Below are 144,179 nucleotides of genomic sequence, written 5' to 3'. Positions count from 1 at the left end.
ATGGATAAACAATCTGCAGACTACCAAAACCTTTTGATTGAAGAGAATCAGAAGTGTAAGAAGCTATTGATTATATGATGATTATTGTTTTATATCTCTTTCTTCCAGTGTTGAATATAATGTATGGTATCAACATCCTTGACTTACTTGGTGTTGTTTCTGCTTCATCTTTGTTGAATATCAGAATATAGGAACTCAGTCATGCTATTGCCAGAAAACTGGCATTAATTGATGCTGAGGATATTAAGTCTTCTGGGCAAGAACTAGAAAAAAAAAATTTCTTATCACTTTAAATGACTACAGGAAATAAAACTATAGTTTTGGTTGGATATGGTTTTCTATGCACTGTTTTTACCTGAGTAGAAAATGAATTGAGGTGGTTAAGTCTATGTATATAACACTGGTCTTTTGGATCACATCCTGCTAATAAAGGCATCTTAATAATTTACATAATGCTTGTAAAATAATCAGAATATGGTAATTATCAGCTGAAAAGTTGCAAAATTTTGATTTAACTGGATTTGTATGAATTTGATTGAAACTGTACCTTTTGGGTAAAAAAAAGGTCTTAATTTGAAGCTTCTCCGGTTGAGGTTCATATGTCCTTTAGGGTCAGTAATCCATCTTATAGCCGCCTCTAGTGTATGGCAAGATTTAAGTGATTTGTGCACCAGACTACTAATGTGTTGCCTTTATTAAACCTTTTAACTTTCTTGTGCTTCCTATCAAGCATTTGTTTAGGTCTTTCTTACTGAAGTCTAAAATTTATGGCAGATAAAGCACTTTCTCTAGAAGTTAGCAGGCTGCAAAATCTGCACCATGAGGGACAAAATAAAGATGGCAAACTTGATATTGTACCAACAGTTTCTCCTAGAATTGCACAAGTTTCATCTGAAAAGGTTTCTGGAAGGTCCATTGGAATGATGACGAGAAAGTGTAGCAGGGAATCTGCTGCTGAGACAAATGACAATACTATTACTTCTGTTTCAACTAACTGCAATGTTGCCATGACTAATGCATTGGCGGAGGACTTGTCTGAGAAAGCTTTGTCTCGTGCGGATCTTACACATTTTCAGCTGGTATCATCTCAATCTATTATCTTTTTTCTCAAAAGCTGTTAGCTTCTACATGTGTGTTCTGTACTGATTGTTTTGGATGGCTATGCCAGCTAGAATGCTGTAAAGGCAGTCCAGATGCAAGTGCCACAGCCACTGCTAGAGCTACTTGTCTTTTTCAAGCTCTTACTGAGTGCTTACTGGACATGAAAATATCCACTAATAATCAACCTGGCGGACTATGCATTTCAGCTCTGCATCAATCAAGTGGTAATTCTTTACTTAAGCATCATACTGAATCCATAAAATTTCGAGTATCAGATTTGTGATAGCTATTCAAGAATCATTTCAAAACTAATTGGTTATTATTTATATTGTGGATAAATAAAACAGGTTACTCATTCAGTCTAACATGGATAAACAAAGCTGGCGGAGAAGAAGCAGAGTTGGTGTACCGGGTATCGTCATTAGGGACATTTGAGAGAGTGGCGCCGGAGTGGATGAGGGATGTGATTAAGTTCAGCACCGGCATGTGCCCTCTTTTCTTCCAGAGGGTAGCTCATGTAATCAAGTTGCACTGCTAAGCGTTTGTCTTTTCACGTTTGTTGCCTTTGTAAATTGAAACTGTTAATGGATGGAGGGTTGGTTGGTAGGTAGATAAACTAACTAAACTGCCTTCTCTCTGTTTCGTTGTGAGCGCAGATATGAAATAGAGTTTGTATAAACAGTGGTGATAACATGTGGGTTATCAAATCATTACTGACTAATTATTTGCTGAGTAAACAGACAGTAACTTTTTGTATGTTATGCTTGTTTGTCTTGTCAATAGTAAATGACGTTTTGTATTTTATGTTTACTAGTTTGATTTTAATGAATTAGATCACCTAACCTTGCGAGAAATATAATGGCCAATAATGAGACCCTACACTATGGCCCTGCAACTAACCGATAAGTGCTGAAAGTTTTATTCGATAAGTGACTAATAAGTTTTGTCGATGGACTCCATTTCTAAGTAGACGTTCACCTTTTTTTTACTTGTATGTTGAGTTATTGGTTCTAATTTGTCTTCACCTTTATACTTTTAGTCCAAATACAAATTCGTTAATCATTCATTTAGCTTGTATCTTATAGGCCAAGTTGAAATTTAAATATATTAGTTTAATAATTCCTTAAAAGCAGTTTCAATTTCTTTGGCAATAATTCATCCAATCACTTTCTTCAATTGAATGTCTTGTGACAAAATTAATATATATATATATTCTTTTGAACCATTCTACAAGAATTGGACATTCAATTAATATGTAGATGAATTTCAAAAGCTCTTTCTCTTTTCATGTTTCTTTTTTATCAATTGTTTTTTATTTTCTTTATTTCTTTGGTTTTCAAGGTTGGGGAGGAATAAAACTCAGTAGAGATGCAGGGAATGCTTTTTTCTTATTATGTTCTTAGTTCCTTGTTCTCTAAGGAATGCATCTACATATACAATGTAATCCTCGTTCATGCTGAATTTTCTTAATATTTTTCCTTTCATTTATTGGTTTAATTTATAATTTTTTATTTCATTTTTGTTCATCAAAGAAGTATTGGCTTAATGGTAAAGAGAAAACCCTAGAAACTTCAAGATTCTAGAGTCTAGAAATTAATTTATTCGGAATTCATGACTAATTGACTATTCTTTCCAACAAGTATTAAGTGTAATATATCTCGGATTTATATATATATTAATCATGTAAATATGGATTATTGAATATATTGAAATCTGAAATCTGAAAATATATTTAAACAGGCCATACTAATGGTGTTCAAAGTGTTTAAACAATTTCTTTACATCATGTTGAAAATTTTCAATTCCATAAATGATGCAATATACTAAAAAATAATTTAGCCTTCCACCAAGGTGAAACTGAAAGCTAGTCCCCCCCCCCCAAAACCTTATTGAAGCATCAAAATCAGCAAAAAGGAAAAGAAAGAAAAGAAAAGCATAGTAATAGAAGGTCAAATGTCTAGGCATTTAAGCTGCTCTTCAAATATCTGTACAATCAAACATCTTTGATCGTGTTACAGAAACATTTCAAAGCACAAGAAATCAAAACTGGAAAGGAGGGGAAAGGGTAGCAAAAAAATTATAAGAATTTTCAGAGTCTTCAACAAATTAAAGAGCAAACTGTTCTTAGCCGAATGTCAGCCGGAGAAGTAGAAAACTGCAAAAATGTTCTTTGTAATGTCTGTACATTTACTCGACTTTCTTTATTAACAATTGATTTCCTCGAACCCAAAGGCCTTACAGGCTTAAAACATGGACTTCATTATTTCAAGTTTATATAGACCATTCACAAACAGCTAGAGAAACTCAGGAGAAAAGAAAAAGATCATTAGGTACTGGCATGACCCAGAACTTGCACAGATGCTTTCAACCATCTGGTATTACCTCCTAGAAGTTCAAATCTTGTTCTAGGAGTGGTTGGACTAAATTCCCTTCTGGAGAGTCCCTACACAAATCTGAATCTGCTAAACCTCATCATATAACCAGATCAGATATCTCGAGATTAACAAACACGAGGCTCACAATAGTCAATAGAATCTATTTGATCTAGTGGCTTTTGAACCTTTGAAGCTTGACGGGCCAAATGCTCTTCTAGCCTCTCTCCATGACCGCATACCACTGCTTTTATCAAATGAATAACTTTGAGCATCTGCTGTTGCAACTCTGGATGTACGTCCAGTATGTTTCTTTTGCACATTCCTTGTCTCTTCTTCAGAATCATACCTCGAGCGCTGCACAAATACATTGTTGCAAGATAAAACACCATATTTTCCCAGAACCCAAAAGAAAAAAGTTAAAAAAATAAAGGGATTATAATGCTCATATACCTTAGTAGGGTCTGAAAGTACTGCATATGCCTCTCCAATTATCTTAAATAGTTTGTCAGCATCCTTGTAGGCTTCTTCTCTTATCTCCTTCCAAAGCTTGTCATCTCCATTTTCGGTTCTTACGAGGAATTGAACAGCCTACATAAGTAGAATACAAGTCAGATCACCACGAAATTTCTAAAACCAAAAGTAATATATAATAGCAGCAGATGTAAGAAACCTTGTCAGGATGATGTCTAAGAGCAGCTTTCCGATAAGCCTTCTTGATTTCTGCTGTTGAAACAGATGGTTCAACACCCCTGCCGTTACAATACACAAAAAATATGGTTAATCTATATATGGTTCCAGAATCCATAGACAGGGCACTGAGAAAGACAAATATATAGTCAACGAAATATCAGAAAACTTCCTATTTGAAAGTTATTATCCTCTTATATTTCCAACCAAGATGAATGGTAACTTTTAAGCCCCTTTCATGAAATCTAAAATTTACCACACACACAATAATATTAGGCTTAAGATAAAAGCTAACAAATTATTTAATATTAAGCCAAAGAAGAAAGTAGCATCAAGATCCAAGTTCATAAGAACCTAATAAATGCCAGACGCCACCTATAATCACAAATGAATAAGAAACTTACAAAATCAGATAGAAATCCAAAGGCACTTCCTTTTTGCCTTCTTCCTCAACTTCAGAAAGCCATGATTGAGCTTGTCTCAAGTCGTTTGCCAAGTTCATAGATCTTTCAGAAATTCCAGTTTGATTGGTCTTTACCTCCTTTTGCTTCAAGAGAAGAGAAAGAAGTCTTTCAAGGTCACTAGCTGCTTTCCCATAGTTTCTAATCTTCTCATATAATGTAGCACGTCTAGAAATTGCCTGCAAAAGGGTGCATAAACAAGTAAGTTACCAAGAAAGTTATTTTTATATTAAAGAACAAAATTTCCCAAAGTGAGTACATTTTTTCCCAAAGACAATGGACTAATTCAATCTCTCTGCTCAAATTATTCCCACCACTTCTTCCTCTAGCAAATCATATGCACAAGAAAGAGAACCCAAGATAACATCAGTTTGCAAAAAAACCTTCAAATAATTGCCATCAAGTGCTATGGCAAGGCTGCAATCAGCAATAGCATCAGTGATTTGGCCCAGTGCTTTGTTTGCAGCAGCACGATTGCAAAAACAAATAGCTGCAAAAGGCCGTGACTCCACACTGAAAGATAAAGCCGCTGTATAATGTTCAACAGCTTCCAAGTGTCTTCCTGATTGAAATGCTTCATTCCCTGCAGCCTGTAGAAGAAAGAAATAATTGCATTGATAACTGTGTTTTTATCTATGCCCCACCAAAGCATATCAGACTTCTGACAGAAAGAAGTTTATAGTTCTAAGGTAATAGATGACACATTGATACTAGTTTCTACACATCACTTAGATGTTATTGTTACAACTTCTCAGTGCCTAGACCAACTTTTTAATTTAAAACCTGATTCAGTCCTTTGATAAAAAAATTGATTCAACCCAGCCTACTCCATTATTACCGGACAAAAAGGAAACCCACCCACAATGAGTCAGATCTGGTCAGAACCTGTCAGATTTAGGTTTATTTTGGCCATCTCTACTTCTTCCTCAAAAGTTGCTAAATGGCACAAAGATTTTACCCAAAGGGGAAAAAATGGCTTAAAGTAGAATCATAATTGATTAAAAAAGCAATTTCCCGAAGACATCTTACTCAATGCAAATCCCACCAATTCAGGTAGCAAAATATTTTTGAAATCTCCTATAAGCATGCAAAGGAATCATGTTTCTTTACATGTACCTAAGAGGTGCAGCACTAAAAAGTTGATCCCATTTCTATAAAGGGAAAAAAATGCATACCAATAAAAGCACAATCTTGTGCATAAATCCACATAAACACGAAACTGTTTCTTAAAGTCAAAAGCATATCAAGTAAATACCTTATGACTTAAGAGCTCACGCACAGTAGCAGCCAACGGAATTGATGATTCCAAACTGTCACTTTCATCCCTGGACAGACTCAAAATGTGCAATCATCATTGTACTTCATTGCATAAATTAGAATATTCTGAATGACAATGGCGTGAATTTTACCTATTTCCAGTGGAATGCAATTCCTCGTGCTTCTCCAGAAAAGCAATAGCCTCTTCAAGCTTTCCTAGATGAAAGTAAGATTTGAAGATCAGGTGACACCGCCAAATTCTAAAGGTAGAGTCCTTTGAGATGCCAGGACTATCCAGATTAGCCAGCTGCCCATTGATATCCAATGAAGGAGAATTCTTTTCAGCAGAATCAAATGTCAGCTCACACAGCTGAATTGCATCTTCATATTTTCCCATCTGCAAGATTGAAAAAAAATTATTACAACTCCAACGATCTTCCTATGATTAAGATATGCTTAAATAACAGTAAACCATCTACTTTCAGAACTTCCCCATTTAGACAAGTATATATCAACAAAATTACACTTACAATTAGAAGAGCCTCTGCTTTCATTTCAAGTAATTCTTCTGAGTATGAGCTCATTTGCAAGGCCTCAGCAATTACTTCCAAAGCAGTCTCTGCATCGTCAGATGTTTTGCTTTGCAATAGTACAGCAGACTGATGTATGCATTCAGACAATTTCTGCCAGATAAGAAACCACTAATCAGCCAAATTACCATCACGCAAATAAACCAGCATACTAAAGCTGAAAAATGAATAAATTCAGAAATGCTATGAACATGTTATCTAGGATAGGAATCAAATTAAAGAAAGGAGGATGAACACATAAAAGAAAAACAAAAAACAAAAAACATTAAATATCAATGCTAAAATTCAATATGCGATGCAGGCAATAGTGGCTATCAATTGATCTTAATGGAGCTATATTACAAATAATAAATATTAACTAACGATACAATTAACACAAACTGGTATCATTATCAAATGAACTTGAATAAAAGAAGACCAATAATATACTATCTCCTTGCTGATAATAACAAGCACCTGTGCCTTTTGTAGGCCATCAGAGGCTTCTACTGCAACTTTTCGGTCCACACAAACATCAGTTCCAGATTGTAAGCACTTCCTGAAATATCGCATTGCATCCTCAACTTCCCCAAGGGCAAGGTGGCAACTGAAATAAAGCAGCAGCAAGTTAGGAGAGCCAAGAGAAAGCCAATAACAAAAGAGAATGAAACTAATACCAAAGCACTGACGTGAAAATTGATACCAAAACCAATAGCCTAACAACTGGGTAAGAATGAAAAGCAATATTAACTCCAAAAGAGAACAGATACATGAAAAGTGGAAAACATGGTTGGCAATTTAACCGATAGAAATAACATCTATTAATCACTTCAAAAGGCCATCAAATGGAAGTGTGTTAAGATTCAAAATTGGCATCACAGCAGCAACTGCGAACAATTTGAAACAGATAATTATAAATCCTCATGTATGATGCAACAAATCTTCAAAAAGAAAAAATCTCAATCTTCAATAAATTTGGTATATAAACGAATTTATACAGTTCTAGCATAAACACATACAACTTTGGAATCAAGGTGGCTCAAACAAGTTAAATGAAACAAATATAGAGCCTTACTTCGCTGCTCGAAGTTGAACTCTCAAAAAGTGAGGATCTATTGAGATGGACATCATACAATCTCCTAGTGCATCTCTCATTCTTCCAAGAGACATACGAGTAGCTGCAAGGTTGCTATAACACAGCATCAATGCCCGAAGACAGCCTCTAGATTTCTCACCTGCGGGAATACAACTTATCCCTTGCATATAATATTCCTCGGCTTTGGATGGATCTCCATTGGCATAGGCTTGGTTTCCCCTGATATATATCAGTGAAACAAAATGTATTCATAGTTGAAGAGAAGTCAAGCACAAATATAGGTCACATCATCTAATTACAAGATGACAAAATAAGAGCTATAAGAAAAAAGAAAAATTAATCTACTTAGAAAGTATATGTTTTAAAAGAATGAAGTTCAATTATCAAACACTTATAATAACCTTAACCGCCACTTTTCGCATGATTCCTGAGCTAAAGTGCTTGAACTGGTCGGATTAGGCTTGCCCTTGACATCAGGTCCTTTCTCCACCACAAAATTCTCTCCAACCTTGCTTTGCTTAGTAGATACATCTGTTTTCAGGTCATGCCTAGGGGATGAATGCAATGAAGAAGTTTTAGATGAATTCTTCTTTTTGTGGTGGCGACTTGGTGATGATTGGTGACTTTGAGCAGACGAAGATGCAGCAAAGGTAAAGCCAAACCCACTTGAATGTTCTGATTTAGAAGGGGAAGAAAAAAACATCAGGCCATCACTATCTTGTCTCTCAATGCTTGTTCTTGATCTGGTTTCATTTTCAGCTGAACTAAGACCAATATCGTTGTTATGATCAATATTCTCGGCTGCAATTGAAGAGTTTTCAGTTTCCGACCCATACACAGAATCTTCTTGAGGAGCATCAGAAGCAACACCTGTGTCGAAAACATTTCCAGAACCCTCCTCATTTAGTTCATCATCTTTCACCTTACCTTCTTTTATATTCATATACTGTGTTGCAGCAACCAAATCCCCATCTATTGCATTACGTGAAACTGCTAGTTGTGAATCACTGGATTGATCTTTGTAATCAAGGTTGAAAGACTCTTCAGAAGTTGCAGAAGGTTCTCTTGAATATTGAAAACCAGTTTTACTTGAAACCAAATCCGGTCCATACCACAGCTGGACAGGTTTAGGCTGCTTCAACTTTCCCTTCCTTTTCTTTACTTTTGTGCTTGTACCAGCTTCTCTTTTTGCACCGAATTCCAATTTTTTATTTAAGCCAACGAATATATTTTTCTGTGAATTTGGAGTTCTAAATTCTACAAAGGTTGTTTCTATAGCATCTTGTTTAGCTGTAAAACAAAACTCATCCTTCTTTCCTGGTTTATCAGAAATCTTACCAAAGGTATTTTTACCAGACTGGAAAGGCAAGGCGCTAGATGAAGATGAAAACAAAGTTGTTGAAGCAGCAGCTCCACCAGGCCTAATATCAGTTTTTGGTTGATCCGTATGAACTTTAGTTGTAGCCGCCTGGAAAGTAAAATCGTGGTGAATGGATTTACCAAACTCATGGAGCTTATCACCCATCTTTGCGGTTTGGCCATCCTTCCCAAATGAAAATCCCCTGCCTGTTTGAGCAGTAGAATCTCCCATTACACTCCCTAGATTCAGCTTCCCCTCCATTTCAGCTGACAATGCCTTTTCTGTTTTCCCACCAAGATGACCAGAGATTTCACAACTCTGGGATATAAAACCGTCTCTCTGCTTGGTGTTACTACCACCAAACCCTTTTATGTTCAAATTCTTAATCCCATCATGAAGAGCATCTGAGGAGCTTCGAGCCAAAGAATCGCTACCTTTTCCTGCCTTAAATACAAAATCCTTCTTAGCTCCATCATCAACATCCTCACTGCCTTTTATATTCGATTTGCTCCACAAATCATTGTGAAGCTTTTCGGTTTCCAGACCTCTTCCAACACAGCTACCTACATTGTCATCATTCCTATTGCTCCGATCACCCTTTGAGCCATTCTCAATGCTCAACTTTCTTGTATCATTTGAGGGCATGGAAAATAAACTATGATCGATTAAACCACAAGTCTTCCCATTTCTCAAATTCCTAGTGTCCTCAACAACTCCTCCTTCCAAATTCCCACCCAAGTCACTCATATCAGAAGGGCTAGGCTGTCGAAACCGACGAAAACCGCGGCCTGCCCGGTTTTCTAAATTGCTTGAAGATTTCGAATTATGGGAATTCAATTGCTTTTTATTTTTGACAAGCCTTGGCTTAGGAAGGCCCCATGATGGTCGTTGTAAAGAAGGCGCATTGAAACTAAAATCGGCATTATTAAGGGTAGAGTTGGAAAATCCAGAACTAAAATCACCTCCAAAACCAAAACTAGATGATCGGTTCATTTTCTCTTGTAAAAAATTATATTGAAAAAACAGAGAAAAATCCAAATGTATTCACTGTAAATGGACCAAACGAAGCTTGACCAATCGGAGTTGAGGAAGAAGAAGAGGAAAAGAAGCTCCTCTTGGCTCTAGTAATGCCGGCTACATGTCAACGCTGGAGTCATCAAATACAACCGGACGTTATTGGATTGAAATCCGATACCTTGATTGATCAAAAGGTGGCAGATGGTGCGGCTCTTCTTTCTTCTTTTTCCCCCCTTTTAATTACTGAATGAACAAAATGAAATGCCAATTAATAATTTGGTTTTAAGGATGATGATGATGATGAAGATGGTGATAATAAAACAGAGATTAATAATGCAATTTCAAGAGAAAAAGAAGCTTTTTTCACAGTTTTTGAAGGTGGTTTCGTTTCTATTTTTTTTTATCCTCTAATGTTGCTTTTAAAAAAAGCTTCCTTTTTTCTGTTTATTTTTTAATTTTTAATTTTTATTATTGAGCTTTCATCGTCTTAAAATAGACAATTTAGAACTGCCATTATTTAAAATAAATTTACAAACACTTGACATTTCTCTATCTTATATTTTTATTTTGCATAAAATTTATGTTGTTTAAATTTAGTCAGATCTAATCATTTGACACACAGTTATGGGAATATTCTGTTATAATCTTTTGCTTTTTTGAAAATGAATATTTTTATAAAAGTTGTTTTTTTTTTAAACTTTTTACTGCTTTCATCTTTTCCTTTTATTAAAATTTAAAATATGAATAATTTTGTATTTTTATTTATACACTATACACTATATATTATTTTTATATGATTTAAATTACATAATTACCCTTCCTGTAAAAAATAATAATTACTTTTAGAATTTAATGGAAGTTCAGTGGGCTTTTATTAAAAAATTAATATATAAAAATTTAAAACATAATTATCTCTTATGTATTCTTCATTTTAGGGAAGTTTTTTAGAGATCTGAAAGTTTTTGGTAAAATTAAATGATTTAGTTTATATCACTGATGACATTAAACTTATATATATGACTAAAAATAATTATTTATTTCAAAATTATTTTTCTTTTAAAATATAATTACTTTTAGTATATAATATTGATTAAAATTTTATTTTCATTTTGATAAGGAAGATTTTATTAAACACTCATTTGATATGGGTTCAAATCGTGTGACTCCATCTCCTACTTCAAATATTATATAAAAAATATTATTTTAACAGAATTGATATCACTCATCAATCAAGTCTCAATTTAATTAATAAATTTCCACATTATTGAGTGCATCTTTATCATTTTATATTTTATGTAAAATCTAAAAAATGAATATAATGAGATTTGAACCAAAAACATTATAATCTTTAATATTTTAATTTTGCATTCTCAATGGAAACTTTATTTATTTGTTATATTATTTATTTTATAAACATATTTATTATACTAATTTTTTCAGTCATTTCTTAAACGTGTCATAATCTACTTAATATTTAAATAATTTTGGTTATTTTAATAATTTTTATTATATTCACTTTCTTGTGAATTTTTTATTTTTCACCAAAGCGAATGTGTCATTTTATAGTATTTCAAATTCTCCTTCTAAAAATATTTAAATTTAAAAATAACGTAATATATATGTGATAATCTTTTAATTCATTGTCTAAGACCAACTATTGTAATCCATGAAGATATTGGTTGAAGATTTAAAAAGAAGTGGGTAATATGTTGTTGAAAAATCACACCTACTTCTTTTCATATTTTGTATAAAGTCAGAGAAAAAAAAATTTTCTTCTAACTTGCTTACCATCTATACGAGAATTGAATAATTGATTACATCGATCAATTTTCTATTAAATCGTTCAAAATCAACTTATTTTCTATGTTGAGACTCGAGAGGGAAGAAGGAACCAAAAGACTATCACTTGAGAGAGATGATATAGGCAAGGAGAAAGAAAATCCTTAAATGCTTTACACTTTTTTTTTATTAAAAGTGATAAAGAGAAAGAAAAAAGAAAATGTTTAAGGGTAAAATAAAATAAAAATCATTTAAGCTCTTAAAAAATGGATTTTATTGATCTCTTAATATAAAAAAAAATCTAATTAATTACACCATTTCCTCAATGAAAATTATATAATGCCCTAAAATTATTATATTGTAATTTGTACCATATCAAGAATTTAAATTAATTAAAATTTCAGAGTTTTATTTATTAATTAAATATGAAATAGGAAAAATCTTCAGAAAATGAAACCGCGGTACAAATTATTGAAATGATTTATGGACTAATGTGTAAATAGTACAAGATAGTAAGTTCAATTTGGAAGAAATGATTAATTGAGATTTAAATGAGGGATGATTAGATTACGTTAGTGGCGAGAATTATTAATTCCCATGGATTTCCACTCAAAAATCATCAAAATTATGCCAACCTTAGGATGCTCCAATTTTTACTAAAATGATTTGATTAAAATAAATAATTATAAGAGAGAGAGTGGAGGAAGATCTAATCCTTTTTCTTCTTCATTGGCTATAGGCAAGGAAAGAAAGAAAAAGAAAATTCCCCATGGCTTCTTCCCATAGCCAAAATTGAAAGAAATACAAGTAGTTTTAATGAAGTTTTAAGTCTAGAATTAAGAGTGAGAACCCATCCCATGGAAAGTAAAGAGGCTCAAGGGAAAGTTAGAGAAGAGTAAGATATGGATGTCTAAATTAAATAATTAGAAGTGAAGTGTTAATTATGATTTGTGCTTTTGAAGTATATAAATTCTTGAACTGAAACTAGGTAAAGTGGTAAAACATCAAAGCAGTTGAGAAAGTGTAGTTTGGATAGCTATATAAAGGTGTTTAATTCTTTGGATTTCCACATTATTGTCTTAATTAAGATGAAAACGAGTTATATAATTTTAATTGATGACTTGAGAAAGAAAAATTAAAATAAATTGACATTAAGATCAAATTAGTGGTAACTTATGAGATAGACTAATAAAAGATAGTCTAAGCTATTGAGATGGGCTACTTGCTAAATTATCTCTGGTACATAATGCATGGAAATGGTTACTGTAATACCCCTACCCGTATTCATTGCGGGAATAGGGTACGAGGCATTACCGGAGTTTACGAATTAATATTTTTTTTATATTCAATATAGCCCTTTTATAAATATCTAACCTTCCCTGTAATATTAAATCGAGACCAATCCACATCAACCAAATCAATTCAACATATTTTCATGATAGATTCATGCATTTATATAAGATAACGTCATCACATATCTATAACCAGGTTTGTTAACCATACTAATGGCTAACTTTACATTCATTTCACGTTAACATTTACTTTGTTAGCTTATACATGCCATTGATTTCCAAAATAAAGTTTCTTTATATACCGAAATCCTGAGGTTGACATTGTGATGTGTCTCCGACCAAATCCGACCTCCGAGCTCTTAACACTACAAAACAGGGAAAAAGGAAACGAGGTAAGCACTTTGTGCTTAGTAAGCTCATGTAACAAGAATTATACTTGCCTAATATTTTCAATACAATATAATAAACATTCATATATCCATTCAATGCATTATTACCCTAACATGCACAAACTCAACATTCAAGTTAGTACAATAATTTCCATGTATCAATAATATATATACCATGATTGATGTACTCATCAATACCATGATTTTCATTCCCTTATTATTTTTCATATTTATCCCGTTGAATTTATTGGAATTTCGATGGATTTTCAGAGGTACACTTTTAGTGTATAATTCCGGGTCCGTCAATTCATATTCATGTGCGCACATTTTCATTTCAGAGAGCACACTCCCGCGAACCTCAACCTTGCAGCGGGATTACCAGTCCAGGCTAAATCCCCTGCAATATAAACTCATAGAGTATTGTCGAGATTACCAGTCCAGGCTAAATCCCCTGCAACGACAATTACTCTAATGAGCTTGGATCTGAATTACCAGTCCAGGCTAAATTCAGACCCTAATTCGGATTACCCATCCGGGCTAAATCCATTTTACACATATTCTTCGAGAGGACTATATCAGGATAGGATCACCCGTCCGGGCTAGATCCTTTTTACCGTCAATTCCTTTTCAGAGATTCATCGAATTTTCCTTTCATTCAAACGGGATTTCTTCCCATTTTATCAAATATATCAATGTTTCATTAATTTTCATACAATGAACACTCAAATCATATTCACATCAATAACATACAATCTCAAGCATTTAAGAATATAATTCAAGTTACACGAACTTACCTTGATACTTGTTTGTAAACAATAAAAATCTATTAATCCCGAACTTTTTCCTTTCCTCGATCTAGCTTCGTATTTGAATCTTCTGGATCTAAATAAATAAATTTAATTATCAATTTAATACATTTCATGTTCATATGCAACATTCTCTATAATTCAACTATTATTTATAGTTCATTCAAAGCTGTCTACTTGAGTCATAGTCACTAAATTATTTATAACTTGAGCTACGGAACTCAAAATTAAGATCCGTTAATTTTCCCTGAAACTAGACTCATATATATTTTTACCATAAAATTTTCAGAATTTTTGGTTTAGCCAATCAGTACAGTTTATCCTTCAAAGTCACCCATGTTCTGTTGTCTAACAGTTCTGACCCTTCTTCACTAAAAATAAATTATCTCTTTATACAGAATTCAAATGATGTTCTTGTTTGTTTCTATTAAAAATATACTCATTCAAAATTCTAGACATATAAATTTAAGTCCCTAATTATTTTTATTCAATTTTTTATAATTTTTCAAAGTCAGAACAGGGGAACCCGAATTCATTCTGACCTTGTCTCACAAAATTCATTATATCTCAAAATTTACAAATCCATTGCTTACAATATTTCTTCTATGAGAAACTAGACTCAATAAGCTTTAATTCCATATTTTTTTCATCTTCTAATTCGATTCCTACAATCTTTGGTGATTTTTCAAAGTTAGTCTACTGCTGCTGTCCAAACTGTTTTAGTGCAAGCTGTTTATTACCATTTTTCCCCTAAGCTTTTAATAAATGATAATTTCGTCCCTACTCAATTAGCCTCTCAATTGAGCTGATTTTTCTCAATTAATATTTTATTCTATCACCTTAAACTAGTTTACAACCTTTAGGAATCATAATTTCAGCAATAGACTTTAATTCCAAACATTTTCACAATTAGGTCCCAAAAATCAATTTCCATTGAAATTGCCTAATAAAATCATCTCATAAACAAATTAAAGCTTTAATTTCATTCTATTTCATCATAAACTTACAGCACTCAACCATGGTGACTTTAAATTTCATCCATGAAATCAAAAACTAATGAATTTAATAGTAGGATCTAGTTGTAAAAGTCTTAGAAACACAAAAATTACAAGAAAAAGGCAAGGATTAACTCACTTGGTGCAAAAATTATGAAATACCAGCTTAGAGAACCCTCCTATGGCGTTTTTAGCTGCTGGAATTGAAGAGAAATGAAGAGAAATCTAGATATTTCCTATTTAGTCCTAGTTTTATTTAGTTAATTTTGCAATATTCCAATTTTACCCTTAATTTATCAATTTTTCTGCTGATTTCATACCCTTGCGGTCCAGCCCAAATAACTTTTGGGTCTAATTGCCTTTTATATCCTTTCTCATTAGACTAATAAGTTATTTAATCACTCTAGCAACTTTTACACCTATTACAATTCAGTCCTTTTCATTTAATTAACTACCCAAACATTAAAATTTCCTAACGAAATTTTAATACCACATTAATAACATTTCATAAATATTTATAAAATTATTTTTGACTCAGTTTTACGAGATAGAGGTCCCGATACCTTATTTTACCCAATTTCTTCAATAATTTCTTTTTCTAACTAATCACTAAATTGATAAAATTTTCCTATTAATATTTTCATACGATTTTCCTATCATATAAATTTTCAAGCAAAAATATTGAAATAAATTTCTCTTTAAATCGGATTTGTGGTTACAAAACCACTGTTCCGATAACATTGAATTTACGCCATTACAGTTACCATTTATAATATAAATATATTAAGTTATGTGTGATTTGCTTGTGAAGAATGATACTCGTAGATATTCAATTTTGGTTACTAACAATTAATCTCTTTTTTGAAATATTGAGATAAAAAATATTATGTTTCAAGAATTTGTGCTCCCAAACATATCTTTTTTAGAGTAACAACTCTTATTTAAAATAATTATTGTTCAAAACAATTGTTGTTTGAGAATAGCTATGCTCAGAATAAGGTTTTAGTTAGAACAATTGTCATTCAATGTAATTGTTATTTTAGAACAATTGAAGTTCGGGATAACTCTTGTTTAAAATAATGACATTTCAGGAATAGCTATATTTAAAACAATCATGGTTTGCAACAACTTATATTTAGAACAATTATGTTTTTCCAGAAAAATCATTATTCAAAACAAGTTTTACCATGAAAATTTTAACTTCAAAACAACTTTTTTTTTTTGGAATAACTTCTACAGTGAGAACAACTCATATTTAAAACAAGTCAAAATAACTATTATTCAAGAACAACTCTTGTTCAAGAAAAACCGTCATCTTGTGTTTCAATAGATCTTCTGTGAAAGATGTTTCACATTGTACCGTTTCACCAAAGTAGAAGAAGTGGAAGTAACCTTGGAATATGACAGGGTTCTTGGGTTATCTTCACTTTAGGAAAGAGAGCTTGGCTTGATGGATAAGATATGGAGCTAATTAAGAGGTTTCCTCTTAATATTTTAAGGTAATGTTGAGTGATTTTCCTTCTTTTAAAAAATATAGTAAATTCTTTTTCACTATTCACCGTTACCGTCACCAACAAAAACTTTTCATCATCCCATCATAAGCATTAATGTTATTGCAATTGAAATTTATTCCATTATTCCTATTAATTGTCGACTTTGTAACTTTCATAGGAGTCCTTCACAACTGATGAAAGGACTTTTGGCACTTTGACATTTTAACTCTCAAAATTTTCTCTAAAATTCTCTTTAACTTGTTTTCTTTGTTAAGACTTATCATCATTTGCATTTTCCTTTCTTCACCTTACCAACTACCACTTGCCGCTATGCTTAGTTTTACCGGATCTGCTCTAGTTTTCCTCCCTACCTTCCTTCAATATATTTCATTCACTTGTTTGCAACATTACCTTTCTCCATCAAAGAACCCCTTACAATAATAAATGTTTGGAAATGTTTATTGTTAAGTAGAGTATTTAACAAATTTCAATAGAAACTTGAGATAAGTCCAAGGTAAGCCTTTGTTATCCATATTGATGGTTAATTGTTTGATTGAGAATTGAGGTGCGGGAATTTCATGCAACAGCCTAATTTTCAGTGGTGTCGGAACAGTGATTCGAGATCACTAAATCCGATAAATGAGTAGAAAATATTATTAATTTAGTGAGTATAAGTTAAATGTGAAGTTAGGAAAAATTTTGAAATAGTGACTAGTGTACTAAAAATATATATTAAAATAATTAGAATCGAAAACGAGGTATCGAGACCTCGAGAATTTTAAATCGAGCCATAAATATTTTTATAAATATTTATGGAGTGTTAATAAGTTAGTATTAAAGTTTTGTCAAGAAATTTTAAAGTACTGATAGCTAATTGAACAAAAAGGACTAAATTGTATCAAATGCAAAATTGTAGGAAATGATTAAATAGCTTAAATGATAAAACAAAGAGGGTTTAAAAGGGAAATAGACCCAAGGTATATTTTGGCTGGACAGCAAGAGCATGAAATCAGCAAGAAAATAAGGAGAATTAAGGGCAAAATTAGAAAATTGCAAAAATTACTTAATAAAGCTAGGACTAAAGTGGAATTATCTCTTTATTTTTCTGCATTCTCATCAGCAAAAACAGCATGGAAGAGTTCCCTTAAGCTGGTTTTTTATATTTTTACTGCAATTAAGTTCAATTCTTGATTATTTCTTGAAATTTTTGTATTTTTGTGACTTTTACAACTAGGTCCACTTGTTGAATTCATTAGTTCTTGATTCTATGAAAGAAATTGAAAGTTTCTATGAATATGTGCTGGAAGTATATGATGATTTGACATGTAACTAGAGCTTTAAATTGTTTATATGCTGATTTTATTGAAAGAATTGAATAGAAAGTGAATGTTTGGGACCTAAATTGTAAAAGAGTTTGAAGTTAGAGTTTTATGTGGAAATTCTGAATTTTAATAGTTATGAAATAACTTATAATGTCTGGGAAAATTATTAATTGATAAAATTAGTTTAATTGAGGGGTTAATTAAGTAAGGACTAAATTGTATGAATTGTGAAATTTGGGGCAAAATGAAAATTAACATTTTGCACTAAAACAGTTTTGGACAGAAGCAATAGTCTAACTTTTAAAAATCACCAAAAATTGTATAAATATAATTAGAGGATGAATAAAATATGAAATTAAAACTTATTCAGTCTAGTTTCTTATAGAAGAAACGGTGTAAGCAATGGAATTGTAAATCATGAGATATAATAAGTTTTGTGAGACAATGTCAGAATGATTTCGTGTTCCCCTGTTCTGACTTTGAAAAATCATAAAAAATTGGATAAAAATAATTAAGGGATTAAATTTATATGTTTAAAATTATTAAAGAGTCTATTTTCAATAGAAATAAGCGGGAACATCATCTGAATCTCATACGATGAGATAATTAATTCTTAGTGAAGAAGGGTCGGAACTGTCAGACAGCAGAAGAGGGGTAAATTTAAAGAATAACCTGTACTTATTGGATAAGCCAAAAATTCTGAAAATTTTATGGTAATAAGATAAGTAAGTCTAGTTTCAGAGAAAATTATCTGATCTTAATTTAGAGTTCTGTAGCTTAAGATATAAATAATTTAGTGACTATGACGCAAATGGACAGTTTTGAATATACATAAGTAAATAGTGAAATTATTGAAAATGTTAATTGTTGCATGTTATATAAATTAAGGATGTGGAATGGAGAGGAGGAGGAGGAAAATATGTATGAATATTCAGCTAGCATGGCTAATTTGCATGTTTTAGGCTCATGGACTAAATTGAATAAAAGTAAAATTTTAAGGGCAATTTTGTAAAAAAAATGTTAGAAATGACCAATTTGCATGAAATGGATTATTTTATTATTTAAAATTACAAAATTGAATGAAATTATTAATTTAGCTCGAGATCAGGGAAAAATATGTTTTAAGGATTAAATAGAAAAGTGTTAAAATTATGGAAAATTCTGATATTTTATAGACTTCATAGGTTGTTATCAATTTGTATGAGAATAACGGCTGGAAATAAGGATTAAATTGCAAGAATTTTATTTTATTTTAACCTAAGGATGAAATCGTCATTAATTAAAAGTTTAGGGGTAAAATGGTAATTTTGTTTAGAGCATGAGTTGAATGTATTATAACATGAAATAAGTGAAAACGGCGATCAAATTTCTTTATAAATATTCGGATGAATTGAATACGAGACTTGAACATGGAAAAGAAAAATGAAATATCTGATAAATGAATCGGTAACTCCGTAATGCTCCGTAACTCTATTCCGGTGACGGATTCGGGTCAGGGGCGTTACATTTCATGTTTCTATTCATTAATATCCTTATAGAACATTGAATAATGAGAAATAAATAAAATTAAATTTACTACTTGTAAATCATAATATGAATTTTGTCAGATATAATTAGCATGCAATAAAGTAATAGTATTGTATCTTTATTGGTTGTGTTTTTAGACTACTTTATGCACTTGGGAGTTACTATTAGCGCTTTACGTTCAAGAGTGTGGTTGATTATCATTCATTTTGCACTTTCCGCACTCCAAAATTATTGTTTTTGTTATCACTCACGCTTTATATATATTGATGTGTTGGTTGAATTCGTGTATCCGACTTTAATTGTAACGGCCCAAATTTCAATGACATCGGAATAGTGATTTGAGACCACTAAATCTGACACGTGAGTTTAGATATTAGTAAGTAAAAGTTAAATGTGGTTTTAGAAATATTTTTGAATTAGTGAAATTATGATTTAAAGGAAATTTATAGATTAAATGAGATAAAAACAATGTATCGAGACCTCAAATTTATAAACCTATCCATAAATATTTCTAAAAATATTTATGGAGTGTTAATAAGTTACTATTAAAATTTCGTTAAGAAATTTTACCATTTTGATAGTTAATTGAAGAAAAAAGACTAAATTGAATAAAGTACAAAATTATAAAATATGATTAAATAGCTTAAGAGATTATCAAAGAAGGAGTTAAAAGGTAAATAGACCCAAATTAGATGGGTTGACAGCATGAGCTTTCAGGAAAAATAAAAATCAAGTGTGAACAAGGGGCAAATTGGAAATAGGGTAAAAATTTAATTGTAAAATATGATATATTAGGTAAATCTAGAGTTTTCTTCGTTTTTCTTCATCCTCTCCAAAAAAAACACCATTGAAGGGTTCTTTTAAGCTGGTCTCTCATATTTTTACAACATGTAAGCTCAATTCTTGATTATTTCTTGTAATTTTTGTTTTTTTGAGACTTTTACAACTAGGTCCACTTGTTTAATTCATTAGTTTTTTATTTCATGGATAATTTTAAAAGTTTCCATGAATAAGTGATGAAATTTTATGATGATTTATCATGGAATTGAGGTTTTAATTTTATTATATGATGGTTTTATGAAGAGATTTTTATAGAAATTAATTTTTGGGATTTAATTGTGAAAGTTGTTGGAATTAGGGTTTTGTGATGAAATTTTGAGTGTTAAGGCTTTGAAGTAGTTTATAATGTCTCGATAAAATGTTATTTGAGAGGAATTAGCTCAATCGATGAATAAATTGATTAGGGACTAAATTGTAAAAACTAAAAAGTTTGGGGTAATAGTGTAATTTTGAAAATTAAAGGGCATAAATTGTGAAGTAGAATAGAATTGAAATAGATGCTAATGAAGGAATGATTTTATAATTATAGATCAAGAAAACAAAGTGAATCGTGGAAATGAGAAATTACAAGAATAGTCCCTGAATTTCTACGACTTTTGCAAACTAGCCCAGGTAAGTTCACATGGCAAAGTTTATTATGAAAATTTTATGATTGCTAAGGTATCTTATTGTAGATGAATACTATCAAATTGTATTAATTATTAAATAATGTTTAACTAAAAGTGCAAATTAGTTGGAACAATGGTTTTGAGTGCTTTCATTTTATGACCATGATGAATTGACGTAAAAGATGTGATATGTGCTCCCGTATAAGACCATAGCTGGGCTATGGCATCGGTGCAACGTGATACGTGTTCTTGTATAAGACCATAGCTGGGCTATGGTTTCGGTGTGATGTGATAATGTGATTCCGTATAGGACCATATCTGGGATATGGCTCGGTATGATATGTGATCCGTGTAAGACCATGGCGGGGCTATGGCTTCGGTGTGTGATATGTGACTATGTGCAAGTCCATGGTTTACCATGGCAATGTGATAATGAAGCACTCAATTCCATTATTGTTCCCTAATTTAACTATAGAAGTAAATGAGAAATGGGCCAAAAGGAGTTAAATTCGTGAATAGCAACATGGAAATTATTCAAATGAGCTTATTAATGATTTTGTGATTTACAGGAAGAATTAGTTAAATTAAAAGATATATGATTGTGTACAATGTTCAGTAAGTTTATGTTTTTATGCCTATGAGCTTACTAAGCTTCTATAAGCTTACTTGTATATGTTATTTGTTTATATACATACGGAGGATCGGATCTACATCAAAGATCACATTATCCAGATTTATTCCGGTAGATTTTGTTAGATAACTTTTTGATTTATATGGCATGTATAGGGGTTGATTTGATAAAATGATTGTAGGAACGATTAAGTATGCAAAGTAAGTTAAATGTGATGTTTTGTGTTTGAGAATGAAATACACATGTTTTGGCTTGAAATAATTGATTGGTTGGATTTTATTAGTGTATAATTGTGTTTAAGTGCAGGAAATGGATGAAAGGGTGAGAAAAGTGGCCTAAAACGGCTATTTTCGTCCACACGGGTAAACGCACGGGCGTGTGTCTAGGCCGTGTGTGACCATTGGTAAGCCCACGGGCGTGTGATATGACCGTGTGTCCCCTGCATCCTTAAATATGAAGTCAGGATAGTACACGGGCAAAAGACACGGCCGTGTGTCTTGGTCGTGTGAAGGACACGGGTTTTAAGCATGGGCGTGTGTCAAATTTGTGTGAAAATAGCTTAAAATGGTGAAAAATCAGTTTACCACACGGCCTAGCCACATGGGCGTGTGCCCAGGCCGTGTGCCCCTCTGATACTTAAGAAATTGTAAGTCAGAATTCCACACGGGCTGGCCACACGGCCATGTCCCAGGTCACACAGGCGTGTGCCCCTATCTTCAAGGAAAAATTTCCAAAGTTGCCAGTTTAGTTTCGAACCACTTCTAAAATATGTATTGGGCCTCGTAGGCCCATATTAGGAACTTTATGGTGAAATTTTAAAAGAATTGACTTTGGAATGAATTTTTTATGACTCGATTTTGTATAAATGATAGTGTATAAGTCCAGTAATGCCTCGTAACCCTATTTCAGTGACGGATACGAGTTAGGGGCGTTACATTAATTTCTACTAATGTTTACATTTTGAGCAAGACTAGATTAAAATTTATTAAATAATTATTGTTATTGAATCAAATTATTGGTAAAGATTATTGAACTGAATCATGAATTATGCTTGTCACTTCATGTGATTATTGTTTGTGTACCGAATTATTAAATGTATTATGGACCATATTTATTTAACTGAATATTGTTTACGAATCATGAAACGTTTCTTGCATTGTAAAACGTGCAAGTGCACCTGTTCTTACTTAATTAACAGTTAAATTTTAGTAATGAAAATAATCCTAATGTGCTCAATAGAATAATTGAGAATTATTGTCGAATAAGAGTTTAAAGTTTAAGAAGTCCGACAATACAAGGACTAAAGAGTTTAATAAGATTTGTAAGTGGATAGAGGGTGTCGAATAATGCACGTCCACACCCACATGGGCGCTCCAACTACTGGGACAAGGTCTCCCATTTTCCCAATTAATTAACCAGCAACTTCTACTATAATTTATGCTTGACTTTCTACCATATATATTGGCAAGTTCTTAGAACATATAAATTTATTTATTAGTTTGGCTGGTCCCTGCACAAGTTGATACACATCCGTGACATGTATAAATACCTTAACTTTGCACAACTCCTTCAACGGATGTCTGCCCTTGCAACAAGGGAAACTACATCAGCATTATTCAAAACCCAATCTTTTGCAACAATGACAGCCTTCATTACTACAGTTAATCAGTCCTCATAGCTCTTATTTTCCTCCGACATAAGAAATTAATTTTTATTTTTTAAAAAATTATTACATTTAATGCATGTTCAGACATAGATAAAGATATGATTATATAAAAAAAATTACAGAAAAAGATTAAATATATTCATATCAGAATCATGGTAACATAAATGTCCCTTTTGACAGCCTCCAAGCCCTTTTTATGCTTCTAACTTCAGCTACAACAGTGACCTAATTAAATATCAAGCCTTCACTTTGCCTTTTCCAGTGCCCCTGGAGTTGCTGGATGGTTGAATAGAGCTACCATAAATGCTTTTATGTATATTACTATCGGAACCTGATAATCATGTGAAAGAAGAGAGAAGGAAACATATCTGTCTATCTGTCATCTTTGATGAAAATCGGCTAACCCTAATCCAATTATTTCATATGCATTTATTTAAAAGATAGTATTAATAGTTGCAATCTTTTTTATCCGTGCATTAAAAGAATGCAAATCTGCCTACAAAAACTTGTATGTCCATATCAAATTATAATTCACATGAGTATACATAAATGGATGGGTTGAAATAGAAATTGTGATAGCATGATTGAAGATTTGATTACCTTGGGTTTTATCTTTATCAGTTCTTATTGCCTTGAAGTCCTTTATTAACTCCCTTTATTGCTGGAACTGAATTTATTACCTACATTCAATTTTCATAGTAGACGTGACATAGCAAATCTGTTGAGTAATTCAATTTCCATCACACTCACAATCTTATCATAGATAATCTTCATATTAATTACTCCATTCGTAATTACCAGAAATATCAGTAACTCTCTCCCTTTATTTCTGTGTATATATATATGTGTGTGTGAGTGCATATAGAGAGAGAAATGATCATATTGTTAGAGTGATTCCGTAAGAAAGTACTTGACCCGGCCCATGGATTTCCTAAGTGTTAACAGAACTTTGATGATTGCAACATATTTATTCCTGGCATTTTTTATAGCCAACCATACGATAACAGGTTCGATTCCTCTCCTTTCTCATCATCTACTTCCTTGCTGCTTCTACATCTGTGTTATGCAATAAAAGTTTTGAGAAAACTTTCCTTTGTGTTCGCTCGTTCTCAGCATGACAGAAGCGACTAAAATTCATCAACTATATATGCACCGTTATATTGTCTTCTAGTTGCAAAAATTTATATATAAACGAATTAAGTTCACATTGTTTGAATCTTGATTTTTCTCCGTTAATTAATACATAACATCCGTAAACTAATTATAATATCATAAGTGAACGAAGTTGAAGTAATAAAATGATAGCTGGAAAAAGGAAATTGTTGCAGAGAACATATAACAAGTAAATCGTTTATATTTGAATGTGGTTTAGGGGCTACAAAACCAATTGGTGTATGTAATGGAAGAATTGCCGATAATTTGCCCTCCGAGCAAGACGTTGTCAGTTTCTATACAATGAACGGCATTGGAAAAATGAGAATCTACGATCCAAACCAAGCAACTCTCCAGGCTCTCAGAGGAACAAACATAGAACTAATCCTTGGTGTTCCCAACGGAGACCTTCAATCCCTTACCACTCCCTCAACTGCAAACAATTGGGTCCAAAACAACATAGTAGCCTTCTCACCAGCAGTCAATTTCCGATACATTGCAGTTGGGAACGAAGTAGAACCAAGCGATCCAGCAAGTCAATATGTTCTCCCTGCGATGCAAAACATTTACAATGCTTTGGTATCTACAAATTTAGGTGGTGAAATCAAGGTTTCCACATCAGTGTCGGCAAGTTTGTTGGCCCAATCATACCCTCCCTCAGCAGGTTCATTTGGTGCAACATCATCTACTTACATGACACCAATTGTCTCATTCTTAGCAACCACAGGAGCACCTCTTCTCGTCAACGTGTACCCTTACTTTGCCTACATTGGTGATCCCCAAAACATACGTCTCGACTTTGCCTTGTTTACAGCTCAGGGAACTGTATTTCAAGATGGCGCACTGGCTTACCAAAACCTGTTCGATGCAATAGTGGATGCCTTTTATTCAGCGTTGGAAGCTGCTGGGGGTGCCAATGTGGAGATTGTCGTATCGGAGACTGGTTGGCCATCTACCGGAGAAGCAGCGGCAACTGTTGATAATGCAAGCACTTACTACAAGAATTTGATCAATCATGTCAACGATGGAACTCCCAAGAAGCCTGGAAAAGCTATGGAAACCTATCTTTTCTCAATTTTTGACGAAGACCAGAAGGGTCCAGCTGAAACTGAGCGCCATTTCGGCCTCTTCTCCCCTGATAAGCAGCCCAAGTATAATAATATTAGTTTCAGTTGATTAGATAAGGAAAGGGATACCGGGATAGTGACCACGAGCGGGTTTTTGGGTTTAGTGCGAAATTTGTTGCTACCCAATTTCTCATCATAGTGACTAAAACTAGTTTTACTCATCAGTACATGTACGGTTTGATTCTTTATATTAAATAAAATAAATTAGTTTTTTTTAACCAGGTTGTTTATATTAAATAAAATATATTGTTTTAATTCTTTTTATAATTTTATGAATAATATTAAGAAATTTTTTTAAAATATTCATTTTCCTTATATTGCTATGACTATTTAATGATAATATAGGGATTTTAAAAAAAATGTAAAATAATAATCACACAAATTAAAAATGGTGTACAGGTATAAAAAATAAAAAGATAATTAAATATTAGTAATATTATGAAAATCATAGTTTTGGAATGTTAAATTAATTGAAATTTTCATAGTAATGGCTGAAATATAAAAAAATAAAAATTCCTTTAGGATCTAAAAAACAGAATAGTTTGAAATAATTTTTAAAAACAATATATTTAAAATGAAATTAATCCATATTTTATTTAAATATTACATTTTAAAACCCTTAATAAAAAATTTAGGGTTTCTAAAACATGCCATAGAATCTACTACAATAAAGTTATATGGTTAATTGTATTTGAATTTGCACTTGACAACCTAATTTTCAAATATGTTTGATTAAAACTTAATTAAAAGGTGTTTTCATGAGAAAAAATTTGTTAATATACAAAATTTACAAAATTCTTATTCTAAATATTTGTACTTCGTGTTGTTTTAGTTTAAATTAAAAATTTGTAGACGAATAATTAAATGCCATGGATTATTTATTTTAAAAACTTTCATACTACTAACACACTATATAAATTTAAATATATATTAATTAAATGTCATGGATTATTTGAATATTATAAGAAGATAAGTATGATTGTTTAAATATTAAAATTTTTGATAGAAACGAAATAATAATATTATTTAAAAAGATAAAAAGGCCAAGTACACCAGACAAGAAATATAGCAAAAGCCAGGCCTAGGCACCTCCTACAAAGACAATAAATGCCGTGGAACTTCCTCCATCCAAACTCGCTCAGATGCCTCAACTCTTCCCATTTGAGCCAATTCATGGGCTCTTACCTGTCTTCCCAACATGAGTGAAAATTTGCTAAGCAGTCTTTCGCATCCGCGATGACAGGGGAGATTGCAGATCGGTCAGACAACGTACTCCAAACCTTCTTCAAGACGGTAAGAAAATCACCTTCGAGAATAATATGTTGCAAACCCACATAGTGCTCGCAGGCTTGCCGAAGCTTCCACAACAAAAAGGGATGCTGCATGCAAAACCGGGCTGGCCGCCAATACAAGAACCTCGTCAAACTCAATGCGCGCAACAACACCCAACCCATACCATCAACATTTAATCTAACGATCCCAGAAGGTGGTGGATACCATTAGCAGATAGAATGGGACCGTCAAGTGTGACGTGGCAGAGTAATCCAACAGGTAAGTATCAATAAAACGTGTTTGAAAATCCACACCGAGTTTAAGACCCTCATGTTTTCCCTTCTTGCGCGTGCCCCAAATATACCAGATAGTTACAAAAAGTCCCTGCAATAACTGGGAATTCAATTGAAATATGCAGTGAAGGAACCACCCCTGGATAGAGAGTAGAAGGTGAAAACATTAGTGAACTAAGGGATTATTACAAGGAAAGGAACTGCAAAATGCAAATATAATCTAATCTAATTTTACCTCTGGTATTTGCTTTTATTAAAATTTAAAAATATAAAATTCTGTATGACACACACGATGTAATGAAATCAAATGGGTAGTGAACTACAAGAAAGAATAGATGATGAAAACATTAGTGAATTAAGGGATTATTACAAGGAAAGGGACTGCTAAAAATCCCATCTAATTTTACCTCTGCTATTTCCGTTTATTGAAATTCGTGATTCCAAACTTGATTTGAACTCCATTGAATTTTATTATCAATTTTTTTTATCCAAGTTAGAAGGAAGCTTTATTCAAAATTAAAACTTAATTCGAGATGAAGTTAAAACTATTTGAGTTACGTAATTAAATTTGTTTACCTAGCTAATAAAAAAAAAGTCAAGATTTCATAATCAAATTCGATCATTTATATTCAATTTTAAATTAAATAGTTATTAGTAAAACATATATTAAAAATGAAAAAGAAATGAACCCAAAGTCCCTGCAAATCCAACTCGAATAATTTGCTAACACCTCATTTCAATTCTGAAGTTATATACAAACAACAAGACCAAGGCGGGGAGGGGAGGGGGGAGAAAAGAAAAAGAGAAGTTGAATAACTGGTATGTATCGTCAGAAATCAGCATTAAGAAGCAACCACCTCAGGTTTGCTCTTATTTCCAAATATCATTTTCTGGAAATTGTTGGTTGGTTCCACAAATGTCATGCATGCTTGAATAATTTCATGCTAAGCCAATGGAAATATACAGCAATCACAAGTATGGGAAGCGTTAAGGGCACCAAATAGCAGTAATACCTGTTAAAATAAAATCAACATTGGACCTCATTAATCACTGAAAAAAGTGGCGAAAGAAAAAATTTTCTAGTCTTAGAAAGAAAAGGCAATCATTCAAAGGCTAATGGTTTGGCGTTGGTAATGGTAGGCAAGTGATGAAATTTCAGCGCTCTCTGCATCTGCAACACTATATATTACTAGGAAACCCTAACATTGAAAAAAAGAAAAAGGAGAAAGAAAATGACCTGTCGTTTCGAATGGCTGCAATCAGAGGGTAATTGGAGGGCGGAAGAAGCTTCGACATAAACGCGGTGAAGAGAAATCCAGGCAAGATAAGGGTTCCAATTCCGACCAACAACAACCCCCAAAACGTCGACGTTCTTGACCTACAATCCCCGTAAACCACCATTGTTTCCATTATCACCCAAGAAACGATCAGATCAGATATTGAAACGGTCTGTCATTTTTCAATAAAAATTTAGGTAAAAATAATATTGCTCGGTAAAAGAAACCGGGTCGCTACCCGAATTGGTCGAAAAGGCCGAAACCCAACTTTTATCTATGAAAAATATATTATTTCTGCTAAAAATGTTCAAATAGTTAAAAAAATCAATCAAGTTAGGAAATCTATCCAAATTTCAAATTTAGGTAAATTTATTCTTATTTTTAAATTAAACGATAATTTGATCTATATTTTTTTGTAAAAAGAAATTATTGTTTAATGTACACGAGAACCTAAAGTTAATCATAATCTGATAGAAGTTGAAAAACTGATACAAATTTAATTGATATGGCGCTGAAAAACTTCTTCACTGTATGGAGCTTGTGAAACTGTTTATACGTTGAAATCTTTGTCTTTTGGAACCAAAAAAGGAAAAATATATATATATTTTCTCTCTTAGTTTTTACTGATATACAATACGTGTAAATTTCTGTAGTTTGCTTAATCTATATTAAGTTTATATTTAAATTCTAATGTTGCTGCGGTATAACTATAATAATTGTAAGAATAATACAGAAGAAATGGGAAAAAGCCTTCATTTTATGGGAGTTCTGATTAATTATTTTTTTATGACGCCAAAGCTGTCAAATAACTTCCCTTGCATGAGCTTGTTGGAGTGCCAATTATCCGCTGCCAAACCCATTTCGAGTCCTGAACTTTCTGAATTTCTGCCAACTGCACACCAATTAATAACTTTCATTAGATTCTTATTCATTTCTCGATCCTAACAAAATCTTTAGTAAGGTTGTTTATATGTTTTTCTTCGATTCGCCAATGAAAATAACGTGTACATATTTAAAGTTTTTCATTTGTCTTGGATCCCAGAAAATTTTTGCGGGGAAACTTGAGGAAAACGATGTCATGTTTGCGGGGAGATTTATAATTTGTTATGAGATTTATGTTTGAATTTGTTTCTGTGCATGTCATGTTTATGAAGTTTATTATATACTTTGTATGGTTATGTTTTGGTTATTTTAAATAATTAAAAAGATGTTAGAAATTAGACACATGGATGAATTATTGTTTTGATTGCTTACTCTGCCATCTCTTAGCTCGAATATTACTGAATCTTCAGAAAATGGAATTGGTCTTGTAGGAGCAACCTGTATGTATTCGTAGAGATTTTAAAAGTCAGATTGATATCACTCTGTCCAGTAAGCTTTGTGGAAGAAGCGTATGCATGTGGATAGCTAGATACAAACCTTTGGGTCACATTTTCTGTTCTGATCATTTGGGTTCTTCAAATTGATATCTAAATTAGCTGTGGGATCGTTATCCATGCAAACTTCTTGCATTCTATCATTTGCTCCCATTTCTGTTTGATCTCTTGTATCTCCGTCTCCATTCTGTGGGAAACCACAGTTTTTCCATCTCCAGATCAATTGGTCCATGTACCTTAGGTATATGTTTCCATCTGAACCTATTAAAAACAATTGATTGCCCTTGATACATGGGCTAGGGGGAGCAACCAAGGTGACATCTTTGCTGGGAGTTCCGTGTTCCACCCAGTTCCAACCATTCCATGCATTCCAGTGATATTCAACTAGTCCACCATCTTCTGAAAGCATGAAAAGTGAACCTGTTAGTGAAAAGAATGAAGGCCTCATAGCAGTTCCTGGCAGCCTGGATAGAACCAAATGTTGAGATTGGTGATGCTCATGCCACAGCTCAGTCACTTTGTTATACTGGTAGAGGCGGCCATTTCTTCCAACAACAAACACTATATTTTCCCTAAAAACTTCTTGGTCTATTATGCATGCAAGTTTTGTTTCTGGAGGGCTGCGACAATCTTTCCATTTGAACTTCCTTAGGGCAACCTACATGACATTTAAGAATGTTGGTCAGTGCAATACCTTGAGAACATTTAAAAGAATCTGAATCACTAGTTTTAGTAGTCTAGATACTGGAAATGTTAAAGTTTACATTTTCTACTTTTAAATTTAAGTTTTTTATTTCTTTAGGAAGAACAGAATGAAAAGTGAAAACTAAACAAAACATTATGTGCTGAACCTGTTTGGTTTTCTCATTTTATTTGATTTCTGCAACTTACACTGAACTGCAGTAGTCGCCCACTTTTGCTGACAAAGAAGAGTGCATCTTCTGCTGTGACTTTCAGTTTACCTGACATACCATCCCAAGGAGGACCTCCAATAACTTGCCTTCCTTTTCTCATTGCTGTGCAATTAATCCATGCTAGCTCATTGTTGCTCCTTTCTCTGATAAGCAAGGTTCCATACACGTCAACAAAAAATACACTTCCATTGTAGTTTCCTAGGGCACCTCTCATAGGTGTTGAATGATCATGTCTTAACCACAGCCATACACTTTCTGTGTAAAGGTATTCAAAGATCAAACCAGCTTCTGTTATAATAAAAAATGATACGCCTGCTTGCACCAGTCTCAGTCGGAAGCTAGTGTTGATCCAGTTATCTGGGAACCTATACTCTTCTGATGCTTTCACTAATCTACTCCTGGATGTACCTAGAGATAAATAATCCTGTTGTGCTTTAGTACCCTTTCTCCTTCTTGTCAGCGATCTTATGTTTCCTGAATCATTTGGTTCATCTTTTATACCTGCTATGCAGTTCATTGGTCCACGTTCTTCTGTACAATACTCTCCATTCCATCCTTCTGATTCAGGGGCATCTAAAATTGACCAGATGTACTTTGATGATAATTTTTTTCGGTTAAATTGATTTGTTGGCCCTGAATTTTGACCACCTAGGCCAGGTAGATGTAACTCTGCAAGTCTCCCATCATCCAATGCAAACAGTATCCTGCCAAGTTGAAACTTTAGTCCTGGAATACCTCTTGCAGCTTTTGCGTTCGGTGGATGCATATGATTCTGCCATGCTTCTGAAATTTGGTCCTCTTGAGCTGTGCCTGTCTTCACATGCAAAGGCTACATCAAGCATGTAAAATGGTTGCTAAATTATCTAGAAGTGAGTATGCAAATGCATCATCATTTTAAGACTAATAATTTCATGCATTTATACTTTATTGCTTGGATGTCTCGTATAACAAAAGCCTTGAATTCCCATAATTACAGGTAAGAAAAGCACAAGCTCATTTGTCTTCCTTGATTGATTTTAGGATTTGACTTCAATAACTATGTCTGTTAGATATATGTTAGACACATGTACTTCAAGGAAATTGGAGAGATCAGCACAGTGAGAAAAGAATAGCATGAATATCTGCAAACCGTACAGTTTATCTTCATAAAAAACTAACATGTCTTTAAGATATCATTTTAAGAAGAATTCCTCTCAAACTATTCAACTTTTTTTTCTTCTTTAAAAGTAAAATGGAATAAGAGAAAGAGTTTGTTGCTTTACAACACTACTTGACTTACCCAAATGTTTTGGTATTTGATACTCAAAAACTGATCCAGTGGATGTTGTGAGAAACAATGAGAAGAACCTTTCTTTCAGCTCATCTTCCAGGAAGGGAGTAATAGATGTCAGGTGATGATCTTCTGGACTTCCATGGGTTATCCATTTCCATTTCCTTTGATGTAGCCGTCTCTCTACCAGTTTACCTCCCTGTATATTAAGGTAGTTTGTCAGAAATCACATTAAATTAAGTATAATAGGATACACTTTTTGTGGTACTCTAAAGGTGTAATTAGTTTGTAAGTATTAGTGATATGTGAGTGTATGAATTGTTTATTAAGAGTACCTTGCTTAGGAGAAACAAGGATACAGAGTGGTCTCCACTCAAGCCATATATCATGCACCCCTGTAATGGTACTAGAGAACCATCCTTATCTGTTTCTTCACTCTGTAGATGCTTCTTCCATGATGGCCTTGAGCTCTTATCATATTCATAGAGATCACCTGTAGGACTATTGCATCATTTCATGTTTAGCTCACTTTTGTACTCTTGAAATGGGAAATAAACAACAGATAGTAAATTTATACTCTGGTAACAACATACACATAAATTCATGACATTTGCTCACAACTCTTTCCTTCAGATCTTAGGGCTTGTTTTAGAACCATTTTTTTATTGTGCAGTGATTTCTCCATTTGACAATACTTCTCATCTAGCAAACTTTTTTGATTGTGTATTTGTTAATAAAGAATGGGATAGGGTCTAAATTTACTACTATATTTAAGGTGATGGATCATATTTTCCTCTCATCTTTGAACATATGCAATTTTACCCTCGTACATCTTAATTTGGTTAAAAATAAAACCAATGGTTATTTATATACTTTGAGCAATAAAGGAATCTTTGAAAATATATTAAAATTTTGACCTTCTTTGAATATCAATATAAAGTATAATGCTAAAACTACTTATCTTTTAAGATGAGTGGTAAATTTGACCCATCATCCTAATTAGAGTGGTATATTTGAATCTTATGTAGACCGAGGATGTCAATTCCTCTTTACTGAAGGGCAGGGGAGGGAAAAAAAACATAACAGAAGACCTGAAAGGATTTTGGATGTGTCTGTACTCATGGAGAGAAGGAGAGATCACCTTATTGTATATACTACATCTGTTCTAATTCTAGCCATATCAGCTATTGCTGCAACATCTGCTCCTGGTGGTCGGCCATGATTCTCCCACCTGTTCTATGTTTACAGCTCATAAGCTCAGCTGGATATTAGACTCTCCTACTGTAATCTAAATCTCAATTGTGGAGATTGCATGAGACTTGAGGAATCAATGTAGCAATGAATGAAGGTCTCTGTTTGCATTAAGAAATTGACAGTAAAAAGGTGCTACCTTGGAGGCTCAACCTCACTAAGCTCTAACAACAAGCCAGTCTTTGTACAGAAATAAACTCTCCTGCGTCAAGGTCAGAAAAATAAACTATAAGTAGAGAAACATTGTGTTTATATTGAAGTGAAATTTGACCATGCCCTTGAATTATGTATTATTCTCGGAAGCAAAATTCTTAATGGTCAATAAACGTACTTACAGTCCATCATATGAAACAGTGCCGGACTTCATCTGAATCACTGAACTCTGTTCTGCTTCTTTGTTTATACTTTGATTGAATGCAGGTTTCAACTCCACCCAATCACTGAGTTTCATCTGAAAGGGAAAAAAAGATTATATATCAGACGATCATAGCAGCAAGGAACCCTTGTGATCACAATCTAAGTAAGTTTCTTGTGCAAGATGTTATATGTTATATAATTGTGGCCATGAATTCAAAAAGTTGAGAATGGGGTTATGAAAAACTTGCTGCAATTTTGCCTTATTTGGAGAGGAGAGAAGAGTATAGTTTAACTAGCAAGTTAGTGCTCAATTACAACTATAACTTGAATTAAAATAATCACTGAATTGATTTCATTTTGTAGGCTAAGAAGGAGATCACAAGTAGAAATAATCAAAGTGGAATCTTCACCTCCAAACAGGTTAGAGCAAACCTTTCGCTTCTTTCTGCTTTACACTCTCCTAACACTTCTCCATCCAAACTTGCTGTAAACAAAAGTGCTTTTCACCGATATTGATCTCATTTTCTTTAACCTGTGATTGGAGTTTATTATGATAGTGATGCAGTGGTGCCTGAGATACTGCAATAATGGTGTATGTATTTGGAAAACACCATTAGATTCTTTCCCTACCAGCATGCAGTTTAGGATAATTGGTATTTGACTTCATAGTGCGCTATACATGCATGATGCTGTAAGTTATTTTATGTGCCTGCAGTTTACCTGCTCTATAATGTTACTCATATTAACATGACTTGTGACTCTAATCTAGTGCCTGTTAAATTAGGCCCTCAAAGTACTTGCAGAAAATTGTGGAAACCTTTTAATATCAGACAGACACAAACTTTGTTTACTTACCACAAGAAGAAATTCACCGCATCCAATTTGCAATCGTTACCCCACCCAACTTGTAAAACAAAATTAAATGGAGCAACCAAACATTGAGTAGGGTATTTGATTCTACTGTGTTTCTTTAGTTATATAACAATACTTGATTGTTCTGAATTTATAAGTAATCAAATGTTGGACTGTAGAATCTTATATAGTTCATCATCTTTCATCTAATGTAGATTTGAAAGCTATGGTGCTTAGTGGTTACCTGATAAAGATTTCCTTCCTCAGAAATAGTAAAAATTGTCTGGTTGACTATCAAAACAGAAACCGCACGACCTGCTGATATCTGCAAGTCATGTGATGCTGTAAGGTCCGGTGACGGACCGGTGCCCCCTCCCCCTACCGGAAATCGCTCAGCCCTCTCCCCTCTCTCCTTTTTTCCTTTCCCAGCTCCCAAATGATTTTTTTTCTGATTTTTAGGCTATTTATAGCCTTTAAAAACGGCACCATTTTGGCCTTAAAACTCAGGGAATAAAACGACGTCGTTTTGCCCTGGGTCCGGTCGACACGACCCGCTCCGACTAGGATCCGCGTGTTTTTTTAAGGAAGGGGCTATTTGCGCAATCGGCCCTTCCTACTTTTCAGGCATTTACAATTAAGTTTTTATATTCTAATTTGGCCCCAGAATTATTCATGGTTTTCAATTTCGTCCCTCCGTGCTACGCTGCATTTTGGACAATAGGGAATATTGCGTTTTTGGTCCCCACTGTTTTCTCGCGTGTTCAAATAGGCCCTTTCTCTTTATTTTCTTTTTAAATCGGCCCCACAACTTTGTTTTTAGTTTAATTTTAATCCTTTCTTCGTTTATTTTCATTTCTTTATTAAATATTCTTGTTATTTTTACATTGTTATTATTATATATACATGTTTTAGTATATATGTATATGTATATATTTTTACGGATCGGCTTATTTTTATTATTTTATTTCAATATCTTTATTATATTTGTTTTTGGTATTTTAATAATATTATTATATTTATTATTATAATAGTATATTTTTTTATGTACATAGATTTATATGTATAGTATTTTTATTATGTTATATTGTTTTTTTTTTGTATTTTAATACCATCACTATTATCATTGCTAATATAGTATATGTTTTGTTATATACGTATATATTATGTGCATTTTATATATATTATGTATATTATTATTTTTATTATGCATATTACGTATATATTAAATATCGTATTATTCATGTATTTTATTATATATGTATATATCTTTAATATATATTTATATAAGTATATCTTCATGTAATATTAGTACTATTATTAATGTTAATACACCTTTAACATCGTAATTATGTGTGTACATATTATGTAAATGTTTGAATATTATATTATATGTATGTTTTATATATTATGAACATGTATTTTCAATATTATTAGTTATATTTTTGTATATATTACTCTATGTACATATTTCCATATTACCCCATGTATATATATATTTTAAATTCTATTATATGTATATGTTTATTTTTTATCATATTGTATATATACTATTATTGCATTTGTTTTATTCCTACTACATTTATCATTAATATTTGCACATATATTTTATTCTTGTATACACATTTTACAAATAGTATTATTTTCGTATATCATTATATTTATTACTATACCTTTGATTTTCACTATTATCACTTATTTTAATATTATTATGTTTATATTTCTCACGTATGCCACGTATATACATTTTTCAATGTCCATTTTATTCATGTATATATTATGTATATATTTTAACATTGCAAGTTATATTTTTATTATAGTATATACTTCTAACACTATTTTATTCGTGTATATATATATTATTTTACGTACGAGTTCTTAATACTATTATTATGAATATACATTCATAGTTTTTATTTCGTGTTTGATACTATTATTATATTTAATATATCGCATGTATTGTTATTATTCTTAATTGTCGTGTTATTTATATACCTTGATGTATTTCTAACCTTTATTTTTCTGTTGCTCGCCCATTTCGTATCATGTCGCTATTCACTATTTTAAAAATATTTTATTCACGTTTTTTATTTTATTTATTCTAATAAACAAGGTAACATACCGATTTAACATTAAACCGCCGATTTCATCGCTATGTTGGGTGAATATCAGTCGACTCGTGTTAAAACGGTATGTCCTTCTCGAAAATCAAAAATTAAAAGTTCTCGTCTTTTCAATCGGATCACGATCAAATCTTATATTGAACTCGTATTTTTGAAAATCAAGACAACACATGTTTATAAGATACCAATTTTGGGCGTCGCGAGGGTGCTAATACCTTCCTCGCGCGTAACCGACTCCCGAACCCTAATTATTATTTGACTTTTAACGTAGACCTAAACTCGGCCTTCTTTTTGGTTTAAAAAGGAATCTAATAGGTGTCCGATCACACCTAGGAAAAAGGATCGGTGGCGACTCCTTGTTTATTTTAAAATCAAATTTCAGTTTTCAAGTTTTCAATAGATCGCCACAATTAGCGACCGAAAGCTAAATTTTTTACGTCGCTACAGAGTCCATTAAAGGTCCTTGGTTACTTGGTTCTAAGCTGAGGTATGAGGTTACTAATGCATACATACATACATGATGAGTCTGAGAGTTGTCATCATCTATGCATGATCCACATATGATGGGCATGGCACATACCATTGAATGAATTCTAAATAGCCAGATCATCAACTGGATTCCATTAGAGGAATCCAAATGCATTTATTCATTTGTCCAAGGACTTGATTGGATGGGGCGTCAAAAAGTGGGGTCTCCAGGAGTTATTGTGCCCTTGAATTTGCTGCTGAACTTGTGCCATCTTGGAATCTTGGGTCGGCCACTTAAAAGAAGCTATGAAGAATCTAATCTCTTTATTAATAAATGGTTGTTTTCTAAGTGTAACAAGCAACTTGGATTATAACGTTGCATTTGCCAAATTACATTACAAAGTCCGACTGAAATTTAATTAAAATTCTTGTTTTTGGATGATGATGATGCTAGAGTGGTTAGTCTACTCAAAAGTTGGTTATTAGAACTTTAGAAATTAAAAGTTACATGATTGTAATGGTTACTATAGGGAAGTCCTAATCATTAATTAATTTTAGTGGTTTTTCTTTTACATCAGTTTAGTTTTTAGTGGTGGGCAACTTATATTTAAAATTTTTATAATAACTATGGGAATCAAATAATTTCAGCACTTAGAATAAAGTGAGATATATCGTTAAATAACAAGAGTTAATTCTTTTTGTATTTTATTGTAAAAAATAAATAACGAGAGTCGACTTTCCCTTCTTTCTTTTTTTTTCGTTTTACTTTGAAACAAACAATAAAATGTAATATGTTTTTAATATATAAATAGTAAAACATGTTGTTGGGCCAAATCAAAATAACCCATCTCTTTTTGGGTTCTCTTCTTGCCTAGAGTGGTGGGCTTACGTTTCGGGTATATTCAGCCGTGAGAGATAGAACCTGGATTTGGGCTCAAGCTAGGAAAACTAGGATGCAACTGTTTTTGAAGGCATCAATATGAGCCCAGGTTAGATTGGGAGCTATGATTTTGAATTCATCCATCCCTGAGCTGAGAGATAATAGACCAAGCAATTGCATGGCATGGAGTGCCCCTCCCACTAACCTCATCAAAATCAACACTGATGCACCCATTGCTTGAGAGTCGTTTGAATTTTGGCCAATTACCAACGCAGCCAATCCACTAGAGTCCTGCTTTACGGTGGTTGAAGCCTATGCTTTAAGGCTCCGTTAAGAGCTAATAATTAATCGAGAGTCAAAAATGGCAAAGTATGTAGTTAGTGAATCTGAAAACTAAGAGCAATGTTTGCCCAGCAATTTGGATTGTATCAACCCTGATGAACTTAAAGCTTTGCTCTAATCTCTTTCATTAATAAAATGATTTTTGACCCAGAAAAAACAAATGTCACAGGCAATAAAACCAAAAGAAAGAAGTCATAGGTTGCCGAGTCATGAGCAACAACCGTCAAAATGTGTAAATGAGTCAGAAAGTCGTAAAGCTCTATTAGATCACCTATATAAGACGATTCCTTGTTCAGAAATATACGGCCCGTCATGGAAATTTTTTTCCCCCACTTGTTTCATTTTCAAAGCCGTGTACATGTAACGGCCTCGCCTGTGGCCCCGATCATGTGATTTATGAAGGGCTCGTGTTTCCACGGATCTCCATGTTAGCTTTTTTTCCTTATCCCACAGGTAAAACTAAAACCTTCCATTTTGGGCTCTCTGTTAAAAAATAAATTAATTAATTTTTATATATTTTGAATCGTGATTGTTAAAATTTTCTATTAAATAATGTTATGAAATGTTAAATTAGTGCTGAAAATTATTTTTTTTATAGTTTAATTGTGCCTTTCATTCTATTTTGATCGCCTAATTATTATTTTTTCCATTTAATCACTAAAATTTTTTAAATTAAATATTTTAATCACTCTGGAGTAATGTGGGCTTTTTTATTGGTTTTGTATTAAAATTAGCTCTCTAATGTTTACACATTCTATTAATTTGATCCTAAATATTAAAAAAATAACAAAATTGACGCTCAATGTTTACAAAATTTGTCATTTTAGTTCTAATTCTAAAAAGTTAAATAATTTAGCCATCAACATTTACAAAATCTATCAATTTAGTACTAAATCTAAAAATTAAAAATATATATTTATCCCTTTGTAACCCATGGACTAACCCATGTGAGTTTTAAAATAAGAAAAATAATTCCCTCTTTCAAGTCACTTGTAACAATTTCTTTTCCTATAATTTAGGCTTCACATTAGACCAAACCAATTAATTTAAAACTTATATGAAATAATTAGATGCATTACTACCTGAACAAATAATGTTTTTAATTCCTTTATTTTCTTTTGGACCTTAATATTTTTTTATGTTTTATCCCAACTTTTTAAAGTTCTTTTGCAGTGACTTGAAAAATAATACTCTTTTTTTTCTTATTTTAATATCTCACATGGGTTAGTTGAGGGGTAGCAAAGGGCTAATAATATTTTTTTTAAAATATATTTTTTATTTTTTAGAGTTAGGACTAAATTGGTAGATTTTAGAAATGATGAGGACCAAGTTTATTGATTTTTTTAGAATTAAAACTAAAACGACAAATGGTAAACACTAAGGACTAAATTTTTTGATTTTGTTATATTTAGGATCAATTTGATAGAATACATAAATATTAAAGGGCTAATTATTTTTTGACTAGACCAATAAAAAAGCCCATGTAAGCTTAGAGTGACTAAAATATTTTCAAAAAATTTAGTGACTAAATCGAAAAAATTAATAGTTGAGACATAGTTGATTGACCATTTTTATAGTTTATCTATGAAATCATATTTTTTAAAATGGATCTAACCTTTCACATCATCAAGAATTTTAAACATTTCAAAATATATAAGAATTAATCTATTTATTTTTTGAATAGAAAATGAGAAATGTAATCTACCCGAAACATAGGAGATTACTTGATACTTTGACTCTGCAAACTCTAAATATAGAATGTACATGAAAGATAAAAAAGGAAAAATTATAATTTCAGTTTCTTTTTAAATAATAGGACTGCCGCAACTAAGGTGTAAATAGCAAATGTAATACAAAGCATGTTATTTGACATTTATTTTAAAATTTAATAAATAAAACGATGAAACAAATTATAGAAGTATAAGAAGTAAGAATTTTATTTTATTTTTTTAAAAAAATAAAACATTTGTTCTTAAAATTTTTACTTGTGAAAATAAAAACGCAGTTGTTAATGTTTTAGTTTAGAATATTATTGTGAGAGGCGGTGTTTTTGAATGTTGTAAAATCAAATTTAGTTTTCTAATACCAAATATCATCAACAGTGTTGAACATGCGGCCGGAGATTAAAGTAATCAATTTTATGAAGATTAAAGCTTTAAGTTGGCGTGAATATGATCAGTCAATTTTTATGTATTTTTCATTATTTTATTTTATTTTGTTAAAGTCAACATAGGAAAAGTTTGAATTTAGATACGTGTTCCTTAATTTACGTCTTTTATTTTATTTTATTATAATTACCTTAAATTTAATATGTCCTAACCTTGGCATGAGTTGTCTATAAGTTAGGATATTTGCTTATTTCAATATGATTAAATTCCAAAAAAATGAATAATATATTTTTATTTAATGGAGAAAAACACTATTTCTAATTTAACTTAAGTATTAGCTACTTCAGCAAGAGAATTATAAAATATATATACTGTCAGAAACATTATTGTAATCCCCGTACAGAAAATCAAGTTTCTTCCTTTACAATCTGTTATTCGTTATTCTCTATAATAATAATATTCTCGTCCCTCTTCTCAAAAAAATAGTAATATTCTTGTCCCTATGACGTTTTCTTCTGTATTTCTCTCTGTTGCATTAGATATATAGTAAGGCATCGGTCTTCGGTTTTATTATATCGAATTCTTTGCTTTCTGATGGAGTTTTCAGCGGAAAACCACAATAAGGATCGGGAGCATGATGAAGAGAGCTTCTCATATGCGGCCCAGATCGTGAACTCTTATGTGTTGCCCATGTCTATGAATGCAGCAATTCAGCTTGATGTGTTCGAGATTATGGCCAAAGCTGGTCCAGATGCCAAGCTCTCCCCCAACGAGATAGTAGCCCAGTTACCAACCAAGAATCCAGAGGCCCCCTCCATGCTAGACCGCTTACTTAGAGTTATAGTGTAACACCTCCTAACCCCAAACCGTTACCGGAACGAGGTTATGAGGCATTACCGGACATATCAGACAACTTACTAATAATTTACAATTAATATAACTTTTATGGTATAATATAATAATTGAGTCCCTATCTTGAACTCTCAAAGTTCAAGCACGTGTTAAAAGTAGAACGGAACTTGTTCGAATATTCTAAATTTTTTTTATAAAAATTTCGGTCTGCTTATTTTTACCTAAAACCTTCTGCAAATTCAAACTAAAACAACCAACACCAATTTTTCACATTCATATAACTAATATTTATATCATTAACATAATTTCAACTTAATAACTATCATAGCATCACTCAAAATTGATTAAAAACTTCATTCATTTAACAACTTAATGTTCATGTATCAAAATATCATATACTTTTCTTACCATTTCATTTAACCATCTAAATCTTATAATTCAACCTTCACTACCCAAAGTAATATGCATATTCAAGTGACTATATAACACCTATGTACATGCCATCTTTACCCAAAAGAAAAATATACATCACCAAATTTGTGTTGGAGTCGGGAATGTTCTGGATGCTGAACCGGGACACTTGACTTCTACTAACCTGCGCACGGAAACAACCGTACGCTGAGTATGGATAAACTCAGTGATATTACCATAATTCAAATTATATCAACAATAGTAAAAACATAAATATTAAAATACCTAACAATTAATGTCATATGTACTAATTCATAAATCAATGTATTTTCTCAAACTTAAATTTATATCACTTATGAATATACATTTCATACTTTTCTCTTTCTATCACAATTCCAATTTCAATTCGTAATTCAATTTATTTTTCTCGTTTCAATGCCTCAAATTCACATTTCAATTTTTCACCCTATTAACGTAACTCGGACTTTGGCGGATACACGGATCCAACCAAACACACCAATATGACACCCAGTGCCTCATCGTATAGTTCGAAGTAATAGTTGACACCCAGTGTCTCATCGGCCTAGCCGAAGTAAAGTTGGTACCCAGTACCTCATCGAATCTATCCGAAGAAATATAGTGACACCCAGTGTCTCATCGACTCGAGGTCGAAGTATCCCTGAACACTTCCAATCCTATGGCATGCCAACTATATCCGACTCAGCCCGACTAGTTAATAGGGTATTCAATTCACTTTCTCAATCCTATATCACTTTCAATTCACAATTCAAATCACCAATCATTTTTCAATCAATACGCTTTTCAAATAATTACATCTTCCATAATTCACTTATTCAATTCAATTTGATTCAATTTGCATCACTTTCATTTTCACTCAATATTCATATCAATTTCACATACTTACCTCAAGTCTTACTTACCATACATAACAATAAAAAAAATTCAGCAATCAATAATAATTAAAATTCGAATTATAGTAATACACACCGTAATTCTCCCGTTTTAGTACTCGATGACTTTCTCCTTTCCTTTCGATGCTGATGCTTCAGGTTCTTTGTTGGCTATGAAAATAATAATTTATAATCATCAATACAACATGATTCAATTTAATTCATGAGCCTAAACATGCAAATTTAACCATTTTTAATGTATATATATAATTTCACCATTAAGCTGTCTACTTGAGTCATTGTTACTAAATTATTTATATCTTGAGCTAAGAAACTCCAAATTAATATCCGTAAATTTTTATTAAAACTAGACTCATATATCTTCTAATCATAAAATTTCCAGAATTTTTGGTCTAGCCATTTAATACAGTTTATTCGTTAAATACTCCCCTGTTATTTCATTTGACAGTTCTGACCTCTCTCTACTAAAACTAAATTATCTCATTGTACAGAACTCGAATAAGGTTCTTGTTTATTTATTTTGAAACTAGATTCATTAAGGAGTTCACATATATAAATTACACTCCATAATAATTTTTGTACAATTTTTAATGATTTTCCAAAGTTAAAACAGGGCATCTCAAAATCACCCCGAACCAGTATTACAAAATTTCAAATATCTCTTGATTCATCAATTAATTGCTTACACTGTTTCTACTATAAGAAACTAGACTCAATAAGCTTTAATTCCATATTTTTTTCATCCTCTAGTTCAATTTATAAAATTTTTAGTGAATTTTCAAAATCAGACCATTGCTACTTCCCAAAACTGTTTTGATGAAAAATGTTAATAACCAAATTTATAACACCAATTCACACCTTATTCCTATTCAAATTTCATTTAAACTCAAATTTAACTATTAAATTTTCAACATATTTTCTTAATTCCGAATTTTCCTCAATCTAGTCCCTAAAACACAAAACTTATAGCTTACTTTGCAATTCAATCCTTATATCTATTCTAACTTGAATTTCATTCAATTAAACCCCTATTTCATCATTTTATTCAACATGAACTTTGTTTAAAAACCTAAGAACTTCCAAACTAACAACTTAATTTCATCAAAAACTTGTTTTAAGACTTCTAAAATATCAAAATTATGAGAAAAGGACTTGATTGGGCTTACCAATTAACTCCAAGCTTCATAAACCTTATTTCCCCTTTTCTTTCTTCTTTCCTTTCTTTCTCCCCTGTTCTTCTCTGTTTCGTTTGGTTTCATTCTGTTTCTTTTAACTTATTTGTTTCTTTTATATATAATAATAATATAATATAATATAATTAATATACTTAATTATTAAATAAATATATTTTTTTAATCAATAAAATCTTTGATATTTTCCACGTTAAACCGCCTCAGCTATAGGAAATGGTTTAATTTCCTCTTAAGTCCTTCTAATTTTTCTTTAATCTATAATTAAACTTTTACTCTTATTCAATTTAATCCTTTTTACTAATTACTCTAAATTAAGCTAAATTTACTTAATTAAAACCTAATTAAACACACTACTAGACTCATAAATATTTTTAATAATTATTTTCGAACTTATTTCACTAAGACGGAGGCCCGATAACACACTTTTCTGGTGCCCACGGATTTTGGGTTGTTACATATAGCCTACCATATTATCATTGTTGCAGGCCCATTTGCCCGGGCCCAAGAAAGAAATAAAAGGCCCAGCACCCTGGCCCAACAGCCAAGCCCACATCAGACTAGGGTTTCAGAAACTGAAACCCTAGTATCCCACTTGCCGCTGCTCTCTGTCAGCCGCACGTCCCATCGCCATCTACCGCCACCAACTCCACCATCAGCCCCTGCAACAAAGAAGCAAACACGCAAGCAGCAATAACAGAGAAAAGTAGAAGCAAAATCGGTTATAAAGGGGCCGAATATCATCTTTATAAGCTCGGATTTTTGTAAAAAGAAACACTTATTGGCAGAAAGAAATGAAATAAAAAAAAGGTTGATTACAGTGCATCTCTTCCTTATTTTTGTTTACGTTCCTTTTTTATTTTATTTTATTTTGTTTCTTTTTCTACAAAGATTTCAAAAGCAAAACAAAACGAAGGGAAGGGAGTTTTACCTGATTTTGGCGGAGGTGAGAAGGAAGAACCGAAAGGTCTCTTCCGATTTCGGCCCTTTTCGCCAGGATTTCGGCTTTTCTAACTCCGGATATGAACCCAACTCGAAAAGAGGGGTAAAATAGGCCTTTTTGGACTTTTCCGGCCACCGCAGACGGTGGCACCATCGCCGGCGGCCGGTTACTGGCGCGGTGGCCGACGGTCGGACCTTAGGCATGAGGCCGGACTGCCCAAAAGGGCTTGAGAGAGTTTTTGAGTTTCTTTTTTAAGAAAAGTGAAGAAAATGAGAAATCTGAAAAAAAATTTGATTTTTATAGCGCCTGGAAACGACGCCGTTTTGGCCAGCTTCATCTGGCCCCAAAACGACGTCGCTTTACTCCCTAGCCCGTGCGTCGACCCGACCCAACTCAGGGGATCCGCGTGTTTTCTATCAAGGGGTTATTTGTGATTTAGGCCCTTCCGCATTTTCGATTTGATTCAATTTAGTCCTTTTACGACTTTTCTTCATTTTTTAATTTGGATCGAAGATTTTTCCCGTTTTTTAATTTGGTCCTCAATTTGTTGGACCCCTGGGGAGGGGACGCTTGGCCTGAAATTGGGTTTATTTCCCATTAGGTCCTTCGCCCTTTCGCGCCTTTCCATTTTGGTCCTTATTTGCGCATTTATTTACTGTACAAATGCCCTTAAATTTTTTTTATCCCAATTGGGTCCATTTCGTTATTATTATTATTATTTGTACTTATATATTTTTTATATATTACTATTATTATACCATTAGTTTAATATTATTGTTGTATTTTATTTTATATTCGCTTATTTAAATTTTGAATATATTTGTCCTATTGTTATTAATATTATATTTAGTTATATATCTATATATCTTATTATATATATCCATATATCTTAATATATATATGTGCATATATGTACATTTCTCTTTATAAACATTTTTTAGCTTATATATATACATATACGTGCACACATTCTTATAACTTTATCTATATATATATATATATGCATTTATACATACTTATATTTTATATTTATAATTTATCTATACATCTATATATATACCTATATACATATTTTTCTTTTTCTCACGAATATACATATATACATACTTAAATTTTTTATAACTTCTATATACATATACATGTAGATATTTATATTTTTATATCTCCTAATACATATATATCTTTCATATTTTCGTAATTCTATGTATATACATACATATGCATATTTCCCTTAAATATACATGTACATATACATGTTCATATTTTATAATTTTCATCTATTTTCCTTTATTGTTTTGTATGATCATTTACTATGTATTTATATGTCTATTTTTTATGCTTCAGTTTATTTATTTATTTATTTATTTGCTATGGAATGTATGATTTATTTATTATTCGTTTTGTTCATTTTTTTATTTACATAATCATGTTTATTATTCCGCCATGCACATGAATATCATATTTTAAAAAAGGGAAATATTTCCAAATAAGGCAATATTTTGCGTTTGGAAATTCGAGGAACGTGCCCTAAGGTACTGGGTTTCGATTTCTCGTTCGACCAAATAGCTAAATATCCTTTTAAAAACTTTTCAAAAATAAGGCAATGTATTGCGTTTGGAAATTCGAGGAACGTGCCCTAATGTACTGGGTTTCGATTTCTCGTTTAACCAAATTGTCAAATATCCTATTGAATTTAAACTCATGCCATTCGATTTTTTTTTAAAAAAAGGATCGTATTTTAAATTTCTTTAAAGTTTTCAATCTTCGACATTAAGACATTAACTAATCAACTAGGTACCAATTCTGGGCGTTACGAGGGTGCTAATCCTTCCTCGTACGTAACCGACTCCCGAACCCGTTTTCTAAATTTCGTAGACCAAACTTCTTGTTTTAATAAAATTAAATTGTTTATTAAAAACAACCGCTTTTAAAGGTGACCCGATCACACCTTATCAAAAAAGATTGGTGGCGACTCCCATTTCCCGTTTCATTTTTCAAAACCCAAGTCAACCCCGTTTCAAACAAAAATGGTGTCAACAGCTTGGCGACTCCGCTGGGGAACAAACACGAGAGTCAAGCCATGAGTTGATTACTTTTTGTCTTTTTGTCAAAAATCAAAAACCTAGTTTAAATATACGATCCTTTCATTGTATTTTTATTTATCTTTATTATGATCTTCGTCATTGTGATTCATAATTGCTGTGTTTAAGTTCAGATTTATTTTTGCACATTGCATTGCATGACCGTTGGTCATACCCTTTTAAGTGGGAGTGAGAAGCTACGCCTTCGTGAGGTTTTCACCTCCGCCTGGGATAGTGAATCGCTTTCGGGATACATCCGTACCTATGTCTTCGTGAGATTTTCATCTCCGCATGGCCATAGGGAAATGTATTCCCCTGAACTGAACTCAGTCCGTATGAGCCTATAATGGGTGAGGATCGAGGAATCTGCTGGTTCGGGTACCCTTACTTTAGAACCAACCCTCATATAGTAGACTTAGGAACTTAACCTAGGTAGAGCCACTCCAAACCCCTAGTATCTACCCGATTAGGTACTTTTTGTTTTCTGTGCTTGCTTATGTTTTGTACTAACCCTTCTTGTTGTGTTTTGATTATGATTGCATTACATTGCATTTGCATCTTAGGAAAGAGATATGGATTCAAATCCAATTACTAAATTAGAAAGCTTGTCATGGAATACGAATTCCTTGATAAAGTGGAAAACAATACGACTTCCCAAACATATTCTGAGAAACACAAGAATGGCGATGAAAGAGTTCGTGACCTTGCTTGGTGGCCTGGGGATTCGAGACGATTGTCCAAAAGCCTTCAACAAGCTGACGAGCCTTATGAAGATGGGCAGATGATGGATCGCGACCAAGATCAAGAAAATGAGCTAGCAATGGCATCTATTGGTGAGATTACCTCAAACATGCGGATGAAGAAAAAAATCGATGTTGTTTCTTGGAATATGAGGGTAAGGTCGTACATGTATCCGTTTTATGTAAGGGAATTTGCTTTCTAGAAAAGTTTCCTAAATGTAATTGAATCAGAATCAACGTCTCTTTAGGCATTCATTTCATGCATCTGCATTACATTGCATCATATGCATTAGATTTTCACGAAGTGACCCTAATTATGTAAAATTATTTCAGCTAATCTGGAAAACTAATCAACCAAACATCCTTACGGTACTCGTCGCAAAGCCAAAGAAATGGATCAAAGATTAGAGAAACTGGAGCAAACGCAAAAAGAGATGCAAGACCAGTTACAGGTGCAAATGAAAGAACATATGGAAAAGATCCAGAAAGACATGGCACAAAAGATGAAGGAGTCTCAGGATGAACTAATGACTAAATTGACGCAATTAATAACCAAGGGAGTGGATAAAGGGAAAAATCTTGTGGTTTGCGATGAAGAAGGAAACAATGATGAGCCACTTTTTTCTCCAGGATACACGCCTCCGCAAGCGCAAATTCAGATTGAACCACATCTACAAAGATCTTCTGTTTCGATTAGGCCTCAGCACTTTCAAGGTGACGCTTCAATACCGAAGAACCTTCAGGGTAGATCTGGTTCTAGTCCTGACGATAATCTGGTTGTCCCGGACTTCGATGAAGTAGCGGAGAAAGACAAGATGAAGGAGGAGTTACCAAAGCAGTTTGAGGAGAAATGGAAATGGATTGAAGAGAAGTTTAGGGCGATAGAAAGTATCGACGGCTATCGGGGAATAGATGCGAAAGATCTGAGTTTAGTTCCGGATTTGGTGCTTCATTACAAATTTAAGATGCCGGAATTCGAGAAATATAATGGGACCAGCTGCCCAGAAGCTCATATTACTATGTTCTGTAGGCGTATGGCCGGATACGTCAACAACGACCAACTGCTCATACACTGCTTTCAAGATAGCCTCACAGGGGCAGCGTCTAAGTGGTACAATCAATTGACGCGTATCCAGATTAGCTCTTGGAGGGATTTAGCACAAGCCTTTATGAAACAATATAGTCATGTAGCTGATATGGTCCTTGACAGAATTACCCTTCAAAATATGGAGAAAAAGCCTAATGAAAGTTTTAGGCAATACGCACAAAGGTGGAGGGAGGTCGCTATCCAAGTTCAGTCGCCACTCCTAGAGAAAGAAATGACGATGCTCTTCATCAACACATTGAAGGCCCCGTTCATCACCTACATGTTAGGAAGTGCTTCGAAGAGTTTTTCAGACATAGTCATGAGCGGTGAAATGATTGAAAGTGCCGTGAGAAGTGGAAAGATTGATGCTGGAGAAAATAATAGGAGGTCAGACTTAAAGAATAAGGAAAATGAGGTAAGCAATGTGAACACCTACAACAAATCGATTGCACAGCCAAGAAAGGTGATTACTAGTCAGCAAGGTTCATCTAGACAAGAATCGTATGTGAAGCAAGGCACTGAGAACCTTCAATTCACGCCAATTCTGATGTCATATAAGGAGTTGTATCAAAGCTTATTCAACGCACGTATTGTCGCCCCTCTCTACACGAAACCTCCACAGCCTCCGTACCCCAAATGGCACGATGCGAATGCACAATGCGAGTATCATGCGAGAAATACGGGGCATTCCATAGAAAACTGCATTGCCTTTAAGAAACTGGTTGAAAGGCTTATCAGTATGGGCATCGTTAAATTTGATGATTCCTCCACTGCGGAAAATCCATTACCCAATCATAATTGACGAGTGGGGTGAATGCAATGCACAAGCAACTGAAGAAGGGACCTTATTAGATGTTCGCCCTTATAAACCTGGGAGTGTTCTAAAGAAACCTTTGTAGTATTTAGAGCTTACTCAGAGTAATATTCAAAACACACTTGTTGCTTTCAGCCTAGAGCAACAAGAAGTCTTTCGTGAAAAAGGCTTATGTCTGAACGTCATTATTTTAATGGAATGCATCTTTGCGATCTTTTGAACTAATATTTTTTCATTGATTATTCTTTTATTCTTCCATCCAAATCATTCTTTCATTCATTCATAATCATACTGTGCAGATAATTATTCTTAAATTCATACATTCTTTATATATTATTTTGTACCTACAATAGGTCCCTGGATATCAACGACATGAATGACACTGCTACAGACTTAGAATCTCCTTTTGAGCGAGACATGTGTTTAGAGGGATCTCACGACTTTGAAGTTGACACAGAGCGTAGCTTATCTCCAAACTTGTTGAGGATGGTAGAACAAAAGGATAAACAGATCCTACCTCTCAGTGAATCATTAGAAATTGTGAGCTTGATAATAAAACCTGCACAACAGCACGATGTCAGAAATTTACAGTGCGAACGATGCAATTCTTTGCCGGGGCAATGCCTCTCTCGTTGAGTCAGCATAGCTTTACCCATTTGAAGTTGAGTTTCCATCTCTTCAAGATGTTGTTGGATTTTATCCTGATTAAAGATAGAGATCCAAATTTTTCTGTCGTAGTTGCGTCCCAAAAGGGCTCTATGAAAGAAATCTGGTACTAAAGAAGGTTTCTCACATATAAGATGAAAGTGGAAGATCTTATGTGGAAGACTTTAGAATAACATTGATTCTGGTCGAAAAGCATGACCAGAACTTGCCTAATCTCATGAATTCAAAAAATCAAAAAATCAAAAAAATCAAAGTCAAAATAGGAAAAAAGAAAAAAGGAGAGGCCAAGGTGAAAACCCGCAAAGGGCGCTTTGACCAAAGGTGGATCTGAGTTGAAAACCCGAAAAAGGACGACTCAAATTTTGAGCACAATGGGGCATGGACGTCACCATTATCGAGGACTTCTAATGGGCATTGTTTCATTTTGAGAGGCTACTTCATGAGCTAAAGTCATCGTATACCGATACAGAATTTTAGAGAAGAGAGTATTGGAGAATGCATTGAGGTTAAACAATAGCACGATAGCTGAAGTCTCAAATTAGCTCAGAAGTGGACACCACGATTCGTCACTGAAGTTCCTAGAGTTGAACATCAAAAATTGAAGGAAAATGACTGAGACTTACGAAGATTGACGTGAGAAATTACCATTTACCCTCATTGTTTGTCGAACATCGGTACTGGGGCAACACTTCTCTTTTTGGTTTACAGGATTGAGGTAGTTCTACCTATTAGAATCCCCTCATTGCTTGTTAAAGGGATCCAATCGCAATGTGATCAGTTGGCCCTAGGAAAAGGGTTAAAAGCTATTCATCAGGGTCAGATGTACCATAAATAAATAATATGAGCCCATAATAAACATGCTCGTCTCAGAGAATTCCACAAGAGGGCTGGATGTTGAAAAAGATTCTTCCTTAACAAAAGGATTCTAAAGGGAAATGAATGCCAAACTAGGAAAGTCCCTATGTTGTAAAGAAGACCATTTTTAGAAGAGCACTGATCCTGAGTGAGATTGCTAATCCTATAAACTCGGATCCAGTCTAGAAACACTTCGTTTAAAGAAGAAGGAAAGACCAAAGAAAACCTGCAAAAGGGCACTTCGCAAAAAAAAAAAAAAGAAGAAGAAGAAGAAGAAGATGAAGATGAAAAAAATGAAAAATGAAAAAGTAAAAATGGAGAGGCTAAGGGGAAAACCCGCAAAGGGCACCTTAGGCCAAAGGGGATTTGAGTTGAAAACCCGAAAGAGGCGGCTCAAATACTGATCAAAATGGGGCATGAGGTGATATAAGCTGCTCAAGTTTTGTTCATATTGAGGCATGTGTTGATCTTGCCATGCCTGAATCAACAGGAAAGGATAGGCGACATCTTGGGGGCATCGACAGAGCATTGTAGATCTCCTAAACACATGTCCAACTCAAAAGGGTCTTCAGAAAGTTTGTATAGAGAAGTCCAAGCTGTGATATCTGGGGCACCCAATTCTCATGTTATTTGTTGTTCTTGGAATACTTTTCTTTCTTTCCAAGATATACATTCCCAATTAATTCTTTTGTTGTCCTTCTTCACTATTTTCGATAATTTGTTCTTTCGAGCTATGCTCAGAACCAACTTTATTCTTATCCATTGTTATGACCTTTTTTGCAAGCATTGGAATAATGATTAATGGACTAATAAAACTTTCACAAAGGAAGTTTTGCATATTACTTTGAAAAGTTTCTAAATAATACAGGAACCTGAAACAGGACTATTGTTTAGAACATGCCAAATTTGAAGGTTGGAAATTTGAGAAGGAAGAGTTTAAGTTTGGACTTTCTCTTTGGATTTTGTTGACAAATGCATTGATTGAACAAAATGACAAGATGTCGTGTCAATGAAAAAGCTTAAATAAACAAGCAAGCAATGATCACTAGGCAATAGGAAGAGGTTACCTCGGAGGAGAGAGCCTTCATTTGTGCATGAGTCTTTGAAACGACACCCTGGAAATGGTGTAAGGGGGACCAGAAAGATTAAGATCCTATATCCTTGAATTGTGATAAAAGAGGATTGAGGAAAAACCATATTTCTACCCTTGGATTGTAGTGGGAGAATGATGGTACAAATTTTTGTGCCCTAATAGATTAAACTTTAAGGTTTACAGTGGGGGGCAACCAGATTAAGTGTTTCTTTGGATATACCAGACGAGCAAAAAGGCGTTGTAGTACGTCAGTGATAAAACTTTAATAAGTTTTTACGTGATGTTAACCTAAGCATTAAGGAATCATCTTCATGACATTTTGCATTCATTCAAATGTCATTCATACATATCTAGTTAGGAGCATTTGATTCATTCTGATTATGTCATCCTAATCACTAGGCACAATTAGGTTCATAAAATAGAACATACAGGTCATGTTCCCCAAGGGACAGATCAATGAAGTTACAGATCTTGCCTTCCTACATTGACAGCGAAGCAGATCGAAGACACAAACCTTGCCTCTTTCGGTTGTGATAGAGCTGGTTGAAGACAAAAGATCTTGCCTTTCTGCATTGACAGCGAAGCAGATCGAAGACACAAACCTTGCCTCTTTCGGTTGTGATGGAGCTGGTTGAAGACAAAAGATCTTGCCTTTCTGCATTGACAGTGAAGCAGATCGAAGACACAAACCTTGCCTCTTTCGGTTGTGATAGAGCTGGTTGAAGACAAAAGATCTTGCCTTTCTGCATTGACAGCGAAGCAGATCGAAGACACAAACCTTGCCTCTTTCGGTTGTGATAGAGCTGGTTGAAGACAAAAGATCTTACCTTTCTGCATTGACAGTGAAGCAGGTCGAAGATACAAACTTTGCCTCTCTCGGTTGTAGTGGAGCTGGTTAAAGAAGCAGATCTTGCCTTCCTACATTAACAGCGAAGCAGATCGAAAACAAAGCCTTGCATCCATCGATTGCAGTGGAGCTAGTTAAAGAAGCAGATCTTGCCTTCCTACATTAACAGCAAAGCAGATCAAAAACAAAGCCTTGCCTCCATCGGTTGCATTGGAGCTGGTTAAAGGTTACAGATTTTGTCTCCCTAAGCCCTTGCATCCATCGATTGCAGTGGAGCTAGTTAAAGAAGCAGATCTTGCCTTCCTACATTAACAGCAAAGCAGATCAAAAACAAAGCCTTGCCTCCATCGGTTGCATTGGAGCTGGTTAAAGGTTACAGATTTTGTCTCCCTAAGCCGTAGCGGAGCAGATCAAAGACCGCAAATCTTATCTTCAAGTGTAAGGAAGCGGATTCAAACCACAAGTCCTATATCCCTGACCTGTAGTGGAATAGGTTGGAAATTACAGATCTTGTCCCCCTAAAGTCACAGTGGGGCAAACTAAAGCCAGAAATCTTATCTCATTGAGATTACAGCGGAGTAGATTGAAGCCAGTAATTCTATCTCCCTGGTTGGCAGTGGAATAGATTGAAGATTGCAAATGCTGTCCTCTTAAGCAGTAGTGGAGCAGATCAATAATAATGAACCAAACCACGAATCTTGTCCCCCTGAAATTCTTGCGAAGAAAGATTGAAGCTACAAGTCAGATCTCCCTGAACTGCAGTGGAGAGGATTGAAGCGACAAGACACAGTGGATTGGAATAAAGCTACTTGAAGGGAAGCGCCAGAAGAAGTCAAGATATGGTGAGATCGGGCAAAATGGGCCTTTCTTAGTCTTTGCTCTATTATCGTTACACGACAACGAGCAAAGAGGGCAGCTGTTGCAGGCCCATTTGCCCGGGCCCAAGAAAGAAATAAAAGGCCCAGCACCCTGGCCCAACAGCCAAGCCCACATCAGACTAGGGTTTCAGAAATTGAAACCCTAGTATCCCACTTGCCGCTGCTCTCTGTCAGCCGCACGTCCCATCGCCATCTACCACCACCAACTCCACCATCAGCCCCTGCAACAAAGAAGCAAACACGCAAGCAGCAATAACAGAGAAAAGTAGAAGCAAAATCGGTTATAAAGGGGCCGAATATCATCTTTATAAGCTCGGATTTTTGTAAAAAGAAACACTTATTGGCAGAAAGAAATGAAATAAAAAAAGGTTGATTACAGTGCATCTCTTCCTTATTTTTTGTTTACGTTCCTTTTTTATTTTATTTTATTTTGTTTCTTTTTCTACAAAGATTTCAAAAGCAAAACAAAACGAAGGGAAGGGAGTTTTACCTGATTTCGGCGGAGGTGAGAAGAAAGAACCGAAAGGTCTCTTCCGATTTCGGCCCTTTTCGCCAGGATTTCGGCTTTTTTAACTCCGGATATGAACCCAACTCGAAAAGAGGGGTAAAATAGGCCTTTTTGGACTTTTCCGGCCACCGCAGACGGTGGCACCATCGCCGGCGGCCGGTTACTGGCGCGGTGGCCGACGGTCGGACCTTAGGCATGAGGCCGGACTGCCCAAAAGGGCTTGAGAGAGTTTTTGAGTTTCTTTTTTAAGAAAAGTGAAGAAAATGAGAAATCTGAAAAAAAATTTGATTTTTATAGCGCCTGGAAACGACGCCGTTTTGGCCAGCTTCATCTGGCCCCAAAACGACGTCGCTTTACTCCCTAGCCCGCGCGTCGACCCGACCCAACTCAGGGGATCCGCGTGTTTTCTATCAAGGGGTTATTTGTGATTTAGGCCCTTCCGCATTTTCGATTTGATTCAATTTAGTCCTTTTACGACTTTTCTTCATTTTTTAATTTGGATCGAAGATTTTTCCCGTTTTTTAATTTGGTCCTCAATTTGTTGGACCCCTGGGGAGGGGACGCTTGGCCTGAAATTGGGTTTATTTCCATTAGGTCCTTCGCCCTTTCGCGCCTTTCCATTTTGGTCCTTATTTGCGCATTTATTTACTGTACAAATGCCCTTAAATTTTTTTTATCCCAATTGGGTCCATTTCGTTATTATTATTATTATTTGTACTTATATATTTTTTTATATATTACTATTATTATACCATTAGTTTAATATTATTGTTGTATTTTATTTTATATTCGCTTATTTAAATTTTGAATATATTTGTCCTATTGTTATTAATATTATATTTAGTTATATATCTATATATCTTATTATATATATCCACATATCTTAATATATATATGTGCATATATGTACATTTCTCTTTATAAACATTTTTTAGCTTATATATATACATATACGTGCACACATTCTTATAACTTTATCTATATATATATATATATGCATTTATACATACTTATATTTTATATTTATAATTTATCTATACATCTATATATATACCTATATACATATTTTTCTTTTTCTCACGAATATACATATATACATACTTAAATTTTTTATAACTTCTATATACATATACATGTAGATATTTATATTTTTATATCTCCTAATACATATATATCTTTCATATTTTCGTAATTCTATGTATATACATACATATGCATATTTCCCTTAAATATACATGTACATATACATGTTCATATTTTATAATTTTCATCTATTTTCCTTTATTGTTTTGTATGATCATTTACTATGTATTTATATGTCTATTTTTTATGCTTCAGTTTATTTATTTATTTATTTATTTGCTATGGAATGTATGATTTATTTATTATTCGTTTTGTTCATTTTTTTATTTACATAATCATGTTTATTATTCCGCCATGCACATGAATATCATATTTTAAAAAAGGGAAATATTTCCAAATAAGGCAATATTTTGCGTTTGGAAATTCGAGGAACGTGCCCTAAGGTACTGGGTTTCGATTTCTCGTTCGACCAAATAGCTAAATATCCTTTTAAAAACTTTTCAAAAATAAGGCAATGTATTGCGTTTGGAAATTCGAGGAACGTGCCCTAATGTACTGGGTTTCGATTTCTCGTTTAACCAAATTGTCAAATATCCTATTGAATTTAAACTCATGCCATTCGAATTTTTTTTAAAAAAAGGATCGTATTTTAAATTTCTTTAAAGTTTTCAATCTTCGACATTAAGACATTAACTAATCAACTAGGTACCAATTCTGGGCGTTACGAGGGTGCTAATCCTTCCTCGTACGTAACCGACTCCCGAACCCGTTTTCTAAATTTCGTAGACCAAACTTGTTGTTTTAATAAAATTAAATTGTTTATTAAAAACAACCGCTTTTAAAGGTGACCCGATCACACCTTATCAAAAAAGATTGGTGGCGACTCCCATTTCCCGTTTCATTTTTCAAAACCCAAGTCGACCCCGTTTCAAACAAAAATGGTGTCAACAATCATTAGTTGCTCCATGGCTTATGATGAAGAGAGTAATCCTCACAGACTCTATGCTTTGACGCCTATCTCCAGATTCTTTGTTCGAAACGAAGACGGAGTTTCTTTAGCCGCCATGATGACCTTGGTTCAAGATAAAGTTTTCCTTGATAGTTGGTCCGTGTTTTCATCCCTCTTTCCTAATGCTTTTTAAATATGATTCTATCTATATCAAGGCCGGGCCACCAGCCCTGGCCGGAAAGACGAGAGAATTTAGAAAATATAGGTTCTAAAAATGAATTTAAGCAAAAAGAATAATGCCTATTTGGAAAACGACCCAGGTCTTGGACATGACTTTTTTCACTCGGGTCCAATTTAAATTTGACAAAAAAATTTATTATTTTTTGTTGTTGTATTGTTACAATTTTGTTATTATATTATTACTATTTTATTATTATTATTTGGATAGTGTATAATTTTTATTCTATTATTAATTTTATTATTATTTTAAAGGCATCTATTTGTTAAGTTATAATTATGTTAATGTTATATAAAAAAATTTATATTTATTTTTAATTTGTTGGGAAACATTTAAATTAATATTTTTGTAGTCTATTTGATATATTATATTTTTTAAGATTTATTTTTATATAAAAAATATTCTAAAAAAATTAAAATCAGCGGGCTGGACTCAAATTTAATATTTTTTACTCAAACTGGACTTGAACAAAATTTTAGACTCATTTTTTGACTGGATTAAGCCTAAACCTAAAAAACAAATCTAATTTTTTATATTGACCCGGCCATGATAACTTTAATTCTAACGATATTTTAAGCTGTTGGAATGGATAGGTTACAGCTGAAGGATACGTTTATTGAGGGAGGAATTCCATTTAACAGGGTGCATGGAATGCACGCATTCGAATACCCAGGGAAGGACCCGAGGTTCAACCATGTTTTCAACACCGCAATGATGAACCACATCACTTTGGTAAATTGGTAATGAACAACATCCTGGACGCCTACAAGGGATTCGTCCAACACCTCAACCAAGTCATTGTGGATATCGGTGGTGGTCTAGGGGTCTCCCTTAGATTCATTACTTCCAAGTATCCCTCAATCAAGGGAATTAATTTTGACTTGCCTCATGTTATCCAACATGCCCCGCCCATCCCTGGTAACATCATCTTGCCTTATCCGTTTGATATCCTTTTTTATATATATATATAATCACAATCCGAAGCCAAAAAATTCCAACAGCTGATATTGTTTCAACAGGTGTTGAACATGTGGCTGGAGACATGTTTCAAAATGTTCCCAAAGGAGATGCAATTTTTATGAAGGTAACAACGTATTAGTTACAGGCAGCGTTAGATGTTTGGTTTTTTGTTTTGTTTTTGTTTATTGAAGAATATTATGTAAGAAACTAATGAGCAAACTTGCAAATTTGATAGTTTATTCTTCATGATTGGAGGGATGATGATTGTTTGAAGTTATTGAAGAATTGTTACAAAGCGATCCCGGATGAGGGAAAAATTGTAGTGGTTGATTGCATGCTCCCGGATGTACCCGATACTAGTAGTGGGGTAAGAGCCACTTGCCAGGCGGATGTAGTAATGATGACGCAAAATCCAGGGGGAAAGGAACGAACCAAACAAGAATTAGGGCCAGTTCTGCATTGCTTTTCAAAAGCACTTCTGGCTCTAAAAGCACTTTTGGAAGAAAAGCTGTGCAGAACAAGCTGCTTTTGGCTGAAATTTTTAGCTTTTCAGAAGTGCTTTTCAAAAGCACTTCTGAAATGGAGAAGTTAAAATTTTTAGCTTTTCCTCTCGCAAAAGTACTTTTAGTGCTTAATTACTTTTTCACCCCTTCAATAATAGAGTACTTCTCTTTTTTTTGTACTTAATTACAAATGTGTTAAAATCATTAATTAAAAATAAAAAAATATTTTTTAAAATACTAATTACAAATATTTAATAGTTATATTTAAATATTTAAAATATAGTTTATATACTCTAATTAAATTTTATAAATAATTAATATTTATTGCTTAAAAATATTTAAAATTTATATTTTATATATTAAAATATTAACAAGAAATTATAATATATATTTTTTATATTCTTACTAAAATATAATAATATTAACTAATTTAAATATTATTTAAATGTATATTTGTTACTTGATAATAACATATCTAAAATGGACATTTTATTTCTCAAAAGCACTTTTTGACAGCAATGCTAAGCACTCAAATTTTAAACCAAATTTTTCAAAAGCACTTTTTAAAAGCATTGCCAAACTAGCCCTTAGAAGCCTTGGTTAGTAAAGCTAGATTCAGTGGCATCAGATATGAGTGTTATGTTTGTAATTTGTGGGTCATGGAGTTGTTCAACTAATTTTACGAACAGTTCCTAGTTCATTATTTTCTAAGCATTACGATATGGAATCAGATTCAAACATTAAATAATTATTATAAGAAAATAAATAAGTAGTTTAAATAAAATAAAATTTTAAAACAATAAAACATTGCTTATTGATTAAAATCAACAGTTTAAATTATAGTGAAAGTGAAGGTGAATTACTTTAAAACGCTTTTTATGAGTTTAAATCAAGGTTACTTTTTATTCTTTAATCATAATCTTTTTTAAATATCTATAAAACATATTTAAATAAATCAATGATATTATTAATTTATTAAGTAATAAGGGCATTTATTAAAAAATAAATGACTAGTATATAACTATAGCACTAAGTAAAATAAGTAATTAATTAATATTCTCGATTGTGTAGTTCAAACCAATAAAAATTTTATGTAAAAAATAAAAAATATTGATAGGTGTGAAATCCACAAAGAAAAAGTCTTTACACCTCAAGCAAAATTTTAAATTTGTATTTAAAGATGTAGGGTATATTCCACAAATATTGAACTAATCAAGTTTATGATTTCTCACAATCAAAAATGTAAAATCAAAATAAATGCAGAATAAAGTATAAAAATTTAAAATAAAAGTAGATTAAAATTAATTACAGGAATAATTCAATAATTAATTCTTATTAAACTAATAACCTTGATATTAACTCTCACAGTTTAATTCTTCAATAGCCTTGCAAATGGGAAAAACTCAACTCTAATTAATAATTTCAATTACGTGAATCATTTAAATTAAATTGATAGTTCCTCTAAATCATATCAATTTGTTTTTTTTGTAAAATAAAACGTGAATTATAGATTAAGTTATTTTACCAACAGTGCATTATGCAAAGCACCGAACAAAAAATCGTATTGAGACAATAAAAAAAATATACAAAATATAATTTCGGACAATCCAAACATCAAAATTTGAAATTTAACTAAAAAGAGATAACAATGAAAAATAAAACGACTTTTATGAACTAAAACCTGGAAAAAAAAAATGAAGGAGCACGTCTGCTCCTCTAATAATGTAATTTGAAAGCAATTTATGATTAAAAGAAGAAAGAGCCAGCCCCTTTTCATGAGTATGCTTTTAAGGTTTATACTCGTGTGAGAATTTAAGCAAATAAATGTGTAATAATTCTATTCAAATTCCTAAAGATAAAAATTACTATTTATTTAATTAAATAAAAAAAATTAATCCTAATTAAATTTTTAATAAAATATTTTTACAAATGTAAGTTTTAATAATCAACTAATTTTATATGTTACTAATATATATTTCAAATAAATAAATTATTATTTTAAAAATAAAATTTTATTTTTTAATATAAACTAATAATATAATAAACCATTGATATTGATCTAATAAGGACATATCATATCCTGAATTATTTGACGCCATATATTTAAAATTTTTGTTGCATTAATTTAGGATGCATTTGTTTGCATATCATGGATTCTTAGAAAAAAAAATTATCATTTCTTACCTATATACCCTTTTTTTTAACATATTAATTTTAATTTTTTTTGTAAATAAGTTGATGTTATGTAAGCTTATAAAACATTTCTTTATTTGATAAGAAGTAGAAGCGTAAAATAAAAAAAATGACTTTTTATAATACAAAATCCATCCATTGCGTAGTCAAAGGTTGAAAATTGACTTTCATGCCAAATGTCAATTCACATGCCTATATTACATATCCCATGGCTTACCCATGTATGATTGAGAAACAGACATCCCAAAAAATCAATCTCAAATGAATAAATTATATTATATTTTAAAAATAAAAGTAAAAATGAGATATTAATAGAACTAACAAATTAAAAAATATATATTTATCCAAAGTATGACACCAGTTTGCAATAATAATAATAATACGTAACGAAGCCTAATTAATGGACAGATAAATCATAAATGTGACATTTTATGAAAAACGGAACACTAATCAAAAGTTATAGGAGTGTGAGTGAATTTTACTCAAAGTTGAAACTCATAAATCTTTATTTGGGTACAAATTAAATATTAACTATTTATTTTAATATAATAAAATTCTTACAAAAAACATCACATATTTATTAAATTATCAATTTGTTTTGGTAAAACCATAAAATAAATTTACTTAATTTGTACTCAACTTTATAAGTTTTGTTCAACTTGAAATTTAACGTGGAATACTAATTTATTCAACCCCATAGTGAATATGTTCACATTTTAAATTACACAAAAATTTAGAAAAGGAAAAAGTTTTAACATTAAGTGTTATATTGATATATACAACATCTAAGAGATAAATCTCAAATCAACTTACGGGCATATAATTTTATATAAAAAATTTATTTTTATGTAATTTTATACATATAATTTTGATTTAATTTAATTCTCACAAATTATTAATATAATTATTAATATAATATCATTTTATATTTATATATTGCACAAACAAATAATTATATTTATCTAATATAAGAATAATTTGATATATTTATTTCTTTAAATGCGTATAAGAGAATCAAAGTTAAAGTTTTATTGTATACATTTAAAACTATAATTAAAGTTTCACATGTATAATTGCACCAAATCAAAGTTAAGTATCAAATTGTACATTAAATCAAAGTACATGTGCAACTTTAAGACTTGTCCCAACATTTTAACTGAGTTTGTTATCATTTGTATTTTGGACCCCACAGGTCACATGCTGAAGTGTTTTTTAGGGTTTGAGTAGGCTCACTTTAGTCCTTGCATCATTGGAGCTTATGCCAGTCGGGAGGTGCTGTCATGGTTAAAAATGTTGTCCCTCGACAATGTATTCATTGAGTTGGGTTGTTTGCTTGTTATATCTACTTTGACTCACACATTATCTGATGCATATGAATTAGGTGTGCTGCTGATAATTGTTTGTTGATGAAAGATCATTTTTAGCACCTATCCTTTTGTTGGACTCATTGATGTGCCAACAAGGTAGCTCATTCGCTAGTGCGAGTGGCCTTATTACATACAAACCATACGGAATGTGATGCTTTTTCCATTTCTTCTTTTAATGTGAATGTTATGTCTATGCCTAATGTTAGTATGATTAAGGATTGCAGATGAAAGATCTTGGTGTATAAGGTGGGACTATTGACTCGGGTTTAGTAGCCTGTATCTTCATTTTGCTCGTTGATTTTGTGACTTTCTCATTATCGAAGTTCTCTTTTTTCCTAAAAAATATTATTATAAATGTTTATATATATTAATTGACAATGTACCCTTTTATTCCACAAGCAGTCTAAAAAAATTGTCATGTGTTTCTTTTTTAAAAAATATTTAGTTTTTTTTAATAATTTACTATACTTCTATAGGACACTTGTTGACCCTTTTATCTAATCTTACCCCGAAATTTTGGCAATTTTTTTCTTTTCTTAGGAACACATACAAGATTCGTCACTACAAACAATATAATGGTAACTCCACGATTAATTACTTCATTTATGAATTTCACAGTAATAGAAATACATGTCCTACCGAAACAAAATTTGTAAGTTGTTATCCTCTTGCCTAGCGGGCAAAGATTTAGAAAAGATGATTTATTCGAATCCACACCAAAATGTTTATGGAGTCTAAAAACTCCACTAACAATTAATGTACCAAATATCTTTCATTTATAAATTTTTTTTTAAAAAAAATTTAAAAAAATCACATCCTAAAAAAAAATTAAAATAACTACCCACTAACGTAAAAAAAAAAAACTATTGATCATTCCCATAAAAATTATCATTCAATATTTTAAAATGTATATTTATATGTTATGAATTCAATAAAACCTTAAAACTCCATAAGTATATGAATCTTTGTAGTAAAATAGTATGATCCCAAATTCTCCTTCCAAAAATATACAAATGAGCTTATGTTTGGTCAACAAAACAGACAAAACTTGTGGTCATTGTCCTGACTCCTGAATTGTGTGAGGGTTATTTTCTATGGCTACGTTGACTGTTCTTTAGATAAAAATAAAAGCAGTTTAAATCGTACTACAAATGCTACAGTGTGATATTTTAGGTATCCTTTGAATAAATGCTATTTTATATAATTTTACAAAATGGACAAACTTACTAAAAATTGAAACAAAGTAGATTAAAATAATTATGAAACAAATATGTTAATTAAAAATTAAAATAATTTAAACTAAAATTGACTAACCAACTACACATGGTGAGGTTCAAAGATGAAGACATATAAGTTTGAGTTTCATTATATGTGTAATTGTCAATTTGTCATTTGTGGGTTTCTCCATGCACATTTTATCATAGGTGAATTTTGTCTAGTTATATTTTAGTTTCCTATCCGTTTGTTTTTATATATTGATATGAGATCTATTTGATAGTTGCTTGGATATGTTTTTTTTTTATACTTTTCACATTCGTTTTATGATTTATATTCGAAATTTGTGATTGGTCCTTTTAACATTATTATCTCTAAAGTTTAAACTCCATTCTGTTTTTAAGATTACTCCCAACAGTTGTTAATCTATATATGTATTTATAATTATATTATAATTGTAATTATGATGGTAAAGAAAATTGTGAGGTGAGAGTGGCTTCAAGATATTAATTATTCTAAGGTAGATTATAAAAGCGGAAACTTGAAAAACAATAGAAAGAAGACAGGCGCTGAAAAGGCATACATGGAAACCATGCTCTTTTCATAACAAACCATGCATCAATCTGCATCAATCAATTATATAATTTATTACTGGGTTACATATTTATTATTCATGTTAAATAAATTATATAATGGTATGCCAACTCTTTTGTTTTGGAATAGCTCCCTTAGTTGCATTTCTCATGTTATTGCTTTAGACGTTTATTAAACCGAGATTGAGATGTACAGAATAAGTTTATTGGTTTAGGGTTTTCATATCTGATTTTTGTTTAGTTTGCTTTATTGATTATTGGTTATAATATTTGTTTTTATCTTAAAACAAACATGTGGTAAATTTAAAAGAGAAATAATTAATACCATATTAAAAATTGCAAAAAATAACCTATGTTTGAATGTTGAATATTTAATATTAATTTCAAATTCGATGCTTACTCTTATCTATCATAAAAAATACTTCTATAATATAAAAATAGTATTGTAGGAAAAAAAAAACACTAGGGGAAAATGAATAGAAATAGTATATTTAGATTTTTTTAATGGACAAAAAAGAAAAATGGAAAATGAAGGACAATAAAGAAGGTAGAAGTGAGTCATGAATGCTACTTTTGCATTGGATTCAAACTCATTTATTTCTTCCACTTGCCAATGCCCACCCATATGCTTCTCATCCACCTGTATATTTATTTATTATCTGAATTTCTATTTCTCACACTGGCCCATGCTTGTGGTATGAGTCTCCATTCACAGGAACTGCATTAATGGTTAGTTGTTTGGTGATCGTTGTTGAAACCCTAACACAATAACATCTCCCAAAGTGCGTTGAATGTTGATGGCTATATTTTCATTCTTTTCTTCTCTTCTCTTGTCTTCTCTCCTTTGTTTTCCCACTTTCTGATGCTATGGAGATAGAGGTAGCAAGCTGCAGTAAGAAAGGTGCCGGTGGCGCTTCTCATGAGGATGAGCTCAGGGGTGTTTACTTGGTTTGGCAGGACCTCACGGTGGTGTTGCCAAACTTTGGTAATAAACCAACCAAAAGGTTGCTTCAAGGACTTAGTGGACATGCTGAGCCTGGCAGAATCATGGCCATTATGGGTCCTTCTGGTTCCGGAAAATCTACTCTGCTCGACTCTCTTGCAGGTTTTTCTTCTTTACTTTGCCCCTTCTTTTATTTATGTGAAAATCATATGCAGTAATGTTGTGTAAAGTTTCGGTTTTGAATATGGTGCATAGAGAAAAAAACATACTAAAAGAGTTTTTTTCCTTCAATCTCCGACATAACACCAGATTACTGAATCACATAAGTAGTTTCAGAAAGAAAAAACACATAGGGTTACAAATTAAAACATTTCATTTACTAAACCTCTTATATACACGAATATATAATAAAAAATATGATTTTCTTTCCGTTGTTAGAAAATTTATGCTTTTTTTTCTTATAAAAATCTATTTTTAAGTAATATTTTGTGATCATAAAAAATTATATTATTCAAGACTCTTTGATGTTATTTATCATTATAGATTAAATATTTAGATGAATTCATAATATTTACTTAATGGATAATGAGAAACGATTGGGGTGAAAGAATTTATGTTGTACCTACTCTAAGAAACTGGTTGCTCTCTATCTTTTTTTGGTTTAGGACAGCCTCTCTCTGTGAAAACTCCATTTTGACTTTACCCATTGCTCGTCTAATTGCTAAAATTTGGTTTTTAAGTAAATAAATTTTACCAAAATCAAAAGAGGAAAAAAAAAGGACAAATAATTTTAGAACGATAATTTTTGTCAGTATTTTCCCAGGCCGTAGACCGTACCCAGAAAATTGAAGCGGTCTTCTGTCTACTGCCTTTAATAGCCCGACACCAAAAGAGTTAATCCTTCCAATCATATTTAATGCAACATTATTTCTCACTTTAAATTAAATGAGAAAAAAAAGTTAAACATACTCTTTTTAAATTAAACCATTGAATCTAATGAATATTAATTTTTATTTTTATTCATATATTTATTTTAATTTGAGTTTTTTTTTATAATTAAGGTAAGAGGATGAGATTGATTAAGATTGAATTTAAATTTTTATGTTTAAATAAATCTATTAAATTCTTGTCGCTAATTAAGAGTATCAAATTTTTATTTAAAAAAAAAACTATATTTGTATATAACATATATTTTTTTATTTAAGGTTTGTGTATATATTATATTTTCTTTTTCGGGTTTTTTTACTAAAATCAAGTATATATACTTAGAAGAAATAAAAATTTGGTCGGGTGAATTGATTGTTTCAATTAAATTAATAATTGATGGTAGTTCAAATTGTGGCATGAAAGCGGAAGATAAACATCAATTGATTGATTTCATCTTTTATCCAATATTTAAATATTAAAATTTATTAATAATATTTAAAAATATTCAAAAAAAATATAAATGAAAATGCATTCTGAATACATTATTGTAATTAAGTAATAAATGCAGCATTGATGATATGGTATGACAGGGCTCCTTGGAATTATGTAATCGCATTTTGACAACAATAGCTAACTACGAACTGCCATCCTCCACCTTCCCCCTTCAATTGCCCTAACTCCTTTCTTTAATAAAGCGGACCCCTCCTATTTTCTCGTGAACTTTTTGCTTACATTTTATTTCGGAATTTTCCTCCCTGAGAATGGGATAACCTTGAATTTGGCAATTTCCTAGTTTAGGTTTAACATGATTAATACTGAAAAGAAAAAAACAGCAAGGAAATATAAATTTTTAACACAATTATTTGATACAAGAAGGAATAGTAATCCCAAACTTTAATATAATATCTCAAAAGACAGCAAAGCATATGCTCTAAATTTATATAAAAGAAATGATCATTTTAGTATATAAATTTATTGTGAGTAAGGAATTTCAATTTTGCTTTTCATTATTTATGAAACCTCTGATCCAAAGCTTTTCATATTAACTTATTAGTATTTTGCTTTAAAGAAAAAAAATAGCAAGCAGAGAAAAGTTTTATAAACATAATAATTTTGTAGTTAGGTGGTAGGTGGTATTAAATTGGTGCCCTTTCAGCAAGAACCCTACGTTTGATGCCGACGATTAAAGAAAATAAAAGGTCGTCGCCCAGTAAAATGATTGTACCGAAAAAATACTTTCATTAATTCCTACTCTCTCTCTCTTTCTCTCGCTTATACCTACTTTTAATCTTTTATTTATTGATACTTCAAGGAATTTTTAAAATTAAAACAGGTAAAGTTGATTAAACTAATTGATACGATATCGTTTCACGTATATAAAGCCCATTTTATTAATTTATACCAGCATTGTTAAGTATTTCTTTGTTAAAAGCTATTTTTCCTAGCTAGTAAATATTATTAAAAATGGACTGCCTGATATTATTCACAATTGATATTAACATAATTTATGAAATAGCACCTTGATGGATGTTCTTGGTGCAGGTAGACTTGCCAGAAATGTGGTGATGACTGGAAATATCCTTTTAAATGGAAAGAAGAAGAGACTAGAGTATGGTGCTGTTGTAAGTTTTTTTTTTTTTTAAATTTTACAATTTATGAAATTATCACGTCTCAGTTTTTAATTATGTATGCGAAAGGGTATGTGTCAATATACTAATTCTGGTAGTGGAGTCTAACATTGAGTATTTGATAATTTCTCATTAAAGAAGGTATTGGAGAGCAAATAATTTTCAGGCTTGTTTACGCTAACACATAAAGAATTGATTGACATTGTCAGGCTTATGTAACTCAGGAGGATGTGATGTTGGGAACTCTGACAGTAAGAGAAACTTTGACATACTCAGCTCATTTAAGGCTTCCGACCACGTTGAGCAAAGAAGAAGTGAAAGACATTGTGGAGGGAACAATCATGGAAATGGGTCTTCAAGATTGTGGTGACACAGTGATTGGGAATTGGCATCGAAGAGGAATAAGTGGTGGGGAGAAGAAGAGACTTAGCATTGCACTTGAGATCCTCACGATGCCCAAAATGTTGTTCCTGGATGAACCTACTAGCGGCCTTGACAGTGCCTCTGCTTTCTTTGTGGTTCAGTCTCTCCGGAACATAGCTCGCGATGGGAGGACCGTTGTCTCTTCCATTCACCAGCCCAGTAGTGAAGTTTTTGCACTGTTTGATGACCTTTTCTTGTTATCTAGTGGTGAAACTGTTTATTTTGGGGAGGCAAAAATGGCTGTCCAGGTATAGCAAACTTGGAACAAACAAGCATCGTATGAGTTTGATGTGCTTGTAATCTAATTTCATAGCTTTGATCTTCACAGTTCTTTGCTGAAGCTGGTTTTCCATGCCCAAGTAGAAGAAACCCTTCGGATCACTTCCTCCGATGTATAAATTCGGACTTTGACGCCATTACTGCCACATTGAAGGGTTCTCAAAGACTACGCGTAAGCATTGCTCCACACTGTTCTGCTTTGTTAGGAATTATGATTACAATTAATGTCCAAACAGTTAAAAGTTAATCTTTCGTATCATTTATTTAGGATAAGCCAACATCCTCGGATCCTTTCATGGAGATGGCAACAGCACAGATCAAGGCTGCCCTTGTCGAAAAGTACCGGGACTCAAAGTACGCGAAAATGGCTCGAGCTAGGAGTCAAGAAATATCTAAAATTGTAAGCAATCAAAACCATAGCTTTAATTCAATGTCTAAAAGCCTGAAATATAAAGCAATGACTGGAACAGTTTTTATGTAATTTCAGGAAGGACTTGAGGTAGAAACAAATAGTGGAAGTCAAGCAACATGGTGGAAGCAACTTACAACATTGACAAAACGATCATTTGTCAACATGTGTAGAGATGTAGGATATTACTGGGCAAGGATTGTGATATACATACTTGTATCTATTTGTGTGGGAACCGTCTTCTATGATGTCGGATATGGCAATACTGCAATCCTTGCCCGAGTAGCCTGCGGTGCATTTATCACAGGTTTCATGACCTTCATGTCCATTGGAGGTTTTCCTTCTTTCATCGAAGAATTGAAGGTAAAACGAAAAAATCCCTGTGTTTAGTTCAGTTGAGTTAAAGAAGACGAACATTGGCATTGTCATGCAATATTTTCCGTTGTTTTTTTTTAACAGGTTTTCAATAAAGAAAGGCTTAATGGATATTATGGAGTTGCGGCTTATACACTTTCCAATTTCTTGTCTGCATTTCCGTTCCTAGTTACGATTTCACTTATCACAGGAACCATAACATTTTACCTGGTGAAATTTCGATCCGGATTTTCGCATTATGCCTTCTTCTGTCTCAATATCTTCTTCAGCATCGCTGTGATTGAGAGCCTCATGATGGTGGTAGCTTCGATGGTTCCTAATTACCTTATGGGAATCGTAACCGGTGCAGGAATTATCGTAAGTGAAATCCCAAGTTACTTGATTATCATCTCTCTTTATCTGTTTAAGTTTCTAACTCCCAAGGTTTTTCATTTTCAGGGGATTCTAATGATGACATCAGGCTTCTTCAGGTTGCTGCCTGATCTTCCTAAGATATTCTGGCGTTACCCCATTTCGTATATCAGTTTTAGCTCATGGGCACTTCAGGTATGCTGCAATTCCTTCCTTAATGAAGCTAGTTACTTAACAATCACTAATATTGCATGGAACTGATGTAGGGGGCGTACAAGAATGATTTCATAGGCCTGGAATTCGACCCATTACTACCAGGGGATCGGAAACTAACCGGAGATGAAATCATTACCAAGTACTTTGGGGTGACGGTAGACCGGTCCAAGTGGTGGGATTTAACAGCAGTGGTGGTCATCCTTATATGTTACCGCCTTATCTTCTTCATCATTCTGAAGATGAAGGAAAAGGCTTCACCATTTTTGCAAGAAATTTATGCAAAAAAGACACTAGAGCATCTTGATAAAAGGCCTTCCTTCAGGAAGGTACCATCTCTGGCTTCTTCCAAGCGCCACCAGCCTCTACACTCTCTTTCATCTCAGGAGGGTCTTAACTCTCCATTACACTAAATTCTTTTTTATAATCATAAGGCATCGGAAATATGCCATTGCTATACATATGAATACATGATTATTAATTATTGTGTTGAATGCTGATGTTTGTGTAGCTTACCAAATGCATGCTTATACAAGGGGAAAATATAGTGTATGTGTTGAATTTTTATATGATATATTTGAGTACATTACAATGAAATAAGGTGATTTTCAGTTAAACTTGCGGATCGATTTTAAAACAGGCCAACATAATTTGTTGAAATAGCTCATTTTACTGATTAAAAATATATTAGAAATTAGTCTAATATTATAGTTTGGATTGGGTTGGGTTGGGCCAAAGATAAGAAAACCTTGCCCAAACTCACCTATGGAAGGCCGGGCCTACTGGGTCTATTGGACCAGTCTACTTTCAATGAGATTTTGCTAAATTAGAAATTCTGACGGACGAGTCTACTTCATATTCAGTTGTGCCTTTGAGTGGTCATACTGGGAGCAATAACTTTTCACTCGAATATTTTGCTCCAATTAAAATAATCTTTTAAATTATGTTTATAATAAATAACAGAATATAGTTATTAGATTGTTATACTAAAATTAAATAATAAAATCTACAACATATTTACTTTGTATAATTTTTTAAAGAAAAACTTGCCTTTATTCAAAGATCAAGTATCCAAGCAAAAAAAAAATACCATTAAGAGAAATAGACGATGCACAAGCTTATGAGCCTCAATGTTGTCATTCCTACTTATTTTTATAAAAAATGGTTGCTTATGAAGTTGCTAGGTTTGGTAAGAATAGCCTTGTTGATTTCATCTAGATCTGGTCTAGATCGAGGAGTATTCCCAATATATCAATTAAATTTTTATAATGGATGGTATCATTTATTTTCAAATATCATAATTAAATTGAATTAATGCAAATGCTGCCCAAATTTTATGGAACGACTAATTAGTGGGGAATAAGGATTTGTATATATATAGAGAAGTGGGGAATAAGGTTGTTTAATTACTTTGACAAATTGAAAAAATATAAACTATAAAGAGAATTCCATCAATTAAGCTACTTTTCCAATGAAGCTTATTCTCAGTTTCACCTTGACTCCACCAAACACTTGCACGTTCTGATTTCATTTCCCACATGTTTTAGAAAATTGAAACAACACAAATAAAGATGCCACTTTCCCACTCACTTTATCATTACTAATACTTTTTCCCAGGTCCTCTATGGGAGAACCTCTGCTTCTTCCAATTCTTCACCTTTCCCACCTTTTCCACCAAACATATAATCCCGTATGAAGTCAATTTTTAAGCATTTGAGAAATAGGTTCAACCATTTTTTTTCCCATTAATTTACTTTATAAAACTCACATAAATTATTTAATCTATTAATAATAAGAATAATAAAAATTATCTCATTTACTGTTTGTGAACTTTTAAGTGTTAAAAATGATCTCACATATTGTTTATAGAGTTTCGCCAAACTCTAAATACGCTTATGAAATTAAAAAAAAAAAACTTCAAAAGATACTTTTATGATATAAAATAAAAATTTATCACCTCCATATATTTTGATTTTTAAGTTTAATGACGTCCATAATAATAATAATTATAAATCTTATCACATGAGTATATGTGTGGAAACCATAAATTTAAAACGCAAATATATGTTAAAAAATAATAGACAACAAAAAAATAGATTATTTAAAATTAATTAATAATAACACGTGCGCTATTAAAAAGAAAAAATTATAATAAATTATTTATCATGGTGTTGTCATTAATTTTTAGTATCAAGTTAATTTGTAACATTGACTCAATTAACTACATTTTTAATACATACAATTATGAAAGTAATAAAATATACAAAATAAAATTAAATATATGAAAAAACAAAATAAAACGTTAACTAGATGGTTAATTAAATGTTTTATTAATTAAATATTAATTATATATTTTTATTAATTTCTAAGTGAAAAGATTAAAATATTTTTGAATGATATTATTTATTTTAATTATAGAATAATTTTCTTATCATTTTCCTAATCAAGTTATAAACTCAATTGAGAGTACCATTAACTTAATCAATAATTTAAATAATTGTATAGATAATAATAAAAAATTAATCAGTGAAAATGTCTATTTCTTCAACAACCCACTAAAGTTGAAATCTTCTTGGTTAGCGTTTTTGTGCGGTCAAAGAAAGAAGAAATTTGCTTGGCAACGTTGAATATTATCCAAGTAATCAGGAAAAATACCTAAATAAATAATCATAATTTTAGCTGATCTCGGACAAATTGCATTAATAATAATTGATATTTGAGTGTTTTATTGAGTTAGTGTGATCCTTATTTGAGTATCAACTAAATTATTTAATTACGAAATTATTTTTTTATAATTAAAATTAAATATGTTATTTGAGAGTATTTTAATTTAAAAAAATTATAATAATATTTAAACCCAAATTAATTGCATTAATAAATTATTTAGTTTACTACTTAGCTAAAACCTTTAATTTAATATTGTTTCTATGATATATTATGTGTTCAAATTTTGTTTTACTATAATTTATTATTTTAATATCGTACATATTTCTTGTGTTATTATGATTACTTAATTTCAAACTATACATTTTATTATTTATTGTATGTTAAGAACACGTTTGTGCTCTAAATCCGTGGTTACACACGCATATGCATGTGATAGGCTTTTTAGTATTAATTTATGTGTTTATTTTAAAATTTTATCAAATAATATATATTTTTAATTTTTTAATAATAAAATGAAAATTAATCTAATTTATAACAATAGACTATTAATTAAAAAATTGAAAGCATAAAATAATATTTAAGTAATTAGATAAAAATAACGAGAATATGATAAATGCTTTAGCCACCGCTCAATTTAAGTCAAGACTGCTAATTATTTCATATTAGTTTTAATTGGTTTATAACTATAATATTAATAATGTGATAAATAATCTAAAATAACTATTACATTCATAATGAAATTATTATTAATTATAATTATTTCATATTAATAATTTATTACAAACATTATTTTATATTCAAAATTTAAGAGAAATATTATTAATAAAAATAAATTGATCTCTTTTGATAATACCTTAATAAACAACTGAAATGCATTTAATATACTTAAATGATTTATTTGCCTATTTAAGTTTTCTTTTAAGTTAAATTATTTTTTATTTCAATTTCATACATATTGCATATGTGTTGTTATTATTAATTTCAAACCTTACATTTCATTATTTATTGTATGTTATTTTTAAATACACATCTATGTTCTAAGTCTATGATTTTCACACATATACACATGTGATAGGATTTCTAATATTAATAATTTATATAATGGTTATTTTTCATGTTATGCATTAAGTTTATATCTTTATAATTAATTACCTCACATTTTGAATTTAGAGATGAAATTATTAGAAGTGACAATATGAACCTTGAACATGAATTGTAAAAATAAAAAAAAATCAAATGTTTAAAATTGATAGTTATAAGATAAGGTGTGGTGATTGCTCGCCTCGTCTCTTAATCATGAGGTCAGAGATTCAATCTTCATTTATATATATAAAATTCATTTCATGACCGTTTACCTCTTTAGACGCACTCGCGATTAACACCTTAATTTTAACTCAAAAACATATGTTTGACTTTATAATTCATAATTAGCATAGTACGAAACAGTTTGAGTGTTGTTTAACTAAAATTGTGTTTGAAAGTACTACGAAACTACTTTAAATTCGTAGCATAGTTTTTTATTTTGTCCAACAACTCCAAATTAGACGTAGCAGCCATGCGCTTGTTTGTTATTTATTTATTTTTATAAAAATTGAATTATTTGTAAATATTTTTTCGAAGATTGTAAAATTGTATTTTAACTCAAGTACTAATATGTAAGGTAATGATACATATTAATTACCCCTCATTACCAATAGAGTCTTGAAAATGTAATTTAAGGATTAAGATATCCCACTTACCGATCTAGGTCTAATTATAAATTTCAACTCTTTATTTGATAAAATTTAAGAAGTTAGTCCTCTACTCTACTCCATTTTATTAAAATTTGTTGAAATAATTAAGAAGCTAATCTCACATTGTTAAATCATTGGTTTATAAATTAACTTTTTAATTTTCAAAAAAAATAAATATGAAGAACAATTTTTAATAAATTAAGGTGGAGTAATTAACTTTTTAATTTTTGTGAAGTAGAAAAGAGAAAATATTAAACTAAACCTACCAACTTATGTTATGTTAGAATTAAATGACCTAAATCATTATTTAAATAAAATACAGTAGTAAAATAAAACAGAAGTAGAATCCATATAGAACTACAATTCTTTTATTTTAGAATAAGATTTTTAAAACTTATTAAACTCCATCTATTTTATATTGATTAGAATAGTCTATTCCTCTGCTAATTAAATTCGAATTCAACATAGTAAATTTTCTTCTCCTCTGCTTGTAGTTTTTTTCTAAAAGGGTTTTCACGTACAATCTGTATTCTTTATTTTATTTTATTTTTCACAAGTTATTTATATACTTTCCTTTATATGAATGTAGCATTACAATTCTGGGACTAAAACTATTTATAGCCCATTTTTAACGCTTAAATAGAAAAATAATACGCTTCAACACACTTGAACTCACGTTATCATGTATTAACGACAATACCGATGTCAATTAAACTAAAATTCAATCAACAACTTATGTATTTTTTTAATATACCATAGAAGCTTTAATGTGCTTTTAAGTATATTTAAATTCATGTTTTGTAAATTACCGCAACAGTAATAATGTAAGATTGAGTTCATGTTAAAATGTAATTAAATTTTAAATGTTGATATATTAATTTGGTTGTTTTGCATTTTTTTTTCATTAACCAACCAATTTCAAAAGCTGATATTCACATTAAAATTTTTATATTTTGGTGATATTTTAATTTATTTTAGAAAATAAAATATATCAAATTTCAAGAAAAATATCCTTTACACATTTATAGTTTAATAATTAGCGCATTAGAACAGAAATTTGAAGAAACCATTGAGTGTCAGAATAAATCGGTAAAAATAAGATTACTTTTTATTTTTTAACATTTTTAAATTTATGAAATTTAAACTTTTGATTTGCTAAATTTATATAAAAATTGCACTATTTTTTGAAAGTAAATCAATATTTAATATTTATTGGATTATTAAATCAAGTACACATATGCTTATTAACCATGAATCATATTTAATACTTATTTAAGGTTACTTTAGAAAGTGTGTAATTTTTTTAAAATGTTTAAAAATATATATTTATGAAAAAAACAAAAAACAAAAACTCCAATCATCTTGATTCTTGAATTCTTTGATATGACATATGATCCCCCACGCGGAGAATGAAGATGGGGAAGGGACCCACCATATGCTTATTCGTGATTATTTATTTTTTTAATGTTAAAAAATAAGCAGTTCAAGTTTGACTTTGAAGAGAGACAAAAAGGGAATGAAAACCTCTCAACAATCCTATGGAGGGGGGCTTGCTAAATCATAACACATTTTATCTCTCCTTTGTTCTAAACAAGGTAATCTCATTAGTGAAACCAAGCTTTGTATTGTAATTTAAAATATTATATTTTGATATTGATGTCAATAAATAAAATGAGTAATAATTTCTGAATTTATTAAAATAATTACAAATAAATCCCTTAAATTTTAACATTAATGATTAATGATAATATGAAACGTATAATTTTTTTATATATATTACTCAAATCGGAAGTAAATTATCTTTTTACCATTTAAATATATATTTTCACCGTATTTATTTACTTCCCCCTAATGTCATGGCACACGTAGAAGATGTGTGATTGACGACAATAGCTGCACTTCTCTCAACTCCTATAAGAAACCTCCTCTGTTCTCCTATTTATCCTTGCTTTCTCATTCTCTCAACTCTCAACTGCCATTGTCTCCCTTCCCTTTCCTCACAACCATGTCTCCCAGCAATCATGATTCCACTGTAATTAATTTTCTCGCTCTCTCTTTCCTTTGTCTTTCTGCTCATTTTCTTTTTTTATAATAATATGCATATCATACATGGCTTCTTTACATGTCTTTGCTGCTTAATTCTTACTTTTTCTTGCTGGGTTATTTGCTTTGTTATCATTATGGCTTCTTTATTAGTCTTTCTGCTATTGGGTTGCTTAGTTGGCTGCTGAATTAAATATTCTTTTGATTTTTCTGTATTGGGTGTTTTTTTTTTTTTTACCTTCAGAATTCTCAGTTTTTATGTTTTTGGTTGTTGATAGTGTGTTGTAGTTATGAAACTGATAAAACAGTAAAATTTCGTAGCTTTAATTTGATAAAAAATGGAAGGCTTGGTGAAAATCTTGAATTGGGCGTGGCGTAGGACTCCTACGATTTTTGGATATGAGAGTTCTGTGTATTCATGCACGTGTGCTGCATTGTACGATTCAATTACTGGTATAACATTTGTCTCTAATTGTTTATCCAAACCATTTTGGCTTTGGTTGACCTGAACTATGTATCTTCCTGTTAATAAAGACAATAGGATGTTTATATTTTCCCTCTTTTGTTGTCTTTGGTTGACTTGAACTTTCTACGTTCTTATTGGGGATCACCATACTTTTGGAAGAATTAACCTAAGTTTACTTCTGTAACTATTCTAATTTCCATTTAAGAAGCCATGTTGGAGAGGTACCAATGATCTTTGCGCTTCATTTGGTTAAATATGTTAATGGCGGTATTCTTCCCTTAAAAAGGATTTTTGGACATTTATGAGGCAGTCTGTTTTGCAGTCCTATATCAAAATCTTTAGGAGCTACTAACTTTATAATGTGTTGCATACGAAACATTATGAAAAGAAAAAAGTGAAAGACGAGGCCAGTGAAACAAAAATAGTTTTCAATCTCTAAAATGCGTTACTTATTCGAGGCTTTGTTTGGTTGTCGCTTTTATACTAGCTTTTTTGCTTCTCTATGTTTCGCTTTAACTAAAAATGAACAAATGGCTAGACTGTAATATGCATTCAAACAGCACGCTTTGCTTTGAATTTAGTAATACATTGTATTAAATGCAAAACCTTGAATAGCATTTTAAGAACCTTTAAATAGTGCCTATAGGCACTGTTAACTGGACTCATCTTAAAAAGGCACATCTTGTTTTCTTATTGGAATCAATTTCATATATATAAACTCTGAACAGGCTTCCTTTGGACATGGGGATACAAGTGTTTCATGCTTGAAGCCAGAGAACGGTTTCGTTGATTCACTTTCTCTTGTCCATTCTGAGAAGGCAGTGGAAGAACTTCTTCAACAAACTCCTGTTGAAGGAATGGATGAGCATCTTATAGAATTCTCAGAAGCTTTGAGAAGTATGTTCTGTGTCAATTTTTAATGCATTTATGCCTTCCTATTGAACTATCTCTTTTTATTTCATTCTTGGTGCTTATTATTATGAACACGTTATTAGCTGTTGCAAAGGCATTAAGACGAGCTGCTGAAGGAAAGGCTTCTGCTCAAGCTGAAGCTGCTGAATGGAAACGTAGATATGAGCTGGAGAAAACCAGGAATATACAGATGGAGCGTAAAGGTTTTTAAGATTAAACTTCATATCTGTTCTGTTATGTGTTTCATATTTTCGGTATTTCATATATTTTGAAGAACTACTCTAAAAGAGGAAATAAAGAATGCTTGAACTCACTTTTTCTAGTTGTTTGATTTACACCTACAACCTAATCTATTCTGGTAAAAAGAAATTGCTGACATTGTAAAGTGCTTAACTGATGGGCACATTCAACTTCATTTGCCTTGTTTGAATCTTTAATTTGTTTTCCTCTACTACTACAAGGTTGTTTATGGAAAACTTGTTTCTTGATGGCACAGTATTTGATATTTAGCCTTGTAACCTTGTAGTCATTAAGGAGGAGTAAAATAACATTTGAATGTTCTTTGTCACATGAAAATTCATTTCTTATGTATTTATATGTACCGTTTCTGTTTGAAGCTTTCCCTGCGGGTAGATAAATGAGTCACTTTTAAATGCTTTATGCTATTGTTCATGATTTCTATGCTATAAAACTAAATGATATTTATTTTTACTGATATTCTTAGTGTGTAAATTTTGAATACATTAAATGATATTTCCACAAATTCAAGTCTAACAGTAACTGAGCCCATCTTCTAATACCTTATTAGTATTTATTTTCATGCATAATTTGATGTTTGCTAACTTGGCCTCAGAAGTCTCTGTGTTATTTTAGAGAAATTACTTTTTAAGTTGATCTTTTATCAGCAGAAAAGTTCCCCCCTCTTTTATTTTGATGCTAATTCATTTCTATTTTAAACAAACTGAAGAAAGAGTCATGTTGTAGTTTTGGAAGTCCCACAGCATGGAGTTAAACAAAAATTCCATTAATGCTCCTTACCTATTTAGTATCTTGAGGATTCTGCTATGGTACTAGATGGTTGATAGGCTGCGGATGTTCTCCAATTTACGTCTATGCAATTAGATGTTACTAATAATTTAGCTTTGGTAAGCAAGTTAATATTACCAATAACTAGTTCATTGCAAAGTGGAAATCCTTTGACCCAGCCATCAGGAGCAGGCTTCCTATCATGAAAAAGTCAGATTTGGCTGCCAACTGAACACCTTTCTAACATATAGCCTTAATTCATCTTAGATAGCCCGACCTAATACTTTAAGTTGGAGAATGTGGCATTCCGTTTCGATCTTGTGATTTGTAGTATACCTCAAAAGCCTCCAAGCAAATCATCTTTGCCCACATTCCCCCTCGCCCCATCAAAGGTAAGGTCTAGTTCTGCAGCGATTAGTTGCATGTCAGCCCTTAGCAGGCTGCTAATAAGTAACAGTAGTCTTAGGAATGTTGTAGGTTCTAACTGATTTTGTGGCAGTGAAATTCTGAAGTTTTTTTCCACAATAAAGAATGGGTGGTAGGCTGGTTACCTTATAAGAAATAGTTTTTGAAGTTATTATCACTCATCTTTTGAAGCCCTAGCAAGAGAGGAAACATCATATGTTGAAGCCTGTTTGCCTTTGGTCATTTAACCTCACCACCATGTACTGTGTCGGGCTATATGGTTATTCCAAATATTTGCTTGAAGCTTTGTTGTCCAGAATCTTCTTTTTTCCTTGAAGTATTGGAAACATGGATATGGAGATATGACTTCCAAGGATCCTCCAAATACATGAAAAAACTTAGAATTGACCCTTCTATGTGTCAGACCTTTTCTTAAGCGGGTCTTTCTGATGTACTTTATTTCGTCGATGTTTGACATTTAATTTATATTTCTGGTTTGTCTAACTTCATGAGCATCTTCTCTCACTCCATGATGTTGGGTTTTGGAAAATAGCTCTTAGGTATTTAATACTTGAAAAATGAGATTTTGGTGACCAGAAGCTGAAACTCCAACTTTAGAAGCTTGTACAAAAATTTAGTGCAGTGTTCCTTATAGACAATTTGTTTTAGTTATTGCAATTGATTTAATACATCAGTCAAGAAGTTAATTTCTACAGTTCTTTTTGCTGCAACTCCAGCCAAACAGGCTGTTCTTTCAAATATTTTTCATCCTTTAATGCCTAATCTATGATACTGGTTCGAACATGCTTAATCAGCTTTGTTGATTTCTCAAATTTCAATCTATCCTGGTTGTGAACTTATGAATGCATCTTTCAAGTTTCCTTGTTAAATTTAGCAGAGCATGAAGTCTAAATGATATTTTTGATTGATAAAAAGTACATTTTAGAACTTCTTTTGGACCATTGAATTTACTGTATCAAATGGATATTCAAATAGCCTTAATTCTGCAAAACATTATAGAAAGTTTTTTACTGCTTTGCATTTTTGCACATTGTCTTCCTTTCTTACGCTTTCTGCTTTTTAGTGAATAATTTTGCTTTGTTCTTTTTTTTTTCCTCCTCTCTTTAAACATCTGCTCTTTTCTTGTGTGATTTTCCTTCCTGCTACATAAAAATGTTACTTATCATAGAGGGGGATAAAGTTGGACTTGCTTCATTACATGGGACTACTTTCAGAGCATCGAGTTTTCTTGTTGCACAAGTACTGGAAATTAGACATTATGTTAGCTTTGGAACTTGCTGATCAAATTTGGACTCATTATTATCAGATTCTGGCTATTCCAGTATCAGGCCAAATGCTATGAAGTTGGAGGACTTGCCCTTCTGTAGATAATTCAATGGAAATTGTAAGAATTATGCTTCCATGTCTTGTCTTCTGAGAATTTTGGAAAGTACGAAATAAGAGAGTATCAGAAGGTACTTGCTTAAACTCTTGCGGTACTATCAGTCATTTTGTTGCTTCCATTTAGTATCGTCACAGCCTATCTAAAAGAATTTGATTCATTTCATTTGTTGGGATTAGTTATCATGAAAACTTGACAGCATCCTTGGAAACTGCGAAAGAAACAAACCTTGTTAAAGTTAATTAGCTTGCAAGAGCTTGGGATTGTATGGCTAAAGGTTCTATATGATGCATATGCTAGGTTTTTAGTACAATTAACTCCATTAGAGGTATATAAATGGTTAAAAAGCAAATAAGATGGTGAAGAAATCTTTTCTTTGAAATGGAAGCTAAATAAAACGATGATTGATGTACCTTTTACCTATTTGTGGATGGTGATGGGATCTGGAGATACTTGTCAAGTGAACCAATTATTTTAAACTGTGCTCTTAATCCATAAAGTTTTACTCGTATGTTAGTTTGGATACCTTTATACACATGCTGAGTTTTAGTTGTGCATTTTAATTATCTTATTCAGTTGGATAGACGTTGTCATCATCCATTTTTTATCTCAAGATTGGTCTATTACACTTTTGCATGAGTTGGCTGCCGTAGTTACTTGAACACACTTAGATGGACTTGTGAGCTCTAGAAGGTTTTCTATTGCATGAAGTTCTCTGTCTCTAATGTCCTTATAAATGATGTTATGGAAACATAACAGTGGATGAGGATGGTTATTTATAGACTGACTCAGGGAAAAATGATAAAAAAGGGAGTTCTCCCTATTGTTATATGTATGTATTGCTGATGTAGCAAATTTGTTCAGGGCAGTGCCTATGGGATGTAGGAGATATGTTAAATGAAACGAAGGCAATGTCCTCAATGTTCAGAATGATGAAATTAGGACATTGCCCAAAATTCTTACAGGAGAACACCCTTTTTTTTTTAATCATTTTCCAAATATTTGGACATTGTTTCCTTTAGTTTTCCTTTCTGTTTTTTAGTGAATAATTTTTCTTTCTTCTAAATATTTGGACATCTTCTTTTGAATAAAAAGGCAATGTCCAAATATGCCAACGATCGGTTTCTTTAGGTGGTTCTTCTTAAATAGAGTTGGTTTCTTTTATCAGAAATCTTCTACAGTTTAGGCAGGAGGAATAAATGTTGGACTTCTCAAAAGAGTTAAAATATGGGGGAGGGGAATTTGCCTTCCATATAATCCTTGATAAAGGATCTTGTTTGTACACTACTGCCATTGAGATGTTAAGAGTCTGCTTCTGAGTGTCTCTAGCTCAAACATTGAGGACGAATTATGACTGTTGGCAAAATTTTAAAGCTGCTTGCTTTGTTTCCCAAGTTCCTTTTTTATGCTTTTTATTTTTCTTCCTTTGAAGAGCTCTAAATTTTATGTTCCTGTACTTCACAGTAATGATCTTTATTACACTGACGCTTTTGTGTGTATTGACCTCTCTATATTGCTTTGAAGTCTGATGTTAATGCATTTTACTCTTTTATGGTAGCTCAAATTGCTGAGCAAAATGGTAATATTGATTGCGGGAAAGTGAAGAACTCAGACAAACAATTGATGCAGCAGAATGAACTGGACAAGATTTTTGATGAATGCTGTATGAAGCATGGGATTTGCTCCCATGAGGTTCTTCGTGACAGAGGATCAGACTCGAGTTCCAATGTAGATCGAAGTAAGATGATGAGAAAGGTCTGGTTTGTTATTATCCTTCTATTTTGAACCAATAACCTTCTAGCTTAGTATACCTTTTCTATTTCCTTGTTCACTTGGCATCTGTCCCTTTTTTTATCTTTTTCTTAAATCTTTCCTCTTTCTGGATGTTTGTTATGTTATTTGTTTGGTTTGGACAACAACATTATCTAGGCTTTCCTTTAATGTTTTGTATGTTTTAGGATTCAGCTTTTCATATTTCTTCCCATGGGCAAGCAAATACATTATTTCAAGTCTAAGGAGGACAGATTATCCAATTCACCAATGTGAAATCATTTTTAGCATAAATGTTCAGACCGCATAATTCAAAACTATGTTTGGTGCGACAGGCATCATTTAAACTTTCATGGTGGTGCAAGGGTGAGAATGGTGATCAGCACAAACATGACATTGTCTCTTTTGAAAAAGGGAATATTACGACTGCAGAACGCAGCAGTAAACAGGTATTCCTTCACCTATCCAGTTAGGGAGCTTTTTTTGCTGCAAATTTATAAGCAACACACTTTCTATCATGGACTAATATTTTCCCTTTTTTCCCCCTTAGTATCTTCCTTAAAATTTAGTTTGGATATTGTTTGTTTATTATTTGCCTCCTATCTGTCATCTAGTAAACCCTTTCTCTTTCCAGATTTCTCTGAAGTGGGAATCTGACCCGCAGACTGTGCTTATTTTGACAAAACCAAATTCAGTTTCTGTTCGAATTCTTTGTGCACAAATGGTCAGGTGCGGATATTGAGAATGATAATTACCTTTACATTGTGAAATTCTGAGTGCAAGTTTCATGCAAATCGCTTTAAGTCTTTTTGCCTTTGCCGATCTCTGCAAAACTCTTCGAGACATACAAAATAATGCATATTTTAATGTGTTTCACTTGCTTTAAGGCTAATTATCCCAGGGAAAAAAAAACAAAGGACTTGCTCCTGCTTTTTGGTCATAATATAAGCGCCTTTTAATGCACTACTTCATTCCTCTTCTCCATGCCTTATCTGTATGATTCATCCATGACCTATGGTTTATCGCTGGGACCTTTCTTTCTTATTTATGTGATGCTGTTTCTTGTGATTTAGGAGCCATTGTTGAATGTTGATGTGGTCTTAGAGGGATTTACTACTTTTAAAGCTAAAACAGTTTTAGTTTCTTTGAAATATTTGTTGTAAGATATAGGATACTTGCTTAAATTTCTATCATCTTTATTCGAGAAATAAATTTATTCAGACTCTCACTTCCATATTCAACAAGAACTTATGAACAAACCTCCTTAATTAGATATAGCTTTATTGTGAACCATTTTTCTTTAAGGTTGCATGCACGGCAAAGCTAGGATTTCTGTTTTGAGGATTAAATTATAACAGTAAGTGTAAAAATATATATTATACTCAAAATAAAACAAAATTATACTATATACTTCTTTAACTAGTAAAAGATAAACAAATTTCAATCTACTTTGTGTGTACATAAAGACCCTGATAAAATTACAAAGTTATTTTAAAAATTCAAGATGAAATTATGAAGATTTATTGAAAAAAAAAAACTAAAAGATGATGAAGAAAAATTAAAAAGAAGTTCCATACACAATTAACATTGAAAATTCTTTGAACAGTATTTATTAGTATAGAAAGAAATTATTTGACTAATTAAAAAAAAAGGTAAATTCTTAATTTAACTGCAACTATTAAATCTAAAAGTATTAATAAATTACAAAACTTGTCACTTATGCTAAACTTTTGTCCTTTTTTCATTAGCCAATAAAAAGAAACTCTTGTAAGAGGACCAAGTTAAAATTTCATTTGGGTGGGGGATGTGGATTTGAATAATGTATTTTCACCACAAAAAGGTAATATAATTAAATTTCTAAAGGTAAAGTGGGGCCATGGTCCCTGTAACACCCCTGGCTTCGCCCCCTGGTTGTTTGGTACTTATGCTAGATGGCACTGCCCCTTGACTGCCCTGATTGGCTGCAAGGTGGTGTTTAGGTCGGCTGATGTTTAAGATATTTCCAAAATCAGGGTATTGTTCTTATTAATTATTCTGAGGGTGTTCAACTTTTTGTAATTTTTTGGCATTTCTAGTTCTCTGGACTTGCATTAACTTCTTTGACTTTATATTGTATATTGTCTTTACAATGTTGCATGTACATATTCCTTAAAAGGGCAAAAGAAATTTTCTTCTATTGCATATTTTTTTAATCTCACTCCAAACCTTTCATCCAGATGGTTGAAAGAAAAGAAAAAGTTAAACATTTATGTTGAACCACGTGTGAGAGCTGAACTTCTGACAGAATCGTCTGACTTCAACTATGTACAAACATGGAAAGATGGTAAGTAGTTAGTCATTTATTCTGCTTATGGAAGTAGTTATGGTTATACTAATACCCATTTCACAATGAATTAAATATCTCGGCTTATTATATCTTTGGTGCTGCCTGTCTAGAAGCTTTTAAGTGTTGATGTTCAATTCTCTACTGCTTGGTGGTTCTTTTTATTTGCTTTTATATAATTTTTAAAATACATGTTTCCAGGTTCATGTTGTTAGACAGCCAAGACATTGATTCTCTACTTGTGTTTGCAAACCTCAAATATAGATAATATATCAAAGATGGGGAAAATTGGATTCATTCCAGATTCTTTCTTAACATAGAATTGGATAAATTTGAATTGGGAAAATAACAATGCAATAATTATATATAAAAATAAAATTTTAGAACAAATGAATTTTAGATTAAATATAAGGGACAGAAAATATGAACATACTTATTTATAAGGTTCTGTTTTTGCTCAAGGCACCTATGTCTTCTCCTTTGCTTCCTTTTGCCAAGAAGTCCTATCCACTAGTATCTTTGAATCTTTGCAAGCAACCTTTTTCTAGGATTAGATATAAGTTTACAATTGCTAGCTTTTGAGAAACCTACCCTTCAATTTAATAAAGAAACCAAGATTCTTTTTCTTTTTTCTAATTTAGTGCTTGTTGGTATTTGTAGCTGATGGTTCTATACTTTCTCTGCAGTCAATTGGCTTGATGTATTTGTCATGTAACTATTTTTTACTTCTAGATTATATTCTGATTTCTTATTTAACCATTTTTTTTTTGCTCTTTAGACCAGGAAATTTTGCTCCTACACACAAAAGTTGATCTTGTCATAACCCTTGGTGGTGATGGAACTGTTCTATGGGTAAGTTATTTAAGTTTGACTGAACCCATATTTTTAAATGAAATGGCCAACCTTTGAGAATATAAAATTATCACTTCGATTGGTGTAATGTTGGAACAAATGGCATTTACATTTAGTTTTATTCTACTATATCTTTATGAAGGATTTTAAATTTCGTTAAAGTGTTTGTGCACTATATCTGGATTTTGAAGCCTGCAGTATGCCATCCTTGCAGTGAATGCCCCTTGGAACCTACAAAAACATGGGAAGGCATAGTTAAAAACCCAAATACATTAGTAAAAGTGGAAGTTAATAAATTTTCTAAAATGATTTTTGTTTTCGTTTTTATGAAATTATTAGATATTTATTTAGTTTGTTTTTTTGTTGTTTTTGTGAAATTAAAAATTTGCCACACTGAACATCAATTCTGAGTCCTTCCCTGGATAGTCTCTCAAAGCTCTGTACCATCAGATTTTATATGGACTCAGTTTCCTTAACATGACTATAATCATTGGAGCAGAACTTACCTGTACAAGTAAATCTGGTGCCATTTGAGTTTCTTCTGAACTAGTTATGTTGGTTTTCTTTTCTTATTTATTTTGGATTTTTTCATGCTTAGCAATCATCACCTAATTGTTCTTTACAGGCAGCATCAATGTTCAAAGGACCTGTTCCTCCAATTGTTCCATTTTCTTTAGGGTCTTTGGGCTTTATGACTCCGTTTCGTATCCTTCCACTTCATGAAGTACTTCTTTAATGAAAGATTAATTAAATGATTATTAAAAGTGGTTAATTTGAACAATTTTTTTTTTTTTGTAGTTGAAAATACTTGTTAACTCGCATATCAGAACAAAAGGAAAATTCTTTGACTTTGCTGTAGATAGTGAACATTTTAAGGAATGCCTTGATTCTGTCCTGAGGGGACCTGTCAGTATAACCTTACGACACCGCTTGCTTTGTCGTGTTATTAGAGATGCAGCTAAAAATGAGTACGAAACAGAAGAACCTATTCTTGTTCTGAATGAGGTTACAATAGACCGTGGAATATCATCATACCTCACAAATCTGGAATGCTATTGTGACAATTCCTTTGTCACATGCGTGCAAGGAGATGGTTTAATTTTGTCAACAACATCTGGTAGCACTGCATATTCTCTGGCAGCTGGAGGATCAATGGTCCACCCACAGGTACATTTCTGATAATCATCATAATTACCGTTAAATTTGAAAATATCATGCTTTATGGAAATAATAACATGTCGGAATTTTGATGACTAAAAATTTGGAAGTATTCCTTGCTCTTTCCTTGAGCTTGGTTTGACTAAAGATAATATTATATTTAAACAAAAGCTAAGTGTTTCCAGTACTTTGCTGTTCTGTTTTGTCTATTTATACAGTAGATATGTAAGGACAATGTGATGAATTTTCTCGGTAGTTAGATATTCATTTCCATAGAATCTTTCTTTACAGGTTGCCAAATACCACTAATAACAACGGTGGTAAGAAAAAGTAAACATCAGCTGTAAAATAACTTCTTTTTCATAATCTCATTGGTATTCCCTTGCCCAATAAATTTTTGGTAGGAAGGGAGTGTAATGGAACTATCCTATGTAAAATAAGACCATGATGTGGTCTGTTTCATATCATGGATGATGCATGTTAAGTATAAGATAGGGTTCAGACGTGCTGTAAATCTCAGTATCCATCATGTTAATTTGAAGAATTCCATATGTTTTCACCGAGATGAAGCAACAAATTGAGGTTTGTGAGGGTGTAACGAATGGTTTAAGGCAGGCAGGGCATCTATGGATAAAATTAGCCTCAAGTTGGAATTTTGTGGAATATTATCTTTTCAGATGGATGGTGTCATTGAGAGGATAAAAGAAATCTGTTGCTACTTAACATTGGAATCTTGATCTTGGTTTATTCATTTTCTTTGACAAATGATACATAATGTTCTTTTTTCCTGCTTAGATCTTCTTAATGCACATTTGGTTACGCAACACTTTGGATTTTGTCCTAGATCTTTGCCTCATTATACTTTTTTAATGCCATTAGTTTCTATGTTTATTTTCAGAATATAATCATGATCATATAACTAAAAATATATGTTGCTGATGTAACATCCTAAAATTGCAGGTCCCGGGTATCTTGTTCACACCCATATGTCCGCATTCATTATCGTTTCGACCCCTGATATTGCCTGAGCATGTCACATTGCGAATAGTGGTGCCATTTAATAGCAGAAGTCCAGCTTGGGCATCATTTGATGGCAAGGACAGAAAACAGTTAGCTGCTGGGGATGCTCTTTTGTGCAGTATGGCACCATGTCCTGTTCCAACAGCATGTCAAGTTGATTCTACAAGTGATTTCTTATCCAGCATCCATGACGGCCTCCACTGGAACCTGAGAAAAACACAGTCGTTCGATGGCCCTTGGGAATTACAGGACATAATCCAAATTTAAGTTCCGCATTTCTAGTTGGAGTCTAACTTATATTATATTATATACATATATATTGCTGTCATATATGTTTCAGAGTTCTCGTAGGAAAGGGGAAAGCAAATTTCAAAAAAAGAAATGGCTGTAAAGTTTTTATGATCTTATATTGTTTAGAGGAACATTGTATTAGTCCTCCTACACAGCTGACCATAACGAAAATTGTAGTTAAAACAGTACGTGTTCATGGCTGTTATGAAATAAATAGTGGTATTTTACATGCAAAATTTATCAAAATAGCATTTCATATCACTTGTAAATTTTTATATCGTGATTTATTTACCAAGCTCGATATAGTATTGTAAATGACTGATGATCTTAATTTTCACAATTTAATAATAATATGAACTGAATCTACCTAAATTACCAAAAATTTGTTCTAGATCATGAATAGGTTTTTCTCATCATCATGAACCTTACTATCCTTTGGAAAGGTACCTGCTTGCCAATTGGACAAAGAGGCCATGGGAGAGTGAGTACTTCATAAAATAATTACAGCAGCTGATATTAAAATTAGAAATTAAGTCAAACACAGTTTTCACTATTAAATTCATCATCAGTTTTTCCTAGTCAAATGTCTGAAACAATTATACCCAGAAGCCAACTGCTAGAGGGCCAATAAATTATATATTATCCCATTCTCAAGAAAAGTGAGAAAAAATCATAAAAAAATGAAAATTTATTCACCAATTTATTTGTTACGGAGGAAGGAGATGCAGGACTAAGACTCAAAACTGACAAATCCCTTTTCCTTCAAGCTTTCTACTGTTTCCTTGAGACTCACATCCAAAGGAGTGAACTCTATACCCAATGTTTTTGCTTTTTCCTTTGACACCTGATATGTTGGCACATAAGGCTTGTCATCTGCACATCTGCCATTATTTTATCAAAACCGCACTCTGCTTCAGTATTATAATATAATCCCAATCCATTGAGAATTTAATGATAACCTATAATATATATTCTTCATAGAGTGGAAGATTTGATTATAATTTAAATTACTGGAAAAAGAGTTTAGAATAAAAACTTTTGGCTTGAAAACCAAGGGAAGTGCTGTATATAGATAGACTAGAGAAGCACATGGTGGTGAGTCAAAGAACTCACTTTTCTGGAAGCTGGAAAGAAGGATAGAGCTCACTTAACATCTTCACAACTTCCGAGCAATGTGCAACCCTCTCGACTAAACAGTACCTTCCACTAGCTGATGGAATCTCAAATGCCTGGATGTGTGCATTTGCAACGTCTTTTACATTAACCCAACCAAATGTTGCATTTGGAAATGTTTGTGCTCCTGCCCAAACAACACAGGATCGACATGAGATTAATAACCAAGTTTGACGAAAGAAATTCCTAAAACTACTACATTGCTTATCCACTTTGCAAACCACGGACTTCCCCTCTTCTCACCATCTGTTTCTACTTTCTTCTTAGAAGGCATGCAACGCAAAAGCCGCAGTTATGTCAACAAGCTACAATTTTCTTAAAGACAACCTAACATGGTGGACTTACGGGATGTAAGATCTTGCCATTTTTTATTACGCAGTACTTATACACAAATTTTACGCTTGACGAATTGATTACAAGGCCTTTTAATCGAGTATTTCAATAGAAAGAACAAAACAGATACTTAATAGAAATCTTGATTTATAATATCAGTTCTTCCCTTTAAATCGATAGACATTTATATATTGGAAGGTATTACTAATACCTATAAGAGACGTACAAGGTTAAGTGTAAGTGTATTTTCAGAAGGCCCTTGAAGAATGATTGTATTTAAAAAAAAAATTCTCAACCACCATAGTTAAGAATATATATCACCAAATTAAATGTAATGCAAATAGCTGTGAAGGTAAATGGTAGCGTGGCAAAAATTACCTTTAATTAAGCTTAAAACTGCTGCAGCACTTGTGTTAAGTGTTGGCTGCAAAAGAGGACCGATCACCATCGCTGGGTTTACGACAACCATGTCAAGACCCTTCTCTTTTGCAAATTTCCAGGCAGAATCTTCAGCAATGGTTTTTGAGACTACATACCAGAGCTGAACAAGGAAAAATATGAGATAAACATTGATTAAATTAAAAGATGACATTCAGCAATAATATCCTCTTATAAAATTGAAAAAGAAAAAACCCTGTGCGATATATATTAAAATATTAGGTTGTAGCATGACAAATCGTGTAGTGTGCAAACAAGGAAATTGAATGCAGAGTAATGATTTCAGCAACAAGCCAACAACTAGCCAGTCCATGCAACCATGCAGAATTTGTTCTGAAAACTGTGACCAGTATCCCCAACATACTAAAAGGACAAGATAGTCATGGATTAGCTTGTTACAAGTAAAAAAGACTCACAGTTAAACCAGTTATTCAGCCAATCTACAAGTCAATTTTTAGATCCTAAGATAGAAGTAGCCTATTACTTAGCTTGCAATGTGTTTCCAATATAAATCCTTTTTTTTTTCTTATTTTTAATTTTTCCTTAGTAATTTCAGTGTAACAGGTTGAAGTTCCATATAAAACACAACACAAATCTCAATATACTAACAGATGTATAGTATATATACTCACCTTCAAATTCTTACAGTACTCAGGATCGGTAAACCAACTTTCATCAACCACAACATCTGGAGTTCGAGGTTTCCCATTGTATGTGACTGCAGCTATAGAAGACGTCAAGACCACTCGTTTGACAGATGGTGTATTAGCACATGAGTTCAGAACATTCAGTGTTCCCTTCACAGCAGGATCAAGTAATTCTGCCTGAGAAGGGCAATGAAGAGCTAAAAATTTACTAACCAATGAGAGATAAGTTATAACACAGCCAAGAAAAAAAAAAGGTTGGGAGGACTAGTGCTCTCAGAAATAAGTTTACTATACTCTTAAAATACTATATACAAACTTAAAAACTTGAAAGAGGTCACCACTCATCACTGACCACCATGATCATCTAGTGTGTATGTCATAAGTCTTATAGCAAATCCTCTTAAACCTTTAAATTATGGGGAATGTTTCCCTCCAATAGCATACTACAAGTCACAGAGTAAATATCAGCCTACTTCTCTACTTGTAAGTAATGCAAAAGCCAAATGGTTCAAATTCTTTCCCAGTATTTTTGAAAACAAAGCACCACTTAGTTTTCATATGATTAAGATCCTGGCCACTAATGGATAATGTTATAAGAAATTTAATTGTGAAATGCTCTTCCAAGAGAAATTATTTTGCTACTTAACCTACAAAAACCTCTTCAATAATAGACTCTGCGATCAAAACTGATGACTTCTTGTCATCATCAAAACCATGCAAGAACATTTTAAATGATCCAAAAAGAAAGGAAATGATTTTTTTTTTTGAAAGGAGGAAATGAAATTTTCAAAAACAAAGAAGGCAACTGCTACAATGGAGTTCATTTACCAAAAATAGAGAGCCTCAAGAAAGTAATTAGATTTTATTAAAGAAACAATGCTTGACAAAATAGGCAACTTTCATCCTGTTGTATTAGAAAACAATATATTGCATACAGTGGAAACTAAAGGGTTGATCATATAGGTAAAGAATTCAACATCAACCTGTGGATCAGTGACATCATGATAAAAGGGAGATGCTGTGTGAAAAACACCATCACAACCTTCAACACCAGAATCAAAGGAACCTTCTTCCAATAAGTTTGCTTTAAACAACTTGAGCCTTTCCTCAGCACCCTCAAGTGCAAGCAAGTGTTGTGTCTTTCTTGGATCACCTATTCATGAATAATAACTAATTACTATGATTGAAATAATTTAGGAAACGTCTAGGTAACACTTATAAGAACAAAAAAGAGTTAATGCAAAAAATTATGCATCTAAACAAACAATACAATATGCTAGAAACAAGAAGTTGTGTCCCTATAAACAGCAGATGCTCGTATATAATTTTTTTTTTACTATGCATGGTTGGTAGGAGAGAATATTGGAAAAGGGTGGGTTGCCAAAAAAAAAACAAAAGAGAATTAACATAACAAAAAAATCTTATCCTCATTAAAATATTCAATCAGAGCACATAAGAATGTTACAATGTCAGATATATGGCAGTTTCTTGTTTTGTATGCACGAGTGCAAATCACAAGAATACAAGAATTAACATGAAAAAAAATCAGAAATAAAACAAAATAAAATGAAACAAAGCGATTGAAATCCGAGAGAGAAGATGAACAAAGGATGAAGATGCGAGATCATGAAAAGAAAAAGAACAGACTTGGGTCACGAACAGAGGCTTTGACAGTGTAACCACGAAGGAGAAGGTGCTTAACAAGGCATGAAGCGATGTAACCTGAGGCTCCAGTTACGCACACGGTTTTTCCTTCGCCAGTGCTCATAATTTTTATTGTTTATTTTTGGGGAAGGGGGAATTGTTGTCTGTTTTGAGGGTGGGAATTGCAGATCGTTAATTCTTTCTTTGTAACTGACAGTTGCGTTTTCAATTGCTGTCTTTGCGTTTGCTATATTTAACAAGGAAGGAAGGAACCTCGTAGCCATTACCACTGCAATGGGCCTCACCTTCTAGTTCTAGGCCGACCCCGTTCATGGTTTCTCTTATAATAAGCTTCATGCAATCAATAAAAAAATTATTACCACGTGTTGTTACAGTGGAAAGTGAAAAGGACTAATCTCTATCGTAACTATTTAAGATTTATTTCCTAAAACTGATTATCTTTTTATATTGATTATTTTTTTATGACATGACATTGATTATGTTAATCAGTACTTTATTTAAAGAAAAATATGGTTTTTTTTTTATCTAAGGATATGAAAAGAAGTATCCTTTGAAGCAAGGAATTAAGCATCTCAAATCATTTGTCACTACACGAAGTAGAGATGAATTTAATAATAACCAATTGAGTAATTTTCAGTTCACTTGTAATTTTTAAACAATAATAATAAAGGTTCGTACAATGGCATTTTAGTTTTCCTTTCACGCATCTCAAGATGTGCGTTTGAAATATAAAGGAAACTTGGAGGATTCAAAGTTTTACATATTTCTTTTGCTTTGCATTTTTGTGTTTCAAGAGATATGGGCTAAAACATGTTTCATGTTCCAATTACATGTATAAGAAAAATTGCTCTTAATACTCTAACCAACATTAACTTATACAGAAGTGGTGGTGTTAATGGTGGAAGGAGTGGAGAACTACTCCAAAACTCTTGGCTCAGTGAAGCTGGTGGTAGGTTGAGGAGGAGGTGAGTCTGGTCCATCTATGGATGGCTTTATCACAAAATAAAACAACACATTGTAGAAGATTGTGAAAATAAGAAGAGCAGTAGTTAAAGATGTTAGGAAAGATCCTGAAATTTCTGGGCTATCTTCTACCATTTCGTCCCTTGTAAGCTTTACATCTGAAGCTGCAAACCAGTTAAAAGGAAACATGTCACTACACTTCCTCAACAGCCTTGGTTAACAAGCTAGTAAATTCTAACATGGGTACAAGTGTACGATCCTTCATGTATATGTTAAATTTAGAATAACTTGATTCTACCTGTGTCACTCACCCGAAGTGTGCTATTTAACAAGCAGAAACGGGTTTATGTCCTAATAGTGCAATCATTTCAAATGAGATTTTTCTTGCTGACAAATCCCACTAGAATATGGGTTGGATCAAGACAGTTTCAAGAAATTAAATTGGCCATTTGCAATAAGAATAGAGGGCTACATGGAATGCCTTTGTATATATGGTTTGGCAGCCTCAGATAGATAAGTACAGCTACTGTTCAGTCAAATAAATTGGACTAAACCCACGTGGATGCCTTTTTAACTGAAGAGACCAGATGCAGCTAGATGCCTTCTTATTATATCATCGCTAAAAGAGGTTGAATGAATAAATTGAACAAAACCCAAGTGGATGCCACCCCTTATTTGCTGCTTAACTCTACTAATCAGACTATTCTCTTGATTTCTTTGGGAGAAATGACTTGTTCCAGGACAGAAACATTTGGTTAAAGAATATTTACTCTAAAGCCCAAACTGCATCCATGATTTTAATTAAAAATTTAAGTGCGGAAAAAACAGAAATCTCCTTAATGTTGCCAAAATAGAAGCAATAGAACTACAGAGTGTTGAAGATTATAAAGATAAAAAGAGAGGGAAATATTAGTTACCTCTGATCTTAGGAGTGCTTACTGGTTTATTAGAGAGAGTTTGCAGCTGCTGGTCAAGCTTTTGGAGGGCTTCTTTGGCCTTCTCTGGGTCTACTTCATACCGCTCTCTATCTTTCTCCACTGCATGAACAGACGATGGTGAGTTTACTTTTTTCTTGGGATTAAAATTAATGTTGAGATTCCCACCATATTGATGTTTAAGTTCAGTCAATTGAGAGATAAGGGAACGTTTCGTTTTGGAAAGGGTGAGCGGAGGAAATGGTAATGGATGCTTGCTGTGAAGCAACAAATAATGGGGAGTAACCATTTTCTTTTTATGTTTGGTGATGAAAGCATTGCCACCGGTATGATTTTTGAGGATAAAAGTTTCTGAGGGTTATTTTGGTCTTTCAATTCAATTCGCTTAGCTTTTTCTAATAATAATTTTTAGCTAAATTGCTGATTAAATTATAAGTTTTTGTTTTCACGGCTTCATAAAAAAATTGCATAATTTAATTAATTGATTATTCAAAAATTTTAATTTAAATTGTTGAAATATTAAAAAAATTTTATTTAAGTCGTTAAGTTATTAAGTTTTTTTTTTAAATTTTGTCAGCGAGCTCCAAGCAACAATTCAATGATTAGTATGATGGATCGATACTCATTAACGAATAGAAGAATATACTTTCGATCCAAGTTGACCTGACACTTAGTGTCAAAAATCAAAGAAAAAAGTTATTTAAATTTTGATTTACAAATTTGTAACGTCTAAAGTTGTTTCATGAAAAAAAATCTGAAAAAGAGAAAGGAAAAGAGAGCTTTCAATTGGTACAAGAAGTATCACTAATTTTAACAGCTCAATAACTTAAGTAAAATTTTTTAAATGATTTAATAATTAAAACGAAAACTTAGTCTAGTTTACTCATTTTAATTAAACACTAATTCGCAATTGCTAACCCAATTACATCTCAATAAATGCCATTTTTTAGCACTTCCTTAAAAAAACTTAACCGGTAGTTTGGATGAGAAATTTGTAAGAGGAATTTGATTTGTATTAAAGTTTTCTAAAAATAAAATTATTTAGGTAAATATTTTAGGGAATTTAAAAATTCCTATGTAATTTCAATAGGGAATTTTAATAGATCAAATTCCTTTTTCTACATCATTCTAATTTTATTTGATTTAATACACATGGTCCCATTAAAAGATAAAAATTTAAGTTTTAAAATTTATTTTTATTTAATTATAACAAATATTTTTAAAATTTATTTTATTAAAACTATTTATAAATTTTTACAAATATAACAATATCCAATTGAATTTTTTTATATAATTATTCTTTAATTTGTAAAATTTCTTCCAAATATTTAAACCTTGTAACAAGTTAAATTTATACAACCGGTAAAGTACTAATATTTTATCATTACAACCTGTTTTGTAGAAGAAAACCAAGGTTTAACAAAAATGAAATGGGTTGAACAAACGGAAAGACTAAAGAAATTGGGGGTTTAGGTGTGAAGTTTGTTGGGCTTTCTAGAACTCAATGGGTCATTGTTGTTGTTTCATTTCCAAGCTAATGACAGATGTTAGAAATTAACCAGTCCAGTAGGACCACAGCTGAAGGACTGGATATGGATTTATTGGGTTTGGGCCTTCCTCTACTACATCCAGTCCTTACGATGAATGAGGAATTATAGTTTTTATCAAATAATTCTAATACACTCACCAACCATTGTCATATATATTTATAAGACCCACCCTCGTACTTAGGAGCGAAGGCAGTAATTCTAGAGACAGAATTAAAATTTAATTTTTACTAACAATTTTTAAGGTGTTAAATTAAAATTTTATCATTTTTAAGAGGGGTTAAAGTGTAATTTTACTTTTATTAAATTAAAATTTTAAAAAATTTAAAGGGCGGGCTACTACCAAGTGCCAACCCCTCTAGATTCGCCTCTGCTTATACTTGTGATCCAGGCCATAAAAAAAGAAGTTATTAAATTATTTTTTATGAAAAGTCGATTATTTTATTGAAATTAGAACTTGAAAGATACAATCCACGAAAGCAATCAAAAACTTAAAAAGGAAGTTAAAAAATAGAAAGCAAAATAAACAGAGGCCTCACACAGAAACCCTAGCCAACATTAACCATCAAGTGAAAATAGCAAGCACTTGAGGATAAAAGCTAGAGGAATAATGATTAAATAAATTCCCCAAATCAAAATATCCTTACCTTCTTTAAACATATTCGAAACAACAGTATTTATTAAATTAAAATTCAAAACAATTTATATATCGATATTACATTAAATAAATAAAAGCTCCTTATCGAGAGAATAGCAAGCAGGAGATTGAAAATTGAAGTCTTCAGGATTTTTTTTATGGGGAGGTTTTAGAGCAAGAAATGTGGCGAGAAGCATGTTATTTACCGAGAGGATGCAAGCATTTGAGAAAGTCTTGTTATTCCCCACACAAAATATATAATAAATATCAACAAATAGAAAGTCCAACAAGGAGAATAAAGGATGATATAAGTGGACCACAGGGCAGCAACATAAATTTCTGATATAAAAAGAGAGCATTCATTTCTTCTTTCTCTTAGATTGATAAAGATATATATATATATCTATTCATATGAGTTGGAAATGATTCCTCTTCATCAACTAATCACAACAATTCTCTCCTTGCGGACGTGACAAAACAAAGGTAAAATAAATAAAAAAACTAAAGAAAAAAAGAAAGTAGTGTTAGAGAATGACGAGAATATGCAATGCTAAAGAATTTAGATGTTGATATAATCCAGAATATCATGTAAGAAATGAATCAAGCTTTTGATCAATCAAAATAAATTCCATGGTGGGATATTTCTGGATATACCCACATGAGTTCCTTTAATTAATTCTTCTACCTTTTCATACTAAATCTTTTTCATGAAAATGATGCGTCAATATATTTAATATGTAATTTCTTTTTCCTTTCTTACTGTTAAAAAAATTGGGTGATATTTTTTTTGAAAATTTTTATTTAATCTCTTACATTTTTTGAAATTTTTTTATTAATTTTATTAAAATTTAAAAAAAAAAATTGAACTCTTGAACTTTTTGGGGAAATTCTCATTAAACCATTAGAATTTTTAAAAATTTTAATTATACCTCCAAAAGTTAATAGTATGTTTCATCACTGTTTTCGAATATAAAATATGTCAATACTTGAGCAATTAATATATATATACTGCTTTATCTCTTATTAAAGAACATTCAACAAAGGGCAATGGTGGACCAAAGGGAACATAAAATTTATGATCTTAATTAAAGAAACTGTGAACATTATTAGAAAGATATCCACCTAATATACATGGGAGGCAATAGAATCGATGCTTTTCCATCTTTGAATGCATTCCGAAGGCCAGAATATCAGAAAAGAAAAAAAAAATGAAGGAACAAGGAAAAGAAGAGAAAGTAGTTCCTTTAATTTTCCTTATTCAGATAGGGTAGAGGATATAAAAAGAAGAAGAAGAAGAGAATATACACATTAGGAGTAAATACTAAAGAGAACATTCATAAACTTTGCTCCTTAAAGATTAAAGGAAAACAATATTTGCAAAGGAATGGATATTATTTAATGTTAGGGAGAGAGAGAGAGAGAAAAAGGCATTGTTAAAGATTATTTTCTACTTTATTCCTTTGATAACTAAAGATGCTGTACACTGTATAGCAGATTTATACATCCAACATTCTATTTGTATTCCACAAAATACGAAGCATGGTTAAAGAAAAGAAAAAAAAAGAGGCATACGTAAGTAATGCCTTTTTCATTTTTCTAAAGTGGAACTTAAATATGAGAGTATAATATTTAAAATATTAATAAACTAGGTTAACCTATAAATAAGACCCGAAGAACAGACAATCATAAAAATAACACCAGATGAAGATCAGAAATTACGTAGCTATGGCAAAAATTCCTAATAAGTAAAAATTAAGGAGAGCATATTGAGAGTGTTTTATCCTCTTTGCATGTTTTTTCTATTTTCTTCTTTGTCATTTCTTTTATGATATCTTTCGACTTTTTCAATTTACAGACAAATTTCTACTTTATTATCTCGCAATAATCTGTTCAATTAAAGGGCATCTGTGGCCCAATGTTTTTTTTTTCTAATAAAAAAAATTGTTGATCACTAAAAGTTCGGCCCTCGTTTTCTTCATTATCTGAAAGATAATGTTGAAGATACTCTAATCGAGAGGTGTGAAGAAGAGCTAATTCTTTTATCAAAGGATGTCTTACTAAAGGAAAAGAAAAATGAAGGAATTTAAGATGAAGGAAAAGAAGAGAAAGTATTTCTTTTCTCTTGATCAGAAGAAGATGGGCATAAAAGAAACAAACAAGAGAATATGCAATATAGAAACTCATGTTAAATACTTTGCTTTCTAAATGTCTTGAGTATTGCGCGCAGGTGCAATTAACAAAATTTCATACTTTTCCGCCATAATGGTACATTCAAACATCACCAAAGCTCAAATATTTTTCTTCGAAACTAGAATTAAATTGTATATTCTTATGAGAACTAAAATGCAATTTCACAATTTTAATAATTTATAATTTTTAAAGGATTAAATTAAAATTTTATCATTTTGAAGGGGGTCAAAATATAATTTTACCTTTCACTAAATTAAATTTTTTTAAAAATTAAAGGGTGAAAATGAAATTTACTATTTTTAGGGGGTCGGGGCCCCTTCCTGTTGATCAGGGGTGTGCAAAAAAATTAATCTAAACTGAAGTGAACTGAACTGAAAAAACCAAAATTTTTCTGTTTAATCAGATTTCATGTTCAATTTAATTAGTTTATTTTGTTCAATATAATAAATTTTTGCTTTAGTTTATTCGGTTTTTCTCCTTAAGTTGATTCGATATATTTGATTTACATGAATAATTCAATTTATTCAATTTTTGGTATAAAAAATCAAACCAACTGAATGCACACTCTTACCTACTAGACTTTGCTCCTGCATTGCATGAATAAAAAAAGTTTTAGTATTGAATATTAATGGTAATACAAATGGGAGTGTAGTGGTGCTTAATTCCTCTTATATTTGACTTTCTTTGCTATCCAAATATTACTAATGAATTCTCATCCGAGTTAGGTTACGATATCCAGAGTTATTAATATTCAATCAAGTGTTAGGTGTAATGATAAAGCATATTATATTATTAAAGAAAGATATAAGCTTGAACTTTAGAGATGATATTGTTAAGAGAAACAATCACAAACTTTAGCCATGTTCTAGATAGGAAATACCCAAGAGAATAAATGTTGAAAAGTCAACAAAGGTAGGAAGCAACTTGTTAAAAAGGTGAAGCAAGTTGCACCGAATGTTAAAAAGTTGAATGGGATAATTGCAATTTTGGTCCCTATTTTTTAGGCCATTTGCAAGTTAGTCCCTGAACTTCAACTATAAATAGCCCTTCTCATTTTTCATTTCAACTATCCCAACCAATCTTTCTCTCTTAGTTTTCTCTCTTCTCCCATTTGAGAATTCTTAAGGAATTCTATTTGTTTGTAATATTTTGGAGATAGTAAAGTTATCATCTGGTGTTAGTGCCCGAGGACGTAGGTATAATTTACCGAACCTCGTTAAAACTCTTGTGTTCTTTCTTGTCCTATTTTTCTTTCAATATTTGAGGGTATAATAGTAGTATTTAATTGTGCTATTAAATTACTATAGAAGGGATATTCTGACTAAGGAAAGACTTGATATTTAAGAGATTCTTGTGATCCACCTCTCTTCCTTGGGAATTGAACTTTGTGTGATTTTTTAGTACAATAATTTACACGCTTCCGACCCTATTGGAACTACAAGTGGTATCAGAGCCGAAGGTTAATCGTAGTATGCTCTGTGGTTGCAGTTTAAACTGATCTTCCACATCAAAAAAGATTTCTTTAGGTATATTGAAAGATTATGGAGAAAACGGTCGGTGTAGGAGCTTCAACATCGTCCATGTGGACAAGACCGATAATTGCAAATGCAAGATTGGCCGTGGAGATCTTTGATGGCACGGGCCATTTTGGTATGTAGCAAAGTGAGGTTCTAGATGCCCTTTTCAAGCAGGGTCTAGACATTGCCATTGATGAAGAGAAACCAGATGATGTACAGGAGAAAGATTGGAAGGCAATCAATCGGTTGGCACGTGGCACAATTCGATCATGCCTTTCTCGAGAGCAGAGGTATGCTTTTTCAAAGGAAACTTCTGCAAATAAGTTATGGGGGGCACTTGAAGAAATTTTTTTGAAGAAAAACAGTCAAAATAAGCTCCACTTGAAGAAAAGACTGTTTCGCTTCACTTACGTCCCAGGTACCACAATGAATGATCACATCACCAAATTTAATCAGTTAGTCACTAATTTGCTAAATACGGATGAGGCATTCAAAGATGAAGATTTGGCTTTGATGTTGTTGGGGTCACTTCCTGAGGAGTTTGAGTTCCTAGAAACTACTCTACTTCATGGCAGGAGTGGTATATCTCTGAGCGAAGTCTGTGCGGCCTTATACAGTTATGAACAGAGAAAGAAGGACAAACAGAAAAACTTAATCAGAGATACAGAAGCTTTAGCAGTCCGAGGTCGTTCATACACTCGGAAGAAAACTCAGAAAGGGAGATCAAAGTCAAAGTCCAGACTCGGGAAAGATGAATGTGCCTTTTTGTCATGAGAAAGGCTACTGGAAGAAAAATTATCCAAAGCTGAAGAATAAGAGAAAAGCTGCTGTAGATGCTTGTGTTGTAAAGCATGATACCAGTGACTCTGAACTATCACTGGTTGCATCATCATCGTCGTTCCATTCAGATGAGTGGATATTGGATTCGAGTTGTACCTATCATATGTCCCCTAACCGGGAGTGGTTCTCTGATTTAGTTGAGCTAAATGGAGGAGTTGTTTATATGGGCAATGACAATGCCTGTAAAACTGTTGGGATAGGATCAATCCAATTAAAGAATCAAGATGGATCAACTAGAGTTCTGACTGATGTTCGGTACGTGCCCAGTTTGAAGAAAAATCTCATCTCATTGGGAGCCTTGGAATCCAATGGTTCAGTTGTTACTATGAGAGATGGGATTTTGAAAGTGACATCTGGCGCACTTGTGATATTGAAGGGCATCAGGAAAAATAACTTGTATTACTACCAAGGTAGTACAGTTATTGGAGCAGTCGCTGCAGCTTCCGGTAACAAAGAATTGGACTCAATGCAGTTGTGGCATATGAAGTTGGGACATGCCAGCGAAAAATCCTTGCAAATTCTGGCAAAGCAAGGATTGTTGAAAGGTGCAAAGGCTTGCAAATTAAAATTTTGCGAGCATTGTGTTCTGGGAAAGCAAAAGAGAGTGAAATTCGACACTGCTATCCATAATACAAAAGGTATTTTGGAATATGTTCACTCAGATGTGTGGGGGCCTTCCAAGATACCTTCATTGCGAGGAAAACACTACTTTGTTACTTTTGTTGATGACTTTTCCAGAAGAGTTTGGGTGTATACCATGAGACTTAAGGATGAAGTGCTTAGAGTTTTTCTTAAATGGAAAACTATGATCGAAAACCAGACTGGCAAGAAAATCAAGCGGCTTAGGACGAACAATGGAGGGGAATATAAAAGTTATCCGTTATTCGATGTGTGCCAAGAGTATGGTATTGTTCGACACTTCACAGTTAGGGATACACTGCAGCAGAATGGAGTGGCAGAGCGTATGAATCGAACATTGCTGGAGAAAGTTCGATGTATGTTGTCCAATGCTGGGTTGGGCAAGCAATTTTGGGCTGAGGCTGTGACATACGCTGGCCATCTTGTTAATCGTTTGCCATCATCTGCATTAGAAAGAAAAACTCTTATGGAGGTATGGTCTGGAAAACCGGCTACAGACTATGATTCCTTACATGTGTTTGGATCCACTGCATATTACCATGTGAAGGAGTCAAAGCTAGATCCGAGGGCAAAGAAAGCTCTCTTTATGGGAATCACTTCTGGAGTGAAGGGATTTCGTCTTTGGTGCTTAAGTACAAAGAAAATGATCTGTAGTAGAGATGTTACCTTTGATGAATCTGCCACATTGAAAAAAGGTAGCAGATGAAGATATTCAGACAAACGATACTCCACAGCAGGTGGAGTGTACTCCAAAATAGGTGGAGTTTGAGCAGATGGGGATTTGCCCAGTTAATAAGTCTAATTCTCCAGCCACAATGGAGGAATTAGAGGTTGAAGAGGTTCTGACCCAAGAACCATTAAGTACACCAGAACCAGTTGCAGTTGCAAGGCCACGGAGAAAAATTCGTAAACCTGCTCGATTTACTGATATGGTGGCCTACGCCCTTCCCGTTGTTGATAATGATATTCCTGTCACTTATCAAGAAGCAATCCAAAGCTTAGAAAGTGACAAATGGAAAAGCGCCATGGATGAAGAAATGCAGTCTCTCCAGAAGAACAATACTTGGGAGTTGGCGCAATTACCGAAAGGTAAAAGGGCAATCGGATGCAAGTGGGTATTCGCAAAGAAAGATGGATCTCCTAGCAAGAAAGATATTTGCTACAAGGCAAGATTGGTAGCTAAAGGCTACGCTCAGAAGGAGGGAATTGACTATAATGATGTATTTTCCCCTGTTGTGAAGCATTCCTCCATCAGAATTTTGTTGGCCTTGGTAGCACAGTTGAATTTGGAGCTAGCTCAACTTGATGTTAAGACGGCTTTCTTGCATGGTGAGTTAGAAGAGGAGATCTATACGACTCAGCCCGAAGGATACACAGATGCTGGTGGTAGAAATTGGGTTTGTAAGCTGAACAAATCGCTATATGGATTGAAGCAATCCCCAAGATAGTGGTACAAGCGATTTGATAGCTTTATGATAAGGCAGAAGTACACAAGAAGCAAATATGACAATTGTGTGTATTTACAGAAGCTGCATGACGGATCTTTCATTTATCTACTCTTGTATGTTGATGATATGTTAATCGCTTCGAAGAGCCAAAAATAGATAGATAAGCTGAAAGCTCAGTTGAATCAAGAGTTCGAGATGAAAGATCTAGGTGAGGCCACGAAGATTCTCGGCATGGAGATAAGTAGAGATAGACAGAGAGGCAAGCTTTGTTTGAATTAGAAGCAATATCTGAAAAAGGTATTACAATGTTTTGGTGTAAATGAAAACACAAAACATGTAAGTACCTCACTTGCTTCTCATTTGAAACTTAATGCTCAATTATCTCCGAAAACTGAAGAAGAAAGAGAATATATGGCAAAAGTCCCATATGCAAATGCAGTTGGGAGTTTGATGTATGCGATGGTGTGTACGCGGTCTGACATTTCACAAGCTGTTGGAGTTGTGAGCAGGTATATGCATGATCCTGGAAAAGGACATTGGCAAGCTGTGAAATGGATTCTATGGTATCTTCAAAAAACCGTAGATGTTGGTTTAATTTTTGAGCAGGATGAAGCACTTGGTCAGTTTGTAGTTGGATATGTTGATTCCGACTTTGCTGGTGATTTAGATAAACGTAATTCAACTACGGGGTATCTGTTTACTCTTGCTAAAGCCCCAGTGAGTTGGAAGTCTACCTTACAGTCTACAGTAGTTGTGTCTACTACAGAGGCAGAATATATGGCAATTACAGAAGCTGTTAAGGAGGCTATTTGGCTTAATGGATTGTTGAAAGACTTGGGAGTTGTTCAAAGTCACATTAGTATATATTGTGACAGTCAGAGCGCTATTCATTTAGCGAAAAATCAAGTCTATCATTCAAGAACCAAGCATATCGACGTAAGATATCACTTTGTGCGGGAAGTCTTTGAAAAAGGAAAAATTCTACTTCAGAAGATTCCGACAGCAGATAATCCCGCAGATATGATGACCAAGGTGGTAACAACAATCAAGTTTAATCATTGTTTGAACTTGATTAACATCCTGAGAATTTGAGCACCTTCAGGTGTATGGTGCTCGAGAGCGCATTTGTAGGCACTACAAAAGATAGCTTTATCAAATTTGGGGAGTTGAAGGAAGTGTGTGAAGATGTGATTATCCTAATCAAATCTTCAAGGTGGAAATTGTTGAAAAGTCAACAAAGGTAGGAAGCAACTTGTTAAAAAGGTGAACAAGTTGCACCGAATGTTGAAAAGTTGAATGGGATAATTACAATTTTGGTCCCTATTTTTTAGGCCATTTGCAAGTTAGTCCCTGAACTTCAACTATAAATAGACCTTCTCATTTTTCATTTCAACTATCCCAACCAATCTTTCTCTCTTAGTTTTCTCTCTTCTCCCATTTGAGAATTCTTAAGGAATTCTATTTGTTTGTAATATTTTAGAGATAGTAAAGTTATCATCTAGTGTTAGTGCCCGAGGACGTAGGTATAATTTACCGAACCTCGTTAAAACTCTTGTGTTCTTTCTTGTCCTATTTTTCTTTCAATATTTGAGGGTATAATAGTAGTATTTAATTGTGCTATTAAATTACTATAGAAGGGATATTCTGACTAAGGAAAGACTTGGTATTTAAGAGATCCTTGTGATCCACCTCTCTTCCCTGGGAATTGAACTTTGTGTGATTTTTTAGTACAATAATTTACACGCTTCCGACCCTATTGGAACTACAATAAACTTATCTTAAGGTAGTATTATTTCCCTAATTTGAAGGTTAGTTCATTATTTAAAAAGATTAAAATAAAAATATTAAGCTCAAAATGGATTTTTACAAACAATGAGTTTAGTTTTAAAGAATGAGAGTTGGTCACTAAATCTCAATTCTTGTTTGTACAAGGACTATTGGAGCACCCATGAGATGAAAATTGTTCTCACAATTTTGTCGTGCAGTGTTAGGGAAAGGTGGCCTTTACTATATGTACCCCCCATAATCTTTTTTTTTTAGTTAATTGATGCGAAAACATTTCCCCAACTCATCCCGTCTCCCCCTTGACGGCTAAATGGGTCTAACAGATTCTCATTGACGACACTTCCCCTCTGCCCCCGAGGGATGAATGGATCCATAGCGGAAAGGATTATTGGACTACACTTGCGATAAGGCAATATTGTTTGCGCCGAATGTGAAGATTGTCTTCACTGTTTTGTCCTTGGACATATGGCGTTATTATTTGTATGAAGATTGCCAAACTGCACTTGAAATGAGGTATTATTCGCTTATTGTCATCATAATTTTGCCCTTAAACAGAAGGCATCATTGTTTATTAAAACGCACTTGCAATTAGGTATTATCTATTTCGAAAGTAAATCCATTCTCAAAATTTTATCCTTTCAAAAAATGAAACCTCAACGGAGCAAGTGATTGAGAGCTTTGTACTTACATTCAAATTCAATGTTTAAGTTTTTCCTTCTTCAAATTGTAATGTTCCAAAAAAAAAAAAACACCTCGTGAGAAGAAGGTAACCTTAGCATATACAACTTCGAGATTATTCTCCCCTCAATCATTATTGATTAAGAGTTAGTGATATTTTCTATGAACTAAATGAATAAATCAATGGAAAATAAATAATTAAAAAAAATGTCCACTTGAATGTAAAGGTTACATGGAGAGTTTCACTTTAAGAAATCATAGAAGTGCAGTAGTACTGGAACTCCTGCTGCAGTCTAAAAAGCCAAAGCATTTGCTTTTCTAAAATATTTTGACAGATTATGGGCGACTTGCTTTGCTTTGCTTTGCTTTGGATACAATACAACACAATGGCCAAAGCAAAGTTAGATAAAAGCTGCCACATATTTTTCCAGAAGAATCCATCTTTTCCTCTGACAATGAATTTGGCTTCCACCTTAACTTTTCCTTTCGTTTGCTATAACAATACAATGATCCAAAGCTGGTAATTCGGATTTGAATATTTGTTTATATTTGATTTTTCACAGATTTGGGATATACGACATAGTTGACCATACCTAAACAACTATCAATTCTTAGATATCTTTTATCGAATTTGAATATTGTAAAATTTATAGATATTCAGCCCGCAGCATAAGTGAGAGGGGTGATCAAGTAATAAATTAACATTAGCGGAAAGCAATCTAGTGCTTGACAAATGACATGCATGCATGCATGCAGGGGTAGCTTTTTCCATTGTTGATCCTTTAGTAGTACTAGCTAAAGCACGTTGAAAAAGAAGATGCTGAGAGGTTAGCCGTTACCTTCAAAGTCTTGAGTACGTATATACTGCCTTTAAAGTTTAAGCCTTTTCAGAGTATTCGATCGACTCTATAATTTATTTATTTCCCAAAAGAATATCCTTCACATCACATGCATGTATTTTGGAAAAGGAAATATCAAATGCAATTTCTCTTATAACCAAAAGGGTTTATCATCTTATATACATATTACATATCCTAATAAGTAATTTGTGTCATCATTAGTTCACTCTTAATTCAATAATTCTTAACCTGCTTTTTTTTATAAAAAAAAAATCCAGTTGATTTTGCTGAACCCCACGTGTTTCTTATCTATATATACACCAAAAGTAATTTAATGTTAAAAAATGAAAAAGCAAAAGATAAAAGACGTATATATAATTGAACTTAATTGATTCATGTAATAATTTTTATAAAAAAAAAACAATATCTAAAATTTTGAAATTTTAATATCAATTTTTTTATTACCGAATTGTGACCTCTTTTGTTAAAAAGAAACATTAATAATATGGCTTTTCATCCTTCTTGTTGAACTGCTTTTGTCTTTTCTTTTCTTCCATTTCTCCATCAATCATGTCCATGCAAAAACAAAGGAAAAGTAATAAAATGAAAGAGTAATGGTAATAAGTTAAAAACTTTTTGAGCAGTTAGTAAATCATCTTTAAGCCCAACAGGATCATAATTATTTAGCTAAAGCTCAGGCCACCACCACGCCCCCTTCAGATTCTAATGGCCTCAACTCAGCACTTGTTTCATTTTTAACCTTTTCACATGTTCTCTCTTTTTAGCAAAACCTAGGATACCCTATTAAGTACACCCCTCGATCAAACCCAAAATAAATAAATAATTTATGAATCATATTATGTACGAATGCAGCTAAAATTTTCAAGATCCACATACATGATGTTTTTTCTTATTGCTCATTGATTTAGATATAAAATATAAATTTATAATTATTTTAGTGATTTTGAATGTAAAATATTTAAGATTTTAAAAGATGAAGGGAATGGAAGCCAACGTACGGCCCCTCTGTTCCTTCCCTTGGCACCTAATATTATGTTAACAATATGATGTTGGATTATTTCAATATTACTATAATAATTAATATATATATATATTGGTGGCAATTCCATGTGGAGAGATGCTAAAATAGGATGATTCACATCATAAATGGTGTGAAAGGCAGTTAAAAATAGTGGTTTGAGAAAGAGTATAGACAATGAGATCGATTCGCATTATACTGAAAAAGAGCATTTGTAGGAAGTTGACTTGGCATGAGTCTTCGCCTTTGAATTCCTTACTCTATTGATGGGTACTATTAGAGACAAGTTAGAGGGACTAGATGAGTGGTTCATCAAGATAGGGAGATGATAGATTTAATTAAAAAGTCAATTCAATTCTTTTCTTTTGGACTAATATACCGGTCAATATCTAATTAATTAATTCCAACAACACAATAATTATTATTAATTAATTAAGAATTATTCCGCGCCATGTGCATATCATGAATAAAATTAAAATGAATTGATTTAATTATGTTTAAAATAAAATAACTATTTTAGCATTCTAAGAATTTTAATATCTTAATTTTTTAGTATAATATCATGATATTCTTATAAAGTTTTTTTTAAGGTACATACAATAACATTTTACAATTATATTTATTATATCCGTATAAATACGATTGAAATCAATAAGCACATAATATAAGATTGAGTACTTTCTGTATTTTACATTTTATATGAGATATTTCAAACAAAGTATCTTATAATAATTTAAATTCAAAACATTTTCAATCGAGATTATAATTACAAACCCTTTAAACCATATTTTCTAAAATTTTAATTTCTCTTGCGGTAGAAAACGAAAAAAAAAAAACACTTGAAAATCCAATTTCAAAAGATATAAATCTTAATGAGATGTGATATTTTTATGCAATGATTCTAATATTTATCATGAAACATCTATTATATTAATTTATTATTTAGTAATTTTTAAATAGCTCAATTAATTATAATGTATTGTATTATTCAAAATAAATTTAATCAAATTAAACATGTACTAATAAATTTATAAAAATTATAGTTATTTAACTTTTCTAAAAATATTATAAAAAATTATCCCCATTTAATATTTTTTTAAAAATTATATAAAAATATTTAGTAATTATTATGGAAATAAAAAAACTGAAACAACTATAATTTTTTAAAAAATTTATAAAAAAAATGAAAATATGTGAATTAAACAATCATAACAAATTGTAATAAAATTTTAAGATATAATAAGTGATAATTAAATTAAAGCAATGTTGTAATTTAAATACCAATTGTACCACAAACTAAATACTTTTTTCTTTGAAAAAAATTGATAAAAAAAGATATTGTTGTAACATATTAAAATAATATTTTCATGCTTTTATTGAAAGTTTAGTGATTGTTATGTAAATAAAAAACAATAAAAAAGAGTTTTCTTTAAAGGAATGAATAAATAAAAAAATCTAATTAAAACCAACAAACGTCAATTAAACAACCATAACAACTGAAATAAAAAAATTAAGACATAATAAGTGATAAATAACTTGTAGCAATATTTTCATTTAAATGCTAACCACAACACAGTACAAACAAATCAAAAGTAAATTATAAGTGAAAATGTCAGTTTTACCCTTGTTTATATAATCAATAAACACAATTACTAGAGAGAAAATTTTGAAAATTAGAAAATATAAAAAGTAAACATGTTAATTATATGCATGAAAATGTGTAACAGTAAAAAAAAATTTAACGCAATTAAAGTTACTGTAATGAAATTTCTATGTAATCATCAACTTTAAAAAAAAAAAGAGAATAAATAGAAAGAAATGGGTAAAAAAGTATTACTCAACTAATAACCTTTTTAACATTTTTAAACAGATAATCAATTAAATAAAAATAAGTAAAAAATTTAAAATATTACTATAAACCTATTTTTAATCTCTGTGGTTTTCGGTTTTATTATTATTTGGGACGAAAATTACTTATTAGGGTACTAATTTGATGGGCAACTTCGGATTCTACAAAAGTTGGCAAAGCGGATACTAAACGAATTCATGATTGGAATGAAAAAGTAGAAGTGACATGTACCCATCCATATGCACCTAATTAATTTCATTAAAAAGCACCTAAATTAATTGGATCAACTGTTCATTTTATATCATTAATATCCCTCATTCCGAGGTCCTCTTCCACTCTTTTCCTCCCATTATACCCGCACAAGGTACCATTTTATTTTGTCTTTACATTTTTTATTTTCAAACAAACTAGTACAAAAAGTCTTCGTGGATTTATTTTATTTATTTTTTATTAAAATATGTTATAAATTTTTATATTTTTTTATAGATTTATCTTTTTATTTTCAGTAATTTAACTTTTTTTTTATTTTAGATTTCAAAATTTAAGTCTAATTGTTAATATTGTTATCTTTTGATTAAATTTTTTGGTGTGGTATTTTGAAATAACAAATATCCACTTAATAGTAATGTAATTAAAAAAGTAATACTGTAATGAAACAAAATTTAACAAAAAAAATTTAATAGTGTTAACAATTGGAATTTAATTTTGAAATTTTAAAAAGTAAAGGGACTAGATTCTTAGAAATAAGAATTCGAAAATTAAATTCTAAATTTATGAAAAGTATAAAGACTTGTGGCATATTTTAACCAACCTTATGTATTTACAATTATTATTTTCCAACTGATTTCAAATTGTTATACCCCACCTCAGCACAACACATGGTGATTTGTTGGACTGTCTACTTAATTATGACCCTTTGCAAGGAACTGTTCATATCAATCGTTCGTGTGGGATGGACTATAAGCGACCCCTCGCAAATTTTGTGTAAGTTAACTTAGAGACAACTCATTACGCACTCTTTCTAGGGACCATTGAGACATAACAATCTTGTACAATCCCAAAAATGAGCATGTCATAGTAGGATCACATAGCACGCTCAATTGCGACAATTGACCTGTAACAACCTTGCCATCCTACCAATGTAAACAACCATCAAGACATTGTACTGTCGGCCACATGGCACTACAAGATAAGGGGTGGCCTCTATATAAACCCGAGTGTACAAGAGACCAAGGATCAACTCCTTCTCTCCTAAAAATCCTATACAACATCTCTAATAAACTCTCGTCCATATAGGAGTTCTTTGCCTATCACAAATGAACTGACACTCCTCTCTATCATCTTCTCCTCCTTATTGGTGACTTGTATCAACGCAAACATATTTAATGATTACTTTTAGCATTATAATTATATATTAATAAAATTTTAATATGTAAACCATTTTTATTTTTTATTTTTACATTTTATCAGACCTATATACTTTTTTTAACATTGTATGTTAGTAACTTTTTCATCTGCGTAAAATTATGGAGAAACATATTACAAGCCACGACAGACTCATGACCCCATATGTATGGTCATAATATTTATAACCAACAAGCAATGAACTACGACATTACTCTTTATAAACAATTAAAAAAGGGAAAGAGATCTCATCCCATCATTGAAAGTTGAAAGCAACCATCTATATCCCTTTTCTTCATCATCATCATCATTATCATCATCATCATCATCATATATATTAGAATTTGTAATACACATATGAATGGAAAAAATATATATTTTAAAAATATAATGATAATTAAAAGAAACGGGTTATCACTTATCACAACGTTGTAGACAAATAAACTTTGAAACTAAACTAGTTTTGTCTTGCTTCCAAGTCTCGATACATTCAAACATCGAAGCTAAAATAAAATAAAATAAAAAAAGAGGTTGGTCTTGAGACCCAGTCTTGAGACATAAAAGACCTTGCCTCTAGACACAATTTCTAATGTCTCGAGACAGTTTAATTTTGAAACAAAAATGCTTAAAATAAATGGAAACTTATCTTTAAACAAGAAGTTTCCTGTCTCGAGACACAACATTGAAACTTGATAATTGAGTTTGGATTCGAATCTCAACTCCTAAATTGACTTAGTATCACCCTGTAAGTGGATGAATTAAACTATTATATTGTATGAAAATAAGACTGTGATTGAAATGGATGATTATTTTAATATGAATAATATTATGCTTTAAATGATATGATTAAAGAAGTAAGTTAACTTCAATTGTTTCTACAACATAATGTGACATTACACATTCGGATCCGACAATTTGATCGAATGTGGGGTATTGCATTTAGTACTCTTAGTATTATTGTACTTTCACTAACTAAATTAATGTAACTTGACTAGTAGCATTAAACTTAGTTCAAAAATTTTATGTAGTGTACATGTATATTTTCTTCCTACAAATTGTGTATGTGTTTATTTATAAATTGCAACAAAAGAATGGGGGCTTAATTAATTATGATATAACATTAACTGTAGTATTTCATATTCTATTATTGAAGGGTTAAAGTAAGTGTTTAATTAAAAATAATTATATTTTAAAAGAAAATAAGATTAATATAAAAGTATAAAAGTAGTTTTTAAATTAGTGAGTTATGTTTTCGCAATTTGTTATTTATTAAACATTAAGTCTTAAAGTCAATTGAGTTTTAACTCGACTAGTATGGACATTATTGTCAATATAGGAGAACGTGAGTTCGAGTGCGCTGAAACGCATTATTCTCCTATCTATGGGTTAGGGCATTGTGTAAAAAAAAATAGATAATCAAAATCTATAATAAAATTGTTCAAAAAGAAAACATTAAATCTTTAATATCCTCTCTTTTATTTTATTGTTGCAGTTATAATTTAAGTAATTTCCTTAAACTAATATAATTTTAATTCATAACATTAACTCAATAAAAAAATTAATATTAGTATATATATATTAAAGCTTCTAAAAAATTTTATATTTATGCACCAATGATTTTAACTAAAATGATAGATAAATGAAAATATATATATTCATACCATGGCATTGCCCACAAAGGTGAATGAAAAGCAAAAAAAAAAAAAAAGGTTAAAAAACTGTACATGATGGAAATTTTAAATAACACTAGTAAGTGATTTTTTTATATCTCAAAAGTTAAATTACTCCTTAAATATACTATTTTATTTCATAATTTTATTTTTATTTTATAATTTCTCTCCAACCCTTAAATAAAACAATAAATGCGCTTCTACATACTTTAAACAAACGTCGTCTTACACTAACAACAACACTAATACTAACCACACTAAAACTCAATAGGTCATAATTTTATTTTATTTTTTATACAAATGAGTTTATATAATTAAATCATGTAGTCGTAAACTCATTCTAACAATATATATATGTTAATATTAATATCTCATCTTTGTGAATAAATTAATTTAAATAATAATAATAAAAGAATATATACTATAACAATAATCAAGTAAATTAAAAATATATATATATATATATGGAAATTATGCATTCATTAATTACATGTTTTTATTTAATAAATTATCAATAATTAATTATTTGAAACTTAAAACTTAAAACTTAAAAATATTTATTTAAAGCAAAATTTTAAAAACTTTTCAGGTTTTTTTTTTGTAAGCAAAGGGAAAAAAACAGAAGTTAGGTATGAAAATTTAATTATAAAGGCAGGAAAAGAAAATTCCATATGATATAGTAAATTTTCATATTTTCATTAATTAAAAATTTAAAATAAATCTTTTAAATTTCAATTGACTTTTTTAATAAACTATACAGTGGATGACCCAATTTTTATAAATTTTTATTTTGGACATCAAAAATAAAAAGTATGCAATATGGTCACTATTGTTACATAGTATATTATTTTAACTCACCATTCATTTTTCATTATATACACTCATTTTAGTCGCTCAATTTTAGTATATATTTTTCTCATTTTCCATCACCAAAAATAATAAAAATATGTAATGACAGTGTTAATATAATAAACTCTTTATTTTTAGTGCAAAATGAAAACGTTTGAAAATTAAGTAATTAATTATGTAATTTATTTATTTATTTTTCAAATTCTTCTAACTAAATAAACATACCGATTTTAGCATTTTTGTATTTCATCCATTATTTTTATAGTCACTGAGTTGATTGAAAGAGTTTAGATCACCATTCAAACTATCAGGATTTGAGAAAAAAATGGAGATACTAATATGAGAACAATAAAATTAAATATGAAAGTCAACTAAGGTTGGAATAGAGAACAAAATTTTTAAAGTAATTAAATCAAAAAAAGTGAAGTTAAGTGAGTTGAGGACAAAATTGGGAGTGGGATTTTTCTTATTAATAAAACTCAAATTCCAGATATTATTTAAATGGCATGAAACTGAAGGGAAAAAAAATGTTGGGATTTTGCAGTGAAAGGCGCAAGAATCTCTTCATAGGATTCTCCTAGCAAGGGGACGCTGGGCAGAGCTCAGACACCCGTCTCAACCTCAGGAAAAGAAAAAGAAAAGCTTTAATTTGGGATGTTGAGCAGCCGACTTCATCCATTTTATGTTCTTCAACAGTTGTTGTACGTGTTACAGTCATGATCTCAAGGGAATATTCTTTTAAATAATATATCTATCTCTCAGGCTCAGCCAGTGCCAGTCTTCACTCTTCACTCCAAAACTAGAAGTAAAATACGTGGGTTAACCCATTAATCGCCGGATATTAATATATTTTATAGGAATATATCTTCAAGTATTTGTTACCCACATATTATTTGCTTCCGAGATATTAGTTTACTGATAACAAACTTGCTCTATTGATCTGTAAGTTAATATCATGAACAATAAGAAAAGAAAGCACACAGGACAGGAAGAAGTATATATTCTTTCACTTTCTCATTTAACAAACAAAAATCACACTTTCAAACTTCAGATTGCAATCCTAAATTTCAAAAGTCATCAATATTGCTTTTGAAAAAGAAAGTAGGAATTAAAGCTAAATTTGTGATTACTGTACCCTACAAATTTGAAACTCAACTTATTAAAATTAATTAATTAGCACCAAAAATACTAGGCTATGCCTACCACCTTCTTCTTCTTCTTCACTCAAAACAGCAACTTCTCGCACTATAACAAAACTCTTGAATTATATTTATATTTATTTATGGAAAGCACTTATCATCAGACTGAAATATCTCTAAATGCAAAGAAGAAGAAGAGCTCTAAATCTGGAGAAGCAAAGAAAGCAATAGGAGGAGTTCTTTGTAAGGAGCAATTTGACGGAACTGATCTTCGCTTCTTTGGTGCTGGAGGGCATGTATGGATTTCCGGTATTCGATACCTTTGAGCCTTTGGTGTAGAGCATGGACTTGTAGTAGAGACATCACCATCTCCTTCAATATTATGATCCAATGCAAATCTATCATCAATCTTGGAAGCCGAATCTTCCAACGTTGCTGATGTGGACGTTTGAATGTTGATGCTCGGCTTTACGAGCTTCTTCGTGTATTTACTTCTTCTGGGCTTGCTTGCGTTTCTTGTTGTTTTGCCTCTTCTGCTGCTGGGTGCCATTGAATGTGTAAAAAAGAACAAAAGAAAAGCCAATCAAATTAGCATGAAACCGCCCAAAGAAAAACCTGTTTGTTGTTAACGTTTTGTAGGAAAGGAAAGGATTGAAAATCTAATTAAAAGAAAGAAGCTAAGTTAAACGAAGATGTAATCAAAATCCAAGAGAGAAAAGATGAATAGATAGAAGACAGATTTTTTAGAGAGTTGTGAAGGTTGGGGTGTTAATATTTGATTTGGAGAAACTTTGGGCAGGGTGTGACCGCTGCCCAAAGGAGTACTAAAGAAAAAAAAAAAGTTGTAGGTTTTTTTTTTCAAATTATTTTTGTGCCAATTTGGTTTTACTAAAAGAGGATGAGAGGTAACAACACACGAAGTTTTTTTTTACGTAAAATAAAATAAATAATTATTAATAAATTGTTATAACCATGCTAAAATAAAATAAATAATTATTAATAAATTGTTATAACCATGCTTTACAATAGAAATGTTCATGAGCTGGGTCGGATCGAGTTTAGATTGAGCCTAAATCGGGCTTATGCATGATTCTAACACACTTCATACTTACCCAAGCTTGGCCCGACTCAAAATATGAGCCTAAATTTTTATCCGAGTCCATCCTCATTTGTAAATGGCTAGCCCAAGCCCATTTTAGGTTTGCTCATATTGTTTTTTAAAATTATTAATTTTATATTTATTTATTTATTAAAAATTTATTTCTAGCCACCTTAATAATTTATAAGTCAGGGATAACTTGGCCTTGGTGGGACAATCTCGCACCCTATGAAGACCTTAACATAAGAAGCAACTAAGTGGCTTTCTCTCGCCCACCTCCTTCACGGTTGCCTCAGGTCTTACCTTATCTCGCTAGGGTTTCACACGCCCTGTCTCCTCATCCAACGAATGGTCATCGACTCCCCCACTTTTTTCTCTGCCACAACTCTTGGGGGACTTCATTCGTTCCTTGGGATACTTGACTAGGGACTCTACTACCGCCATGGCTCGCGTAAGGTCTAGAATCACTACGTTGAAGCTCAATCTTTAACCACAACTTAAGTCCATCGAGAAAATTAAATAGGGCTTCGCTTTCACCCATATTTGATATCTAAAATATCAACTCAACAAACTCACACACATAGTCGTGCACTGTCCAACATTTGGTAAGCCGCTTAAGCTTCGATCGGGCCTTTTCGTTTGCATACTTGGAGTAGAATTGTAGCCTAAACTCCCTCCAGAAGGCCTCCCAAGTATGAATACAGGCCATGTATCGTCACTCTTACGATGCCACCAAAGCAAGGCAACATCAGTTAAGTACATCGAAGTAGTGCTTACCTTAAGAGCTATTTTTCTCAATTCTTGTAATAGCCTAAATTTTCAGTATTGTCGAAATAGTGATTCGAGATCACTAAATTCGACAAATGAGTAGAAAATATTAATAATTTAGAGAATATAAGTTAAATGTGAAGTTAGGAAAATTTTTGAAATAGCGAATAGTATACTAGAAATAAATATTTAAAAAAAAATTAGAATCAGAAACGAGATATCGAGAGTTTGAAAATTTTAAAACGAGCCATAAATATTTTTATAAATATTTATGGAGTGTTAATAAGTTAGTATTAAAGTTTCGTCAAGAAATTTTAAAGTTTTGATAGTTAATTGAATAAAAGGACTAAATTGTAACAAATGTAAAATTATGAAAAATGATAAAAGAAAGAGGGTTTAAAAGGAAAATAAACCCAAGGTCTATTTGGGCTGGACGGCAAGGGCATGAAATCAGCAGGAAAATTGATGAATTAAGGGCAAAATTGGAATATTGCAAAATTTACTTAATAAAGCTAGGACTAAAGTGGAATTATCTAGATTTCTCATTATTTTTCTACATTCTCATCAGCAAAAACACCATAGAAGGGTTTTATTAAGCTGGTTTTTCATATTTTTACTGCAAGTAAGTTCAATTCTTGATTATTTCTTGAAATTTTTGTGTTTTTATGACTTTTACAACTAGGTCCACTTGTTGAATTCATTAGTTTTTGATTTTATGAAAGAAATTGGAAGTTGCTATGAATATGTTCTGGAATTATAAGATGATTTAGTATGGAATTAGAGCTTTAAATTGTTTATATGCTGATTTTATTGAAAGAATTGAACAGAAAGTGAATGTTTGGGACTTAATGGTGAAAGGGTTTGAAGTTAGGGTTTTACGTGGAAATTATGAATTTAAATAATTGTGAAATAACTTATAATGTCTAGGTAAATCATTAATTGGGAAAAATTAGCTTCATTGAGGGGTAAATTGATCAAGGACTAAATTGTATGAACTGTGAAATTTGGGGCAAAAATCGAAATCAACATTTGCACTAAAACAGTTTTGGACAGCAGCAGTAGTCTAACTTTGAAAAATTACCAAAAATTTTAGAAATCTAATTATAGAAAGAATAAAATATAAAATTAAAGCTTATCGAGTCTAGTTTCTTATAGAAGAAACGGTGTAAGCAACGGAATTGTAAATCATGAGATATAATATATTTTGTAAGACAATGTCAGAATGAATTCGGGCTCCCCTGTTTTGACTTTGAAAAATCATAAAAATTGAATAAAAATAATTAGGGGCTTAAATTTATATGTTTATAATCCTGAATGAGTCTATTTTTAAGAGAAACAAACAGGAAAATCATTTGAATCCTGTACAAGGAGATAATTAATTTTTAGTGAAGAAGGGTCGAAACTGTCAGACAACAACAGGGGAGATTTCAATGAATAAACTGTATTAATTGGCCCAACCAAAAATCATGAAATTTTTATGGTAAGAAGATATGTGAGTCTAGTTTCATAAAAAATTAGCGGATTTTAATTTTGAATTCTGTAGCAAAATATAAAAATAATTTAGTGACTATGACACGGATTGACAGCATTAGAATATACATAAGTAAATAATGAAATTATAGATAATATTACTTATAAGCGGGTTGAAGATGAAGCCAATACTGATAAGTGAATGATTTTACAATGATAGATCGAGAACCCGAAGCAAGTCGAGGAAAAAAAAAAGTAGCTGATTAGTCCCTGAACTTTCACAAATTTTACAAATCGACCCAGGTAAGTTCATATGGTTGAAGTTTAATGATTATATGTTAATTTTATGAATTATATAATGTATGATGAAATATATTTATTGATGAATAGAGAATAAAATAACAACCCGAAAATCGAATAAATGATCAAATTGAGTGGAACGTCGGATTTGAGTACTTCTGATCAGTGACAAGTGATAAGTGGTAGCTTTAGCTACACTTATCTGATCAATGACAAGTGATAAGTGATAAGTGATAAGTGGTAGTTTTAGCTACACTTGTCTGATCAGTGACAAGTGATAAATGATAAGTGGTAGCTTTAGCTACACTTATCTTATCACTTATCATTTATCAATGACAAGTAATAAGTGATAAGTGGTAGTTTTAGCTACACTTATCTGATCAGTGACAAGTGATAAATGTGATCAGTGTAAGACCGTGACAGGACTATGACTTCAAAAAGTGATAAGTGATCATACGCAAGACCATAGTTATACTATGGCAAAGTGAAAGTGAAGTACTCAATTTTCCGTAACCGTTCCCTAATTTGGTTAAAGAATGATATGTGACAAATGAGCCCAAAAGAATTAAAGGAAATGGATAAGTGGTAGAAAGTTTATACAAGGGAACTCACCAATGACTGTGGTTGACAGGTGAACTTAATAATTGTATATATTGTATAAGTGTATAAATATTTGGTAAGATTTATGTTTTATGCCTATGAACTTACTAAGCTTCTATAAGCTTACTTGAGTGTATTCAATGTCTCTTGTAGATTGACGTGGAAGTATACGGAGGATCGGATTAACACAGAGGATCACACTATCCAGATTATCTCCGATAGCTTTTGTAAATTTCCTTTTTGATTTATATGGCATGTATAAGGTTTGATGATTATATAAATGCTAAGACTTGTTTAATGAATATACATTAAAGTAAAGAATGATGAATATGTTAAATAGTATGATTATAATAGAAGTATAATTTGGTATCAAATTGATTGAAATGAATTGGTTGGTTGGATTGGTCTTGGTTTTAAAATTTGCAGGGAAGGTTAGATATTTATAAAGAGGTTATATTGAACAAAAAAAAAACTTTGGGATTTTGCGAAAAATTCCTTATGGTTTCGATTTAATTCTGGTTTGGTCTCGAAGTATGTTTTGGGCTTTGGAGGCCCATCTAAAGGACGTCATGACATGTTTTAGTAAATGAATAGTATTTAACTCGTATTAACGAAAAAAATAATTCGGTAAACTCCGGTAATGCCTCGTACCCTATTTCGGCGACGAATACGGGTAAGGGGTGTTACAATTCTGGTTACACGAAAGTATTGGTCGGCACTCCAAAGGAAGTTGTCCACATCTTTGGCATCCCTTGTGCCTTTAAACTTCTTTGGCTTCCACACATCTCAATAATTTGACCATATTGGCACACCACCATCCTTGGCTGCCTTGATGCTCGAAAGCTCACTCTTGAGCTTCTTGATCTCGCCTTGCATCAGCTCCACTAAAGCTTCAAAGTTTTCGTTCTTCCGGACAAACTCGCCCAATGCCTCTCTTATAGCCCAATTAAACTCCTCCATGAGTTGCTCATTTAGCCTATCTTGAGACACAATCATCTCAGACTTAATCTTTTTAAGGGAATCTTCGATGTCCTTTACCCTTATAAGGACATCGCTCACAATAAACTTGACCTTAGCCATCCTGGTCTTTACAGTATTCACAAAGTCCATCGACAAAACCTTCTAGCCCTTCACAGTATCTTGATTCTTAACCACGTTGTCCTATTGCTTGTCCATCTTCTTAATCTTATTAACTATCGTCACTCACCACCACGATGCTAGAAATGCAAACTCTGATACCACTTGCCATGTGCTAAGACTTTAGCTTCAGTCATGTGCTGCCTTAGACTTGGATTTCTTGCCCATGAGCCTAGGTGATACATGCATGGATGGGATGAAATTTATAAAATTTCATTCACCGAAGCTACCAATTTTCAAGATTAAGAAATCAACAGACTTGTGATGACTTTTTGGATGGGATGTAACACCCCCTACCCGTATCCATTGTCGGAATAGGTACGAGGCATTACCGGAGTTTACTGAATATTTTCAGATAATTCTGAGTCATTTATTATTCATATTTTGAAAATAATCATAACGTCTCTCTATTGGGCCCTCGAAGCCCCAAACATACATTAAAAACCAACCGGAATTAAATCGGGATCATAAAAAAATTTGCAAAATCTTAAATTTTATTTTTATTTAAGTACTTACCATTTCAATGTTTCTTATAATTAAACATGTTACCATTCAATCAATAGCTTGGCACTTGTCTAAGCGTCAAACAACATCATTGTTAGTATACTTGCACATATTTCATATAAATTCAACATTGATATACTTATTTTCTCGACATGTCACACTTGAGTTTAATAATTGTCTTTATTTACATAATTTCCTTGTATCAACATCTCAAAGATAATCATATGTACATGTCATGAAACATATCATTCTCTTACCGTTTCTTCATAAGTATATATCAATCATTTTCATTATATCAATATTTCATGCTCCATCATTTCCATATATTTTATGCATATTTATTCCGGTAAAGTTTATATTAAACTTAACATAAATTATATTCCATGTACTTATTCTTATTTCGTTTATCTATCTTCATAATTATTTCATACAACTATTCTGTACATATATTTCCACATGATCAGTTATTGTAAACATTCCACACAACCATTTCATATAACCATTCGTCATCTGATACATATTACCTGAATATCAATTGTTTAATAGATGTCATCGCGTCTCCCATCCACGGTCTTATTTATCTTTGACATGATGCCATAGTGTCTTTCAACTATGGTCTTACTCATTTTCTGTCATTTTGCCATGGTATCTTTCAACCATGGTCTTATTCATTTCATGTCACGCTGCCATGATATCTTTCAACCATGGTCTTATTCATTTCCCGTCATGTTGCCATGGTATCTTTCAACCATGGTCTTATTCATTTCATATCACGTTGTCATGGTATCTTTCAACCATGGTCTTACACATTTCATATCAGGTTGCCATGATATCTTTCAACCATGGTCTTACACATTTCATATCAGAGAGCACACTCCCGCGAACCTCATCCTTACAGTGGGATTACCAGTCCAGGCTAAATCCCCTATAATATAAACTCATAGAGTATTGTCGGGATTACCAGTCCAATCCAGGCTAAATTCAGACCCTGATTCGGATTACCTGTCCGGGCTAAATCCATTTACACGTATTCTTCGGGAGGGTTATATCAGGATAGAATCACTCGTCCGGGCTAGATCCTTTTTACCGTCAATTCCTTTTCAGAGATCCATCGAATTTTCCTTTCATTCAACTGAGATTTCTTCCTCTTTTTATCAAATATGTTAATGTTTCATCAATTTTCATACAATGAACATTCAAATCATATTTATATAAAAAACATACATTTCAAGCATTTAAGAATATAATTCAAGTTATACGAACTTACCTAGCGAAATTGTAGAAATATCAAGATTCAGGGATATTTTGGTAATTTACCATTTTCCCAATTTTCACCCAATCTTAAATTGAAAATTTCATTCAATTTATTAATTTAGATAATAAAAAAATTCATTTCCTTCAATTTGGTCATTTTGACATTTTTTTTACAAAATTACCCCCTAAAGTTTTACTTTTATTCAATTTAGTCCTTAAGCCTAAAACATGCAAATTAGCCATGCTAGCTGAATATTCATATATATTTTCATCCTCCTCCTCTCCATTCCACATCCTTAATGTATATAACACATTTGTAAGTAACATTATCTATAATCTTTATTATTTACTTTTATGAATATTCAAGTTGTCCATCTATGTCATAGTCACTAAATTATTTATATCTGGAGCTCTAGAACTCGAAATTAAGATCCGCTAATTTTTCCTGAAACTAAACTTATATATCTTTTTTCCATAAAAGTTTCAGAATTTTTGGTTTAGTCAGTAAGTACAGTTTATTCTTTAAAGTTACCCCTGTTCTACTGTCTGACACTTGTGACCCTGCTTCACTAAATATTAATTATATCCTAGTATAAAATTCAAATGATGTTTCCATTTATTTATCTTGAAAATAGACTCATTCAAGATTCTAAAAATATAAATTTAAGCCCATAATTATTTTTCTCCAATTTTTTATGATTCTTCAAAGTCAGAACAGGGGAACCCGAAATCATTCTGACCTTGTCTCACAAAATTTACTATATCTCATGATTTACAACTCCATTTCTTACATAATTCTTTTATAATAAAATAGACTCAATAAGCTTTAATTTCATATTTTATTCATCCTATAATTCGATTTATACAATTTTTGGTGATTTTTCAAAGTTAGACTACTACTACTGTCCAGAACTGTTTTAGTGCAAGATATTAATTACCATGTTTATAACACCCTTATTTTATTTTTCTACACTATTTCTTATCACTTTCTCTTATTTTCTCTTCACTAACATGACAAGAACATAAGACCATATATAAGAAAACTCTAAATCAACATCAATTCCATGCTTTTTCAACAATATTAAACTTAAAAATATATTGAAATCTTGATGTTCTTACCTTTTCTTATTGACTTCAATCTTTAACTTGATTTTCTCTCTCCTCCAGCTTCTATTTCTTGAATCCAACTTGATATTCTTACTCCCCATCATCTCCTTGCTATCTTTCTCTCTTGATGGCTATGGAAATTCTTTCAATTTTTAAGTGAAAATAATGAATTTTTGGTGGAAGGACTAAATTGTAAAGAAATAAAACTTATTTTCTTCTTCTTCTCTTAAGTTGGTTTGCATGGGAAAGGAAAGATGATGACAATTCTTCATCTTTCCTTCCTTTTATACTAAATAAATAATATAATAGTAATAAATATCTCATAAAATATTAATAAAATAATATTTATCTAATTAATTAATTTAAAATATCATCAACATAATCATTACATTCTAGAATTCTCTCTCTTACTAATTTACCATTTTGCCCTTCATGATCTTTTAGAATTCCATCCGTGAGTCATCATTTGATTTGGTAAAATTACAATTTAGTCCCTCATAAATTTTCACCTATTCAATTTGGTCCTAATTCATCAATTTTTCTTGGTTTCTAGATCATTCCACCCTTAAAATATTTGCACCATTAGTCCTTCAGCTTTTTTATATTTACACTTCAACCCCTTAAATTTTGAGTACTTACTCTTGTGCAACAAAACTTTTCTCATCTTTGCAATTTAGTCCTTTCTTGAATTAATATATCATAATATTCTTCCCAATATTGACATAACTCAAAATTTCCCCTTTTTTCACTTTATTTCCTTATTTTACTATATCACGGATAATATTTTACTGTAAAAATTTTTGGGGTATTACATGGGATCTAGGCATTTCTAGGTTGAGATTTCTCATGGCATTTGAAGATCTATCTTTTAACTTCAAAACGAACTTTGAATCACTGAGAAAATTTCAAGTTTGGGAGCTCAAGTTATGATCATTTTAGTGAAGACTGAGCGAGCATAAATTTTGGACGAGATTATGACGAGAATTACGAGCTTTGAGCTTTTAATTCGAGTTTAAATCATATTGGGTTTGGGTTTTAGGCTTAATTTTGAGTTTTATGTCAACAAAAAAGTTTAATTTAAAACTACTTCTAGTATACTTAAAAGGAGACAAGTTGTTTTCATTAACAAACTTTTTAACTCTAGGAGTTTGTTTCTTTATGCAAGATTTCTTTTTTTGTGATTTTTAGAAGTAATTTTATTCTTGATTTTCTTCAATGAGCCATGGGAATTTATTGTTCACCTCTCAATTTGCGTTGATTAGAGTCATTAATTGACTTTGTTGGGATTTATATCTCAAATGGTTCAATTGGACATTTATGCTTCTATCCATCTTATCTATCTGTTTATCATTCGATCTTCCACTTTGCTTTAATTTATCTTTTCTCTATTTAGTTGTTATTCTGAATATTTATCTTTTATTATTTTTGTTATTTCCTTTGTTATTTTCTAAATTTATTTAGTTTCTTCCTTTCAGGTCACATCCAAATCTTTTTTTTTTCGAGTCGAACAACTTGAATTCGATCCTCCTTCCGCTTCCTCCGCTCCAATTCCGTATCACTAGGTCAACCTTCAATAATCACTTGAGAGAGGCTTGGCATATTTAACCTAAGCAAGTAAACAAGGGAACTTATATAGCACAAGAGAAGAATGCAAGAGAGAGTTGGGAGAATGTGAAAGTGTCTCTATTACTTAAATAAGTTAGCTTGGGTACCAAATGAGGGAGGGGAGTCTCTCCTTTATATAGGCAAGCCCCAAACAATCTAACGATTACAATTAATCCTAATTGACTGTTAAGATCTAATTTTAAATCCATATCACCTAACTCATTAAATGTTATATAATGGTGGAGTACTCTAGAACTTTCAAAATATTCTACATGGACCTGGTCCCTTCTTTAGACTTCTAGAGTCTTCCGAGGCACTCCAAGAACCTTGTGACTCAATTTTTTCATGCTCGGCTCATTCCAAACTTGATGAGGCCTTGCTCACTCTTGAGATGTGACACTTGCAATTACTACAGATATGTCATACTTGAGTTGTGACAAAGACAATTGTTAATGTGTCATAATGTTCTATTGATTTTGAGGTTGAAGCTTTTGTTGTGTTGATGGAACTTGTCCTTCACTACCTGCAATAAATTTTTGTTGTTTTTTCCCTGAATTATATAATCTCATTCATGGAATGAACTAATGAATTTTCCTTTAAAAAAAATTGATTTCTTTTGAAAGCTAAATAATATTTTATTTCTCAAATATACAACATCTCCAGCTTACTTTGGCTGATCCTCTTTGATCAATATGGATAGCCAGAAATATTTAGAATCATTTTGAATTATTAAAAAAATAAGTAAATTGGTTAAATATCTGAATAAACCATAAGCCTTTTTAACAAAAAGTTTTTAGATTTTTCATTATATTTTAATTTATCTTTGGTTTTTTAAATTCATAATATATAAGTGTCAGACATCAGCTTCATTCACTATTTAAAACAATTTTTTATTAATTTTTAATATTTTTAATATATTTAAGTTATTATTAATTATTTATTTTAACTATTTTAAATAGGGACGGTTGAATCGGAAAAAAAAAAGTTTACCCCGCTACAACAAGAAATTGTAACACGTATCCATCTATAACCTAAAACCGTTTTACACTCCAATTTACTATCATCATTCACAATTCCGTACTTTGTAACACGTTTTTTATTTTCAGTAATGAATGAAATCACTATTTTTTCAATGTCATTCAGGGTTGGAAATCAAACCACTCTCAACTCAACTACCATTAAAGATTTCTGATAAGAATCCATCAACGAAAATCTAGATAATTGAAGATAAACAAACCCCACCTTATCCGCAAAAACTCCAAGCCCAATTACCGTGAGCTCCCAAAACACCACCCTCAAATCAGTCTCTTGTCGATTTCATTTGTATTGGATCCTGAAATTTGATTTTTCCTTGCCTATCTCCCAAGGCTTCATCCATTCAACTCTCCAAAGGCCTAACACCTCATACGGTTGGTTACTCCATACCAATATTTGACCCTTCCCAGCTCCCACCCCAATCACTTGTCCCTCCCCCCACCGAATTGCACCCAATCCTTTCCTAAATTCCACGTTGCATTCTCAGAAATTCTCCTTTTCTTCCCTTTGGATGATGGAGGACTCGAATACAATTTTTTATACAACTCACACTCTACTATATATTTTATTACTGGGCATTTACATGATTTCAATTATAAAAAAATGGTAAGTGAACTAGTTTCGCAGAAATTTTAATATTTTTAAAGTCCAGATATGTTCCAACCTGATGATGTATTCCACTCTACTACTGGAGTTAATGATTTTCGTCGAATATATTGTTATTCTTTCTTGATTTAACATAACTAAATAAATTGGATTAATTAATTATAATCAGAGTAGAGAGTAGCGGTGTAGATAAGCGGAATTTGAATAAAAAATTATTATTATTCTACTCTAAGACCCTAAAATGGTGAAATTTTAAGTTTAGTCCTTTTAAAATTAAAAAAGATTTTTTAAAGGATTTTTTTAGACAACATTAAGGGTAGGGAATAGGGATAATACGATTTGAACCCGTACCAAACAAATGTTTGATAAGAACTTTAATCACTACTTTATTCAAGTCAAGGCATAACAAAAATAACTTATAATCAAACCCATTATAACATCTGCAGTAGACAAAAAACCATGACATATGCAAATGTTGAAAGTGAAGACAACATACATTATAATTACAAAAGGTGTAACTCAAACCTAGATCCAAAACCCCCCACTTTAACCAAATAATGCCAAAACTTCTTTGACTTAAAATTAAAAAGTTGCATGTGTTAATACAATAATAAATTTACATTTGCGGACCTTTTAAAAAAGATTCGTTTCACCCTTAATTTGAGTCTTAACTTTTTTAATGTTTGAAATATATTAAAAATATAAAAAAATTAAAATAAAATCTAAATAATTTCTTTTTAAAATGTCTGACTAATAATTTTAACAGAATAAATTAAAATGATAAGAAAGTGAATCTATTTGAATTGAAGAATCCAGATAAGACAAATAAGGTGACTAAAAGTAGTTAACAAGCTATGGTGTCAAATTTGAATACTGTTTTTGCGGTTTTGAAGTAATTGAAATTGTAAACATAACACATGCAGCCGCATTGCGTTTAAATTTGAAACATTAAGTTGAAAAAAAGAAAGAAAACTGTGCTTGATGAATTTAACACGTTTAGACAGACACCCCGCAACTAGATTAGATTCAAACATATGGCAAAGAACAAAGGGAGCCACCAAATTTAGGCAACCGTCCAGGTGGTGCTTCCCTGTTGGACTTAACGAATAATCAAACCCATGCAACCTATCTTTGATTTTGCCTTTTTAAAAGCCTTTTTGGTTTTATTTTTTTCCCAACCATACTGGCCTGGACAATTTTGGACCTCAAAATCTACGTTTGGTTAAGCTTTCACCTGCCCTTGCAAATACACCACATTCTTCACACGTGGCCTTTGCCTCCCTATTCCTTTTTCATCTCTTCCTGTTCATGAATCTTTGACTTCCCATCTTCAAACTCCATTTTCTTGGATACCAACTATACCATACCATACCATACTCTTTAATTCTGTTTAGTTGGTATCCTTTGTTCTCTTGGGTTTCAAGTTCATACAAATAAAAACGAGAGCAAAAACTTTTTCAGCCAAGTTGCCAACTGTTGTTCGTTTAAGCTCAGGCCAGCAAGAAAAAAAAGATGGTGGGGGCTATATCAATGGTGGGTTCATCAGTTATGGACTCTCAAGCTGGTCCTTGTTTGTGCTTGGATGCATTGCCATCCACCAACATGAACCTGAAAACCGGTGCGGAGTTGGTGATGCAAAGGAGGCATTCAATGAAAAGAAAGCATGCGATGGCAAGGCCTGGGTGTTTGGAGTTAAGCAGTTCTTTTGTAGATTCATGGCATGATTCGAGGTTGTCTTCCAAGGTGATTCCAGGTATCATGAGTAAGAATTCAAGGAAGCAGCGTAAAGACCGGAAGCTTGCGGTGGTCGACAACTTAGGAGGGCAATATGAAGATACTTTTTCGGATGTTAAAACGGTAATTAAGATGTTTGGAGCTATCTTTTAGGCAATCAACAAACCCAAGTTTTAGCCCTTGTGATAATTTAAGTTGTATTAAAATAGGTGACTTTTTTTTCTTCTATTTGCAGCAATTGCTCAACTATTTCACATACAAAGCAGTGAGGACTGTTCTTAATCAGCTCTATGAGATGAATCCACCACAATATACATGGTTCTATCAGTAAGTAGCATATCTGGTGGCCACTGTTTTATACAAATATAGTTTTGTTTGTTCTGTTTCTGATTTCCCTGTTGCTTTGTGTTTTTGCCCCATCTATATTATAAGAAGTAACCTATATTATCCGGATTATTCATTTTTCTTTGCTACTTGTGTTCAACACCTATGTTCTGTAATTGTACACATTTGGACATGAGCACAAGGGCATGGTATTCCAAATATATAAAGAGAAATTAAGAAAAGTACCCCATATTATGAACTTCTATCAGCGGAGTTTGAATAATCTTATGGGGGTTTGAAAATGATTCTAAGCCCTTTAAATTGGAAACGAATCCGGCCCGAAACCTCGTACTTGTCTGTTTGTTGAATCATTTTCCGAAAGCATATTATCAGGTAGAAGACAATAGTAACAGAAAGTGGACGTATAGAAAGCTGTGGAATTAAATTGTTGTGGTTTTGGCAGGTTTGTAGCAGCAAATAAGCCCAGTGAAGGCAAGCGTTTCTTACGCATCCTTGGCAAGGTGATTTTAAATAGTCTTCTCTGCTTTATGTTTTCTGTTTCACCAACACTTGGAGGTCAAGAAAATTTTCTTGATTCTTCTGAGTGACAGAACTTGAATTATATAACATGTATAATATCAACCAGCTAACCTAATGTAGAATTTTGAATTTGACGCAAAGTATTCTTAAAAAAAAAAAAAGGAAAGAAATAAGGGTATTCATATTTGGCAATGACAGGAGAGGCAAGAGCTTGCTGAAAGAGTAATGATAACAAGACTTCATTTGTATGGGAAATGGATTAAGGTAATGAAAATTTTCTTAGTATAGCATTGGATGCAGAAAATTAAACAGTTGAACAAATGTCTGTTATGTTGGTATAGAAATGTGATCATGCTCAAATATACAAAGAGATCTCGGACGAGAACTTGGAACTGATGCGGGAGCGGCTCATCGAGACTGTGGTTTGGCCTTCTGATGATACAAACACTGAGAAGATTGGCTGAGGGACCCAATTCTATCTGATTTCTTTTCTCCTTTTCTTTCTTCTCTTTTATTAGAATTAGGCATCCTTTCTCTAGAATCATCAAGTCAATATGGTACCAATGACTGGTCACTCATGTATATAAACATTACCCATCATTTCAGATGGTTCCAATGGAAGGAATTGAAGCTGTGATTGCTCAATGTGATTTAACCTTTTTTCCTTTGGCAGAAAATAGACACATGGATTGCAGATGTTGTATTAAAATTCAAATTTGTTGGATGAATTAAGTTTCAGAAAGTAACCTCTTTTTCATTTATTTGATTTTGTGTAATTTGAGTACTTTAAAACCTCTGAATTGAAAGGGAATAACAAATAAGCTAGTCTAGATGACTTGAATAACCGCACAAACAGTTTGTACAAGAGTTAGTAGTAGGAGAAGAGTAGCTGCTATAATAGACAGGCTGCGCCATGGAGAGTTGAAGTAATCTTGTTTCAAGGTCGCATTCCACCTATGCCATCGAGATTTACAGTATGCTCTCATATCTTCAACCACACGAGCAAGCTCAAAGTTTTTCCTACTGACTCGAACCTCTTCAACAAGGCCCTTAAAGAGGGTCGAAACTTCTTCACTATCCTTCAAAAAATTTTCAATGATTCCATTTTTAATAAGCAGTTGTGCATCCCTCGGAGACTTGACAAGGAAACTGATCAGTGTCACATAGTCGGTTACATAGTTTCTGGAACAGTAATGTTGCTCGTACGCCATGAGATTTCTGAATATAACTTTGGTTCGGTCCATTACAAGCAACTGCGGAATTTCCAAAACCCCATTGTTGAATCTTATGTCGAACAAGTTTTTACTCGACCCTGGTCTAAGTTTGACTCCTGCTTGTTGGAGCTCCATTGCACTGGGAATCTTGAAGTTTTTTATTTCAGTTTTGAAAGAAAAGGATGTGGGTTGAAAACAAAGCCATAGCAAGTCCACAACATGTTCAACATGAGAGAAATCTTGTTGCAAATTTTCCTCTTTGACATAAGGTCCCCATGCCCATATCCCAAATTTGAGGACCATGTTTTTTATGGAAAATTCGTCACAGTAAAACGCGGATTCAATGGCCAGATTAAACAAATCTTCGAGAATGAAAAAGGGGAGCTGATTCTCAATCATGCACAAATCTAGCTGAATATCGTGTATCATCCGAGGGCAGCCAAGTATATGTGTTGTTCCAATAGGGTCGGAAGCGTGTAAATTATTGTACTAAAAAATCACACAAAGTTCAATTCCCACGGAAGAGAGGTGGATCACAAGGATCTCTTAAATACCAAGTCTTTCCTTAATCAGAATATTCCTTCTAACGTAATTTAATAGCACAATTAAAAACTACTATTATACCCTCAAATATTGAAAGAAAAATAGGACAAAAAGAACATAAGAGTTTTAACGAGGTTCGGTAAATTATACCTACGTCCTCGGGCACTAACACCAGATGATAACTTTACTATCTCCAAAATATTACAAACAAATAGAATTCCTTAAGAATTCTCAAATGGGAGAAGAGAGAAAACTAAGAGAGAAAGATTGGTTGGGATGGTGTAAATGAGAAATGGTTAGGCCTATTTATAGTTGAGGTTCAGGGACTAACTTGCAAATGGCCTAAAAATTAGGGACCAAAATTGCAATTATCCCATTCAACTTTAAACAACTTGCCTATCATTTTTTTCTTTCGGTGCCACTTGCACCTCCCATTTTTTTGACTTTTCAACACCCCTTTTATTTGTCTTTTCAACAATCTCCACCTTGAAGATTTGATTAGGATAATCACATCTTCACATACTTCCTTCAACTCCCCAAATTCGATAAAGCTATCTTTTGTAGTGCCTCCAAATGCGCTCTCGAGCGCCATACACCTAAAGGTGCTCAAATTCTCAGGATGTTAATCAAGTTCAAACAATGATTAAACTTGATTGTTGTTACCACCTTGGTCATCATATCTGCGGGATTATCTGCTGTCGGAATCTTCTGAAGTAGAATTTTTCCTTTTTCAAAGACTTCCCGCACAAAGTGATATCTTACGTCGATATGCTTGGTTCTTGAATGATAGACTTGATTTTTCGCTAAATGAATAGCGCTCTGACTGTCACAATATAAACTTATGTGACTTTGAACAACTCCTAAGTCTTTCAACAATCCATTAAGCCAAATAGCCTCCTTAACAGCTTCTGTAACTGCCATATATTCTGCCTCTGTAGTAGACACAGCTACTGTAGACTGTAAGGTTTAGACTTCCAACTCACTGGGGCTTTCGCAAGAGTAAACAGATACCCCTAGTTGAACGACGTTTATCTAAATCACCAGCAAAGTCGGAATCAACATATCCCTACAAACTGACCAAGTGCTTCATCCTGTTCAAAAATTAAACCAACATCTACGGTTTTTCGAAGATACCGTAGAATCCATTTCACAGCTTGCCAATGTCCTTTTCCAGGATCATGCATATACCTGCTCACAACTCCAACAGCTTGTGAAATGTCAGGCCTCGTACACACCATCGCAGACATCAAACTCCCAACTGCATTAGCATATGGGACTTTCGCCATATATTCTCTTTCATCTTCAGTCTTCGGAGATAATTGAGCACTAAGTTTCAAATGAGAAGCAAGTGGGGTACTTACATGTTTTGTGTTTTCATTTACACCAAAACATTGTAATACCTTTTTCAGATATTGCTTCTGATTTAAACAGAGCTTGCCTCTCGGTCTATCTCTACTTATCTCCATGCCGAGAATCTTCTTGGCCTCACCTAGATCTTTCATCTCGAACTCTTGATTCAACTGAGCCTTCAGCTTATGTAACACCCCTTACCCGAGACCGTTTCCGGAGTCGAGCACGAGGCATTACTTAGCTTATCTTACCAATTCGGAGCATAAAAACTAGGTTTGAAAATTTATTTCATTATTCGCAGCAAATCTGTCCAATCGCGCAGCAGTTACTAAATTAATTATAACTTGAGCTACAGAACTCGAAATTTAATTCCGTAAATTTTCCCTGAAACTAGACTCATATATATACTCACCATAAAATTTTTAGAATTTTTGGTTCAGAAAATTAGTACAGTTTATTAGTTAAAGTCTCCCCTGTTTCACCACCTGACTGCCCTGACCTCTAGTCACTAAAAATAAGTTTTCTCACTGTAGGATTTTCATATGAAGTTCTTACTTGTTTCTACAGAAAATAGACTCATTAAGAAATCTAAGCATGTAAATTTCAACTCATAACCATTTTTGTACAATTTGTAATTATTTTCTAAACTCAGAACAGGGGACTCCAAAAACAGTTCTGACCCTATCTTACTAAAATTCACATATCTTAAAATATAAATTTCCTTTTTCTACACCGTTATTTTTCCATGAAAATAGACTCAGCAAGCTTTAATTCCATATATCATTCACCCTCTAATTCATTTTATACTATCTTGGGTGATTTTTCAAATTCACGTCACTGTGCTGCCTGAATTCTGTTTCTTTGCAAAATTCTATCCTTTCATGATTTCCATGCATAATTTATCACCTAATCTTTCATAACAACAAACACCTTCATCCTTAATCATTTTAATAACCATACATCATCAAATACTTACACATCACTCATTAGCAAAATCATCATTACAAACATACAAAATAACTAAATCCCTATACATGCCATAACTCAAACGTGTTTCGATATAAAATACCGAGCAGTTGTAGTTGATAGTGTGGACGATCTCCGACTTCTTTAGGATCCTTGAAGTAGCTTTGCAATACTATAAGAGAAAGAGAAATAAAAGAAGTAAGCATAAAGCTTAGTAAGTTTACTAGCAAATAAATAACAATATTTAACTTAAATAATTAAACTCAATGTCTATATCTCTAGTTTACTCTTTAGTTAATCTCATACTAGTTCTCTTACTTTGTTTACTTAGAATACTTGTGTGCATAACTTACTCAATCCTTGCTGCATCGTTGAACATCAATTGATAGTATAATAAGTTCTTAAGTCTTACAACTTACCTGAGCTTGCCATTTATGCTTTAAACTGAACTTTCATGAACATGATTCGTTTACAAGCCCGTTGAGCTACATTGGAATAATAAGGATACTCGGGTCTCTTCTGATAATAACATGCCAAAGCCATGTCCCAGACATGGTCTTACATGGGATGTTCTCGTGATGGTGCCCATGCCATGTCCCAGACATGGTCTTATAGGGGACCTCTCATCTCGGTGCCAACGCCATGTCCCAGACATGGTCTTACATGGGACCTCTCGTCTCGGTGCCCATGCCATGTCCCAGACATGGTCTTACAGGGGACCTCTCATGATCTTAAGGATGCCAATGCCATGTCCCAGACATGGTCTTACATGGGATCTCTTTACCCAAATGTCATGACATTCGTATCCAGTACCATCCTTATGTATTAACGAGACTTTTAAATTTTAATTCTCTATCATTTCATGCTTGGATCATCATCAAATAAATTCATAAAATAAATTCATAATTGCTGGAAATTAACAGCATTAATAATAAATATTGAAATATTGCATTTATTTACCGTAAACTTACCTCGGTACCAATTATAGCCAAATTCACCAACTTAGTCTTCAACTTTATTCTTCCCTTTGTCTAACCTCGAGTTTCGTACTTCTTGATCTAAAATAGTAAATTTAACTTATTTAATAATCACATTCACCAAAACAGCCCTCGACTCTAACTTTTTCAAAATTACAATTTTGCCCCTAAACTTTTACATAATTACATTTTTGCCCCAAGGCTCGGAAATTAAACTTCATCTCTTATTCTTATGTTTTATAACATTCTGAACATTTTTCCCTTCTATGGCAACATCAAATTCCCACTCTAACATGTACTTATGAACATTAGGTATTTTTACCGATTATGTCGTTTTACTCGTTTTCACTTAAAATCGCTTAGCAAAAGTTGTTTAACATAATTTCTAGCTTCATATTCTATCATAAAACATCAAAATAAACACTTTTCACCTATGGGTATTTTTCCAAATATAAACCCTAGGTTAAATTATTGCTAGAATAAGCTAAATTAAGCTACCGGGATCTCAAAAACGTAAAGAACATTAAAAACGGGGCTTGGGATCACTTACTATGGAGCTTGGAAGCTTGAAAACCCTAACTATGGCTTCCCACTTGCTGATTTCGTTCATATGAAGAAGATGATGATTTTTGCCATCTTTTTCCCTTTTAATTCATTTTAATTACTAGATTACCAAATTGCCCCTAACTTAAAAATTTTCTATTTCACTTATCTCATGTCCATTTTTGTCTACCAAATTACCAATGGTATAATTACCATATAAGGACCTCCAATTTAAAGTTTCATAACAATTGGACACCTCTAACATGTAGAACTCAACTTTTTCACTTTTTACAATTTAGTCCTTTTGACTAAATTGAGTGCCCAAACGTCGAAATTTTCGAACGAAATTTTCAAAAAATCATTTTGTGAAATTTTAGACCATAAAAATATAAGAAAAATAAAATTTTTCTCATCGGATTTGTGGTTCCGAAACCACTGTTCCGATAACCTCAAATTTGGGCCATTACAGCTTATCTATCTCATTTTGGCTCTTCGAAGCGATTAACATATCATCAACATACAAGAGTAGATAAATGAAAGATCTGTCATGCAGCTTCTGCAAATATACACAATTGTCATATTTGCTTCTTGTGTACTTCTGCCTTCTCATAAAGCTATCAAATCGCTTGTACCACTGCCTCGGGGATTACTTCAATCCATATAGCGATTTGTTCAGCTTACAAACCCAATTTCTACCACCAGCATCTGTGTATCCTTCGGGCTGAGTCATATAGATCTCCTCTTCTAACTCACCATGCAAGAAAGCCGTCTTAACATCAAGTTGAGCTAGTTCCAAATTCAACTGTGCTACCAAGGCCAACAAAATTCTAATGGAGGAATGCTTCACAACAGGGGAAAATACATCATTGTAGTCAATTCCCTCCTTCTGAGCGTAGCCTTTAGCTACCAATCTTGCCTTGTAGCGAATATCCTTCTTGCTAGGAGATCCATCTTTCTTTGCGAATACCCACTTGCATCCGATTGCCCTTTTACCTTTCGGTAATTGCGCCAATTCCCAAGTATTGTTCTTCAGGAGAGACTGCATTTCTTCATCCATGGCGCTTTTCCATTTATCACTTTCTAAGCTTTGCATTGCTTCTTGATAAGTGATAGGAATATCATCAACAACGAGAAGGGCGTAGGCCACCATATCAGTAAATCGAGCAGGTTTACGAATTTCTCTCCGTGACCTTGCAACTGCAACTGGTTCTGGTGTACTTAGTGGTTCTTGGGTCAGAACCTCTTCAACCTCTAATTCCTCCATTGTGGCTAGAGAATTAGACTTATTAACTGGGCAAATCCCCATCTGCTCAAACTCTACCTGTTTTGGAGTACACTCCACCTGCTGTGGAGTATTGCTCGTCTGAATATCTTTATCTGCTACCTTTTTCAATGTGGCAGATTCATCAAAGGTAACATCTCTGCTACAGATCATTTTCTTTGTGCTTAAGCACCAAAGACGAAATCCCTTCACTCCAGAAATGATTCCCATAAAGAGAGCTTTCTTTGCCCTCGGATCTAACTTTGACTCCTTCACATGGTAATATGCAGTGGATCCAAACACATGTAAGGAATCATAATCTGTAGCCGGTTTTCCAGACCATACCTCCATAGGAGTTTTTCTTTCTAATGCAGATGATGGCAAATGATTAACAAGATGGCCAGCATATGTCACAGCCTCAGCCCAAAATTGCTTGCCCAACCCAGCATTGGACAACATACATCGAACTTTCTCCAGCAATGTTTGATTCATACGCTCTGCCAATCCATTCTGCTGTGGTGTATCCCTAACTGTGAAGTGTCGAACAATACCATACTCTTGGCACACATCGAAGAACGGATCACTTTTATATTCCCCTCCATTGTCCGTCCTAAGCCGCTTGATTTTCTTGCCAGTCTGGTTTTCGATCATAGTTTTCCATTTAAGAAAAACTCTAAGCACTTCATCCTTAGTTCTCATGGTATACACCCAAACTCTTCTGGAAAAGTCATCAACAAAAGTAACAAAGTAGTGTTTTCCTCCCAATGAAGGTGTCTTGGAAGGCCCCCACACATCTGAGTGAACATATTCCAAAATACCTTTTGTATTATGGATAGCAGTACCGAATTTCACTCTCTTTTGCTTTCCCAGAACACAATGCTCGCAAAATTTTAATTTGTAAGCCTTTGCACCTTTCAACAATCCTTGCTTTGCCAGAATTTGCAAGGATTTTTCGTTGGCATGTCCCAACTTCATATGCCACAACTGCATTGAGTCCAATTCTTTGTTACCGGAAGCTGTAGCGACTGCTCCAATAACTGTACTACCTTGGTAGTAATACAAGTTATTTTTCCTGATGCCCTTCAATATCACAAGTGCGCCAGATGTCATTTTCAAAATCCCATCTCTCATAGTAACAACTGAACCATTGGATTCCAAGGCTCCCAATGAGATGAGATTTTTCTTCAAACTGGGCACGTACCGAACATCAGTCAGAACTCTGGTTGATCCATCTTGATTCTTTAATTGGATTGAACCTATCCCAACAGTTTTACAGGCATTGTCATTGCCCATATAAACAACTCCTCCATTTAGTTCTACTAAATCAGAGAACCACTCCCGGTTAGGGGACATATGATAGGTACAACCCGAATCCAATATCCACTCATCTGAATGGAACGACGATGATGATGCAACCAGTGATAGTTCAGAGTCACTAGTATCATGCTTAGCAACACAAGCATCTACAGCAGCTTTTCCCTTATTCTTCAGCTTTGGACAATTTTTCTTCCAGTGGCCTTTCTCATGACAAAAAGCACATTCATCTTTCCCGAGTCTGGACTTTAACTTTGATCTCCCCTTTTGAGTTTTCTTCCGAGTGTATGAACGACCTCGGACTACTAAAGCTTCTGTATCTCTGATTGAGTTTTTCTGTTTATCCTTCTTTCTCTGTTCATAACTGTATAAGGCCGCACAGACTTCGCTCAGAGACATATCACTCCTGCCATGAAGTAGAGTAGTTTCTAGGAACTCAAACTCCTCAGGAAGTGACCCCAACAGCATCAAAGCCAAATCTTCATCTTTGAATGTCTCATCCATATTCAGCAAATCAGTGACTAACTGATTAAATTTGGTGATGTGATCATTCATTGTGGTACTTGGGACGTATGTGAAGCGAAACAGTCTTTTCTTCAAGTGGAGCTTATTTTGACTGTTTTTCTTCAAAAATTTTTCTTCAAGTGCCACCCACAACTTATTTGCAGAAGTCTCCTTTGAAAAAGCATACCTCTGCTCTCGAGAAAGGCATGATCGAATTGTGCCACATGCCAACCGATTGATCGCCTTCCAATCTTTCTCCTGTACATCATTTGGTTTCTCTTCATCAATGGCAATGTCTAGACCCTGCTGAAAAAGGGCATCTAGAACCTCACTTTGCCACATACCAAAATGGCCCGTGCCATCAAAGATCTCCACGGCCAATCTTGCATTTGCAATTGTCGGTCTTGTCCACATGGACGATGTTGAAGCTCCTACACCGACCGTTTTCTCCATAATCTTTCAATATACCTAAGGAAATCTTTTCTGATGTGGAAGATCAGTTTAAACTGCAACCATAGAGCATACTACGATTAACCTTCGGCTCTTGATACCACTTGTTGTTCCAATAGGGTCGGAAGCGTGTAAATTATTGTACTAAAAAATCACACAAAGTTCAATTCCCAGGGAAGAGAGGTGGATCACAAGGATCTCTTAAATACCAAGTCTTTCCTTAGTCAGAATATTCCTTCTAACGTAATTTAATAGCACAATTAAATACTACTATTATACCCTCAAATATTGAAAGAAAAATAGGACAAAAAGAACATAAGAGTTTTAACGAGGTTCGGTAAATTATACCTACGTCCTCGGGCACTAACACCAGATGATAACTTTACTATCTCCAAAATATTACAAGCAAATAGAATTCCTTAAGAATTCTCAAATGGGAGAAGAGAGAAAACTAAGAGAGAAAGATTGGTTGGGATGGTGTAAATGAGAAATGGTTAGGCTTATTTATAGTTGAGGTTCAGGGACTAACTTGCAAATGGCCTAAAAAATTAGGGACCAAAATTGCAATTATCCCATTCAACTTTAAACAACTTGCCTACCATTTTTTTCTTTCGGTGCCACTTGCACCTCCCATTTTTTTGACTTTTCAACACCCCTTTTAATTTGTCTTTTCAACAATATGATCATTCCAAAATTGTACCTAAACAAGAGTTCAACAATGAAGACTGCATCAAACAAGACCATTTTCAGAAAGTCATCACTGGAGAGCTCAATAATTTGGGCAAAGCAATCACGCAATTTGGCTTCTCTGTCTTTAGCAATCATAACACAATCCTTAACACTAACCCTGGTTCGTACAAGAAAATCTCTTAGAAACCTTCTTTTGTACTGTTCCATTGGCTTGAAAATTTGCTGGCCATGGTGAAGGCGACCGATCGAAATTACTCGAGGCGTATAGGCCTTATCGTTCAACTGGCGAAGCCGGTCGGGAACTTGGAAGATGCAACGTTTATGAGGTAAAGGAAGCAAGGTTTCCAACTCCCTACGCACTGAAGTTGCTAATACTGCGTACGGGTCCTCCTCCTGCATGTCAAACATGTCGAATGGAATTCGTAAGCTTCCATCCATTTGATTCCTCAGCCTTTTTTGAGTAGTGAGTCTTTGATGATCAAATGGATGCTTGAATTTTATTTTATTTTATTTTTGAAGAGCTCCCCATTTCTCAAATTTAAGAAAACAAAAGACAAAATATCACGCTATTGAGGATTTGAGGTGGTAAACAGAGCAGGTACGTATATTTACAATAATAAATCTGTTTTTCACCATTCCTTGAGATAGATGTTAATGCATATTTATTATTGTTTTATAAAACAACTTAATATGTTAATTTGGTGGTATTACTATGCTTTAATGTTGATGTCTCTTCATTCACATCGATGGTTACAACAGTTTAGATTTGATTGTTAAAATAAAAATATTAAAAAATTATAAGAATTTAGATTTGAATTATGTATATATTTTTTATTTTCTATATAAAGATATAAAATGATAAGAATAGACTTAACTTTGTAAAATAGGATACTTCTATTCTTACTCTATCGAGATGATGTCAGGTTGACTCATAACATTAATTCAATCAAATGATTAATATATAGTATAGATTTGTGATTAAATATGTTTAACAATAATATAAGACATAATGATAAATTTAACCCTCAACGTTTACATTTTTTGTCAATTTGATTTTTATTACTTTTTAACTAAATTTAACTCTTAATCTTTTAGAAAGAGTGAAATCACTTTTTTTTCCAAAAAAATGTTGACTAAAACATTATTTTTTAACAATGTTAGCGTGACAATCTATGTGTACTTCATACTGGCACTATTTGTCTTCTATATCACGTTAAAAAATACTTTAAAATTATAAAAATATTTTAAAAATAACATAATTTAAAATTATACCATGTTTAAAAATTTAATGTTTTAGTCAATATTTAAAAAAAAACAACAATTCTACTCTCTTTGAAAGGTTAAAAGTCAAATTTGATTTTTTATGAAAGATTGAGGATCAAATTTAAATAAAATTAAAATTAAAATTAAATAAACAAATATAAATATTAAGAGATAAATTTATCATTATATCATAATAAAATAATAATAATAATTGATGGTTAGAAAAAAAAAGGTTAAAGGGGAACGAGCCCAAAAGAAGACCACATTGTAATCCATACCCAAAAACAATAAAGGCCTACCATATCCCACCCAACTCATGTGGGGTGCCACAAAGTTTAATAAATGGGCTCTTACCACAAGTTTGGAACCAGTAGTCTTCGATGAGGGAATTTTTAGGTCTGCTGTTTTCAACATATAAAGAGGCAATGAATGCTGTTGTTCATCTTATGGCCGAAGAATAGTCTAGATTGCATGGGTAGTTCATATTGTATGGAGGGATTACCCTGTTCTTCTTCTCCAAACTATATATTTTATATTTTATATCTAATATAAAATATATACATATAATATAATATGAAAAAAAAATAAAGAATATGCCATCAAATTAAATAGAGGTATTTATATTTTAATAGACAAAATTATTCGTAAACTTTTTTAAAGAAAAATTTGTATCTTTTCAAAAAGACATAAAGGTATCTCTTAATACTCTATATATAGACAACACAATGATTAGAAATTGACAAAAGAATTTAGTTCATCAATTCTTGAATAAATATTTCTTTCTTTCTTTCTTTTTGAGGGTCTCTTTAGATTCATTCTAATTTGTTAAAATAATTTAAGTGCAGTTATATTATTTTAATCCGAGATAAAGACATTGTATCATGGAATAATGCGTCTTAATTTATCTGCACATTATAGAGGAAATAAACTATTTATAACATAGTTTCTACAAAACGTCTTACAATTTATAACTTTATAAATTTACTATTTTAGATACAACCAAATTTTTTTTATACAACAATTACTACATAATATGCTAATATTTTATTATTTTCTTAAAACAAAAAAACTAATAAACACTTATGAACCCAAGGTTTTACCCTAATTGATTTGTACAATCACTTTTAAAATGTGGCATTTGATAAGTTTAGTGTTAGAATTTTAATATTTACAAACTCCTCTTATCTTTTATTATTATTTTTTAAGAGGAATAGCAATTTCATTAATTCAAAACATCAATAACAAACTAAGATGACAACACAACCTACTAAATAACAATAGCTAAGTACAAATAAGAAAAAAAATCTGATAAAGAAAATTAAAACAAAAATGACATTCAAAACCGTCAATTCTCATCGTTATAACAGTTGCATACTTCAATGCTCATGAATTACTAAATTGTGGGTACCAAAAAACTACCAATGACGCACCATTATTACCAACCACTAATAATAACATTCTAGGCGTGAATGTTAAACTGGCCTAACAAAAAACTTCTGCTAATGACAATGCTAGATATCCCAAAAAAATTCTTCCAAATTCAGTTCTCAAAACCAAGTCAATAGATGATAAATTGGCCCAATTTCTTTCAAAACGTGTTGAAAGCAAAACTAAAAAAAGCAATTAAAAAACACTAAAAAATGAAATTACTATATTGGTAGCGCTTTTAAGGAGAACATGATCAACACCACTTCCGCAAATCTATTGTGATTTGAGAAGGTGGTTAACAAAAGAAACTGTCAGGAAAAATAGAAAGAAAGGGAAGATTCTGGCTTATTCCATCTTTAACAATATGTTTGAATTTGTTAAAAATTAAGGAAAAAAGCTAAGCGATGATCATTCTCTTGTTTAAATAACATATTTTTATTAGGGAAATTTAGGACAATGTGAGACGAAAGAAAATATCAGTTTTGCACTTTAAATATTTTAATTTTAAATACAAATTTTTCGACTTTATATTATCATAAAATACTATTAAAAATAACAAAATAGAACCTGGAATATTTACTCATAATAAACATTTCCGCAATAAAATAATAATATGGAATAAAGAGATTATCTTTTGGATTTTTAGGTTTCTATTATTTAAATTTGTTTTATAGAGATTAACAATCATTTATTCGAAGTTTTAAACCAAAATATTTCCATGTATTATGAGTAGTTTTTTTTTATAATTTAATTATTATTTATGGTTACATAAAAAGATAAAATTGGAGATTTATTTTAATTATTTTTATTTCCATAATTTAACCAAACAAAATTTGTTAGAATTTCCATTCCTTTATTTCATTTTATCAATTTTAATATCCAAACCAAAATAAATATATTCTTTTTTTTACTCTTTTAATAAATTTTATTAAAACATACAGTAAACTGCAACCTCCCTTCTAAGTTTGAAATTGTTTAACTACATAATTGTTGAATTAATATTTATTTTTGAACTTTGTTTAACCTGTAAATAAATCAAATATCATGAATAATAGATCAATTTTTAAATATTTTCCAATATAAACATAAATAAATTTGAGCAATCACTGAATAATATATGCATATTAGCAGTTCATCAGTTTCCGTGGACATCGAATTAATCAAGTGGAAAAATGGATTTCATGCCCATAAAATTACAGAAAGCAATTTCAGGGACAACATCGCTCATTCATGCCCTTTATATTATTAATAAAGTAATTCTTTAGATTTTGAAATTGATCCTATAAACCACGACTATTAGATTTTAGAGTCCCAGCTCTTCCCTATTATAACACAGTGCAAAAATCCTCTCACTCAAAGCTTCCTCTGATCCCATTTTCCTACTTGTTTCCAATTCCATCTGCACAATCCAAAGCAGAAATAGTAACAACTCTAGTACGCCTGTGTATTTGGTCAATATATATATAATACAAGTTATAGATATTAGTACCTGAAGGTGAATATTGTAGAAGACGACACCTCCAAATGACTCGAAAGAAGAAGCATTTAATAGGAGGAATCCTTGTTGCTCTAAGTACTGCAACATCTCAGATAATAATCCACTTCTCTTGTCAACTTCCCGAATTGATATTTGAATTGCAACTTCACCATCACTTAACCTATTTATGGAAACACCAACTCCACCTAAACAACTTCCCTGCTTCCTGTTGTTTCTTTTTCGCGCCTCTTCTTTTTCTTCACAAGGCTTAACACCACCCTGCTCAGATATCCTTAACAAAAGCTCTTCTTTTTTCTGAACCAATCTCTCCACTTGCTGTTGCAGCTCTGGTATATATTTCAGTGCATGTGAAACTGTGGCCGGAAAGCTTAACTTCTTCTGAACCAACAAATATATTAAATGAGTTTGCATATTGATATTATGAAGGATGAAACAAGTAACTCATAAATAAGTACCATATTGAACATAAATTGATTAGTACCGTTTGATCAGCTACCGGCAGCAATGAACGGAGGGATGAATACATATTGTTAACTTTCTTCCGCCGGTCCCGTTCGCTTGCATTGTGGTTGAGTTTCTTAACTATGCAGGGGTCAGAATTACTGGTTTGGGTGAAATTAGATGCAGGAGATAGAGATTCAAGTGGAATTCCTTCTTGTGGTGATGGAGGAAATTGAAGGAATGACTCTAAACATTCACTGCCGCCTTCATACATCATATAGTTGTGTTCGTATCCAATGGGATTAACTAAGGGCCAGTTTGGGGTCGGAAAAGGAGCTAATGCACACATCTTGGATTGGTATAATTTCTTGGAACTTTCTTGACGAACTGAAATAATTGTTACATATGTATATATACAAACTACCCTCAACGATCATGGGGGATTTTAAAAAATTGATGAACATCTTTCATTAGTATTTAAAAGTATATATTAATTCTTTTATTTATGTTTAAGTTACACGAGTCTACGCGTGTTTATTATTCTTATAAATAAATTATAAATTAAGATTAAATAATTAACTTAAATATATTTTAAAGTAGCAAATTGAGAATAACTAAAAGAATGAGAAGGGGAAGACACTCTAGTTCAATACCTATCAATTATTTAATTTAATGTTTTCACTTAGAATAATGGAAAGATTCAGCTGCATTGGGTTATAGATTTGACTTTTTGTAGGGAAACTGAGAGACTTATCCATTTATATAGAAACTGACGACAGGCTTTTCCAAATTATATATATATATATTTGTTTGTAGTTGTTGTTAAATTATATATGAAGAGAAACAGGCAAGATGGATTAGAAAAATTGAGAGAAGCAAAAGAGGGAGGAGATGCATGGATTCCACAAGCCAGGGGTAGGGTCGCCACCTAAATACATACGCTAGATTGCGCAAGTCATGTGGAGAACATGTTCCCTACTTGAGGTGACAAATTCCTTTTGTTAAAATTAGAGTCAACTACATGACAATGATGTGCAAGCAATTGATCTCCAACCAAAAATAAATAATAATAATTTGCTTAAATACTGTTGCGGTTTGAGCCATTTGATTCCAGTAGACGTAATCATTATTTCTTGTACAACATTAATCATCAAAACCTGACATTTTGCTAAAATAAAATTAGAAGAAGAGGAGGGAGTAGAGGTGGAAGTGGGGGTAGTTGACAGTTTTAGGAGTCGTTGAGGTTCTAGATGTCTTGATATTTACTCAAATATTTTTTTTTTTGAACAAGACTATGAGAATATTCTTGATCCTTCAATCAAAATGAATATTATAAGATTTAGTTATTAAAATAAAAAAGCTATAATTAATTACTTCATCTTCCAATTTTATTAAAAAAATCATTTTAGTTTTTTATTTAATTTTTCTCTTCTTTTAATTTTTAAATTTAAAAATATTTTTATATTTTTTTAAAATAATTTTATTAATTTTTAAACTTTTAGAATAATTTTTATATTTTTTTAAAATTAAAATTTTAAAAAAATTAACTAAATAATAATATGTCTTTCACGTAAATAACATGTCAATGAAGTTAAAACCCAAAGCAAAAATAAAATCCTGCACAACTCCTTGGGTTTGGAAATTTCATATTGAAGGACCGAAATGGTAGTGATCCCACTAACTTCCTTTGGCAGAGTTTTGATTATCCTTGCAATACCTTTTTATCAGGAGTGAAAATTGGAATAAACTTTCCCCAAATTGGCAGCTTCATGGTGAGAGACCATGTGCAGCAAAATTCATCAATTGAGACAAAAGAATGTCGACGTTCAATTTTCCTTTAAAAACTTATTTCTTTTTTTTTTGTCATTTTTAAATGTTTTTTTATTTCAAATTTAGGGTATAAATATAATTATTTTATGTTTTAAAATTACATTATTTTTTCTACATCATTTAAATTTTGTCCACGTCAAATTGTCACATTATCACCGTTAAAATTTAACAGTGTAATCAATATTTTCTGTTAAAAAACAATCAATTTGGCTCAAAATGTAATGTTGAAGGCCAATGTGCTAAAAAAAAAGAAGAAAAAAAAACTTTGACTTTCTTTTCTATGTTTGCTTCTCTTTTTCCTTTTTATTTTTTTATTTTTTGTTAATGATTTTGGGTTATTTGGTTTTATTAGGTTTGGGATGTTGAGTAGAGATGATGAGTGGGGCAATGATGGTGGTGCTCGAGTGGTGAGGTGATGGAGGGTGTTGCTATGGTGGTTTTGAGATGGTCGATTATTGGAGACTCTATTTCAATTAAGGGAGAGAGAAAATAATGATCGATGATAGAGGGATACGGGTGATCAACCTTTTTTCTTTGTTTTTTTCCTTGATACAAATTCTATTAAACAATCTTACTAAACCATCATTGAAGAATCAGTTCGGACGGTGATTGGAACTCTGGATACCGGCAATGAGATGTGGTGTAGTGTTTTTATT

General features: G+C 32.2%; 12 protein-coding genes and 1 pseudogene across 13 annotated transcripts in view; 6 read left to right on the top strand and 7 right to left on the bottom strand.

The window, feature by feature from the left end:
- Positions 1-1,900, top strand: part of LOC107959297 (uncharacterized) — a 4,001-nt gene extending 2,101 nt beyond the window's left edge. The window contains exons 5-7 of the mRNA XM_016895318.2: positions 775-1,079; positions 1,169-1,325; positions 1,449-1,900. Coding sequence (XP_016750807.2) covers positions 775-1,079; positions 1,169-1,325; positions 1,449-1,639 — 653 coding nt within the window. The 3' untranslated portion in view covers positions 1,640-1,900. The remainder of the gene's footprint in view (positions 1-774; positions 1,080-1,168; positions 1,326-1,448) is intronic.
- A 1,254-nt stretch (positions 1,901-3,154) lies between these two features.
- On the bottom strand, positions 3,155-10,361 carry LOC107959298 (uncharacterized). 2 transcript variants are annotated; one of them, XM_016895319.2, is made up of 11 exons: positions 7,948-10,354; positions 7,526-7,765; positions 6,928-7,057; positions 6,412-6,564; positions 6,034-6,278; positions 5,880-5,949; positions 5,008-5,214; positions 4,568-4,803; positions 4,147-4,225; positions 3,927-4,064; positions 3,155-3,830 (listed from the first exon to the last, which is right to left on the bottom strand). In XM_016895319.2, exons 1-11 carry the CDS (start codon positions 9,897-9,899, stop codon positions 3,627-3,629), a joined length of 3,654 nt encoding a protein of 1,217 aa, XP_016750808.2. In that variant the 5' UTR covers positions 9,900-10,354; the 3' UTR covers positions 3,155-3,626. The 2 variants fall into 2 exon arrangements, with proteins under 2 accessions (XP_016750808.2, XP_040968995.1); XM_041113061.1 differs by lacking the exons at positions 3,155-3,830; positions 3,927-4,064; positions 4,147-4,225 and having other exon boundaries at positions 4,664-4,803; positions 4,884-5,214; positions 7,948-10,361.
- Positions 10,362-24,119: 13,758 nt separating this feature from the next.
- Positions 24,120-25,838, top strand: LOC107959299 (glucan endo-1,3-beta-glucosidase). The gene is made up of 2 exons (XM_016895320.2): positions 24,120-24,278; positions 24,644-25,838. Exons 1-2 carry the CDS (start codon positions 24,194-24,196, stop codon positions 25,597-25,599), a joined length of 1,041 nt encoding a protein of 346 aa, XP_016750809.1. The 5' UTR covers positions 24,120-24,193; the 3' UTR covers positions 25,600-25,838.
- Positions 25,839-26,555: 717 nt separating this feature from the next.
- LOC107960852 (uncharacterized) lies at positions 26,556-37,175 on the bottom strand. Its single transcript, XM_016897116.2, has 12 exons — positions 37,113-37,175; positions 34,657-34,860; positions 33,539-33,654; positions 33,343-33,405; positions 33,094-33,183; positions 32,288-32,453; positions 31,962-32,151; positions 30,660-31,492; positions 29,812-30,426; positions 29,647-29,712; positions 28,353-29,284; positions 26,556-28,128 (listed from the first exon to the last, which is right to left on the bottom strand). The coding sequence occupies exons 1-11, from the start codon at positions 37,173-37,175 to the stop codon at positions 29,177-29,179; spliced, it is 2,514 nt and encodes an 837-aa protein (XP_016752605.2). The 3' UTR covers positions 26,556-28,128; positions 28,353-29,176.
- A 3,749-nt stretch (positions 37,176-40,924) lies between these two features.
- Positions 40,925-58,130, top strand: LOC121203489 (caffeic acid 3-O-methyltransferase-like; annotated as a pseudogene).
- A 5,772-nt stretch (positions 58,131-63,902) lies between these two features.
- Positions 63,903-69,370, top strand: LOC107959300 (ABC transporter G family member 15). The gene is made up of 9 exons (XM_016895321.2): positions 63,903-64,433; positions 66,741-66,820; positions 67,036-67,497; positions 67,578-67,700; positions 67,797-67,928; positions 68,016-68,300; positions 68,397-68,669; positions 68,751-68,858; positions 68,930-69,370. Exons 1-9 carry the CDS (start codon positions 64,196-64,198, stop codon positions 69,287-69,289), a joined length of 2,061 nt encoding a protein of 686 aa, XP_016750810.2. The 5' UTR covers positions 63,903-64,195; the 3' UTR covers positions 69,290-69,370.
- A 5,775-nt stretch (positions 69,371-75,145) lies between these two features.
- LOC107959301 (NAD(H) kinase 1) lies at positions 75,146-87,180 on the top strand. Its single transcript, XM_016895322.2, has 11 exons — positions 75,146-75,308; positions 76,514-76,682; positions 76,781-76,900; positions 81,089-81,285; positions 81,636-81,749; positions 81,935-82,029; positions 83,517-83,623; positions 84,402-84,475; positions 85,101-85,179; positions 85,335-85,642; positions 86,594-87,180. The coding sequence occupies exons 1-11, from the start codon at positions 75,282-75,284 to the stop codon at positions 86,918-86,920; spliced, it is 1,617 nt and encodes a 538-aa protein (XP_016750811.2). The 5' UTR covers positions 75,146-75,281; the 3' UTR covers positions 86,921-87,180.
- A 293-nt stretch (positions 87,181-87,473) lies between these two features.
- On the bottom strand, positions 87,474-91,811 carry LOC107959302 (phenylacetaldehyde reductase). The gene is made up of 6 exons (XM_016895326.2): positions 91,183-91,811; positions 90,519-90,688; positions 89,521-89,712; positions 88,829-88,991; positions 88,058-88,244; positions 87,474-87,825 (listed from the first exon to the last, which is right to left on the bottom strand). The coding sequence occupies exons 1-6, from the start codon at positions 91,301-91,303 to the stop codon at positions 87,675-87,677; spliced, it is 984 nt and encodes a 327-aa protein (XP_016750815.2). The 5' UTR covers positions 91,304-91,811; the 3' UTR covers positions 87,474-87,674.
- A 136-nt stretch (positions 91,812-91,947) lies between these two features.
- LOC107959303 (uncharacterized) lies at positions 91,948-93,421 on the bottom strand. Its single transcript, XM_016895327.2, has 2 exons — positions 93,081-93,421; positions 91,948-92,327 (listed from the first exon to the last, which is right to left on the bottom strand). Exons 1-2 carry the CDS (start codon positions 93,385-93,387, stop codon positions 92,116-92,118), a joined length of 519 nt encoding a protein of 172 aa, XP_016750816.1. The 5' UTR covers positions 93,388-93,421; the 3' UTR covers positions 91,948-92,115.
- A 19,907-nt stretch (positions 93,422-113,328) lies between these two features.
- Positions 113,329-113,718, bottom strand: LOC107960855 (cyclin-dependent protein kinase inhibitor SMR9). The gene has a single exon (XM_016897117.1). It carries the CDS (start codon positions 113,716-113,718, stop codon positions 113,329-113,331), a length of 390 nt encoding a protein of 129 aa, XP_016752606.1.
- An 11,990-nt stretch (positions 113,719-125,708) lies between these two features.
- On the top strand, positions 125,709-127,896 carry LOC107959304 (chaperonin-like RbcX protein 2, chloroplastic). Its single transcript, XM_016895328.2, has 5 exons — positions 125,709-126,510; positions 126,623-126,714; positions 127,175-127,232; positions 127,450-127,515; positions 127,593-127,896. Exons 1-5 carry the CDS (start codon positions 126,166-126,168, stop codon positions 127,713-127,715), a joined length of 684 nt encoding a protein of 227 aa, XP_016750817.1. The 5' UTR covers positions 125,709-126,165; the 3' UTR covers positions 127,716-127,896.
- Positions 127,897-128,013: 117 nt separating this feature from the next.
- LOC107960856 (UPF0481 protein At3g47200) lies at positions 128,014-128,988 on the bottom strand. The gene has a single exon (XM_016897118.2). It carries the CDS (start codon positions 128,892-128,894, stop codon positions 128,079-128,081), a length of 816 nt encoding a protein of 271 aa, XP_016752607.2. The 5' UTR covers positions 128,895-128,988; the 3' UTR covers positions 128,014-128,078.
- Positions 128,989-140,910: 11,922 nt separating this feature from the next.
- On the bottom strand, positions 140,911-142,150 carry LOC107961387 (transcription factor ORG2). The gene is made up of 3 exons (XM_016897531.1): positions 141,734-142,150; positions 141,244-141,630; positions 140,911-141,153 (listed from the first exon to the last, which is right to left on the bottom strand). The coding sequence occupies exons 1-3, from the start codon at positions 142,040-142,042 to the stop codon at positions 141,058-141,060; spliced, it is 792 nt and encodes a 263-aa protein (XP_016753020.1). The 5' UTR covers positions 142,043-142,150; the 3' UTR covers positions 140,911-141,057.
- Positions 142,151-144,179: the final 2,029 nt, after the last annotated feature.

The sequence above is a fragment of the Gossypium hirsutum genome, chromosome A05, assembly GCF_007990345.1.
Source record: "Gossypium hirsutum isolate 1008001.06 chromosome A05, Gossypium_hirsutum_v2.1, whole genome shotgun sequence".
Taxonomy (NCBI): Eukaryota; Viridiplantae; Streptophyta; class Magnoliopsida; order Malvales; family Malvaceae; genus Gossypium; species Gossypium hirsutum.
The sequence above is the reverse complement of the archived record's forward strand: the minus strand, read 5'-3'. Positions and strand labels throughout refer to the sequence as shown.

What these genes read in the sequence shown, in the direction of transcription:
- LOC107959298 (XM_016895319.2), bottom strand. Translation starts at nt 9,899, where the DNA reads ATGAACCGATCATCTAGTTTTGGTTTTGGAGGTGATTTTAGTTCTGGA. An exon ending in GTTCAACTTCGAGCAGCGAA is followed by an intron (nt 7,058 to 7,525) that starts GTAAGGCTCTAT and finishes GCTTTATTTCAG; the next exon opens with TTGCCACCTTGCCCTTGGGG. An exon ending in TTGATGGCAATTATTTGAAG is followed by an intron (nt 4,804 to 5,007) that starts GTTTTTTTGCAA and finishes ACCCTTTTGCAG; the next exon opens with GCAATTTCTAGACGTGCTAC.
- LOC107959299 (XM_016895320.2), top strand. Translation starts at nt 24,194, where the DNA reads ATGGATTTCCTAAGTGTTAACAGAACTTTGATGATTGCAACATATTTA. An exon ending in AGCCAACCATACGATAACAG is followed by an intron (nt 24,279 to 24,643) that starts GTTCGATTCCTC and finishes AATGTGGTTTAG; the next exon opens with GGGCTACAAAACCAATTGGT.
- LOC107960852 (XM_016897116.2), bottom strand. Translation starts at nt 37,175, where the DNA reads ATGCATTTGGATTCCTCTAATGGAATCCAGTTGATGATCTGGCTATTT. An exon ending in GATGTAGTATATACAATAAG is followed by an intron (nt 32,454 to 33,093) that starts GTGATCTCTCCT and finishes ATGATGCAATAG; the next exon opens with TCCTACAGGTGATCTCTATG. An exon ending in GGCGACTACTGCAGTTCAGT is followed by an intron (nt 30,427 to 30,659) that starts GTAAGTTGCAGA and finishes AATGTCATGTAG; the next exon opens with GTTGCCCTAAGGAAGTTCAA.
- LOC107959300 (XM_016895321.2), top strand. Translation starts at nt 64,196, where the DNA reads ATGGAGATAGAGGTAGCAAGCTGCAGTAAGAAAGGTGCCGGTGGCGCT. An exon ending in TCTGCTCGACTCTCTTGCAG is followed by an intron (nt 64,434 to 66,740) that starts GTTTTTCTTCTT and finishes TTCTTGGTGCAG; the next exon opens with GTAGACTTGCCAGAAATGTG. An exon ending in AGGGTTCTCAAAGACTACGC is followed by an intron (nt 67,701 to 67,796) that starts GTAAGCATTGCT and finishes TCATTTATTTAG; the next exon opens with GATAAGCCAACATCCTCGGA.
- LOC107959301 (XM_016895322.2), top strand. Translation starts at nt 75,282, where the DNA reads ATGTCTCCCAGCAATCATGATTCCACT. An exon ending in CCAGCAATCATGATTCCACT is followed by an intron (nt 75,309 to 76,513) that starts GTAATTAATTTT and finishes AACTCTGAACAG; the next exon opens with GCTTCCTTTGGACATGGGGA. An exon ending in CTTTGTGCACAAATGGTCAG is followed by an intron (nt 82,030 to 83,516) that starts GTGCGGATATTG and finishes CCTTTCATCCAG; the next exon opens with ATGGTTGAAAGAAAAGAAAA.
- LOC107959302 (XM_016895326.2), bottom strand. Translation starts at nt 91,303, where the DNA reads ATGAGCACTGGCGAAGGAAAAACCGTGTGCGTAACTGGAGCCTCAGGT. An exon ending in AGTACTGTAAGAATTTGAAG is followed by an intron (nt 88,992 to 89,520) that starts GTGAGTATATAT and finishes TTCCTTGTTCAG; the next exon opens with CTCTGGTATGTAGTCTCAAA. An exon ending in TCTTTCCAGCTTCCAGAAAA is followed by an intron (nt 87,826 to 88,057) that starts GTGAGTTCTTTG and finishes AAATAATGGCAG; the next exon opens with ATGTGCAGATGACAAGCCTT.
- LOC107959303 (XM_016895327.2), bottom strand. Translation starts at nt 93,387, where the DNA reads ATGGTTACTCCCCATTATTTGTTGCTTCACAGCAAGCATCCATTACCA. An exon ending in AAGCACTCCTAAGATCAGAG is followed by an intron (nt 92,328 to 93,080) that starts GTAACTAATATT and finishes ACTGGTTTGCAG; the next exon opens with CTTCAGATGTAAAGCTTACA.
- LOC107960855 (XM_016897117.1), bottom strand. Translation starts at nt 113,718, where the DNA reads ATGGCACCCAGCAGCAGAAGAGGCAAAACAACAAGAAACGCAAGCAAG.
- LOC107959304 (XM_016895328.2), top strand. Translation starts at nt 126,166, where the DNA reads ATGGTGGGGGCTATATCAATGGTGGGTTCATCAGTTATGGACTCTCAA. An exon ending in CAATATACATGGTTCTATCA is followed by an intron (nt 126,715 to 127,174) that starts GTAAGTAGCATA and finishes TGGTTTTGGCAG; the next exon opens with GTTTGTAGCAGCAAATAAGC. An exon ending in TGTATGGGAAATGGATTAAG is followed by an intron (nt 127,516 to 127,592) that starts GTAATGAAAATT and finishes ATGTTGGTATAG; the next exon opens with AAATGTGATCATGCTCAAAT.
- LOC107960856 (XM_016897118.2), bottom strand. Translation starts at nt 128,894, where the DNA reads ATGATACACGATATTCAGCTAGATTTGTGCATGATTGAGAATCAGCTC.
- LOC107961387 (XM_016897531.1), bottom strand. Translation starts at nt 142,042, where the DNA reads ATGTGTGCATTAGCTCCTTTTCCGACCCCAAACTGGCCCTTAGTTAAT. An exon ending in TGCCGGTAGCTGATCAAACG is followed by an intron (nt 141,631 to 141,733) that starts GTACTAATCAAT and finishes TTGTTGGTTCAG; the next exon opens with AAGAAGTTAAGCTTTCCGGC. An exon ending in TCTACAATATTCACCTTCAG is followed by an intron (nt 141,154 to 141,243) that starts GTACTAATATCT and finishes TGGATTGTGCAG; the next exon opens with ATGGAATTGGAAACAAGTAG.